A 144179-nucleotide genomic window follows, 5' to 3' on the forward strand; every position below is an offset into this window, starting at 1 on the left:
CTGGTTGGGTTGGCTGCCAGACCAACTCGACGCCACTCTACATCTCTTAGTTAGAAAGCATTCAATTTATTTCTTTATTGTGTGAAGTTTATTTAATTTCTTTCAGTCTCTTTCCTTATTTAAGTTGATGATTTAATCTACTGCAACGTTTTATTTATAGTTTTAAAATTAATTTCCTTTTTGCTGCAAATTACTCTTGTACTTAAATTGTTTTTTTATTTTTCTTGCATGAAAGATATTTCTTTATAAACATCGCATCCTCGAGATTAACTAACTGGCTTATGCTAAGAATATTCTACTCTAGTTGGTAATTCATGGGTATGTGTTTTGATTGGGTTCACCTTACGCATTTAATAATTATGAAATGGTGAAATCATCTAATCATTAACTCATGCATCATTAAAGCAACAATCACATATAAGTTTATCTAAAAGTTGTGATTCTTATAACGCAAAGCCAACATGTATAAAAGGGAAATTGCACTATGATAAATGCTTAATTAATATTATGGTTTCCTTTAACTTCTAGATTATTCTTACACATAATTAGTGCAAGCAGATTATTACACAGAATTAGTGCAAGCAGAATGTTACACAGAATTAGTGCAAGTAGAATTGTTTGAATTGATTTTGAATTTATTCCAGCATTTACAATCTTTTCATTATTTTGCCAACACCGCTTGATTTCCATTTCTAATTTCCCTTCTGTTTAATTGCAATTATAATTTCCTTTCGCATTGATTGCTTTTACTTTCTTGCATGCTTTTAATTGTTTGGATTGATGTTTCTTGAACTAGTGCAAGATTACATTTATTTTTTAGATTAATTGCAAGATAGACTAGAATTTGTTTTGTAGGTTACCAGGGAACTCTTTGGCATTTCCAGTGCTGTGTCTCGAAGTTCATGAACTCTCTGGATTGACAAATTAAATGTTGGTACATTTATAGACCCTATATTGCACCCAACACCTATCGGCCCCACCTATGCTTGGTTCCAAATTCAAATAAATTCTATGTAATTTATGTTTGAAGTAACGAGAAATATTATCGTCGGTTTTCATCCCGCTCATGACAAATTTAACTCATCGCCTTGAGTCTTTCGAATAATTTTTTCACTTTTTAATAAAGTCCTAGGCTTCCTAGCTTCTACGCTTTTGGAAAACCTTCGCTAACTGTTAACTAGATTATGGGATTCTAGGGTTCTAGGAAATGTCCACGCTACCCTGATTCAATACTATACCATAAGGCTTATTAAGAAAGTTTCTGGCTTTGAGGTACACTGCAACTCTGACTTTGATTTTCCTGAATTTGACTAAAAATAACTTGGGATATAGAAGGCTATTTATGGACTTCCACATACCATTGGAAATATTTTTCAAAACACTATCCAACTATGCCATGCGCATGAGAATCTAACCTAAAAACATGGGACATAATCTCCACCAAAGTCTCAAACTCCCAAACATTATAGTCATCATCTTATAGATTTTCCAATAATCTTGTTACTGTGATGATTCTCTACAATAGATTGTAGCAACCATGAGACCCCCCATTAACTTGACTCATCATGCATATCAATGCTAACATCTATTTCCTCCAACCTAAATGCTCATCTGGTTGACATCAATGCCAACATATATTACCTCCAACCTTAATGCTCATATGGTTGATGTCAATTCCAACACACTTTCCAACTAGCAAACAATGCCATATGTCCAACTCATCTCCCCCATGGTTGTTGACATCAATGCCAACACACTCGCTACCACTATCCATCCAAGAAATTCCAATTGTCCAATAGTTATCATATAGCATGAGCTACTTGGTAGCTTTATACTTGATTTTGAAAAAAAATGAATGGTTATTTTATGATCCCATTCAATAGAAACTAATAACCACCATTTCATAGCCATCTAATTTGTAGTCTGAAGGTACATGATTATATTACTACCATATGTCAAATGTATGATATAATGTCATTGCGGTACTTTAATAAGTGAACAAACAAGAGAGGACTATCATTATTAAGTCTCCCATTACTTGTAAATGAATTTACCATTAAAATTTTATCTGCTTATAGACATGGGAGGGGTCATTAATAAAACAAAGCTAGAAAATTTTGAAATCACTAGGGTTAAATCCATAGTAAGATAAATATTTTTTGAGGTTGTCTAGCTTAGTTTTATTAAGATATTTTAGGGCTTAAATACTGAATTTTCACTTGATTTCTCCCAAACTCTCAACAGACTTGGGCTTAATTGAAGTAGTTGGTAATTGATGTCACAAAAGAGTCCATCAATTTGGCTACAAGATTCTCTTCCTTGGGAGAGAGATCATACAAAAAATTCTCAATTCCTATTGAAACTTATAGAACATTCTTAAATATCCCTTCTCCATTACATGATTTTCAAAAAGGGGTTTAGATGAGTGCACTAGAAAAGACTTAGAGTGAGGTTTCACTCTCAAAATAAATATTTGTTACCCATGAAGGTTTGTTTAACATGGTTTATCACTAACATGCATGAATTATCATGCATTTGATAGGAGACAAGCTATTGAATATGTTGTGCTACCTACTTAGAATTTTAGAAAATATGGTCAAGGGAATTTGAAAGAGGAGGAACCATGAGATAACACTATATCATAAATGTTTTATTAACATGATAATTATGGCTTGATTGCAGAAAAGAAAAATCACATGGTATGCATTCTCACAATGGATTACAACCCAATGAAGACAAAAAAAACCTCAAGGCAAGCTTTGGTTGCCAATAACAAGTTCTACCTAGTTACAATCAGGAGTTTCTACAACCTCAAGACCTTGTTATCAAACAAAGGAAATTAAGGAGGGATAAGGAAATGACAAGACACAACTCTGATGTCGAGGTCTTTTCTAAGTCAGAGGCTAAAAAGGCAAAGGAAACTGAAAAGAAAGATGAGGTTGAATATACTTGGATAAGGAATTTGGCCATACCGATAATGATGACTAATTTGAAGAGGAACCCATACTGTGAACATATTTTCCCCAGGAATCCATTCAAAATACTTTATGTAAGAGGAATTACATCCTCTATACTTCATTCAAGGACTAGAATCAACTAGACCTATACTTGGGTGATCGGGACCACATTTAGATTAAAATAGATAATATCAGGGAAACCACATGAAGTGAAGTAGAAAAAATAATTTTTGGGTATGCTCCTTTTTACCAATATGGAGGGAAAAAATAATGTGAGCTTTACCCTTTCTATTTCCTATTACAAAACAATACAAGTTGGCACCAATCCCTACAACGAGGATGTCTAGATATAAGAATTCACACCACATATTCTTAGTATGGTTAAATAGAAGAAATAAATTGAGTTTCATGGAAGGATTGATTCTGAGACAAGTATGTAGTTTAGGGATGAGCCCCCCCTATCTCCTATAACTAAGGAATACATATAAGGATTGATACAAGACCCATAAAATTTTAATGCTATACGGAGCCATGAGAGGTATGCCATCATATAATATCAATAGAATATAAGAGCTCATTCAATAGAGAAAAATTTGACTTCTCATGATATATGAGAGACCATTCCCAACTACCTAGGGAATATAATCCTTATGGTTATCCTTATTTTAAAATAGACCTCAATAGGCTAGGATTTCACACCAACTTTGTTAACGTATGGTCCTAAATGGATTAGTTTATGTTTTAATTTTCCTATTGTATGGTGCCCCAATAAATTCTATAGGTCACTTGTAACTTGGAATGGAGGGGAGGAAAGAGTAAATGGGCTACAAGTACATAGAGCCTTGTCTTACTCCAACCAAGGATATTATTGGTGCCCAACATTCAACTAGGGTCAATTACATGCAATGGATTTAGAAGAAAAATAGCTAGAGTGCATGAGGACATGCAACCAAACTAGTTGGGGGAGATGATGAGCCCCCATTTTGATAGTATTTTCATAAATGAATACTTATTTTTTTCCTAGATTATGACCATTTTTCCCTTGTTCTCTCCTACATGTCATAGTTTTGTAGAGGTAAGTGATTTTCATTTCTTTCTCTCATTTTCCTTTATGATTGAAGTTATGGTGTGTTTTAGGATTAATTGGACATTGAATATATTTATGTGAATCTATTTGATTGATTATAACTCAATCGTTTCATTGGTAACCTTGATTTCCATAAAAGTTTATGTTTCTTTTAGGTCAATAGACATTCTACCTTGGAGTGGGGGGTTAAAACTCTGAACCATAAGAGTAGGTTCTACTAAAATTTTTCTCATGAAGTATAGAAAGGCTTCACCTCAATCAAATATTTGATGGAGATAAGAATGCATGTATCTTAATGGTTTGTTTCCACTTATGCATCAGTGCTCCAAACACTTCATGCAACATATGAAAACAATGGATTATACTCTATTATGTTTTAACTAAAATAACACATAGAGGAAGATAGGTCGCAATTTATAGCCCACCACATTAGAAAACATAGAAGGATTCCATGATATGATTAACCTAGGATCATCTACTTGGACATATGAGCATAGTTGATTGAGCTTTGAGCCAATCATAGGCATGTTTTTTTTCATCTAGTTATGTGTGTTAAAACTAATGTCGTATTATGAGGATTTTTCATTCTATAAATGGAACGATTAGGTTTCTTCAAAAATATATGTATGTATGTATATTTCCATGTATGATGTTGTTCACAATAATGGTTATTTTTTTCATATAATAGATAAAAATGTAAATCTTATACTATATTATGATTTTCATAATTATAATCAATTTATCTAGGGATTGATGTGTGAAATTTCTTTGTAGCATTTTCGTGGCAGTTCTATAAATTTAGGCATAGGTTGAACCTAGGGTAGGGTCTTCTCAAGGTAAGGTGATGTTCCATATTTCTTTCCTATATCATGTTTCTAGTTTTGTTCGATATTTTTGTTCTATTATTTGCATGACTATCTCCATGCATTGTAAAATGTATAATGTCTAGTTTGGGGTCACAGAGGGGGTAGAAACCTCCCCTATTCAAGGGGTTTTCATGGGAGTGATATTCCCCTATGTCGGGGAATTTCTTTTGCATGTGTTTTTGGCATTTTTCAGCACTAGTTTCATCAACCATGGTGGTTTTTTTCCATGTTTTGGTGGTTTTGAGTAAGGGACTGTGATTATATTATAATACTTTGTAAATGGGTTGGTCAATCATGGATTCCATGTGATATATACTGTATTGTAACATTGTATATAGTAATTTATTGTTGGCCAAAAAGTCAAATTGGGTGGGGGTGATTCAATGTGAGGTGAATTTCACAAATTTGCAATATTTATTAATCATACATCCATATATTAATGAACCAATATTTCATCAATTATGTCAATGCCTAATCATATCTATAACATAAAAAAATGACAACACATGAAAGAATTACATCTCAAGTAGACAAAAAAATTTAGGTGGAAACCAAAATGGGAGAAAACCACCAACTCTTCTTCTGCTCAGTCTTCAATTTCTTTACATCAATTTATAGGCCCAACATATAGGAGGAAACTACTCCAAAAATAAGCAAGCTTCCATTGTGGTAGGTAGTAACTCCATTGAGTCACCAACCTCGTAAATGTAAGCATTTGCTCATTGTAGGCTACAACCTGGTTGAGGCTCAAACCTTGGCAATGAGTAGGATCCAACCTGCTCTATCATTCAATATCCTTCCTCTCATTCCCTATGTACATATATTTCATATCATTTCCAAACTAGATCCATGATCACAATGTATTAGTGAATTCTCATGCAAAGAAACTATCACAAACTACAATCACAATTCACATACTTTTCCACTACTAGAAACATTGTCTCATTTTCTTTTCCACACAACTTGCAACCACTATACTGCCATATAATATGAAACCATTGAATTTCCATAAACAACTTGTACCATTATTGGCACAAAGTTCACGTCAATAATTTCTCACAGTTTTCATACTATTGTCTCAAACTCTACTCCAACTAGTGCATCGATTTGGTCACTTAGACCCCTTCTTAGAACCTGTTTAACTTCATGTGTCCAAGGCACTTTCATTATTCTCATAGAACTTCCAAACACACACAACCTCTTCTATTCATCAAATAAGAAACAAATGGTATCAAACCTCTCTAATTGCTTCCATCTTTGAGCCCCGATCACCTAGCTTCTTCTGGATTTCAATTTGGATCAATAATGACTCTAAAATCTATAAAAAACATAATAAACAATATATAAAATTAAATCTTCGACATAATGCCCATTTTTGAGTGCTTTTCAACAGAACACTGAACGTTGTATATATATATATATATATATATATATATATATATATATATATATATATATTGATTCTCGTCATGGGTTGAACTATTGACAACCCTTACACTATACCAACAATATACCAATTATGCTCTTGGTGTGTCTTGGAAAACTCGGAAAATCTCACTTTTTTTATGGTGGTATCACTATATTCAACAAAGCCCATTTATTATTCAATCTTTTGTGTCTCAACTACATTCGTAGATATGTGCCATGACTTGAGAGTTAGAGGCCACATGACTACACAGTACCCACCCTCATCCCCATGTCTTGGGAATGTGTAAGCTATGATTTAGGGCTATGATGGCCTTTCCTCTATTAATACATGAATACAACATTGGAATAGGGTTTTTGTATGATAAAATGTGGTGTCTTAGGCATCATTGGATCCAATACAAAAACAGTGGTTGGGGCTACCCAACATGTCCTCTTAAATCTTACCAAATTACAAAACTCAAAGAATATTCTTGTGAAACAAACTCCTCAAGCCAGAAGCAATGAACCATACCCAAAAATTATTTCATCTTGGAACATAAAAAATAAACACAAATTCTCAACCACTGACAACTTGAACCAAACCATAGTGCAAATGATACAAATCATTTACAAATTTCATTATATTTCAGGCCTTTGGTGGTACCATATTTATAGTGCTTGGGCCAAGGAAGGGCTAACGATACACATTCCTAAGAATTTAGAATTTTAACCAATTAAAATCATTGGATGATATCTGCATATAATTGATTCATATGACCTAGACATTAAGGTATTTGGTCATTCCATTGATGATGTCATCATGACATCAATGACCCACATGGTAGCCTAATAGGGGTGCCATGTGTCACCTAAATTCAACCTCATGCTTGAGAAAAAGATGTTATTAGTCACTACTATGTGGTAGCAACTGGTGATGCCACATGTCACTACATTGACATTAATGGACTCCACGTCATCTCTCAATAAAATGTTGCCATGCGTCCTCATTTGATTGGATATAGTGAATCTTTTAAACATCGTGCTACTTCTCTTCAATTTGGGTGTTGACCTATTGATGATGCCATTAGTTAACATGGGAATTGAATGTCTTTTAACAACATTAAAAAGAGTTCAACCCCACTTAATCATGGTCATTGATTAATCCTCAATGGTAGATCCACTCCAAATTTTCACATTGTTTAGCCACTTAATAATTTTGGATTGACCCTTGTTGATGGTGATGGAAATCCATCTACCAAGGGGTATCCACAATGTGAAGTACCAATTAGAACTCACACCATTTGGATTAGGAGCCTCATCTAGAATATTAGCTTGGTTTCCATATATGTTAAAGATATGCCTTGGCTCTAACTGTCAGCAAGGGAGAGGAGTTCAAATGCTCCTTCAAAAAACAAGGTAGGTGTGCTTGGTGAGTGTTCGATCATATGTGTGTCAAAGTTCTTTCACTGTTCAGAGGAGAAAATGTGAGCCTTTAGGAGAAACGTTGTAGTAACACCCTAGTAGAGACACACATGAATACGAAGGGTTCATGCATGATTAAGTGGAATAGTCCACAGAGATTCGATGGTCATTGAAACCAATATAACGAGGAATATTTGTCTAATTTCTAGCGGAATAGTCCATGAGGATGTGACACCGATAATAGAAATTACAACACATTCTCAATATGATAAGTACCGAAATAACCAAAATAGTTCAACTACCTTAGCACAAATTAAAACAAACATGAATTACAAACATTCATAGAATAGTCTCATAAATATCCATAATCCATGCACGAAGAACGTGATGGCCTTGAAGGATTTTGTTATTAAATAAAATTTCCAAGACATGTGTATACAATGAACATCACTATCTCCAATAGTGGAGCATTGGAGCCACTCCTTGCTCCTCAAAAGAATTGATCTATCTCTCTAATGCCTTGCGGGAGCAGCCAAGGTGAAAAGTAATTTTCTCATATAATGAGGGCGTATATATAACCAAGGGGTGATGATTCACCCTCTTTGTGACTCTTTGATTACTCTCATGACTATTTGACTTCTTATGACCTTCCAATTTTGCATGACTCTTCGTATTCCATGTGTGTCCCTTAGACTTCCACTTTATAATACATTTCAAATATACATGATCCAAAATGATGATGTGGCTTGTTATTGTACAAAGTGTCTAGGCACCGCGACAACACTTAGAGTAAGGGTTGTCACTCTAATCCTTACTCACTCCATTTAGACTCTTTCCTAGACAAGTATAGGGGGTAGTCCTTAAGGTGAATGGATAAGGATAGTCTTTGGAACACAGACTCTAGGAGATTTTAAGGATGAAAAACTTGATAAACTTAGAACAAGTCTTGGTCAATTGAGATAGATAGATTAAAATAAGACACAACCATAAGATAAAATTGATTATAGACCAGTGCCTTTAATTTGAATTAACCATAGATTAAATAAAAAAACAAGTTATCCAGGGCAAATTTATAAATGTGTCAAATGATGATCATGAACAGTTAAATGTAAAATGCTCAAAACTTTAGCATGCAGGATAATCTATAAAAAAATATCTTTCTCCAACAGTCATTATGATTTTTTAAAAACATTTATCACTCTTAACAATAGAGAAATCACAAAAATTGCATTTAATCACCAAAAACACCAAGGAACTTTAAATTAGAATTTTAATTATTCCTTAGGTAATAACTTTAATGTGATAAATGAAGAAGTAAAACAAACCAAAGGGTTAATAAATTAAAATTTTAATGGGCCATAGGTCACATTGAAATATTTAATGTGAGAGCGCAAGTCCATTAATTTATTTCATTCTAAATTTTAAAGTCATAAATTTTTTTAAATTTTAAGATTTTTAAATTTTTTAAATTTTAGAATTTTTTATGTTTGCTAATGTTAAAAAAAAAAATCAAAATCAAGATGAGAAGAATTAAATTTCAAACAAAAAAATGTCACAAAGATTAAAGAGGCTCTATTTTTTTCTAAGAAAATCAAACATAAAACAAAATTTGAAACAATGAATGAAACCTAAAAATAATAAAAATGTTAGAAAACTAAACCTAATGAAACATTAAAAAAAATCAAATCTAAAACCTAACCTACCTCATGCATATAAAAATGAAGTAAAAAAGAAAAAAAAGGGTCGAAGCATTTTGGGTTTGTGCAGGTTTGATGGTGGACAACATATGGAGTGGAGCTCGAAGGAAGAGCAACAAGATGGATGGAGGGAGGAGTTGATTTCTTGTGTTTGCAGGTGAGTTCGATGATGGCATATGGACATGCAACGATGGAAAACTATGGAAACTGAGAGCTGGAGATGTGCAAATCAAAGGAGCAATAGATGGAGAGAGGGAGTCGCGAGGAAGAAAAAGGATGTGGGTAAGGAAGAAAAACTGATGGTAGATTTGAGGTAGAGAGAAGAATTAAGCGGAGCTTTAGGAAATGAGGGTCGAGGAGCAGAGGGAAGAGCCGGAACGAAAGGGGAGAGATGCAAAAGTGAGGATCATGTGGGGGTTTTCCACATTTTTGTGAGCAGTAAGGGTTTAAGGCCACATGAAAATGGAGGAATGGAGTTGTGGAGGGTTGTCAGGTTTATGGAATGATGCAGCAGAAGAAGGCAGAATGGACAAAAAGGAGGAATGGAGGGATAAGGGGTTTTCCCTATAAAAAAATATCGAAAATTTCTACAGTAAAAAGGAAAAAAAAACAGGCAGTAAACAGGAGAAAAATGGTAGCCAAAGAAACCAAGAAAAAAATTCCAGAAATTTTGATTAAAACGTTATACTTCTACTTCAGATTTATCAATGAAACCCTTATAAAAAATTTTCATATTTCAAAATATTTCAAACCCTTCAACTACAAATAAGTTGGATAATATCCCTACAAAAATAATTTTGAGGCTAGATCTAGCTTCAAATCAACTTCTCTTTCAAATATGTAACCTATACCTGAAAATCAAAAACACCCAAAACCCAGATATACAAAAAGATTAAATAAAACCCTAGAAACCCAAGTCAGAAAACAAAAAATATTTACAGTGCTATGCACAAGAATGGTAGATATATCATATCTAAGGAGTATGAGTCCAACTCTGCTCCCAAATTTGATAATCTAAGGCTCTCAACGGCCAGATCTATCAATTTCCCACACAAAAATTATTTTTTTAAAATTTTAAGGGAAGTGCTTAACTTAAAACCCTTCATATATCGCACATAAAATCTTATGATAAGCCCAAAGCTAATTTAGTTAGGCTCTTCAAAAAAACAGATCGGGAGTTGGATGGTTCAACTGAAAACTTCCCCTAATGCCCAGGGATCTAAAAATCAATATTTTCCTGCAAAACTCAACCAACCATTAAAATAGAGCAAGAAAATAATAATAAAATTTAGACAAATAGAGATACCTACTATTACATTCAAAATTTAAATTATCATTTAAACCCCAGCGACTGAGCAAGATACTTATACTCAAATCACTCTTCAGAATCTTTCATCAATGGCTAAAAAAAAATCATGCATGAAAGCAACACATCTTACAACATTTCCACAAAGAGTGACACCAACGAAATTTAACCCCAAAGTCTTTCTTTATTATCCAGGAAAAAATTACACAAGAGTTTTTTTCTTAGCACATGATCCAGAGATTAGATGGATCAACTGAAAAATGACCTCCTATTTAAAGATAGATCCTCCAATGGCTAGTTCGAGTGATCCTCGCCAAATCAATCTCGACCATTGATGAAGATTAAAATTTCTTTTAATCTCATCCATCGAAATATTTAATTCTTGAGGAAAATTGAATTTTTCAATTAACTCAAAAATTAAATTTTTGAGTTAATTTCCCCAAAATTTTGACTTTGACTTAACCCCAGGGATCAAAGTTTTAAAATTTATCAAAATAATTAATTTACCTCAGTCTCTGGACCTCCTAAGATTTAATTTTTAAGGACCGATGAATTTTTCCTTTGGAGAATTTAAATTTACCTAGGACCTAGAATTAATTAAACTTATGGCTCACGATTTTAATGAATTTTTGGCCAAAAATTTTAATTAATTAACCTACGAGGGGATAAATTATTCTTTCCAACCCTCAAGACATTTTACATCGTGGTTTTCATATTGTTTACATCATAAGGGGGGAAATCCATTTGTAATAGACCCTCACAAACTACCCATTTCTGCGACACAAATATAATCCAGCAAACCAAGAAAGTTGTAATAAAATAACCTAACAAAATAGTTAGGATTATTCACAAATCACTTTTACATAGACTTGATCTAGAACACTAGGACTCACCTAAGATCCCAGTAACAAAATCCATTCTGACTTTGGGGTAAGACTGAAGGAAAACTCTGCTGACCATCCGAGAATAGATCGGTGAGACAAAAAACCTCCCAGAATGTAGATCATAACCAAAAAAGTAGGTTTACCTAGGCCATTCCATACACGACACGGTTTTGTTGAGATTATTTACATCATATATATGCAAAATGGGTTTACATTATAACATGATGATCAAGCTAATGATGACAGCTGGATAGAATGGAAACATCAATCAGGCACTATCCCTTTTGCGAAAAAAGGGGGTGTACTGCTATGGGTCATTGACACATAGTGGTCAACATCTGGCTCTACTTGGGGACATGTTACTGCACCAAAAGAATGTGAGAATCCAGAATCTGCATCCATGCAACACACATGATAACATAGGTAGCATTCATCCAAAGCTCATCATATAATATTAAGCACAGGAAAGATATAAGATCTTCATTTATTAACTATCCTAATAACATGAAAAACATAAATCTGACATAACTATAAAATGAAATGCTGAAACGAAAGGGTGTAGGGTTAGGAATCCAATACAAAGGATGCCTAGTGGCATCAGATGTCCTCTCTAAAGTACAATTTGAGAATTCGATTGTTCATGGGTAAATCCAGTGGTTCACCTTCCAACTTTCTCAAATGGAATGAGTTGGGTCCAGCAATACCCTGAATGATGTATGGTCCCAACCACAAACTGTCAAATTTGTTGTGCTTTCCTATTTTTCATTCTTGCAATCCTACAACCATACCATATCTCCAACCTGCAAAGAACTAGGATGAGATTTTTTGTCAAATATTTTCTTGATGTTAGATTGATTCTTATAGATATTGTCAAAATCCTTCCTACAAGTTTCATCCAACTCTACAAGCTGACCAATTCTATTCTAGACAACAGTTTTATCATTAGTAAAGTGATGAAGGAGTTAGTAAGCTGTCAATTTAAGGTGCACTGGAAAAGTTGCATCCAAACCACAGACTAATTCAAAGGGACTTTTACCAGTAGCTTTTTTTTGTTATCCTATCTACCCACAAAGCATACTTGATTTTACTATCCCAAGATCACTTGTTATCTCCAACTATTTTCTTGATAATGGTTATAAGATTTTTATTACTTGGTTCATCCAAGCCATTACCTTGAGTATAATAGTTAGATGAATGAGATAACACAATGTCATACTTAAAACAGAATGATGAAAGTTCCATAGAACTGAAAGCCTTAGCATTGTCAATAGTGATCTTGGTAGGGACACCAAATCTAGTAATTATTTGATTTTCAAGAAAGTCCATAATAACCTTTTCAATGGCATTCTTAGCTAGAAAGGCTTCTACCCATTTTGTAAAATGACCAGTAGCGGTCAAAATCCATGAGTAGCCATCGCTAGAATTTTCATGAAATTTCCCTATGAAATCCAGACTCCAATGCTGAAAAGGAGCCAGAACAACCACAGGTTGAAGGGGCGGGGTAGTTAGCTTATGTTTCCCAGTGAATAGTTGATAGGATTGGCAACATCTAACAAATTTGTGCACATCAGTAAAAATTGAAGGCCAGTAATATCCAGCTCTAAGAATTTTGTGGGTGGTATTTCTAGCAACATAATGCCCTCCACAAAATCCAAAGTGAAACTCAGAAATCAACCTTTTAGACTCAACTTCGTCAACACATCCAAGTATAATTCTCTCTAGATTTCACCACCCTAGGCCATCCTTAATGAGGCAATACTTAGAAGCCTTTTATCTAAGAGACCTTATTTTATGAGCAACTAAATGTCTAGGACATGTAAGATTCAATAGGTAATATATAATATCCTTGTACCATTCATGCTCTCCTAATCTTTGCAACTCAGTTGAAGATGATTCGTTAAGACAAATTAAACCAAGAGATTTCTCATTATTTTCAGTCAACATCTCTGCTAAACCTTGACCCTTGACCAACTTGGTTGGTTTAATTTCCAAATCATATTCTTGAATTTTCATTATCCACCTAGCACGAGTCCCTAAGCAATCAATTTGAATTAATATATCTTTGACTGCAGAATGTGAGACATAAGCTATGACTTTGGAATATCCCACATATGTCCTGAAATGCGTTAGAGATTTGACTAAGCCATAAGCCTACTTTTCCATGGTAGTGTAATTGAACTTATAATTCTGAAATGCTCTACTCATGAAAGAAATAGGTTGTTCTTTCCCATCCTTATTTTTCTGAAGTAAAACACCAGCAATGGTATCCTTAGAAGCGAAAGAGAAAATCATGAAATCCTTGGAATAATCAGGACTGATTAAAATAGGAGCCTTGGCTATAGCATTCTTTATTTCTTGAAAATACTTTCTATTGGCTTCTTTCCACAAAAAAATTGAGTCTTTTCTCAAAAGATTATAAATAGGCTTTGCTAATTCTACGTAACTCAGAATAAATCTTCTGAGGAAATGTATTTTTCCCAGGAAGGACTGGAGGGATTTTAGATTATCGGGTAGAGGCATATTTTGAATTGCTCAACCCTTTCAAGGTTAATATTGATCCCATCCTATGAAATTATGTGACCAAGTAACTTCCCTTCAGTTACCTCAAAGATAGATTTATCAAGATTTAAGGAAATGTGAAATTCCCTACATTTGTCAAAAACTTGCCAAAGATGACTTATATGATCAATACAATTCTTAGAAAAAATAGTAAGATCATCTTGATATATATCAATGAATTTTCCAATTAAACCTTTAAAAGAATAGTCCATGGCCCTTTGGAAAGTAGCCCCAACATTCGTTAAACCAAAAGGCAATCTTATGTATTCAAATGTTTCCCATGGCCTGGTCAAAGTCGTTTTATGTCAATCCTCCTTTTCTACCCAAAATTGATTATATCTGGAAAAACCATCTAAGAATGACATCATCCCGGATCTTTTCACTCTTTGCAATATGGTATCCATATTAGGCAAAGGGTAATTATCCTTTTTACAAGCTAAATTAAGGTTTATGAAATTGATACACAATCTGATTGTGTCGTTCTTTTTCCCGACGATCACCAAATTTGAGCACCATGTTGAATGCCTAGCTTGAGAAATAATTCTAGCAACCACCATCTTTGTGAGCTCCTTTTGGACTAAGGGTGCCAATTTATGATTTATTTTTCTAAGTTTATGATGAAATGGCTTAGCATTTTCATCCTTTAAAGGAGTAGTATGTTCCATAACATCTTCCCTATAGCCTTTTAATTCATCGTAAGAAAAAGCTAAAACATCCCTGTACTCATGAATTTTTTTTATTAATTTCTTTATTTCATCTTCATTAGTACCCTTACCAATTTTAATAATTCTAGGATCTTTAGATGTACCAATGTTTACATCAAAAAACTCTCGAGGATCAATTTTATTTTCCTCTTTCTTTTTCACAACATCATTTTGATTAAAGTGTTGCTCAAGCGCAACAACATTCCGCGGAGTAGGATTTAAAATATCTTCATCGATATCAGGTCCATCCTCCTTCTAATTTACTTGAAAACCATGAAACTCATCCAAATTGTATAAGAAGAAAATAATTTGTCTTTCATCGTCAAAGACCTACCAATGCTCATAATTATCTGGGGCAAAAGGCCTAAAAACAATTTCCATCTTAATTTTATCTTCAATTAAATTATCAAATAATTTCATGGTGGAAGCAGCAACAGCTAACTCATCGTCCAAACTATTTTTCTCCCTTGGGATAGCTTCAAGTTTAATGGCATCAAAATACTCCATGGTATCCCATGCAACATTCCTATAATTTTTTAATCTATGATTTTAACATGTGAATTTATTTTTAATTTGCATGATAACTAATCTGAATCACCCTTGATACTTATCAATTTAACTTTTACATCTTTTTCCAATTTAATACCCAACAACAAGACTTCATATTTAGCCGCATTGTTGGTCACTTCAAATTCTAACCTATAGGTAAATTTGAAAATATGACCAAGGGGATATTTTAAGATAATCCCCACACCTTTACCATGCCTAGATGCTGCACCATCAAAGTATAAATACAAAGTTTAACCTTATCTTTTAAATTATCCACTTTTACTTCAACTTTGGCCTCCAAAGTAATGATAGAATTAGATAGGATAGGATGATTCCCTAGGCTAGGTTGTTCAGTTATGATTTCATTGTGGGGACTTTTAGGATATTCCATATTGAATCTCCTTTCAGGCTCTCTATTTAACTTAAGATATCTTTGACCATTAGCAGAAGGAATCATATCATATGACCAGTTCATTTCTATGCTTCCTCCTAAATCAAAGACCCATTCCTAGAAAAAAAACATACCCCAAGCATCAGGCACATCAACCAGAACTATGTCCATGGCAATCATGATATCAGGGTAGATAGATAGATAGACTTGTAAGTCCTTAATCAACCCATGAACATCAATTTTTTTCGAATCCATGGCCTGTATGTTATAGTAGGGCCTAGATATCCTTATGTTAAGTTGTTCCATGACTATCTTAGTCATCACAAAAGTAGAAGCACCAGAGTCAATCATGCAGTTATATAAGTGATAATTGTTCACAAGAAAAGTAATGAAGAACAGAGAGTGTTCTTTATTATCAAAATCCATACTCTGCATGTATATGGGAGCATCCTGATAGAAAGCATCAAGAGGCTCCTCTTAAGTAGCATTTACCTGGGTGCTACTAATAGTAGTCAATAACTTAATCCTTTGGGAGGGGATATTTAATATTTCGGTGATAGGGACCAAAACTTTAGAGTTATTAAACCAACCTCCTAAATCAATATTCATTCCAGACGTTGATCCAAAATTAAGACTTAGAGAATTAACCGGATTATCATTTTGATTTCTCCTTTGATAAGTTAACCACTTGTCCTTAGCAATTTCAAGAACTCGCTCAACAAAAGTTTCTCACCAAAAAGCTTAACTAAGACATCAATTTCCTGATCAAAATTATTGATACTATATGAAGATGTAAAAGGTCTGATGGATTGACTATTTCCCTTTACCTCTTCCCAATTTTCCTATGACAAGAGACATTCTTTACCAACCACATTTATACGGTTGCTTGTCCTAAGCATCTCATGATGGATGATTCTCTTGATAGTAGGACAAGTGGATTCTTCATGAAGCTCATCAAAAGCTCTATAATAAGGTGGGGTCTCCTCCACAAGATTATTCATTTCAAGAGGGTGAGGAGGCCTCTGCTCACTAGACTAACCTTTGTTCTGCTAATTATTTTGATTATTATTATTATTAATCTAACCCCTAGGTTGATTCATTTGAGCTTGTTCCATTTGAATCAACCTAGACTGTAATGCAATTATCTCCTTAACATGATCATAAATCATCCTCGCTTGATTTAACTCCATATTTTATAACTTCTTAAGCAATCTTTGCATAGGTTCTTCTTCATATTCCTTTTCTTTTCCTTTAGGTTCTTTTAATTTAACAACAGATGTATCAAACCCAGGAATTCCAGATTTTCCAAAAGCCTTCTTATCTTTTTCCAGCTCTTCGGCTGTGATTTGACAAGCCTTGTAATCACCAGGCTTGGACCTTCTCAGTTCATAAGAAGTGTTAGGATTGAAAGCATCAATATAGTATTCTAGAATCATTTTCTCAGTTGGTTTGTAATCAGTAGATATTTCTTTAAGCATATCATTAAACCTTCTATTAAATTCTTCACACGTCTCATTTTCTTCGTTTTTAATGACGCTAATGTATTTTTCTAGAAATCGATCTTCTTTCTTATCACAAAATTTGTCTTTAAAATTACTGATGGAATCATATGAATCAATGCTATGATCAGGCCTATCCCTAAACCAATCGATAGCATCCTGCTCAAGGGTTAAGACAAAGCATTTCATTTTCACATCCTCATAATTCTGAGTCTTAGAGAATTTAGCCCACCAAGTCTAAAAAGCATATAAATGATTTTTAATAGTGATTGCATTATTTCCTTGGAAAGTGAGTAGCTTGTCTAGACTAGTATTAGGAAGGTTATGGGCATAACCCTAGATGTTAGCAAAGTTAAGAGGCTGATAGATATTCATGATGTTTGGAATGGGAGAATTCAAGAAGAGTGAATGGATGTCACAGAGAGCAACCTAGCTGAGATTGACAAGGAATGTATGAGAAGAGAGCTTGTTTAATCTATCTTTGAGAGCACTTTCAAGGTCAAGAGCAGGATTATCCAAGCTGCTTGGATTCCTCTCGGTACATGCCCCTATAGAAGATGAAGGAAGTGGGGTTGCCACTGGGACAAAAGTCTAATTTAGACACATAAGATGATATGGGATGAAGATGAGATAAATATGGAAGGACCAAATGATGAGAAGAGATGAGAGAACCAAGAATAGAGAACTTTGTCCTCGGCAACGGTGCCAAAAAATGTAGTCGCACAAAGTATCTAGGCATCGCAACAACGCTCAAAGTAAGGGTTGTCAATCTAATCCTTACTCACTCCATTTATACTCTCTCCTAGATAAGTCAAGGGGGGTAGTCCCTAAGGTGAATGGATGAGGATAGTCTATGGAACACAGACTCTAGGAGACTTTAAGGATGAACAACTTGATGAACTTAGAACAAGTCTTGGTCAAGTGAGATAGATAGATTAAAATACGACACAACCATAAGATAAAATATATTATAGACCAATGCCTTCAATTTGAATTAATCATAGATTAAATGAAAAAAATAAAGTTCTCTAGAGAAAATTTATAAATGTGGCAAAGCGACAATCATGAACAATTAAATGTGAAATGCTCAAAACTTTAGCATGTAGGATAATCTAGCAAAATTATCTTTCTCCAATAGTCAATATAATTTTTTTTAAACATTTATCGCTCTTGACAATAGAGAAATCACAGAAAATGCATTTAATCACCAAAAACACCAAGGAACTTTAAATTAGAATTTTAATTATTCCTTAGGCAATAACTTTAATGTGATAAATGAAGAAGTAAAAAACATCAAAGGGTTAATAAATACAAATTTTAATGGGCCATAGGACACATTAAAATATTTAATGTGAGAGCGCAAGTCCTTTAACTTATTTGATTATAAATTCTAAAGTCACAGCAAAAAAATAAAAATAAATAAATAAATATATATATATATATATATATATATATATATATATATATATATATATATATATATATATAATAAATAAAAAAATATAAATAAATAAATAAATAAATAAAAACAAAAATAAATAAATAAATAATAATTTTATATATATGTCTTTAATTTTTTTAATTTTAGAAATTTTTATGTTTTTTAATTTTTTTTTAATTAAAAAAAATCAAAATCAAAATAACAAGAGTTAAATTTCAAAAACAAAAGAATCAAAATGTCACAAAGATTAAAAAGGCTTTTTTTCTCTAAGAAAATAAAACATAAAATAAAATTTGAAACAATGAATGAAACCTAAAAATCAAAATGTTAGAAACCTGACCCTAATCAAACATTAAAACAAAAAAAATCTAAAACCTAACCTACCCCATGCGTGTACAAGTGAAGTAAAAATAATAAAAAAAGGGTCGAAGCGTTTTGGGTTTGTCCAGGTTTGACGACGAACAGCGTATGGAGAGGAGATCGAAGGAAGAGCGACAAGCTGAATGAAGGGAGGAGTTGTTTTCTTGTGTTTACAGGTGAGTTCGACGGTGACGTATGGAGATGCAATGGCAAGCACCTATGGAAACTGAGAGCTAGAGCTATGTAGATCGAAGGAGCAACAAATGGAGAAAGGTAGTCACGAGGAAGAAAAAGGATGCGTGTAAGGGAGGAAAATCGACGACAAATTTGAGGTAGAGAGAAGGGCTGAGTGGAGGTTTAGGAAATGAGGGTCGAGGAGTAGAGGGAAGAGCTAAAATGAAATGGCAGAGATGTAGTAGTGAGGAGCATGTGGGGGTTTTTTGCAGGTTTGTAAGTAGCAAGGGTTTAAGGCCACACGTAGATGGAGGAATGGAGTTGTTGAGGGTTGAAATATTTGTTGAATGGTGTAGCAGAAGAAGGCAGAACAGACAAAGAGGAGGAATGGAGGGATAAGGGGTTTTCCCTAAAAAAATCGAAATTTTTTGCAACAAAAATTCAAAAAAAAAATCCCAGGGAGCAAACAAGAGAAAAATGATAGCCAAAGAACCCAAGAAAAAAATTCTAGAAATTTTGATTAAAATGTTATACTTGTGATTTTTTAATAGCCAGATCTATCAATTTCCCACACATTTTTTTTAAAGGTGGTGCTTAACTCAAAACCCTTCGTATATCACACATAAATCTTATGATAAGCCTGGAGCTAATTTATCTAGGCTCTTCAGAAAACACATATCAGGAGTTGGCTTGTTCAACTCAAAAATTCCCCTAATACCCATGGATCTAAAAATCAAGATTTTCCTACAAAACTCAATCCAACGATTAAAATAGAGTGAGAAAATTATAATAAAATCAGACAAATAGAGATACATGCTATTACATTAAAAACTTAAATTATCATTTAACCCCAATGACTAAGTAAAATACCTGTACTCAAATTACTCTTCAGAAGCTATCGTCAATGGCTGAAAAAAAATATGCATGAAAATAACACATCTTACAGTATTTCCGTGAAGACTAACACCACCGAAATTTAACCCCAAAGTCTTTCTTTATTATCCAGGAAAAAATTACACAAGAAGTTCTTGCTTACCACACGACTCAGAGATCGTATGGATCAACTGACAAATGACCTCCTATTTAAAGATAAATCCTCCAATGGCTAGTTCTAGTGATCCTTGTCAAAGCAATCTCGATCGTCAATGAAGATTAAAATTTCTTTTAATCTCATCTATCAAAATATTTAATCCTTGGGGAAATTCAAAATTTTCAATTAAATATATTTTAATTAACTCAAAATTTAATTTTTTGAGTTAATTTCACCAAATTAAACTTTGACGTAACCCGAGTGATCAAAAGTTTAAAACTTATCAAAATAAATAATTTACCTTTGTCCCTGGACCTCTTAAAATTTAATTTTTAAGGACCAACAAATTTTGCCTTTCGAAAATTTAAATTTACATAGGACCTAGAATTAATAAAACTTCTGGCTTAGGATTTTAATTAATTTTTGGCCAAAAAATTTAATTAATTAACCTATGAGGGGATAAATTATTTTTTCCAACCCTCAACACATTTTACATCATGGTTTTCATATTTTTTACATCACAAGGGGGTAAACCCATTTGTAATAGACCCTCATAGACTACCCATTTCTGCGACACAAATATAATCCAACAAACCAAGCAATTTGTAATAAAATAACCTAACCAAATAGTTAGGATTATTCCAAAATCACTTTTACATAGACTTAATCTAGAACATTAGGACTCACCTAAGATCCCAGTAACAAAATCCATTCTGGCTTTGAGGTAAGACTGAAGAAAAAATATGTCGACCTTCTAAGAATGGATTGGTGAGACAAAAAACCTCCCAAAATGTAGATCGTAACCAAAAAAGTAGGTTTACCTAGGCCATTACATACAAGAAATGATTATGCTGAGATTACTTGCATCATATACATGCAGAATGGTTTTACATTATAACATGATGATCAAGCTAATGATGATAGTTGGATAGCATAAACACATCGATCAGGCGCTATACCTTTTGTGAAAAAAGGGGGTGTACGGCTATGGCTCGTTGACATGTAGTGGTCAACATGGCCTATGAAAACTCATGGCATGACATGACATGACACTGCTAACATGGACTGCTTTATGAAGTGGTAGTGTCAATCCACCACTGCTATTGTGTCTCTTATATATGCTTAAGGATGCTTTTTTCTTCCACCTCCTCATGGCTTGGTGATAAGGAGTCTTCAATGATCTCAAGTCTCTGGTTTTGGTCAGAAATTGGTGTCCCTTTGCTTTGCCTCGATTGATCAAATTTCATGTCTAGTAGCAAAAATGTCTTTCAACATGGTTCTCTTTTGCATCTCCTTCTTCATCATCCTGCCATGGTGTGAGAGAGTACCTGGATAGACAATTCACTCATGGTGAGATGACATCAGTCTAAAACCCCCCTAGTCTAAGATATTGCATTTTGATCCATTAACTGAGTCGAGATCGGCTGATAGGTTGGGAGATAGGGATTAGGGAATGAGAAATTTTACAGTTCAAGTAGCTTGGGGTGAAGCTTGATCTCTAACACTACACAGTGTGCAATTGAGGCTAGACTGATAAAAAAAACTGCGTAGTCCTCAGCAACAATGAGGTAGGCTGAGGGGATGGCCACTAAGAGGATATATTGCATAGTTTTAGGAGGCAAAGGATACTGAGCTATTGTTATGGTTCACAAGCTCAGGGAAAGAGATTAGGCTTGTGCTTACATAATGCACAGTTAGGACAAGGTAAGGAGGAATGATTGTGCAATCCTGAAGGTCAAGGCTAGGCTTTAGGCACATAAACTATGCAGTGCAATAGTCCTGGGAGGCAAGAATTGTGCATTACGCAATGCCAAGGGGTAAGTTCACACCTTGAGGTCTATAACTACATTGTTCGCAGTCATGGCAGGTTGGGTGGAGCCAAGTTGCTTGGTCGAGAAACCTCTTCGGAAATGGTTGAGTGTGAGACTGATGTGTATAGTGATAAAACTTCAACTTTGATCTCACACTTAGAATACTTGATGATGCAACAACATAAATCACCCATGACACATGAAAAACACATTTCCCTTCATGTGACAACTTTATGACCAGTTATGACAAGTGTGACACTTAGGATACACTTTGTGATGATTGTGATGACACTTGTGGGACAATGCTCAAAACTTTGTGAATGAGTCTAATGAGTTTTTACATGGTTAGGGAAACTCATATGCACAAAGGTAGACCATTGAAACCATGAGAAGAGGATTTTACACATTGTGTGACAACCATTTTGTGAAAATATGACACTTTTCCTACATTGCAAACAGGACCAAAACACTAAAAGAAAATACATGAAATGAGTTTCAATGTTTCCGATAATAAATGGCATTGAAGACATAATGATGTGGAAATGATAAGTTTTCCTTCTTACTTCAACTTTATGATATATGTGCTTTGTTCTTAATATCTATCCTCCAAAGGGTTGTAAATTATAGGGAGTCTTCATCTTATTCTAATCATATTCCATTGTTCCTTCATCTTATTTCCTCATTATCATCCTTTGTCCTCATCTCCTTAGTTGTCATCTAACATGTCTTCCTTCTCCATCTCCTTCTTTATAATCTTTCCATATCATGATAGATTTATTTTGTCTACAGTCAATTCATGGCAAGACAACATCAATATGATAAATCCCTATCTAAGATGCTACATGATGATATGTTGATTGAGCCAGAACGAGTCATGGGCAAAGGGAAAGTCCTAATCACTGCGCAGTTTTACAGCTTAGGAAGTGAGGGATAGGGCTTTAGGTCGGAGAGTGCGCAATGCATAGTTCAGGCTGGGCTGAGGAAGAAGATTTTACAGTTTGAGAGCTCAGTGAGCTCGGTTGAGGGTTTGGGCACTGGTATAGCCAACTGTGCAGCCCTAGAAGATAGAGGATACTAGGTGATTACATAGTTTTGGGGGATACGGCTAGGGATTGAGTACTGAGGTTTTGAAATTCATAGTTATGGGAGGTAGAGGCTGCAAATTGCGAAGTTATAAGAGACAACATTATTGCTTAAGGGCTAAGAATTAGAGGAATTTTGAGGTCTAAAATGGGCATACTAAGAAAACTTTACAAACAAAATAAAATTTACAAGAACCAATAGGATTCAAGATGATGATGTGAACCATGGGGGATGATTCAACATTTTTGGAGTAAAAAGGTAAAAAGATTAAAAAATAATAAGATAACACATTTACTTTTTCAACTCCTATTTTCAAATTATCTCCCTAAAATTTTACTCAAATTTCAAGTGGGGGTACTCATTGGATGTAAAATTTAATTCCTCATCCAAAGGGTACCCATGTTGCATACTTTTGATGGACCCTGCTACACCAACAATGAGAAATACATGAAAAAAATGTGGTTGCAATCATGTTTTTCATGTATTTCTAATTTTTCATATAGAAAGGTCCATTGAGTATGCAACCTGGGTACTCCTTGGATAAGGAATCAAATTTTTCATCCAACGAGTGCTCCTGCTCAAAATTTGAGTAAGCCCATAGGGAGATAAGTTGAAAATACGGGTTGAAAAAGTGGTATTTTCTTTTATTCCTCTAAAATTTGATGATGTAATCTAATATTATTTTATTATTTCCACTATTATTTTATAATTTCTTTAGGAGGCTCACTTTATACCTCAAAATTCCTCTAATGACTGCATAATGCATAGTTGAGGAAGGTTGGATGAGGCTAGGTTGTTGGGAACTTTCTAAAATTTTGCTAAGAGCAGGACACAGGGGTTTCACTAGGGGAGCAATACCATACCATGTTGGTTCATATTGGGGGATATATATTGAGGAAAAAATGGCATAATGTATTGGGGGATATGTAGGGGGTAAAGGGTTTTTATATTGGGAGATATAAAAAATTGTGCTCAAAGTTAATGAAAGAATATAAAGGGGTATAAAAAATATTAATGAAAAAATGGATACCTACAATATGTAGTGGAAGTAGGGTTTTTTTAAATTGTGAAGGTGTATTGGGTTTGTACTAGTACGAGGTTAAGTAATGTGATTTTTAGGGTTATTCCAATATATAGTAAAATTAAGGGTATTGTTTAATATGCCATGAACACACGTGATAGGTCAGAGGTTCATTGAGTGAATCCCCTGTGGTGCGGGATCGATGAAACTAATGTGAATAGTGATAGAACTTGACTATGACCACACACTTAGACACTTGGAAAAACAATGTAGATCATCCATAACATATGATCACATGCTTCCCTTAGTGTGACAACTTATGACAAGTGTGACACTAAAGATACACTTTGCGATGATAATGACAAAACTTGTGTGACAATGTGTGAATTTTTGAAAATGAGCGAGAAACATGCCTACATGATAAGAAAAAATAATTATCACAAATATCTCCCCTTGAAATTAAAACCAAAACTTCACTTTGCATGATAAGCGGTAATTCCCATGCCAGAAGACGACATTTTGTTATATGAAGACAAAAATGTGAACAACACTTGTGATATACGAACAACGGAGAAAACATCACATGCTAGAGCAAATATAACATGAAAATGAAACTAGTTAGAGTGCAAGCAAGTGAAAGCGACATCCGAAAACATGAAAGCACACTCACAAAAATAAAAGGGCATGGGAGTGAAAATTTGAAAAACTCACCAAAATAGAAGTACAACTGCAACTATAACTTGAGAAACTATCATCATTAGTGTGCACTAACTATCAACATAGATTAGACATTGTAAAGGCACAATATTGATTGGAAAGTGCCATTATTGTCCAGTATTGTGTAAAATAATGCACTCATACACTTGTTACTAATTGAGCATGTGTGAGAAAGTGACTTCAACACTTCTAGTTCAAGAAGGGAGCTCAAAAGCATCAGTTGACCAAGAAGTGACTATGAAACGACTAATTGTAAGATCCATAGAAGGATCCAAAATTCGAGTGAATGAAAAATTTTTGAGGGTGCTTGTCACAGCGACAATGACCCTATAGTTTGGCCTTTCAGTTCTTTCCTAACTAATACTAATTTTTATTTCGTCACAACTTCTCAACTCGGAGGAGTGTTTCTGAGTAGAATATATCATTGGAAAGGTACCAATGAGAACTACACAACCATGTTGTTAATAATATATATTGATCATATTAACTTCATCAAAATGTCAGATAGTGTAAATCACCCATATCCTCATGTAATGATTCTTTGTGAAAGATGAAGCTATCATTGATTAATGGCATCTTTTTGATATCAATGACAACAATATGTGAAACAATCTCTCCCTTTGTCATTTATGGTAACATCCTTATACATTGATTTTCATTGGATGTCAAAGAAAATCAAGATCTCCAAGAGAAGTGATACAATATCTTGTTGCTACAAATATAAGTGCAATTCCTACAATATACAATCTCTCCCAGTAACATCAATTTTTTAAATCTCTCCTAGTAACATCAATTTTTACAATATCTCCCCCTTCGAAATCAATTTCAAATGGTCATGTTATATATGTATAAAAAATTTCATTCTAATGAGCTTGTAGGACTACATATTCCTAGATGATCCCGTGAACTTATCGTGAACCATGCTCGTTTTCTCTAACACATTGTCTCCCCCTGAGACCATGCTTATATTGTGTTCTAGTTCTCCCCTTGAAAATATACTTCCACTATTATTGTACTTCGCCTTCATGCTTCTTTATTTATCTATTATAACCATGTATTATTTTTACATATGAGATATCACCATCACAACATAGTCCACATACTTCCTTCACATATTGATTATTTCTTCAAGTTTTGATTCGACAAGGAATAATCTTGATGAATCTTTCCTCAAGCAATTGGCTCTAAGGATCAAACCTAATCAAGGTCCTCCTTGACCTCTTCTCCATCTTCTAGCACTGATAGGAAATCTTTCTCTATTGTACCATCCAAAGTTAAGTCTACAATCTCAAGCAATGTAGCCTTCATTGTGACATATGTGACATTCAACATCGAGCTTAAATACTTGTTGATATGGCTAAGGAATTCTCTTTATTTGGTCAGCATGTCTCCATTTAGGTACTTGATCATATCCTCTATATCTGAAAATATCATAGGTTCTTCAATTATGTTCTTTATGTCCAAACATTGAGCATAAGAAATAATAGCCAACAAACTTATTTTGATACTTGGATATGGAAGGAGATCTTGATCTTCTGAGGGTGCTTCTTGGAGGAGTCATGTTTCCTTATTTTTCAACCCTTTCATGAGCCATTTTAATTTCTTGATTCCTGACACTTGTTCTATTATTTCTTATGGATCCTTTGTGGTGAGCCATCTTCATTGTTTTTCCTACATTATTTCTATTTTTGGATCCTTTCTCTTCATTTTGATTCCTTGCAGTTTTATCTTTTATAGAATTTCTTTGAGAGTAATTGAAGTGAACATGTTTGGCCCAATGTTCTTATTTCTTTGGATATCCAATTGAGTTATTTCATGATGCTATAAAAGCTTTATCAAATTTCTTGGGATGTTATTCATTTGATGAGCATGGGTGATCATTTCTTTTGGATGCCTTATAGTCTTGATAGCAAAAACTTGTCTTCATAAGAGGAGACCTATGTATGTGATCTAGGGATTCAATCCTTTTGTTGAAATTTGATTTAAGATGCTCCAATTATTCTCTTAAGAGGAAAATTTCATCTTCCAATATTTGACATATGTGTTCCTTTTCATTTACTTGTTCTGATGTAAATTATTTTACCCTTTTCACTTCTTCTAGTTTAAATTTGAGAGATAAAATAATCCCTTCATTTGAATTATTATCTTAAATTTTTTGCATCAATTGAATTTCTCTTTTCCTAAGAATGTGTTGTATCAGCTGCAACAACCTCCAAAATTTTGGCTTCCACCTAAATTTCAGAGCCTTCCTTGGTCTTTCCCATTACTGTTGCAAACAATTGAGCTCATTTCATGAGCTTTCTTAGAGTCTTTTCACCCCTCTTTGCTTGTTTTATCAACTATCACATTTTGAAATGCTTCATTGTTTTAGCATGCTTGTGGTCCTTTTCTGGTGATTTTGAAGGTTGTTATTTGAGTATTCCAGTTGTCCTAGCTATATAAACCTTTGTCGTACTCATACACAAAGTTTGAATCACTGTCACACAAGTGTTGTCATGGTCATCCAAGGTCTATCTCAAGTGTCGCACTTGTCACTTTTTATTCTAGGACAGTCACATAGAGGGTAATTCTTTGTCTTATTGTTCCAGTGGTCTATGTTTTCATGTCATCGAAGTACGCTAATTGTGTGATCAAAATTTCAAGTTCCTCACAAGTTCACCTTTCTCCCACACTTAGTCGTTTTTCTGAAAATCCTCCTGACTGGGCAACTCACTTTCATGGGAACCTGACTAAACTACGCAATGTGCAATATCAACCCTCAATGATGCAACCTTTATGCCTAGAACTACACTCTGAGTAGTATCAGCCCTCAGTGATTCAACATTAATGCCTGGAACTACGCACTATGTAGTATCAGCCCTCAATGATACAACCTTGCTACCTGAAACTATGTAATGCGATGTCGCTATCCCCCAGGGAAGTTGCACTGTGTAATTCCGGAGTTAATTTGACTACCTTGATCTCTATAATTATCCAGTAGCTTCTCCTAGCCTGACCTGAATTGAAAATTTTACAAGATCACACATCAATCTTCCTCCCTTCCTATTGGAACCCCATAATTCATAGAGAACCAAGCCTGCCTTTCCTCCTAGAACATTGTAGAAGTGTCTCCCCAACGCCCTCCCTCATCCAAGACACCAAGCCCCTCTACTTCCCAATCCTACCTTGCGTCTGAAAAGTGCGTAGACCTACCTCTTCGGGTCCCATCCTCCAGCAACCGCTGACTATCCCAACTGTGTTATCCTGTCTCCTAGTGGCCTTTGTGCAATTTCCCAACTGTGAAGACTGTGCTTAAGAGTTCCTCAGCCAAGCCTGAAATGCACTCTACAGAGTCTCAATGACCATTCTCCCTCCCTATCACCTGGAACTACACAATGCACATTTACTAGGCCCTATTTTCCAACTTGTCACCTATCCTGGGCCTTGTCCATTGATAATAGTGCATAATCCTAGACAAGGGAGTCTTTGGATTTGATTTCTTCCTATCATGAGTGAATTCCAGGAATAGGTACACTGTTAGATCATGAAAAGAAGATTAATAAAGAGCAAACATGCTAGAATATTCACTTACAATTGGACAAAAAAAGAATATTATCAAGAAAAAGCAAATGTAACACATGCATGCAACCACCTCTCAAGACCAAACATCATTTATGACCCCTCATCAACAAGCCATGTGGAAGAGAGGAGAAATCACATCCAAGAACACATCCATCACTCAACAGCAATAGCAGCTTGACATTTCCACCTCAACAAGCTCGTCCATGTCAGCAATGTCATGTCAAGTTGTGTCATGAGCTATCAAGGGCCGCATCACTATTAAGAGCTATCTCTATTGTCAATCGAATGTAATGTAAAGTGGAAGTCCAATGGGAACACATGAATATGAAGAGTCATGTCAATTGAAAATTCATAGCAAGTTGAACAATCATGAGGGTAGTCAAAGAGTCACAAGGGTCAAGCATCACCACTTGGTTATATATACCCCCTCATTGTATGAGCTAATGACTTTTCACCTTGGCTCCTCCCGCAAAGCGTAGAGAGTTTCAGTCAGTTGAGGAGTAATGAGTGGCTCTAGTGTCCCACTATTGGGGCTAGTGAATGTATGATGTAAATATGTGTCCTGGAATTTTTTCTTAATACAAAAGCCTTTTAGGCCAGCACGTTTCCATGCATAACTTATAGATGTTTGTAAGACTATTATGTGAGAATTTATATTTCATGTTTGTTTTCACATGTACTAAGATAGTTGAACTATTTTTATTGTTTTAGTTCTTATCTTGTTGGGAATGTTCTGTAATGGTTATCACTATTGTCTCATCCTTGTGGACTGTTCCACAAGATACTAGAAAAACCTTTCCTTACTCATCGGTGGTAACGACCATCACATATGTTGTGGACTACTCCCTTGGATGGCAAATGGATCTCTCCCTGTTCATTGGTTGTAACAATTTTTGCATCTGTTGTGGATTACTCCACTGGATGTTGGAAAAAACTTTCTAGTTCATGTGTGTCTCTTCCTAGGTGGTACTATTACCTCTCACTTAGAGGCTCAACTCCACCCCCCCCACCTTTTGAAGTAAGAGACAATTGACACAGTTACATTGCGCACTCACCAGGCCCACTCACCTTGATGTTCAAAGGTACCATTACATCATTATCCTGTTACAGCTAGAGCCTAGGTAGATCTTCTAGTATTTGGAAATTTGGCCTTTATACTAGATGGCACTCCTACACCAAACAATGTGAGGTTTGATTGGGACTTCATAACTAGGAGATCCCCATGGTTGACAGATTTCCACCACCATCTACAAAATGGTGCTAGAAGGAGGGCTAGACAATAGGTTGTGCCTATTGAGTCTAGTTTGAATCTCTTATTTGAAATGGCTCTCCCCCAAATCATAATCCCGAGATGTTTTTCGAAAGAGCTTAATTGTACCATCCATGTGGAAGTTATTCATGACCTGTCCAAATTTAAGTTCCAAGGTGAGGGTGAATCAAATTTTCATGAAAATTTGTTTCAAGTTATCCATCTTTGTTTTGTCACAAAATATGTTCCAAAAATATCATAGCTAGACTATGGTTTCCTACATTACCCATTGCCTCTATCCATTCATATGCTCAGCTTGGCAATATGTTGTACAAATATTTTGATACCACCAAGATGTTTGTGAATTAACCCATTGTTTAAGAATGATGCCTAAATAATCAGTTGAGGATTTTTCTAATCTATTCCTTCACCTCTATTGCGAAATTCCAAAAAAAAATTGTACTCGCATTTCTTGAGACGAGAGTTTGAATGCTTGGTTCATGTCTCCTTCTATGGTGAGCCTGAACCTCTTGTTTTCCCTTCTTCCCCAACTCTTGTGAATCATGAAGCAGCTCAATTTAATAGGAGGATATTACTACTCCTTTTGTTCATTGTCCTCCTCCTTTCTTAGTCCCATTGTGGTTCCTCCTTTCAGTGATTGTAAAATTGGGAAATCTATGAATCAAATCTCTAACCTTTCTTCTCATTCTTCTCCTGCTTTAATGGAGGAAATTATAGAATGCCTCATGAAGCCTACAATGAAGAATCACTCCATTCCACAAGGGGATGTCACCATTCAAAAGTCTAATCTCAAGGCTAATATAGATTTATGTTATCCTCTATCTTCTTTACACCCTGACTCTTTGCACCATGATGCTCTTGATCAATTTGCTTCACCAGCTAGTTCTTCACATTCTCTTGATTCTCAAGTTTCTTGCTAAAATTGCAAGCAGGTACAAGGGAGTCACATTATGCAAGTAAAGAGGCATAAATGTGAGTACACTTTCAATTTTTCCTCTCTATTTCAAAATGTTCAGCGTCAAAACAACAAGTTTCCGTTTTTCTATCAATTCTCAAGATTCTAATCTCGGTGGAAAATCTAGTAAAATCAGTTATTTCAATCAACCCCTAGCCTTGGGAAGTAATCATTCCAATGACAATAATTATTTTTTTGTGTGTTATGATGAATTCACAAGCACATCATATGATCTTTCAGTCCCTCTGTTAATCTAGGTCTTCAATGATGTCAATATGGCACTAGCCGAGATAAAAAATATTGTTGATATACCTCGTTTCAAATGATGATGTCATAACTATTGTTTCATAAGAATGTCACCAATTAATATGTCAATTCACCAATGAATAAGTATTAAGAAGTGTTAAGAAGTGCCAAGTGCCAAGTACTTAGAAGCCCTTGAGGAAATATGGAGGACTACATTTGATGATGTCATATTCTTGATGAATGGCCACAATTGATGATGGCACTTGATGAGGTCTTGATAACATGGTTGGAGATCATTTGATGATTGGAAGATTATTTTGGAGTTATCCTAATGATGTTGCACTATCACTGCACTAGTGTATGATGACATTGTTCACACATAATGCTACATGGATGTTGCACTCCTACATAATGACTCTATAATCCTATGATTACATTGATAACAATGAAGAAGCCACACTATCCCAAACATTCCTCATGTTGTCCCAAACTTTTTATGCATAAAATTTAAGTACCATGACAAAGAAAAAATATTTTGGACACCTTGGACGCATCCTTTAAAAATGAATCCTAGACCCTCTTAAAGAGGATTTTTTCCTCTTTATAATGAGCCTTTATTTACCCCGAAACTCCCAATAGTTTGTGAGATATTGAATTTTTAAGTTAAGGAAATTATTCCTAGCAGTGACCCGACCTACACTCAATCATACAAGTCAGTCTCACTTCAAATAGACATGTCCCTTCAGTTATAAACGAAATCTCTATAAATAGACATATAAAAAATTCATTTTTATCACCACTTTGGGCAAGAATTGAGAGATATGAAGTACAAAAGAAGACAGAAGGGCAAGGAGAACAAGGAGACTATTGTTTAGGATGAAAAAAGGATAATTTTGTTTCGGCATAAAATATTGGTTGAAGCTGCCATAATTGTCATGGTCGAAGAGCTTTCGTAGTTGCCATGGTCAAAGTTGTCGTAGTTGTTGTGGTCGAAGCTAGCGTAGTTGTCGTGGTTGAAGCTTACGTAGTCAAAGCTGTCGTAGTTGCCATGGTCGAAGTTGCCATAGTTTCCATGGTTGAAGCTGCCATAGTTGCCATGGTTGAAGCTGTCTTGGTCGAAGTTTTCATAGTTGTCATGGTCGAAGTGTTGATTTATTGGGATTGGCCAAATAGAGCTTGTTGAAGTATTCTCTTGAGAACATAATAGGGAAAAGTTGGAGAACTTTGTGAAGCAGCATATTGAAGATTTGTGGATATCATTGAAGGCCGTGATGCATTGAAGCCATTATGAGGTGACGTTGAAGCAGTTTTGTTTGGGTAACATGAAGAGCAATGGTGACACTTTCATGTGAAGAACAAGATTTTCATTGATGATGTGACGTGGAGACTAAGTGAAGGCATAGCTGAAGATTGATAGGGCTTTTTGAAAAAAACATTGGTAGCCATAAAGTATAAGCAAACATACCTTGACAAAGAGAAGATATAGGGTTGGAGCCCTTTAGGTTGGTGCCTCAAAATTGACAAGGTTGGAGCCTTGGAAGTCCAAGTTGGTGCTTGGAAAATACAAGTTGGAGCCTAGGAGATTGAAGATTAGTGTCTTCACCTAGGGTTGGAGCCCTACATATATTGTACTTGATTTATTGAATAAATTAATAAAATCATTTATTCTTATTGTTCATTTTGTGTTCTAAATATAAGTGATCTAACAAGTAAAAGTAACAATTGAAAAGAAATATTGATTCACCCCCCTCTCATTATTTCCAACAATTGGTATCAAATCCAGTACCTTCACTCAAAGCCTAACAACAGTTGATCATTAGAACACAAATGGCGAAGCCAAGGAAGAAAGTTTCCAATCCTCCTAAATATGTGCCTCCTTCAATCACTGAAATTGAAGTCAATCAATTTGTGAAGCCTCCATTTTTAAATGGAAACTTTGATATATGGGAGGCAAGAATGAGGAATTTCTTAAAGACTCAAGGCATTGAAGTCTAGAAATTGGTGATTGTTGATAGCATGATGGATGGAGAAGCCAAGGAACATAATACAAGAGAAATGAAAGCAACCTTGAATGGGCTACCTGATTCTATGAAGGCCAATTTTGAAAAATGTTCATCTACAAAAGGCATATGGGATAAAATTCATGATCTTCACGCAAAATGAGCATTGACAATGATCTCTAGTCAAGAAAATGATGGAAAACAAGAAGGAAATCCAGAGCCCGTCAAGGAAGGTGAAGATAAGATTGATAACATCAAGGCTAAATAAGACCTAGAAGATGAAGAGAATGAAAATGATTTTGAAGAAGATCTCCTCACTAAACTTATGGATACCATGGAAGATATTAACAATTTAGAAAAGGAAAATGAGGAACTTAAGAAGAAAGTGAAACTTGGTGACCAGGACAAGACAAGGAAGGAAGTTGACCTTGTCAAGCTTCAAGTAAAAGAAAGAGATGAGGAGCTTGGCAAGATTAAGGAAGAATTTCATCAAAATAAGAGAAATCATCATGAAGAAGTTATATCCATGACAAATCAATTGGACAAGGCAAATAAATGGGAAGTTACCTTGTCAAGACACCTTGAACAAAGGCACAAAATCTTGAACAAACTTGAAGCAGATATTGGTCAATACAAGGAAGAGGTCTCCTCCCCTAGATCTCAACTAGAAGAAGCAAGGAAACAAGCACAAGGAGCTGAGAAGGTTATGGAAGATTTGACATTCATATAAGGACAAGTTGATGAAGAAAAAAAGGAGAGAAACACCATGATATGCCAATCAGAAGAAAAGGATGATGACATCACCAAGTTAAAATAAATCACTTCTCTTAAGGCCCAATCGTGTGAAGAAACCAAGATGATGGAAGAAATGAAGAAGTGTTAGGGTCCCACCCTAACCCCCTTATTTATGTAGTGGGATCGAGTCATAGTAAAGAGTCAATAAAGCCCATATTAATAATTGTAAGTGGTTAACCCGCAATTAATGACGGGACCACAGTTAGTTGCAAATGGGCCATGGTATTAGATAGATGGTATTAATAAAACCCATGCTATTGATCCATGGTATTTCATGTATGAGTCATATATACAAGATAGGGACTCCCTGCGAGGAGCATCGTGTCTTATTTTTATATCGAGCTCAGCTCTATTGGAGGTTGCCCCCTTGAAGAGGCTAGTGAACATTGCTTTCTGAATAATAAAATATTTGTTGTTGTCTCTCACTATTCTATGTTATGGGTATCTTTCTTCGCATATTCTGTATTTGGATATCTTTTTGTAGGTTAAGAGCATAACAAGTGGTATCAGAGCACTTTCCAAGGCCGATGGGATCTCTATTTATTAGCAAAAAAAAATTGGCTAGAGACGTGTTCCGGCGTCTTTAAACCACGGGATCTGTCATTGAGCGCATAAACCAATGGATTTGGGGAGGCATGCACGCAGGAAATACAAGAGGTGGTCACGCTTGTTGGACTCCCTTGTAACCCCTGTGGGTACCCCTTCGAGTAGTAGCGCATTATACATAACACCTTCTGGTTATATCAAAAGCCCCTTAGCTCCTCTACAACCTCGCCATAGATAAACCGTCGGTCATCTTGTGTTATGTACCTAGGGGGGATAATATGGGGTACCAAGGGAGGTACCCAAGGTAATAATGTAATAATGGGATGGGCCATAGTAATAAATAAGGTGGTTAACCCATGTCATGTAAGGGACCACAAGTAGTTAATAATAATGTAATGGGCCCATGGTATTAGTGGATGGTATGAGGAAACCATGGTAATGATGCATGGTATTGTATGTATGAGGCCTATATAGAGGCTAGAGACTCCACATGGAGAGATAGGAAGAGAAGTATTCTTGTATGAACAGGCATATGGCTTGTGGAGTATTCTCCTTCCTTAAGGAGTGAATGTATGGTATTGCCCTACCTTAAGGGTTTGACAATAAAGAATCATTTCATCTTATTCTTGGGTTTATTTGCATTATATCATATTTTCATGTCAGATCTATAATATTCTTGGATCGGATCTACAACAAGTGGTATCAGATCTACAACAATTGGTATCGGAGCTACAACAAGTGGTATCAGAGCACTTTCTTGGGCACAAAAGTAGAATTTTTTTTATTTTTTTTTTTTCAGGGTTTCGGGGGTGGCGACTTTGCAGATCAGATCTGTACATTTTTGTGCAAGATCTACAAAATATAATTATAGATCTGTATTCTTTGTGAAAAAATAGCCGATTTCAAAAAGAAAATCGGTTGAATCGGAGTCTGGATGAAGGAGATATCACTGATCTAAAAATTAGTGGGGTTGCAGACAATTTTTCAGGGCAGCGAGTTTGTGGCGCAGATCTGGACGTCCTAGTGCATGATCTACAAAATATAATTGTAGATCTAGAATATTTGTGAAAAAATACCTAATTTCAAAAAAAAAATCAGTCGAATCGGAGTCCGGATGAGGGAGATATTGCTGATTTAAAATCAGCTCTTTTTTGCAGAAATTTTGGTGACGGCGGGAGAGTTGCAGCGCAGATCTGAAATTTTAAGTGCCGGGATCAAGATTTCTATGACATGGGTAGATGCAGAATGATTGTTCCATTTCTGAAAACAGGTCATAATAGGGATTCTGAGAAATATTGACGAAACTGTGACAATTTCAAATTTTCGCCAAGTAAGTGAATTTTTCTCAAACCCTCTTTATGGAGAAGCTATATTTTACATGGAAAGATAATGGTCCTACTATTGAAGAATTCATACAAAGGATAAAGTCAAAATATGAGATAGGTTGGAAAGCTATAGTACGTCTTAATTTGACATAAGAGGCTGACAGATGGTGGAAATCACTTGGCATCAAACAGTTGTCCAAATTTTCAGATGAAGAATTTGAAAAACTCCTTATGGACAAATGGTCTTGTGCTAGAAAAAAGAATGAGACACGTAAGGGGTTATTTTCTACTGGTGTCTCCTTATTGCAGGTTCATGGATTGATTCAGAAGGAGAAAATCATTGTGTCTATAAATCCGAGTTGCAAGCAAAATCTCATAAATGTCAACTTGGCAAAAAAATTGCAAGTGCTAGCAAAACACATTGAAAACACACAGGTTGATGATGTTCAAGTTTATAAGGATTTGAAGCTTTCTATGGATAAGTATGTGTTGCATGGTGATTTTTGTGCTTCAGATATGGATAATATGGATGTTGTTTTGGGATATCCTTGGATGGAATCTGTGGGTACTATCAATATTAATGTGCAGAAGAAATTCCTGAAGCTCTGGTATAAAAAGAAGAAAATTACATTACAGGATATTTCCATCAATAAACAGGTAGAGTCCATGGAGGTTGACGCAGAAGATGTTCCAGGGACTAACATATCAGATGATGAGCATATGATGGTCGACAATCAAACACAAACAGAGGCTGCAGCTGCAAAGGTAACAGGTGTTGACACATCTGATGAGGATTCAGTGGTTGAAGTCATATTGGAAACGAAGACACCACAACAGGCACCACAGCAGGGTGAATTAAAGAAAAAGGCACCATGGGTTAAAACTTCAACATATCATCACCCACATCAGCCCGCAAGACAACTAGCAAGATGGCAACCAATTAGCCACAGGGACAACAACCCCCGCATGACAGATAGAGAAGAGCGAAGATCCACCTACTACACATCCACACAGAAGAGCTAACACAGTCAACTTCCATCTCAAGCGAGCGAGGCACCAGCGAGATCGAGGGTTCACCTTTCTCTTGGATGGCTAGATCCACGTGCATGGTATCAGTGGTCTACTCTCTTGAGTAGATCTTATTATTTATGTTCTTCCCATGTTTCGGGGACGAAACATGTTTATAGAAATCTAACCCAGAACATTATAGATCCGATATAAAAGTATAAGAGAATGCAGATAAACCCAGAAATAATATGAAATGATACTTTATTGATCAAACCCTTATGGTAGGGCAACACCATACATTCACTCCTTAAGGAAGGAGAACACTCCACAAGCCATATGCCTGTTCATACAATAATTCTTCTCTTCATCTTCTTCCATGTGGAGTCTCTAGCCTTTATATAGGCCTCATACATACAATACCATGTATCAGTACCATGGTTTCCTCATACCATCAACTAATACCATGGGCCCCTTACATTATTATTAACTACTTGTGGTCCCTTACATGACATGGGTTAACCACCTTATTTATTACTATGGCCCATCCCATTATTACATTATTACCTTGGGTACCTCCCTTGGTACCCCATATTACCCCCCCTTGGTACATAACATTCCACCCCCCTAAGCAAGTTGACATTTATAAGATTTTGTTTGCAACTCGGATTGATAGACACAATGATTTTCTCCTTCTGAATCAATCCATGAACCTGCAATACAGAGATACCAGCCAAAAATAACCCTTTTGGTTCCTTGGTTTCCTTCTTTGGCTGTGTGTCTGTCTGTGTCTGTTATGTACCTAGGGGGGATAATATGGGGTACCAAGGGAGGTACCCAAGGTAATAATGTAATAATGGGATGGGCCATAGTAATAAATAAGGTGGTTAACCCATGTCATGTAAGGGACCACAAGTAGTTAATAATAATGTAAGGGGCCCATGGTATTAGTTGATGGTATGAGGAAACCATGGTAATGATACATGGTATTGTATGTATGAGGCCTATATAAAGGCTAGAGACTCCACATGGAATAAGATGAAGAGAAGAATTATTGTATGAACAGGCATATGGCTTGTGGAGTGTTCTCCTTCCTTAAGGAGTGAATGTATGGTGTTGCCCTACCATAAGGGTTTGATCAATAAAGTATCATTTCATATTATTTCTGGGTTTATCTGTTTATGGTATTATTTCTAGGATAATAAGGGGCCCATGGTATTAGTTGATGGTATGAGGAAACCATGGTAATGATACATGGTATTGTATGTATGAGGCCTATATAAAGGCTAGAGACTCCACATGCAAGAAGATGAAGAGAAGAATTATTGTATGAACAGGCATATGGCTTGTGGAGTGTTCTCCTTCCTTAAGGAATGAATGTATGGTGTTGCCCTACCATAAGGGTTTGATAATAAAGAATCATTTCATCTTATTCTTGGGTTTATTTGCATTATATCATATTTTCATGTCAGATCTATAATATTCTTGGATCGGATCTACAACAAGTGGTATCAGATCTACAACAATTGGTATCGGAGCTACAACATCTTGCTGCCACAGTACACCGAGAACAACACTCGGAGAGATTACTCGCCCGTATGATAGGGTAGTCGGATTGTACGGCTAAGCGTACAGTTGATCCTCCTTAGTTAGAGCCCTGAAACATTGGGCCGAGTACTACTGTCAGACCCTTATGTATATTGCAATCTGTAGCACCTGACACTCCTCGAGACCATAGTTCCCTTTTCTATATTGGGATCACGCATCATCTCTGCTAGATCTTCTCATGCAAAGGGGTGCAACAGCAGCAGACCTCAGTCCCGCAATTCGACCAGCCATTCCGATTTATTAGATCCATCAGATCCGCAGTAGCAATCTGTTCCGCTGCTCAGAGCTATCCGATCCGCCATTCAGATCTCTCAGATCCACTGAATCTGAGTAGTTGTGTGGGGTTCCTATACCGGGGCATGATTTTCACAGGACTTTTGCAGCATTGACATTTTGAGGATTCGGTTATTGCAGTATTCCTAAGGAAGGAGTAAAACTCCATTCGGAGTTTAAAAAAAATTTCAATCAGATATCTTTCGGGGTGCTTATTGGTGATCTAGCCCATCAAAATCAGGACGACGAGCTGAGCACGGTGGTACCATTCAATTCTTGGTGAAATTTTTTTTTGGGCGGTCCTAAATTTCAAGAACATCAGGTCGGTGCATGGCGCTTATTAGTGATCTAGCCCATCAGAATCAGGACGACGAGCTGAGCACGGTGGTACCATTCAATTCTTAGTGAAAAAATATTTTGGGCGGTCCTAAATTTCAAGAACATCAGGTCGGTGCATGGTAGAAACTAGAGCTCAAGCTATGGCCAATGAGAGGATGGACAAACTAGAACCAACCTTGCAATCCCTCCAACTTCAGCTTGACAGAATAACTAGCATAATCCCGAAGGGCAAGGAGGAAGCCCACGAGGAGGCGTATATTGGCAATGGACACAGTGAGGGTGAGTCTAGCCACTCTCTTCACCTCTGGGGCCCCCACCAACAATCCCGTCCGCGAACTCCCATGTTGGATATGCATAAATTTGATGGTTCTCACCTGGCAGCATGGTTAGCACAAATGGAGCAGTATTTCAATCTGAATAACATCTTAGATAATGAGACTCAGCTTATGGTGGGGAGCATGTACTTGGACACTGAAAGGTGGCAATGGTGGGAATGGCATCAACGTTGCAATGGACCTTTTGTGACTTGGACCACCTTCAAAAAAGCTCTTACAGACCGCTTTGACCAGGAATCTTCTTTTCTGGGTCGTCTTACTAAGCTCTGACATACTGGCACAGTGGATGAATATGTTACAGCCTTTGAAGCCTTAGCCTTCCGCACTAGGGGTCTCTCAGATGTGTTCTACATGGAATGTTTTATCAGCGGTCTTAAAGAAGCCATAAAAGCCCACGTCCTACTGCACCACCCTCCCACATGGACGGAGGCTTGCAAGGTAGCTCGTAACATGGAACATGCGTTAGTAGCCCAGTACAGTCGCCCAAATTTCACAGCTAAGGGTCTCCCCCATAGGCTCACAGCACGACTCAAACACTTAAGGTTCAAAAGGTGTCACCTGCAGAAATGGTCGAAAGAAGAAAGCAAGGATTATGTTACTACTGTGATGAAAAATACTCCCCGGGTCATAAATGCAAGGAGCCCAATTTTTTTCAAATTGATGCCACTGATTACAGCTCACCGGAGGAAGATCCACCACTAGAGGAACATGGGGCGGTAGAAGAGGACAACCAAAAGGACAATGTCCCTGACGAACCCGTTATTTTGCTACATGCTTTGGCTGGGATTTCTTCACCTCAAACTCTCAAAATCAGAGGTTTTATTAAACATCGCCCAGTAGTAGTCTTGATTGATAGTGGAAGTACACATAATTTCATCCATCAAAAAGTGGCAGAAGCAGTCCATTGTTTTTTACGAGCAGTTTCTAACTTCCAAGTCCAAATTTCGGATGGGGGCACAATGAAATCTGAAGGCTATTGTGAAAATGTCAAACTTCAAATGGGAGATTATTAGTTGAAGACCCACATGTTTTCCATACACATGGGAGGGTGCGACATTGTCCTCGGTGCTGAATGGCTTTACACCCTTGGGCCAATCACAATGGATTTCCAGGAGTTATATATGAGTTTTAAGCAGAACAACTCCACACATACCCTCCGTGGACTCCAGGCGGGAGCTCCCTCTATCATCATCTCGCATAGGATGGAAAAATTGCTAAAAAAGTGCCATCATGGAGTTATAGCTCAATTTAATGCCATCCAGGCAGTCGAAACCAAGTCTCTGCCGATTCATCCTGAGATGCAACAGATTTTAAATAACCATCTGTCGGTCTTTGACAAGCCTCATGAGCTTCCACCCTCGAGAGGGGAGCATGATCATAGCATCACCTTGGTTCCAGGGGCCCAACCCCCAAATGTGCGCCCATACAGATATCCGTTCACCCAAAAGAATGAAATAGAAAAAATAATCAAGGAACTTTTGGAAGTAAGTGTCATTCGTCCCAGCATTAGTCCTTATTCATCACCGGTGGTCATGGTGCTCAAGAAAGATGGGGAGTGGCGGATGTGTCCAGAATTCAAGGCCCTCAATAAGTTGACAGTCAAAGATAAATTTCCCATCCCGGTGGTTGATGATTTGCTAGATGAACTCAATGGGGCTCAATTCTTCACTAAGCTAGATCTTCCCTCAGGCTACCACCAAATTCGCATGAAGGAAGTCGACATTCCAAAGACTGCTTTCCGAAATAATGAAGGCCATTATGAGTTCCTGGTCATGCCATTCGGTCTTTGTAATGCCCCATCTACCTTTCAGAGCCTTATGAACCACCTTCTCAAACCATATCTCAGGAAATTTGTCCTTGTCTTCTTTGATGACATCCTCATCTATAGTTGCACTTGGGCCACACATCTTCAGCATGTAGATCTACTCTTGAAACTGCTCCGCAAGCATAAATTATTTGTTAAGATGTCCAAGTGTTCATTTGGCATGGAAGAAGTTGAGTATTTGGGCCACATTGTGGGGCGTGAAGGTGTCAAGGTGGACCCCAAAAAGATCTAGGTAATGCAGGATTGGCCTCAACCTAAGACCTTGAAGAGCCTGAGAGGATTTTTGGGTCTCACAAGCTATTATCGTACATTTGTCCGAAATTATGGTCGCATAGTGAAGTCCCTCACTCAACTCCTAAAGAAAAATTCATTCTTCTGGAATGAGGACGCACAACAGGCATTTACAGCTGTCAAAAATGCCATGTGTTCCACTCCAGTCTTAGCACTCCCTGACTTCACCAAATCTTTTGTCATTGAATGTGATGCTTCGAGTACGAGTATTGGGGTGATCTTAATGTAGGAAGGGTGACCTTTGGCCTTCACAAGCCAACAACTAAGTGGGAAGAATCTGGGCCAATCTACCTATGAGAAGGAAATGATGGCCATTTTACATGCAGCAGAGACCTGGCGACCTTACTTATTGGGGCGACGTTTCCAAATCTGCACAGACCATCACGGTCTTAAATATTTTTTGGAGCAATGCCTATCTTCCCCACAACAAAATAAATGGCTTGCCAAAATGCTGGGATATCCTTATGATATCATTTACAAGAAAGGACAAGAAAATAGTGTAGCAGATGCATTATCTCGCCAATTTGAGGAGGGAAGTACCCTATTAGCAATTTCCCTTCCTATTCCAGAATGGATTGAAGAGGCTCGCAGGGAATGGTTTTCACATCCCGGGCTCTCCCAACTCATTTCTCAATTGCAGGCGGATCCAAATTCCACCAAGGGCTACTCGTGGTAGGATGAGATTCTTCGCTACAGGGACAGAGTCGTAATATCGCCAACATCCACCCTCAAAAGTCGCATTTTGGCAGAATTGCACTCATCCCCCATTGCAGGACATTCAGGCTTTCAGAAGACATATGCTCGCACCAGAAGATCATTTTTTTGGATAGGCATGAAAAAGGACATCCTTACTTTTGTAGCAGAATGTGATTTCTATCAACGCCACAAAGGGGAGACCGTCAAAGCACCAGGCACATTACAACCGTTGCCTATCCCGGTAGCAATATGGATGGAGGTTTCTATGGATTTCATTATAGGTCTTCCAAATTCAGGAAACAAGTCAGTCATCATGGTGGTTGTGGATAGAATTTCGAAGTATGCTCATTTCTACGCACTACCCCACCCGTTTACACCGACTGTGGTCGCTCAATCTTTCATGGATCAGATCTTCAAATTGCATGGCATGCCCACTTCTATTGTGTCCGATTGCAACCCGATCTTCACCAGTAATTTTTGGCAGGAGCTCTTCAGGCTATAAGGCACCCAACTAAAACTCAGTACTTCTTATCATCCACAAATAGATGGTCAAACTGAAGCCATCAACAAATTTCTGGAAACCTACCTTAGGTGTTTCACTTCAGAAAAGCAACATCTTTGGGTACAGTGGTTACCTTTGGCTGAATGGTGGTATAACACCAACTATCAGGCCACCACCAAAATGACTCCCTACGAAGTAGTATATGGTCAAATCCCTCCTTCTCCTACTTCTTATATCAAGGGATTCTCAAAGGTACAAGCAGTGGATCAACTCCTACAAAACTGCGCAACCATGCTCGCCCATCTTAGAGAGAATCTTCATCAAGCTCAAAACTGCATGAAGCAAAAAGTAGACCAGCATTGCTCAGAGTGCCAATTTCAAGAAGGGGATCAGGTCTTTTTGAGGATGCAACCATATAAGAAAACATCACTCAAAGACAAGGGTTGTCAAAAACTATCTCCAAAATTCTACGGACCATATCAAGTACTTCAGCGCATTGGAGAAGTAGCCTACACGCTGGCTTTGCCGCCTACTACAAAAATCCATCCAGTTTTCCATGTCTCATGCCTCAAGAAAGTGATTGGGAACAATTACATAATTCAAACCAGTCTCCCTGAATTGGATGAGGAAGGGTCAATCTGGCTCCAACCTGAACAGGTCCTAGACACGCGAGAAAGGCACCTGCGTGATTAAGGGAGTTCTCGTCAAGTGGAAAGACACCTCTCCGGAAGATGCAACTTGGGAACCAGCCACTATTCTTCAGCAGTTTCCGCAGCTCCAGCCTTGAGGACAAGGCTATTCTTAAGGGGGAGGGCATGTTAGGGTCCCACCCTAACCCCCTTATTTATGTAGTGGGATCAAGTCATAGTAAAGAGTCAATAAAGTAGATATTAATAATTGTAAGTGGTTAACCCGCCATTAATGACGGGACCATAGTTAGTTGGAAATGGGCCATGGTATTAGATAGATGGTATTAATAAAACCCATGGTATTGATCCATGGTATTGCATGTATGTGTTAGACTCCTATCACAATAGGTGTTCATATTTCATGATTGACAGTTGAAAGTGCCAAATATGTCATCTTCTCATGCTGCAAGGTCCCATATTTCCAAAAGAGGCCAAAGAAGAGGCCATGAAAGTGTGCCAGTCTAAGTGCCACTGCTGTATTCCAAATTTTGATGAGTTTTTCAGTTAAGGGAAGTCCAAACAGCTTAATCTTGGCTTCCCTAGGTTTCAATTTCTTGTTGTAGAATATAGAGAATGAATATCTGTCCAAACAGCTTAATCTTTGTAGATTTGTATATAGGTAGAGAAACAAGGGTGCTTAACAGCTTAATCTAAACCCCTGGATGATATAAGGGTACGTTTAGATAGGAAGGTAGTCAAAAGAAAAAGGATAATCAAGGTCTGCAAGGCCAAGTGCACCCATGCAAAAAGAAGAAAAAATGATAGGTAAGTAGGCTGGGTAGGTAGTTTTATGGTTACAGAATCAAGCTATGTGATCCATTTCATGTTTTTTAAATGTTATAACTATTGAGATCACAAGTATAAGGCAATTTCCCTTTGGAGGAGCTCAAGCGAGGCATGTCTAATTCCCCTTTCTTCTAAATCTCCAAATCACTCACTAAAATCCCCTTGAGGACCTTGGGATCTGCACAACCAGTCCTGTCATCACTTCATTCTTGTAAAAAACCAAGTCAAGTTGTGACTTTCTTCAGTGAAAAGAAGCCACATTTCTTGTGTAAAAATCATTTCTCCACAGTCCATTCACTTCCTATGTCTAAGTTTCAGCTCACAAACTTAGCCTCTCCCCTACACTTCACCTCACAAATTCATATTAACTCATAACTCTACTATCTAGCTCCCTGGATCATTTCCCATCCCTAATTGCTACAAAAAACTATATAAAATCCCAAAAATATTACATATCCCACCCTATAGCACTATAGCTATGTACATACAGTTCTAGGATATAATAGTCCACCTGGGACTACTATGAACCCATACGTGTCATAACCCTGGGATTGGTCTAAACCTTTGGTTAGGCCAATAACCTATATCCACCCCTTTACCCTTAAAACCTCATATTCCTACCCCTCCGCAGTCATTTTCCCAAAATTAATGTTTAAATGTTTTATTGAACATTAAATTATCGTTTCTCCCCCGCTTAAACCTAACCCGCATAACACATAAACCCCCATTTTCTAAATTTTTGTACCCCTGCGGCATAATATTATTTTAATATTCGCGCGGGCCCCGCTCCAAAGCTGCGCACTACCCCAATCAACCCGCCAGCCGTTCGATGCCTAGCACTTCAGATCCAACGGTGGGCGGGTGTTTTCATATGCCGATATACTGGAGGTTAACGTCCGGGGGATGGGAGGTTTCCCTGCCATACCCCCGCCATGTGTCAGCCTCCCGATGTGTTCGGAGGCCCCTCCCCCAATACCACCTACGCGGAAAAGCGGTGCGGGAGAAAACCGGATACCGCCTTCGCCCAATGACGTCAGCGCCACGTCTTCATGATGTCATCAACCTGCATCGGCCTCCTGCCACCGTGTCCTGTGCCACATCACTGCCACATCGCTGCCACTGTGTCACCACCACGTCACCCTGCCGTACTGCTGATGTCACCCTGCCACGTCACTGCTATACTGGGACCCACCGCTGACGTCATCACTAAAAAGGGCGCGAAGCACGAAATCTGCAGCAACAGATGCCCAGAATGAAAAACCGAGGCAATTTTTGATGCGCGATTAGTGCTTAGCGCTAATTGCTCATCGCTAAGGAAAATAGGCCAAAATGGAAGCCCTCTCATGGCTTGGCTACCAGCGGGCCCAAAATTCACAAATTCATAGGAATTTCTTCACGCAGGATTCAAAAAAGGGGCAAAAACAGTGCTTAAAGAAACAGAGGGCTGAACAGCAGCCATAAAATGTCGATGGGGCAGTTTAAAGCATTCAGAAGACAATAAAGAGCCCAGGTTCAGTGAAAGTGTATCAGAGGAAGCGGCAAAGACTATCAGTTAGTATTTTTGGTGGAAATCTGTATTTCCAAAGCAGGCAGACATTAAGAGGCCCCCATCAAAGTCAATAAAGTAGTGTTGGGCCATCAAAGCTCACCTGATCAAATTTAATGCATAAGGCCACCTAAGGGCAGCGCTGCAGAAATCAAAGCACAGTTATGGCCAAATGTCGGCACAGGGCTCTAAGGACATCATAGTTACTCATTTTTTGAGGCGGCTGCCCCCAGCGCAGCATGAGATAGATATTTTGGAATTTATTTCAAGCATATGTTAGGTTAAAGACACTTATTGCATCAGATCTGTCTCAGACCTGATTCTTGTAGATATTTTGCTTATAAAACCACCCTAATTTAATGTTTAGAGGGTTGGTTGGTTGATTTGCTCCATTAGAGACTCGCTCTGTATACTTGATGTTTTCCTTAATCAAAGACTGCTGAAAAGCTTGGAGGATGGACTGTCTGCTGTGTTATTAATGTTTTGAAGAATGAATATGGAATTCTTGTGCTACAGCATGACTCAATAAGTGTTTTCTACCTCTGTTTTCCATTGATATATGCTTATATCACACATATGTCACCATCTAAAATAGCAGGAAAAGTGAATAGCTTAGACTTTGTTTAACTGCACTCTATGCTCAATTTCTACTGTTTCTTTATGTTTTCCTCTGAATTGGTAATGAATATGAATTCCCTTCGGCTCATATTTTCCCCGATTCACCCATGTTTGATAGTTATCTAGGGATTCTTTACTGCTCCTAGATAGTTCTCATTCACCTTCTCTCTGTTAAGCTGAAAGAGAGATTCTTAATTGCCTCTCATTCCTTAGCCTTGAATCCATCTCCATTTAGCTTGAATGTTGTTTCATGTGCTATTATCTTGCTCCATATTCCTCTTGTGACCAAGAAAACGCACCAGCAGTCCTACTCCATGACTCCATGCCCAATGGTTTGAACTTATCATACTATGCATTTCCTCTCTACTTGAAAGCTTCATCCTTCCCACCAAAACTAAAACAAAACCCCTTGAACTCAATAACTAGCCTAAAATCATCATCAACAAAGCTAAATCATAAAGAGAGAGCCCTCTCTGATTGCAGTTGGCCAGGACCTGCAATCCAAAGATTGGTTAGTGGTTACCTCGGCCATATTCCCTTGGGAGTCAAAGGGAACAACCTGAGTGATAACATAATGGCGACTCCACTGGGGACACCAATGAATTTTCTAATTGCTGTATATTCCTTAAAACTACAGATGAGGCCTGAATGTCAGCCAGGGAGCCTTTGAAACTGTTCTTTCTTTGCATTTACAGGAGTAAATAAAAGTTGCTTCAGTCAATCTTCATGCTAGTTTTAAGCTGTAGATAGCAATTCCAAAATTTAGTCAGTTCCTTGCTAATTCTAAAAACATTCACAGAAAATACCAAAACAAGTTCAGAATCTGGCTCCCAAAAGGAACTCACGTTATACAAGGTGAAATCCAAACCCAAATCCCCCAGCTATTTTTGAAAATCCCAATTTAATCCCAAGGAACCTCAGGAAGCTAGAGCGAAGAGAAGATTTTGCTGATTCTAGTCCTGAAACAGTCCAGCCAAGCTGTGTTCCAACACCTGTCAAAGTTTTATTTGATTCAACCCCTAGTTCCCCTTGTTCATCATCCACCTCTCAAAGCACTCCTTCCACACCTCCATTGACTGCACATACTCCCATTACCACTATTATTACCGATGTTCCAGTTGTTCCATTTATCCCTGCTGTTCAACTTATCCCTGCGAATATGGTGAATAGATATGCTCCGTTACAATTGCCTGCTAATCTTGGGGATATGCCTCAGGATTACCAAAATAAAATCACATACTTTGATGGTACTGGTTCTTGCACAGCCCTTCAGCATACCAATAAGATGCAAGACTATTTTGAGAACTATGAGATAGATGATGATAGCGTGAGAATGAAGATTTTTGTCCAAAGCTTAATAGGAGATGTAAGACCCTTGTTTAGAAGCCTTGCTTCAAATTCCATAGCTAACCCAGAGGCCCTTTACCAAACATTTCTTAACAGATGGGAGAAAAAGAAAGATCCCTTGCACATATTATCTGAATATGACACCATCAAAATAGGCCCTCAAGAGTCTGTCTTAGACTATTGTGCGAGATTTAATAATGTTTATAATGCAATACCACAGAACTTAAGACCTCCACCTAATCTTTCTTTGTATAAATTCCCTGATGGTTTTGATATTGACATGTCTTATTAGTTAAGGGAAAGAGCCCCTCAAAGCCTAGCAGACATGCAAGATGTTGCTGTTAGCGTAGAGGCAAATCTGATTGCCAAACGAAACAGAGCTAGAACTGAGAGAAGAACCACCTTTAAGGAAGAGCCCACAGCTTTAGACCAAAAGCTGGATTCTATTATCAGTGGCATGCAGAGGCTGTGAGATAGAGTGGAAAGCATTGAAACGAAATCTACATGGGAAGGACAATAGCCCAATACCATAAGGAACCCAAATTTCAGGAAAACTCAGAACACAAATGTTGGTAGGTCTAGCGCAGACCATGATATAAGGCCTCCTTTCCAAGAGAACTACACAGAAGCATCCACATCTAGTAAGCAAACAGAAGACACTCACATGAATTTGATGGATCTAAAGGGTGAGCAACAAATTTTCCTAACCCAAGAAGACCAAGATGACCATGAGATAAATCAATTTCAGACTAAGTCAGGTTAGTCTTTTGATTTCAAGCAAGGTTATGATTCAGCTGTTTATGAGGTCCACAAACAGTATAAGCCGAGGACAACAACCATAGATGTGCCCGAAAAGTTTAAACCAAGTGATACCCAACAGCCTAAGAAGATCAAAGGCTGCCCTCATAGAAACTGCTGATAAAACAGTCCCAAATCCAAAGGATGTCACCATAGAGGATATCACAGACATGCAGCCCTCTAATGATCAGCCTCTGCCACCTTCTCCCTCAAAAGAAGATTTGAAAAAATCTCCTAAAAACCTTTCCAAATCAGAAATAGTTCAAGAAATCAATGAAGAAAAAGAGAAAACCATTGAAAGTGCAATTGAAAAGGCAAAATCTGCCAGTCACAATACTAAATCACAGTCAGAAAAACCTTTTGATTTAGAGGTAGAAATAGGTAAACTGAAGATATCCATCCCTTTATCTGAACTTGCCAAACATGATATCTATAGGCAGCAAATCAAAAGATCGCTGCAAATGCCAGAAAATAGGGATGATGTGAATGTATTAGATGATAAACCTGAGCTCCTTTTCGGTCCTGAAGTCAATGGTAAATCAGGACATGGAGTTGTGTTACCATTCTATGTCAGTCTGCACATTCATGATAAAGTATTGCATAATGCTATGTTTGACTCAGGTGCCTCACACAACCTTATGCCCAAAGCTGTAATGGAGAAGCTAAACCTTGATGTTACAAGACCTTACAAAGACTTATTCTCCTTTGACTCAAGTCAGGTCAAGTGTTTAGGCTTAATTAAAGACTTACGTGTCTCCTTAGTCCAATACCCAAACAAGACAATCCTCATGGATGTGGTGGTTGCTGACATTCCACCAAAGTATGGCATGCTATTGTCAAGATCTTGGGGAGCAAAACTCCAAGGATCTCTCCAACTAGACCTCTCCTATGCCACTATTTCAGTCTTTGGGCAACCAAAGAGACTGTATAGAGAAACACTCATGAAGTATGTGGTAAGTAGTGAGGAAAAGCCCCAAAACTTCCCTATCTATTCAATCCATTCTGATATGGATTCTTTTATTTTATTTAATGATGAAATAAGTCCTCCCACTGATGATAAGTCGTTGGATTTAGAACTGGACACACACATCAATGAAGAATCGGTTTCCCATACTGATGAAACTGTAAAAACAATCAAGGCAACCAACATACAAGAAGAACCTCCCTAAATAGAAAATTCATATCTGCCCACTGCAAGAATCATTGAAACTCTAAATACTAACCACAAGCAAGAAATCACATGGTATTAGAGTTTGATGGCTCTGTTAACAAGTTAGGAGCAGGGGCAGGTGTATGGATTCACAATACACATAACAATCATGCAGAAGGCCATGCCTACAGACTAAACTTCAAATGCACCAACAACATGGCAGAGTATGAGGCTCTCCTTTTAGGCCTTAAACTGCTCAAAGCTCTACAAGCTACAAAAGTATCCATTCTAGGTGACTCCGATTTAGTCATACAGCAAATGAAATGCAACTTTGTTACTAATGACAATAGAATGAGGGCCTATAGGACTGCTGCCACTAAATATACTCAATGCATTCACTGAATCCAAGCTTGCCAAGATTTCAAGAGATCATAACATTCATGCACACAACCTAGCCACTTTTTCTAGTACATGCAAGCTTTCCTTTGAGCCAAATCACCATTTCACTGCTGAAATAAAACATAGGCCTGTTGTCCCAAATAATGTTAAAGACTAGCAAGTGTTCGAAAATGATGCCCAGATTAACAATTTCCTCACTCTTGAGCATGAGTTTTCAAATATTAACATTGACATGGATGATATAACGGATGAACAACAGAAAACAAATGAAAATCAGCAGGTTGTAACAGCTGTAGCAGCCAAACACTTGCTAAACCCAACTGTTTTTGACAATGCAAACATAGAAGAGCTGAAACAGATGCATTTGGAGGAAATACCCGAAACAGAGGCCGAGATCGTTGATCTAAAAGATAACTTTCTCCCTGCTGGCCTCACCCTGTTAGAAGATATGTTTTATGCAAATGATGTTCCCAGAAAATCAAAAATGCAGCCCTTAAACGCTGCTATAGAAGAACACAACATTGGGACAGCAAAGAAGCCCAAAATGATCAAACTATCTCAATCTTTGCCACACGATCAAAAGCCCAAATATGTTGATTTGTTTATAGAATTCCAAGATGTATTTTCTTGGAGTTATGAGGACTTGAAGTCCTATGACACCTCAGTGATCCAACACACCATTCCCTTAAAACCAAATCAAAAGCCCTTCAAACAGAAACTAAGGAGAATCAATCATGTGCTTCTCTCTTTGATTGAAAAGGAAGTGCAAAGAATGTTTGAAGCAGGTATCATAGCACCCATCAGATTTTCTGAATGGGTATCCAATCTTGTTCCCACAAGAAAGAAGATAGGTGAGATTAGGCTATGTGTAGATCTAAGAAATTTAAACCAAGTCTCCCTAAAAGACCACTACCCATTGCCAAAAATGGACCACATCCTACAAAGAGTAGTGGGGTCATCTAGAATCTCTTTGCTAGATGGCTTTTCAGGTTTTAATCAAATATTGGTTCACCCGGATGACCAAGACAAGACAGCCTTTACCACACCGTGGGGAACATTTAAATATGTGAAGATGCCTTTTAGACTTAAAAATGCTGGTGCTACCTTTCAAAGGGCCATGGACATTGCATTTGCCAAGGAAATCGATGATTTCTTGGTTGTCTATCTTGATGACCTTACCCCTTTCTCCAAATCTGATCAAGAGCATCTCAAACACTTAAGGCAAATATTCATGACATGTAGGAAATATGTCATTTCCTTGAACCCCAAGAAGTCTCTCTTTGGCCTTGAAGAAGGTAAATTACTAGGCCATATCATCTCAAAAGATGAGATTAGAATTGATCCTAAAATAATTCAAGCCATCCTTCAAATCCCATTTCCAAGAAACATAAAAGAGTTGCAAGCATTCCTTGGAAAGATCAATTTCCTAAGGAGATTTATCCCAAATCTGGCCAAGATGATAAGACTTTTAAGAAACATGTTAAAAAAGGATGCCAAGGTAAAATGGTCTCTTGAAACCAAGCAAGCCTTTGAGAGTATCAAAACTGCCTTAACCCAAGCCCCAGTCCTCACTAGTCCTCAATTTGATAAGGATTTTATCACTTTTTCATTTGCATCTGAGAACACCATAGCTATTGTCCTTTTGCAAAAGGATGATCAAGGAGCTGAAAAGCCAATTGCATTTTTCAGCCGAGCCTTAAGAGATGCCCCTTTGAAGTACCAAATCACGGAGAAGCAGGCCTATGCCCTTGTTAAAGAAATCAAAGATTTCCGAGTTTACATTTTATATTCACATGTGATTGCCTATGTCCCAAATGCTATTGTAAAAGACATATTAACCCAAGAGGGGTTAGAAGGCAAAAGAGGCAAGTGGATTGCTAACATCCTTGAGTATGACATAGAAATAAAACCAACCAAGCTCATAAAGGGACAAGTTTTAGGCAAACTGATGTCCGAAACAAACTTTCAAGCCTTAGACATTAACCAACTGGACAATGAACAGGAGTTGGCGACTCCACAGATCAGTGAAACCTTTTTGCAATCCCCATGGTATGTTGATATATGCTTTGTATTGTTAAACCTGTTTGCTCCCCCAAGATTGTCCAGAACTAAGAAAAGATTTTTAAAAATGAAGGCTTCAAAGTTTTGTGTCATAGATGGTGCTTTATTTTGGAAAAATCATGAAGGCATACTGCTTAATTGTTTAACCATGAATGAAACTAACAATGTCATGAAATAATTCCATGCAGGGGACTGTGGAGGACATCTATATTGGAAGTCCATTGCTGATAAAATTTTACGGGCTGGTTTCTATTGGCCCTCTTTGTTTGCAGATGTAAAGAAGTTCGCTATCTCATGTCATAAATGCCAAATCTTTGAGGGCAAAATAAAGTTGTTACCTTTGCCTCTTAAGCCCATCTCAACCGAGAAGCCCTTTCAACAATGGGGTCTTGACTTCATTGGAGAAATCCACCCCTCTTCCTCAGGCCAGCATAAGTGGATTCTAACAGCCACCGACTATTTCACTAAATGGATTGAAGCCATCCCATGTAGACAGGCTAATGACTCCATCATTATCCAATTCCTTGAGACCAACATCCTTTCTAGATTTGGCTGCCCTGAGAAGATCATTACTGACAACGCCGCTACCTTCAAATCCAAAAAGATGATCAATTTTTGCCATAAATTTCACATTACCTTGGGCCACTCCACAGCCTATTACCCTCAAGGTAATGGCTTGGCCGAATCATCCAACAAAAGCATCATCAACATCATAAAGAAAGTGCTAAAAGAAAACAAGAAGAACTGGCATAAAAAGCTCACAAATGCCCTATGGGCAGATAGACTTCCAACAAAGAAATCCATTAGGATGAGCCCTTATGAGCTGGTGTATGGCATGGAGGCCAGATTTCCATCTTCCTTGGGCATTCCTATCATCAAGTTGTTACAAGAGATCCAAGCTGAACCAAATGATGTTCAACAAAGAATCAACCAGAGCATTCATCTTCAGCAAACAAGAGAGCGAGTCTATTACAGAGCTCAAATTTTGCAAGAGAAGCTCAAAAGGATGTTTGATAAGAGAGCTAAGGCCGAGGATTTCTGTGTTGGCAACAAAGTTCTAAGGTGGGACTCACAAAGAGAAGACAAGGGAAAACATGCAAAATTTGATTTTTTATGGAAAGGTCCATTTGTTATCAGCGTTGTGCAGGGCAATAACACATATTTCCTCAAATCTATAGAGGACGACATAACTGAAGAGGGCCCTGTCAATGGCCGAATGATAAAACATTATTATGATCCCTGTTGTTGAACACAACGCAACTGTATTATATTTGTACATGAATACTTGTATTTTCAGCACTTTGTTTTTTTTAGCAGGCCTAATAATGGAACATCGCATCAAAGTTCTTTAAAGGTAGAACCAAAGCAAGTCCTCCATCAGATCTCTGTCATTGCACTAGTCTCAGCAAATGAGCAGGCAGTTTTTCAGTCAATAGTACTAAAAGAAATGAGGATTTTCAGTTTACATCAGCACCCTTTTTTCAAAACAAAATCAAGGGAAGTGCTCCAGTTTTGTTCCCCTATCTTGTTTTTATTTCAAAGGCAGGTTCTCAGGCAGAGGTGCATGTAATGATAGAGCACGTAGAAGAAAGCAGGCAGTGCTGCTATTGTATAAAAATTTAGTTATGAGAATGTTGTGTTCAGGTTTCAAAGTTTCAACCATTTGACAACCAATACAAGGAGAGTTTCAGTCTACAACAAAAATAGAAGATCAAGGCAGTCTCACCTGTTGTTCTTGGCTTTCCACAAGGAAAATCCATCCCCAAGTGGAGCCACTGTTATCCTCCTATCGCAATAGGTGTTCATATTGCATGATTGACAGTTGAAAGTGCCAAATATGTCATCTTTTCATGCTGCAAGGTTCCATATTTCCAAAAGAGGCCAAAGAAGAGGCCATGAAAGTGTGCCAGTCTAAGTGCCACTGTTGTATTCCAAATTTTGATGAGTTTTTCAGTTAAGGGAAGTCCAAACAACTTAATCTTGGCTTCCCTAGGTTTCAATTACTTGTTGTAGAATATAGAGAATGAATATCTGTCCAAACAGCTTAATCTTGGCAGATTTATATATAGGTAGAAAAACAAGGGTGCTTAACAGCTTAATCTAAGCCCCTGGATGATATAAGGGTATGTTTAGATAGGATGGTAGTCAAAAGAAAAAGGATAATCAGGGTCTGCAAGTCCAAGTGCACCCATGAAAAAAGAAGAAAAAATGCTAGGTAAGTAGGCTGGGTAGGTAGTTTTGTGGTTGCAGAATCAAGCTATGTGATCCATTTCATGTTTTTTAAATGTAATTACTATTGAGATCACAAGTATAAGGCAATTTCCCTTTGGAGGAGCTCAAGCGAGGCATGTCTAATTCCCCTTTCTTCTAAATCTCCAAATCACTCACTGTTGTGGTCACCAACAACCCCCCTCTTTGTTTGATATTAGTAATAACATCAAGCAAAAGGGGGCCCTTAACCAAAAAATCCAAAAAATATTTTTGTTTGAAAAAAATCTTTTGTATCAACCCCCTAAGAGCTATATCGCCTCGCAAATGGAAAAAGAGCGCTTTCCCAAAGCACACAAGCACACCAAGGACGAGCGACGCGAGAACCCATCGCATCGCGAGCATCAAAGGCGCTCAAATAAGGAGAACCTAAAGAAAGGCCGACGGCCGATATGCGATGTCGCATGAGCAGCACGAAGTGACAAAGCGAAAACCTTGCGATCTTGCGATATGCGATCTGCGACCATGCAAAGCTGCGATCTGTGACCTATGGTTTGCGACGAATGAGACTGTCAATGGCTGCGACGCCACCTATTTACATCGCAATCTTCAAGACTGCGATGCAAATCGCAGAAATCATTCATCGCAGGCATTCCTCAGCATGATCTGTGAGCCCAAAATTAAGCGCGCACCTTACGGGAAATTAATGACCGCATGCTTGAATATCTAGAAATGATTGCATCGCATTTATCGAAGAGTCAAGTCATGATGAATGTCAGAATTACGCATTCATTAGAATTTAATGCTTTCATGTCAATCTTTTCGTCATTTCCCTTCTTCTTTGCGTAAACTGCAAGACATGCTACTGATATAAATCTATATGCAGGAAACATCTAAGGGAAGAGCACCAATAAGACAACAGAGAGGAGATGCCTCCGCAATTGGATGCCGCATGCAGCAGAACCGCGGATTCCAGAATATCGCCCAATAGGCACTGATGAAAATAGACTGTCCAAGACTCAGAGTCAAAGGCGCACAAAAGCAGCGTGTTTACAAAAGATCCTGAAGCTCAGACTTGGTAAAGCAGAGAAAGAAGCGCAAGAGAAGGAAGACACTCCAGAAAAGCCTGGAATAAAGAACGTAAACAATTCTCGAAACAGGGGATTGTCCATACAGCGCGACTTCTAACTCATTGAGTCATTCGCACGACCGGAAACCGAAATAGCAACAGCAAAATCAGTTCGAGAAGAAACTGGGTTGTACTAAGTGTGCGCACAGCGAATACACCCAACCAGAGAAAGGTTTTCGAAAATATCTTCTAGCCTGTCAGAAAGAGGTGCCAGCTCTTGTTATTTCTAATTATCAAGCTCGAACAAAAGGAAAGGACAACCAGCCGACTCTTTCAGGGTGAACAGCGCATTGCTTACAGCACTAAAGAACAGATACAGAAACGGTTAGAAATTAGATTTGATTTTTAGAAATAAATTTGCTTTTAGTAAAAGGGCGGTCATTTGAGGCAGTTCCCTCAATTTGTGTAATTAAAATTAGCCGGTTAGTAGTATTTAACCCTTCTCGTTGCATTGGAGAAGGGTCTGGAAATTTGTCAAAAAACTTGTCCTCAGAACATGCACTTTTGCACCCTCGGAGGGGGTTTTTGATGAATGGACGGATCAAGATTTATTTATGTTTGCATTTTAATACCTGCTACTGATGTTGCACTTCTGTACTCTTAGCAGGCATTAGAAGTAAGTAGAAATAGATCATTATTGCTTCAGGTCTGTGAGTATAAAGTTAGTCATAAATGGTACTTTTATCTCTTGACGAGTTTCTGCTTGCATTCTTAGAGTAATATACAGTTGATGTTGTTTATATGTTAACGTATGAATGAGTGGACTACCATTTGGCACTTTTGTACGGTAGAGTCATTGATTTGTGCTTAATACATGAATAACTGATTATGCGATATGTTGTTCACAATCGTTCTGCTTAACTTTTTATGCAGGATGGTTCATCTTAATTGATTTATATTCTCATAATAGCTGAATAATCTTCATTACCAGTTATTGTGTGAAACCTTTCTAGATCGCATAATGGAAAAAGTTCTATCCCGGGTTAGCGTAGATTAGATGTGTTATTCTTTATAGATTAAAGTAGTATAAAATTCACTCTCTGAGTTCAGAACTAGATTAGCTTAGAAATAATTCTATTTTTTCATTATCATATCCTACACACACACACATCACTAAACTCTACACACACACACCCCCTTAGAACAGGAAGCTGGTCCCATTATCCCCAGTCGGACCCGCTACACCAAACGGGCACGGAGCCGCCAACCAGGTTCCCGACCAGGTGGGTACCCCCCTTGTTGTTGACCCGATTTCAGGGCCCTCAACATATTTGGCGCTAGAAGGAGGGCACGAACTATGAATGGCACCTAAAGAAATATCTAAATACCATTCTGAGAGTAATACACCCTCATCTACTCCCTCGACTTCTCCAACACGGTTAAACCCAGAATTTGAAGTCGCTCGAGTATCTACCACTGCTACATATTCGAATATATCAGACCAATCTATCATTGAACCCCCTGAAATTCGGACTTTGATTCGTAAACTCCAGGGATTTTCTATTTTTAACCAGAAGTCTGATAAATCTAAAAGCAGCGTGACTTCGCGGTATAACCCTGCTCATCCCCTTACCAGATCAAAGAGTGAAAAATTTGGCATACAACCAAGCGAAATCCCTCTCCCTACCAGGAAAAGAGCAAGGAAAACACCACCAGAGTCTGACAGTCGGACTCCTTCATCCACCTCGTCCATATCAACTCCCTCACCGCGAAGTCAACCACCCACTCTTTCATTCCAACTCACTCACCCATCTTCTACAAACCTTCCTCTTCAAACATCAAAGATCTTAATATCTTCATCTTCTCAACATCAGAATTCATCTTCTACACTTCCATTAACTAGCAGCTCAACGATGGCCCAGTCTCCATGGAACAATCCTGGGGCGGTTTTAATGCCTCCACCCCTGAGCCCTATACCGGCCCATCCTGAGAAATGGTTGCCTAAATTCAATCCGGAAGCAGGCATGCTAGCCGAGGAGCATATCAATAATTTCATGCTTTCTATTAATCTCAACGGAGTCACTAACGAAGACGCTGTTGTCCGGTTGTTCCCTTATACAATGCAAGGAACAGCCGGGTCATGGTACTTTTCATTACCTTCCGGATCCATCACTAGCTGGGACATTTTTCAAAGTCAGTTCCTCACCAAGTTTGGTGATGACAGATCCACAGCGACATTGATCAGTGACCTATCTAATCTTAAGGCTGAGGCTAGAGAACCCATTAAATATTTTAACTTACGGTTCAATAAGATCCTCAACAAAATCCCCGCTACCTCACAACCCAGCAAGGAAGTAAGATGTGAATGGTACATCACGGCTTTACCTCCAAACTTAGCTATCTTCGTAGATAGGGCAAACAAGACCACCTTAGTCGACAACTTGACAGAAGCGTTAGCAGTGGAAAAACGCATGGTAGCCCTAGAAAAGAGATCTGCTATAGAAGAACGCAAATCTAAGAAGATCTCTTTCAAAGAAGACACCAAGAAGAAGCAAACGAAAGATCCTTTCGATTTGGAAGGATTACAAAAAGTGTTGAAAACCATGTCAAATGAGATGATTGATATTAAGAAACAAGTAGCTGAGACTTCTTCGAAAAAGCCCTTTAGGACTTTTAAAAGAAATCCTCCCATGGAGGTAAGACCACCTAGTGTTGTCTCAAACGTTGAATCTGAAGAAGACGAAGAAGAAGAGAATACCACTGAAGGGTAGACCGACGAGGAAGAGGTCGTAGAACTACAAGGAATGTGGGACTTCATCCTCCCACAAGAAGAGGATCAAGAACCATTTCCTGTTAGCACGAGAAGCAAAAATCAACTTGATCCTCCCATAACTACCCCAAAACAAAAGGGCGCAAGCCCTGCAACAAAAGAAAAGGTCGCAACAAAAAAGACAACTGCTAAAGCGACCCAGATTAGCCCAGTCCAATCTGATCAAACGCCTCCATCAAGAACACTAATAGTGTCGGATGAAATGGAGTATAACATTATTGATGACATGAAGAAGACTAGGGCTAATATCACTCTGTATGAATTGAGTAAATTGAAACAACAGCAGAAAATAATGATGAAAGAATTACATGCTGTGCCTACTACATCTTTACCTACAGCGGTAGCTTCCCACAATCTGGGAAGGCCTCCAACCAACACGATCAATAAAATTGATCCAAATGACATCGCCTTGATTGGAGGAAGATCAAGATCTCATACTCCTCCTTTTCTTCTCACATATGAAATCTTCAACAAAAACGTGCACAATTGCTTGGTCGATTCTGGTGCTTCAACGAATATTTTACCCAGGTCAATATGTGCTAAATTGAATGTGCAACCTCAAAAATCCGCAGTACGCATAATTCAACTTGATCGATCCCAAGTCGAAGTGATTGGTGAACTCAATCAGGTGACCATAAGATTGTCGTCTAACCCAAAAGTGTGTCAGGTTATCGACATTCTAGTAGCTGATATCCCTGAGTTCTATGGTTTGATTCTTAGCAGGGATTGGTCGGAAAAACTCCACGGATATTTTTCAACCGATTGGTCGCACATGTGGTTACCATACAATGGTAAACCAAATCAGATAAAGGTTGAACGAGAGTTGCATCAAAAATACATAGTGACAGAACTAGAAGGAGAAAATGAGGCCATAACGTACAATAGCAGCATTGTAGGCAATTACGCAATAGATTCTTTCCTAGGTAATTTCAATGCTCATATTTCACCATACTTAGAGAATTTAGTTTTATCCCAAGTTGAAAATTTCTCACAAACTGATGACTCAAAATGTTTTAGTTTTTTAGATAATTCTGTAAATGCATCTTTATTTTGGAAATTATATTTTGACGGATCTAAATCAAATGAGGGAGCAGGAGAAGGATGCGTTCTGATTAACCCAGACGGGAAAAAGATTATGCTCACATGCAGACTTGAGTTCGATTGCACGAACAACACAGCGGAGTACGAAGCCTTGGTTCAAGGCCTATACAAAGCAATCGGATTGAACGTTAAGTATCTTCAAGTCTTTGGAGATTCGGAGATCGTTGTAAAACAGGTACGTAACACCATACATTGCCTGTCAAGTCATTTAAAGCATTATCAATCATTAGTTCAAGATCTCACTGCACATTTCGTAGCATTCAACATCTCGTCAATTCCAAGAATTCAAAACGCGAGCGCAGACCTGTTAGCTAACGTAGCCTCTAGACTTATCCCTTCTGAAGATTTTAGTCCTGATAGGTTTTCAATAGAATTGATCTTTAAACCATCCATCCCTGACAATATCACCAATTGGAGAGTGTTCAACGACGGTCCTGACATCGTAAATTTCCTTACTTCTGAAGGATCCTACTCAGATCAAATAATCGACGAAGACCATCATGATCATCAAATACAACAAAATAGCTCTGACAATGCTATACCAAAATCGGTGGTCAAGCTAGAAGATCTATATGATTTGAAAAGTCGGTTTAAAAGGTCCGCCAATGCTAAACTTTGTAGTTCTACCCTGAACTATGAATTAGTAAACCTAGGGACCAATCAGAAGCCACAGAACGTTAACCTAGGCCAGGGCCTAGCCCCTGAAGAAAAATCAGCATATATCCGTCTTCTGAGACAATACAAAAACGTTTTTGCCTGGAATTACAATGAGCTGAAGACTTACAACACTTCCATCATTCAACATGTTATCCCTATGATTGACAATGAAAAACCTGTCCAGCAGAAGCTCAGAAAAATACACCCTAACCTAGAAAATCAGATAAAAATTGAGCTTAATAAGTTGTTGAGAGCCAGAATAATCTTCCCCGTCAGGCATTCTAAATGGGTATCCAATATGGTGCCCGTTAGGAAGAAAAATGGAGACATTAGAATTTGTATTGATTTCCGAAATCTCAATAAAGCCTGTCAGAAAGATAACTTTCCCCTCCCACCTATGGAGCAAATTCTACAGGCAGTAGCAGGCTCAGAATTAATGTCATTCCTGGATGGATTCTCAGGATACAATCAAGTACTGGTGCATCCCGATGATCAGTTAAAGACTACGTTCTGAACCAAATGGGGCACTTATGCATATCGGAAGATGCCATTTGGTCTGATCAATGCCGGAGCTACCTTTCAGAGAGCCATGGACATCGTGTTTAAAGGGTTAGTCAATAAATCAGTAGTGATTTACCTGGATGATATAACAGTGTACTCCAAAAATCGAAACAACCACCTCAAAGATTTGAAGCAAATCTTTCAAAGATGCTTGAGGTATGGGATTTCGCTCAACCCAAAGAAATCTTTCTTTGCGTTAAGCGAAGGGAAATTGCTCGGATTCATAGTGTCGAAATTCGGTATTCACATAGAACCCGACAGAATCAAGGAAATTTCTGAAATATCCATACCTCATAACAAGAAAGCCATGCAATCCTTCCTTCGACAGATCAATTTTGTCAAAAGATTTGTCCCGGATTTTTCACGTATTATTTCTCCCTTACAAAATATGATAAAAAAGAATTCAACTTTCAAATGGGGTCTAGATGAGCACGAAGCATTTAACTTAATCAAACAAGCTATCATCAATGCTCCATCTTTGGCCACCCCAAATTTTTCAAAATCTTTCATCTTATACACTTTTGCCTCAGAGAAATCCTATGCCGCGATTTTGACCCAAGCAAATCAAGAGAAAGCGGAAGCTCCAATTGCATTCTTTAGCTTGAACTTACAAGGTGCTGAAATTAATTACTCAGACGTAGAGAAACAAGCATATGCTGTTTTCAAAGCAATCAAATATTTCAGACCTTTCTTGCTTAAAGCCCACACCAAAGTCGTAGTGCCATTTCCAGTGGTAAGGAACCTTTTGGTGCAGAAAGACGTGGGCGAGAAGAGAGCTAATTGGATTACCGCTTTACAAGAATATGATCTTGAGATCAAACCAGCAAACATCGTAAGAGGTCAAGGCTTCTGCAAGATGTTAGCCGGAGCATCGCAAATCCCAGAGAACTCATCTGAAGAGGTACAATCATATGAGGTAAGCCTAAACGAAGCAGAATCATTATATGCTGACACCATTTATTTTCTTAAGAACGGGTATGCTCCATCACATCTGGATCATACCAAGAAAAGAGCTCTGAGATTAAAAGCTAAACAATACCAGCTCATAAATGATGTCCTGTTTAAAAAGAATTACGATTCTGTACTCCTTAGGTGTCTTGAGAAAACTGAAGCCGAAAAGGTTTTGCAGGAACTTCACGATGGACCAGCAGGTGGACACTATGCCGGAGATGCGACTGCACACAAAATCTTGCGTGCAGGGTATTATTGGCCCACGCTGTTCAAAGACTCATACAATCACGTAAGGAAATGCCAAGTCTGCCAGACTGCTGCAGGAAAACAAAGGAAACCATCCATGCCGCTACAACCGGTCAACATCGACCAACCATTCAGTCAATGGGGCTTGGACATAATAGGTGAGATCGTTCCTCACTCTTCTAAGCAGCATAAGTATATCCTTACGGTAGCTGATTATTTTACCAAATGGGTAGAAGCAGTTCCTCTCAAGACAGTTCATTCTGAAAACATTATTGAGTTCATAGACCAATTTATCATAACTAGGTTTGGATTGCCAACGGCCTTAATGTTTGATAACGCTTCATATTTTTCTGGAAATGCTATGACTGAGTTTGCGCTTAAAAGAGGGTTCAAACTGAAATATTCTGCCAACTACTATCCGCAAGGTAATGGATTGGCTGAATCAACAAACAAGAACCTAATCAGAATTATCAAAAGAACAGTTGACCAAAACCAAAGGAATTGGCACAAAGCGTTGGTAAATGCTTTATGGGCTGATAGAATCACAAAGAAAGCTTCAATCGACACTTCTCCCTTTAATTTAGTTTATGGGAGGGAAGTGGTTCTTCTGACTCACTTAGTCATTCCCTCTTTGTCTTTAGTACAATACATCGATGAAGTACCTACTTCCTCATTACAATTAAGACAAATAGAAATAATCAAACTGGAAGAACAAAGAGAACAAGCTAGGAAAACCCATGCTCATCACCAAGCGCTAATAAAATCTTCTTTTGACTCAAGCATCATAACCAGAAAAAACTTTCAGATGGGTGATTTAGTTTTGAAATGGGATAAGGCTCATGAAGAAAAGGGCAAACATACAAAATTTCAAAAGCTGTGGCTTGGCCCTTTTCAGATTGTGGAAGTCATAGGCCCATCTACATTCGTATTGCAGGATCTGGCAGGAAGGAGAGATTCTTTACCTGTCAATGGACTGATTCTTAAATTATATTTTCCATAGAAGAGAAATCTTCTAATTTTTGTAGGATAGATTTAGTTTTTAGTTTTTATTTTTGTTTTGCTTTTCTCTTCTGAATAAAACCCGTTGTAGATGATCATTTAAAAAGGATTCATGAAAGAGCACGCCAATTCTCTATCAGATTTTGATTTCGCTTGTACAAATAGCAAAATTTTTGAAAAATCTGAATTTTATTATTGACAAATAGAGTTAACTTCACTTTGATTACGATACTCGTTTCAACCTCTAAAAAACTTTGACAAAAGAAACCTCTGGTAAAAGAATCGTTTTGTATCAGCACCATGAAGGGTATCATCAATAATAAAATAAGCATTCTCTGCAAAGCTGTTGTTTTCAAAAAACTCTATTATTGTCGTCCAGGGCTTTCTTAAGGAAAAACAATGACTTCCTCCCTGCAAAAAGGAAACTACAGCATCCAGAGAAACAATCCAAGCAAAACACTATATCACAAAGAATAAGAGGTCTCATCACGAGCCGGCTTACCATGATCACAGATATTATAACTTGCTGACTTTGCCAATACTGTCTATTAAAACAGGGCAACGACTTAAGATTGTTGCAATCCAAATACAAGAGGTCTCATCACGAGCCGGCTTGTTCAGCACAAGTGTAAATCAGGTGAATGACTGTGTCATAATTTGGCCACCAAACCAAGACATTGTTCTTTAGAGAATTAAAAAAGGAAAAGTGTGTTAAAAAGGATTTTTCTCTGGAATGTTGCGAGTAACCTCAAAGCAAGAAAAAGGATCATTGCTGGATAATATGGTAACCCTGTCGAGGCTATGGACGCTTGCGGGCAGCAGAGGCTCTACCTACGACAAATGAACATACTTTTAAGCCAGTACGCAGAGAAGACCTTATTTTATCTTTTATCAAGACCAAGTAATGTCTGATGCAAGTGCAAGAAGAAACCTGAGGAAGCAAGAAATTGAGATATAAAACAGTTTGAAACAAAATATTGTCGACAAGGTGAGGGGTAATCTACTCTATCTGTCCATAACAAAATTTAAACATATAAAAATTTTTGCTGTTTCGGAAGTGAACGGTCAATAGAAATGCAGAGATAACTGGTTCTTCACAGTGAATCGCCATTGTTGTGGTCACCAACAACCCCCCTCTTTGTTTGATATTAGTAATAACATCAAGCAAAAGGGGACCCTTAACCAAAAAATCCAAAAAATATTTTTGTTTGAAAAAAATCTTTTGTATCAACCCCCTAAGAGCTATATCGCCTCGCAAAGGGAAAAAGAGCGCTTTCCCAAAGCACACAAGCACACCAAGGACGAGCGACGTGAGAACCCATCGCATCGCAAGCATCAAAGGTGCTCAAATAAGGAGAACCTAAAGAAAGGTCGACGGCCGATATGCAATGTCGCACGTCGCAATGTCGCATGAGCAGCACGAAGTGACAAAGCGAAAACCTTGCGATCTTGCGATATTGCGATATGCGATCTGCGACCATGCAAAGCTACGATCTGCGACCTATGGTTTGCGACGAATGAGACTGTCAATGGCTGCGACGCCACCTATTTACATCGCAATCTTCAAGACTGCGATGCAAATCGCAGAAATCATTCATCGCAGGCATTCCTCAGCATGATTTGTGAGCCCAAAATTAGGCGCGCACCTTACGGGAAATTAATGATCGCATGCTTGAATATCTAGAAATGATTGCATCGCATTTATCGAAGAGTCAAGTCATGATGAATGTCATAATTACGCATTCATTAGAATTTAATGCTTTCATGTCAATCTTTTCATCATTTCCCTTCTTCTTTGCGTAAACTGCAAGACATGCTACTGATATAAATCTATATGCAGGAAACATCTAAGGGAAGAGCGCCAATAAGACAACAGAGAGGAGATGCCTCCGCAATTGGATGCTGCATGCAGCAGAACCGGGGATTCCAGAATATCGCCCAACAGGCACTGATGAAAATAGACTGTCCAAGACTCAGAGTCAAAGGCGCACAAAAGCAGCGTGTTTACAAAAGATCCTGAAGCTCAGACTTGGTAAAGCAGAGAAAGAAGCGCAAGAGAAGGAAGACGCTCCAGAAAAGCCTGGAACAAAGAACGGAAACAATTCTCGAAATAGGGGATTGTCCATACAGCACGACGTCTAACTCATTGAGTCATTCGCACGACCGGAAACCGAAATAGCAACAGCAAAATCAGTTCGAGAAGAAACTGGGTTGTACTAAGTGTGCGCACAGCGAATACACCCAACCAGAGAAAGGTTTTCGAAAATATCTTCTAGCCTATCAGAAAGAGGTGCCAGCTCTTGTTATTTCTAATTATCAAGCTCGAACAAAAGGAAAGGACAACCAGCCGACTCTTTCAGGGCGAACAGCGCATTGCTTACAGCACTAAAGAATAGATACAGAAACGGTTAGAAATTAGATTTGATTTTTAGAAATAAATTTGCTTTTAGTAAAAGGGCGGTCATTTGAGGCCGTTCCCTCAATTTGTGTAATTAAAATTAGCCGGTTAGTAGTATTTAACCCTTCTCGTTGCATTGGAGAAGGGTCTGGAAATTTGTCAAAAAACTTGTCCTCAGAACATGCACTTTTGCACCCTCGGAGGGGGTTTTTGATGAATGGACGGATCAATATTTATTTATGTTTGCATTTTAATACCTGCTACTGATGTTGCACTTCTGTACTCTTAGTAGGCATTAGAAGTAAGTAGAAATAGATCATTATTGCTTCAGGTCTGTGAGTATAAAGTCAGTCATAAATGGTACTTTTATCTCTTGACGAGTTTCTGCTTGCATTCTTAGAGTAATATACAGCTGATATTGTTTATATGTTAACGTATGAATGAGTGGACTACCATTTGGCACTTTTGTATGGTGGAGTCATTGATTTGTGCTTAATACATGAATAACTGATTATGCAATATGCTGTTCACAATCGTTCTGCTTAACTTTTTATGCAGGATGGTTCATCTTAATTGATTTATATTCTCATAATAGCTGAATAATCTTCATTACCAGTTATTGTGTGAAACCTTTCTAGATCGCATAATGGAAAAAGTTCTATCCCGGGTTAGCGTAGATTAGATGTGTTATTCTTTATAGATTAAAGTAGTATAAAATTCATGTTGGAGAGGTAAATCCCCTCTACGGATAGAGGCGATCCCTACTAGCCCAGCAAGGGTCTAGCAATAATCAGTCAATGCTACTATGCATGTTCCTAATTGCAATTAAACAAGAGGTAAAGAGCACCTACTTGGATTCCAGCGCTGTCGTTTGATGAAGAGATTTGTTGGAGAGGTAAATCCCCTCTACGGATAGAGGCGATCCCTACTAGCCCAGCAAGGGTCTAGCAACAATCAGTCAATGCTACTATGCATGTTCCTAATTGCAATTAAACAAGAGGTAAAGAGCACCTACTTGGATTCCAGCGCTGTCGTTTGATGAAGAGATGCCAGCTTCGCTCCTTCTCTTTGGCTGGTCACGATCCTCCGCGATCTCCGCGAATAGATACCTGCACACACGAAGAGGAAACAAACACAAGCGTGAAATCTAATAAAAGCAACCATACATCAGTCAGAAAAGATGTAATTCACATTAACCATTGCATAGACAAATGAGAATGGAACAATAATAGCAGTCATCTATTAGTAATCAAACAGAGAAGAGTACAACCAAATGTTCTGACGTCGGTAACCTTCTCAGGAGGGGCCAGTCAGCAAGTGTCTCAAGCATTCACCTTTGGAAATGATTCTCCCAAGACAAGAAACTCTCTCTCTCACACAAGCAACACAAAACAACCTTCCCTAAGCTATCAATCACTTCCACACTTAGCACACCAAATACCTATAGTAGCAGCAATCTGAGCACTATAAGCTCTACACAATCCAAGCTATTCCAAACTAGCTGCTCATGGTAATGGTGGAAGCTTATATAGGAGAAGGAGCCTCCTAAAAGGGTGGAAGGATGAGATTATCCTCAAGGGAAGTGGTTGCAAAGGGTCGAACAGACATGCCATAGAAGGGAGTCGATACTCACAAGACCAACAACCAAGCCTGGAGTTATCTGGAAGGCTGGCTGTTGGAACAAATTCGCCAAAACTGGATCAGCGCGGGTGCATAACTGGCCTGTCGCGCTGACGTCGCAAAAACATAATGGAAAAGGCCGGATCAGTGCGGGTAGATATACACAGAGGCTGCGCTGGTCGTGAAATTTCGATCAGCGCGGGAAAGGCGTGTGCTTCCGCGCTGGCAGTGCACGTGGTCTGTTATAAAGCGCCAGTCATCGCGGATATTTTAGAAACAGATGCGCTGATGAGGAAAACTTTGGAAAAGTGGGTTTTGGCCAGTTTAGAAGGCATGAACTTGATTATTGTGAATTCCTGACACAGTAGGGTGACTGACAGGGAGACAGTGACAAATTACTGTGTAACAGATGCCCCCTAAAGCATGAAGACCGAGAGAGTGGGAGGGGTGAAATTCTTTACAACACTCGCCGAACTGGAACACCACCAGGAAGGACCGAATATCTCTGATAATCAAGTACATGCAGTCTAGGCATGGGCGCAGCCATCCGAAAGACATGCGAAAAGGTCTGTGGAATGGACGCAGCCACCCAGCTAAAGAGACCAGAATAATGATAAGGTATGGTCGCAGCCATCCATGAAGACTCAGGTATGGGTGCAGCCATCCATCAATGAGTCATGTAAAGATCATCCACAAAATCGCAACCTGGACCATAACAGACAAGGATCCAGGGTCTTGTGCTCCGTCCCGACCCGAACAAAGTACAAGTCCAAGCATGTGAATACATGAGCTGAAGTCGAACATGCATGAACATCGTCTGATTACCAGTCAATGATTAAAACTGTTAACAGACGCGAGAGGTACCACCAATAATGACAATGGCCCTCAAGGTACTATAGGTACTATCCGCAGCGTGTGAATCAATGAGCTGGTGTCGAACACCCGTAGAATTATCCGATCGGAGGCCAATGATGAAAACCTCGCGTCGAACACGAAGAACCTGCCATTGAGGCATGCAGGCTCTAAGGCACCTGAAGGGAGTCTCTAAGTCACCTTCCCGGATAATGAGCTGAAGTCGACAGGAAGTGACCTTGATCGAAGGTGGGCCATAATGTTTCCCACATCATCGACATGAGACAGAGGTAAAATGATTTGTGTGAGATAGCAGATGAGGCTGTATTATTGCAGAGGTCAACTTCTCTTGAACATATCGGCGGCACGACAGTGGATTTGGCAGTATTTGACATCAAATGAGCAGAGGGTATGATGATGATGGCAATGAGCAAATGAGAGGCCAAATAGGATAACCCGTACCCACGGAGGTCAGTTGTGAAACAAAATGAGAAATTCCCACCCGACACGAATGCAGACCAGTGCCATGTTCAAGAGCGACATACTGCCGACGCAACAATTGCAGTTCCATTTTCCCCACCATTTCTGGCAGGTACCCCGGTTATTTTTGGATGACAAGCTTGACGGGGATAGCATATGCTTGAAGAGTGTCATTTCAACGATGTCCGATGTCATTAAGTGTTTAACGAGCCTGAAAAAGGAAAAACTTGGCGTCTTTTCCTGTTTAGAGAGTCTGAAAAGACAGCGGAAAAGGAGACTCCAGGGGGGTCCTTTTTCGTACAGTTGTGTCTCTCGAGTCCGAAAAAGTATAAAACTATCCTCGAAAGAACCGCCCGATCATTACGATCGAGGAGTACTTTTCGTAAACAGTGCCTTCGACCCGAAAAAGTAAAAAAGCGGTCGGAAACACGTCGTTTTAGAGCCGATAACGAGTGCGAAACGACAAACACCCGTCAATCTTTTTAAGTTACACGATCGGAAAAAGAGCTTAAAATGACCGCCTCTCGTTCCCTTTAACGAGCTGAAAGGAAGCTCGGCCATCTTTTCTTGTTTCATGTCGGAAAAGAGCTCAAAGATGACATTTTTTGAGACCAAGTGATTTTAGGATCATTATGACTTCACTGTTTCTGAGAACCTGCACAATAAAAATACCCGCATAAATCCGTTCGACATGTTAAAAAACATATTAAAACATGTATAAGACATTGACAGAAGTGCTAAATCCATGGTAAAAGCATGACAAAAACCCACATTTGCAAAATCTATAGTTAATTGAGCCATTTTTACTATAAATAGGAGGGTAAATAGTCATTTTTACCATTGTTACCATATTGAGCCTCTGAGAACGTTGTGAAGCTGTGAAGTTGACGGAGCAAATTCTTCCCCGTGCGGACACCATTCGTCGAACGGATTGATCCAGGTAGGTTCCCCTTGCCATGCGCTCCATTTTGATTATATTTAGCAAGATTTTAACGGTGGAATTCGCCCGATTGGGCAAATTTCTTGAGCATGGGTGCACTCTCGGTCAGCGCGGGTTTCCCGCTCGGGACCGCGCTGATCGATTTAAAATTACACGTACCAGCTTTTGGGTCAGCGCGGAAAACACGTGTGCTTCCACGCTGACCCAATGAAAAAACACAGGGGCGCCACTGGCGTGGAAAAATATGAATTTTTATAAATTGAACGTAAATTTTTCCACCAACGGCGATATAATATTTTTTCATGGCTTTGCAGGGCACAATGTCTTTTGTATGGCAAGAGAGAGCTCACGATAACGAGGATATAGCTGCATATGCACTTGCCGAATGCCGGAATGTAATGCGGGCATGCGGTTTCCTAAAGTTCTTCCTGACTCTGCGCCTGAGAGCGCAACCTGACCTGCTGGAGTTCCTGATCAGAGCTTGGAACCCAGTAGATGGGAAATTCACCATCCGCAGGCAAGATATCGATTTTGATGCCTCGGATATCTACTTTTTGACTGGTTTGTCGCGTCGGGGCCAGAGGCCCATCCTGGAGGGGCAGCGACCCAGCGGCGAGACTCTAGACCAGCTGATGGCTAGGGTATGCCCAGGAGCTGAAAAGACACGGAGCGGGAAGGTTGCTATCCCGACAGTGCGGGACATGCCTCTCCGCACGATACTCTTCCTGGTGACACGGGCAGCGGGTTCTTTGGCCAACCATGAGGCCTCGAAGAACCAACTGTTGTTAGCTCTGGAGTGCCTACAGCCCACCATCTTTGACTGGGCGACTGCTGTGACTGCTAGCATGAAGAGGCAACTAAGCAACTGCCGTCGTGGAGAGACGAAGCAGTTCGCATATGGGTCGCTCCTTTTACCACTCATGCTGGAGTGGGTGCCGGTTCTACAGCTACAGACCATGGCTGTGGATCCACCTAGAGGTCCCCGGGAGACGAGGGCCAGTCGATGGGCCCGGGTCATGCCACGTGGAGGTGGTGGTCGCCCAGTATCTTGGGGAGTGTACTTCAGAGAGTGGCTGGAGCGCCAGGTCGTCATTGTGGAGGACTGGCCATATGCCGGCATGGACTTCCGCAATGATCCAGACATGCCACTGCCCGTAGGAGAGCATTGGGATGATGGAGGTATGTCACTCGATCCCATTTTAACATTTTTGATGTTTTTTGGTTTTTCACGTACATGTCTTAATGAATGTCACTGTATGCAGATGTGGGACCTGTGAGACCTGTGGGCCTAGCCCTAATGGCACGGAGAGAGGGGCCAGAAGCTGGAGCCCTGGCCTTAGTTCCTCCAGGAGTGGATACATCGGAGACCGTGGCTCGCAACCTTGAGGGTTTGCTGGAGGGAGTGCCGGACTATCAGGGGGTTGAGGAGGTCCCTATAGAGCACCAGATCCACACAGTGGGGGTGGCACCCAGGCTGCACCGCCTTTTGAGGCGGGTGGCACGAGCGGCTGTATGCTACAGAGAGCATAACCCAGCCCACTAGTCGCCTAGGTTTACTTCTACTGCTGTTTTGAGAGACATATGTCTCGGATGTATTGAGGACAGTGACTCTATTTTTGACATATACACTTATTTTTGAGCGCCTTAGTGCGCCACACGATATATATATATATACATACCGATTTTTGGATGGATCTTGTTACATGTGATGATGTTTCGTTTATGTTATGCAAATGTTCAGTACAAATGTGATCTTATGTATGAATTGCACAACACATGACCCATGTATTTTAATTTTTAAATGCAAGCTTAAAAGCACACATAGCACGCATGCAAACTATGCTTGAGAAAATATTTTATTTACATATGTCTTACTCTACTATGCTTTCTACGTCTTCTTGTATGATGTTATCTATTTCGCAAATGTCTGTCTAACACATGATTCGCCAATGCATCAGTCAACGTGTTTAATCGTCTCGGAATATGTTGATATGTGATATAGTCAAAATTCCTTTCTAACAATCTGACACGTAGATACAACCTTAGGATACGTTGGTCTCTGACGGAATATCGCTCGTTGAGTTGATGAACGACAAGCTGGGAGTCCAGGTTTACCATCATTGCACGAATGTCGAGATCAACTTCTTCGGCTAGTAGCTCAATTACGGCACTGTATTCGGCAATATTATTAGTAGTACGACCGAGGCAAACTCCTTGAAGATCTAGCAACTCTCTGTGAGGATCATAGATTGCCCACGCCGCAGAAGACAAATTGCAAGTACTACGGCAGGCGCCATCAGCGAAACCAACATAAGGTGCACTAGACATCTGCACAAGAAGAAGAAAACACAATAAGAGGCAAACACGCCTTCACACCAAAGCAAAACATGAAATCATGCACACAAAACACACTAAACACGCGCATGTACAAACTGAGTGCATGAAGTTATGCATAATATTTCTTCAGATACAGCCCGTTGCGGGGCTTGTCAAGAGGATTTCCTTCGTAATCAATCAACTCATATGCGCCCTTTTGTAAAACTCTTTTCACGATATAGGGACCTAGCCACATGGATTCGAGTTTTCCTGCCCCCAGCTTATCCTTAGCTTGATCGTAGAGCAGTACTAGATCTCCCTCAACGAAGGAACGAGGATGAATGTTCTGGTCAAAGTGAGCTTTGACTCTCTTCTTTTGCGCTTCGATAGCCAGTGAAGCCAAACGACGAGTCTCGTCTAACCGCTCTAGGTAAAGAAGCCGTTCCTCCACCGGAGTGGTGTTGGGAAGCAACTCGACAACTAATTTCAACGAAGGAATCTCACACTCGACGGGAAGGGTGGCCTCCAGTCCATAAACCAACTGAAACGGAGTGAAACCAGTGGCATCCTTCACCGAAGTCTAGTAGGCCCACAAGGTTGGGAACAGCATCAGATGCCAATTAGACTTGTGCGTATTGACGGTGCGTTGAAGCATAGTGATCAAAACTTTGTTCACGGCTTCGACTTGACCGTTGGATTGTGGATAGTACGGTGTCGAACTATCTTGACGCAAGCCTAGTTGGGTCGTTAGTTCCGTCATCATGTGATTACGGAAATGCTTTCCGTGATCCGTGACGATAGCCTGAGGGACTCCAAAACGAGTAATGACATGATTGAATAAAAACTGCGCCGCTGTGTAACCGTCTTCGTTCAATGTAGGCATCGCTTCAGCCCACTTGGTGAAATAATCCACGGCAACGATAATGTACCCATGCCCCCCGGTCGAACGAGGGTTACAGGACGTGTAATCGATGCCCCATTTGGAAAATGGACCTACGGTGACAACAGGGTGCAGTGGTGCAACAGGTGCACGCATCTTCCGGTGGTAAACCTGGCATTCATGACATGCACGTACAGCAAGGATGCAATCCTTGAAGATGGAAGGCCAGAAGTAACCAGCACGGAGGATCTTCTGGGCGGTGGCATATCCGGACATATGGCTGCCACAAGCGCCGGAGTGGCAGTCATTCAACACCCGCTCAGCCTCCTTGAGAGTCAAGCATCGGCGGAGAACAGAATCAACGCCGAGGCGGTACAGGGTATCGCCCAAAATGCGATAGGGTTGAGATTGGTGACGAATTCGCCGTCGAGCATCTTTCGATACATTTGGACGGAAGGAAGACGTTTGCAAATATAAGATAATGTCCCCGTACCATGGGTCGAGGGTGTTGATGAGAAACAATGTTTCATCCGGAATATGCTCCTCTGGACGAGATGGTGCAGAGTGAGATGGTAAGGAACAGAGCAGTTCAACAAAGACCAGAGATTTCTTTGACTTGGCCGCAGTGAATTCCAAGTCGAACTCTTGGAGGATTACAATCCACTTCGAGTATTTGCCCCCCAGCAGCTGACGCGACAAAATGTAGGTCATGGGGTTGCAATCAGAGATCACGGTCGTTGTGCGCAATAGGATATAATGCCGGAATCGTTGGACGGCGCAGACAGCTGCCAATGCCAACTTCTCGACATATGCGTAGCGAGTTTCTGCATCCAGAAGGTTGCGACTAAGATAATAGATAACGTGCTCAGTGCCGGCATCATCGTCCTGCACTAGAACCATGCCGATGGTGGTGTCGGCGGCAGCAAGATAGAGAGTGTAATCATGGTGGTAATTCGGAGGTCTTAAGAGCGGAGCTGAGACAAGAAGGTCTTTAAGGCGCTCGAAAGATTCCTGGGCGATAGCATCCCAACGAAAGGGTGTGTCTCGCTTTAATAACCGTGTGAAACCCTTAGCCACCTCGGCATAATTCGGAATGAATCGTCTGAGAAAATTAGCTTTACCCTGCAAGCTCTGCAATTGCTGCAAAGAGGCAGGGGGAGGAAGATTCAAAATGGCCTCGACTTTGAGGGGATCCAGACGGATGCCTTCCCGGGAGACGATGAACCCGAGTAGTCGGCCAGACTCTACGCAGAAGACACACTTATGCGGATTGAGTCGAATACGGTAGTGTCGACAGCAGAGAAAAATTTCACGTAGATGAGATGGATGGTCTTGACGTTTAGCTGAATGAGCTGGGAGGTCATCCAGGTAAGGCTGTACGATGTGTTGAATATCATGAAAAGCATACGACATCGCACGCTGGAAAGTGGCACCGGCATTTTTGAGACCGAAAGGAAGCTTTTTATAAGCGAAGGTGCCCCAAGGACAAATGAAAGCTGTCTTATGCTGGTCTGCGAGGGCTATGTTGATCTGGTTGTAACCAGAGAAGCCGTCCATAAATGAATAAATTTCACTTCCTGCGCAGTCATCGATAAGCTGGTCAATAAAAGGCGTAGGAAAGTTATCTTTTGGACAGGCACGATTGATATCGCGGTAGTCAACACAGACCCGGATAGTGCCCTGCTTTTTATTCACAGGGACTATATTGGACACCCATTCCGTAAGGGGGATGGCATAGATGAAACCAGCTCGAAGAAGCTTTTCGACTTCGGCCTTGATGGCTGCAGCCTTTCGAGGGTGCACTGGGCGTAAGCGCTGACGAACAGGCTTAGCGCCTGGATAAGTAGGTATTTCGTGCACTACAATACTAGGGTCAATGCCGGGCATTTCCTCGTAAGACCATGCGAAGACATCACGGAATTCACGAAATAAAGCGGTATAAAGTTGAACTTCCTCAGGAGTGCATGTGACTCCAATGAAAATATTCTCGACAATCCCTGGTTTGACAGAGATGTCGATAGGCTGGGTCTGCGTGATGTTACCCATATTGCCTTCCGAAGACACTTGATATAGCTGAACAGGTGTTTGGAGAGGCGGAGATGGGACACATGAAGCAAACCGCTCAAGACATGCGACCATTTCCGAATGTGGAGGGAGAAACGAAGAGCGATGGTGGTGATCTAACCAAGGGAGCTCTTCGAGAGACATAGTCTCTATGATGGCCTCGTCGGAGGGAAATATTTCCTTCAGGGGATCCGAAGTGGCCTCATCACCCAGCCAAGGGAAATGATCGTATGAATCGGGAACGCTGCTTAGAAAAGCAGGTGCAGGAGGGGGAGCCGATGCAGCGACAATCTCAATGTAGTTGAGCTCGGCAGGACTCAACGGCATCATATCACCCCAAGAGTCTTCCTGATTCAAGGGAGGAAGAACCCATGGATCAGAACGTACTGAAATCATGTTGACAGGGGCGAGATTTGGAGGTGGGAGGGGAAAGACTCCCATTAAGGAGGGATCTTTGAACAGTCCGGCACCCACACTCACTAACGACTTGGAGGTATGCTCCACGAATGGCACATTTCCTTCAGAAGAGGAAGCAAAAAAGGACAGCTGGTCCACCGTGATGATTCTTCCTTGATGGGGGAAGCGAACGACATGGAACAAGGAGGAAGCCACGGCTTGCATGGCGTATGTCCAGCTTCGTCCAAGGAGGAGGTTGTAAGTGAGATTAGCATCGACAACTTCAACCTCTACTTCTACGGTTTTCCCTTCTAAAGAGATAGGCAATCGTGGGAGGATACCATATGGACGAGATTCTCTTCCATCGAAAGCTTCCAGGGTCGTAGGAGACTGGCTCAGAGCAAGAGAACCAATAGCCTTCCAACAAGCAACTGACATGATGCAGGTTGAGGCACCCTCATCAATGACTGTACGATGGATCGTTTTGCCGTTGATGAGGACCTGTATAAGGAAAGCCACCTGGTGAGGCAGTCTCTGTGTGAAACCCTCGAGATCAAAAGAAATTAAATCCGAATCTGCCGGGTCGATGCCACCAATTGCTGATAGCAAGGACTTCCTCTGGGAGGGGCAGCTCTGGAGGACTTCTAACGCGGACATAGCAGACGGAGCCTGAGCTAAGTCCTCGACAATGCTATAGTGCTGGGCAGCACGAGCATTGGGGTTATAAGATGACTTCCTGAGTACACCTTTGGGAGGGGGTCGGGGGATCGTCTCAGTGCTGGGCCGTTCAATGTGAAGGGGACCAAAACTGGACGGAGGAGCGCTGGAGGGAACCTCCGACTCTTTCCCGGCTGGAGATGGATAATCTTTCGCTCGAGTTGAAACATGGATGGGAATCGTTCCAGCCATGAACACTTGAGAACCGAACGAGGAAGAGGATTGAGAGGGATCTGCCACCTGATGCGTCTGCTGGGAAGGGAAAGGCTCTTTTAGCACAGCAGGAGGCCCTGGAGCACCTTTCAAAAGTCGACTAACCTCGGACCGCCTTGGGCAATCCTTGGTGTAGTGATCCTCATCGCAGATGAGACAAGGATACTTAGGCTTTCGTTTAGCTCCTTCCTCGGAGGGAGGTTTAGGAGGGTTCTGCTTGGGCTGTCCAGATTTATCTTTAGCTTTCCCTTTCTTTTTTCCTTTCGAGGATTTATCCGCCACGGTGGACTGGACGGCGTTTACCTCGGAGGTAGTCCCAGAAATTGATTGGCCCTGAGAAGCATTTTCGTTAGAGGCATTCTGTTTCTGTTTCCCAGGGTTCGCGGCCGATTTCTTTGATGACGAATTCACAGAACCAATGACTCCATCAACAGAAGGCTTTGGTGGAGCCTTGGGCTATCCAGGCCTCGGGGCATCTAGAAAATACTCATACAAAGTACCCGACTGAGAGTACACTAAGTCAAGGTACTGAGCTCGCGCGATTGCTTGCTCTTCAGTTACACACACTCCCATTGCAATGTCTTTTGCAATCTTAGGGACAAAGGAAGTCGTGAACCAGTCGGTCAGGAGTTGATCAGGAATCCAAAATTTAATCAAGCGACGACGCCTTCTTCCTTCATGTATATGATCAGAGATGTGCGTAGCCGTATCCTGTTTGAGAGACGTGAGAAGATGTGTCCCAGTCTCGTACCGAATGGGTAACTGAAAATGAGTCAAAAAGGCCATAGCCAACGAGTTGAAATCTTGAAACATGTCGCGATTCAGCTCGATGTACCACTTAGCGGCTGAACCAGTGAGAGTTCTCTGAAAGAGGCGAAGCCGGATAGAATCATCAAGGCATGAGTTGGATGAACACCAAAGGTGATAAGTCATTACATGGGCCTGAGGGTCTTCACCAGCTTTGCCATCAAACTTTGGACAGTCACCTGGTATTTTGGTTGGAACCGGTGGCCAATACGGATTATGAAAAATAGGATCATTTGTTAACTTGGACACATCAGGCAGTTCCAACGTCGCTAAGAATGGTAACTGCGGGTTAAAGGACATTTGTGGCTGCGGATTTGAGGCGACATTAGGGTTCTAACCAGATGGTGGTTGCCCCCACGAACTCTGTCCGGACGGACCTGGCCCAAAAGGGCCTGGTGCGTAAGAACTTTGTCCCGATGGACCTGGCCCAAAAGGGCCTGGCGCATAGGGAGATTGCCCGTAGGGGTTCTGTCCATACGGATTCTGGCCATATGCGGATGGCTGTCCCTGTGTCTGCCCCCCAGCTCCCCATGTATTAGCAGCTTACCCGACAGGTGCACCATACTGATAGTTTTGGTAAGGGGTGACCTGTGGCTGTTGATAATTTTGATAAGGAGCAAACTGATTTTGCCCCTGGGGTTGCTGGTAGCCATACGGTTGCTGGGCCCCATACAGAGCCTGATAGGGAGGCTGCGTCTGGTAAGAAGGTTGATAACCCGTTTGAGTTTGAGGCCCAGAGTAATGTCCTTGAACCGGCTGGGGTTGAACCATCTGTCCCGAAGGTTGACTTGGTTGGATTTGAGATGGCCCTGGTTGGCCAGCAGGATGTACTTGCTGGGCGCCGGGTTGTCCATGAACCACCAAGGGTTGTCCTTGCGGGACAGACGACTGAGCTAGCTGGACAGCTGGTTGACCATGAGGTTGGCCAGCTTGTCCAGATGGATGATTAGGGCGGACAGCGGGTTGACCTTGCTGCATCGGAGGTTGGCCCGTCTGCCCCCCAAGGTGCACAGACTGAGCAGAGGGCTAGGCTTGCTGTATAGCGGGCTGCCCCCCTTGGTGCGTAGGCTGAGCAGAGGGTTGGCCTTGCTATATAGCAGGCTGCCCCCCTTTCCCAGAGGGATGCATGGATGGAGCAGTGGGTTGACCCTGCCGAACATAGGGTTGCCCACCCTGCCCAGAAAGATGACCAGACTGGGCGGTAGGTTGGCCTTGCTGTAAGTAGGGTTGCCCCCCCTGCCCAAGAGGATATCCCTGCTGGACTGCTGGTTGATTTTGAGGAGTATAAACTGGCCCAGTTTGTCCAGATGGGTACCCTTGCTGGAAACCGGGTTGGCCTTGTTGAATGTAAGGCTGCCTTGGTTGTCCAGTTGGGTAACCTTGCTGGGTGCTAGGTTGCCCTGGATATCCAGTAGGTTGACCTTGATATGAATACGACGGACCTCCAACGGCCGAGGGTTGTCCCTGGTAGGGTTGTCCCTGTGGGCCCCCAGATTGTCCTGGGTAAGGCGGGCCATAAAGTGGTTGCCCTTGAGGGGTTTGCACATAAGGCGGCTGGCCTTGATTGGGTGGTCCTTGGGGCTGTCCGGGAGGATTCCGGCGCCCATGAAAAACATGAGTAACGGGATCATATGTAACGTCCAACGGTTCCTGGTTCTCCTCGAAAGGACGACGAGGCAGGGACGAAACGTTCTCGAGGTACTCGCCGTTCGCATCATAATAAAAGAGTGGACCTTGGTAATCTGGATCCACAATGGGCTGCCCATGGGCATCATACGGCCCTGCTCCTGGAATGCCACCAGAAGAGGGACCAGCTCCAGGGTTCGTAGATGAGGACGCTGACACAGCACTGACGACCGGAGTCGAGCGTGCTACACAAACGGTTGGATTGGTGGGAACTGAGGTAACAGGCGTATTAAGACCTGAAGTAAGAGGTGTATTAAGAGGTCGCGAAATAAAGGGCCCGGTGGTGGCAATAAGACTAGGATCCCATATAGTCGTAGAAGTAGTTCTAGCGGCTATCCTATCCCTCATTGATTGATATCGTGGAGGGAGTGGAGAGGAAGCCGGGATCGGAGTCTCAATGTCCGTCACCACGGGTGTCTCACCTGTGCTGGAAGCTATCTCATCCATGGGGGAAGTAGACATTGGAGACGACATACCGAGAGGAGTACGGGGGGTATTATCACTGTCAGGCTCCCAAATAGGATTCCAATCTTCTATGTAATCTTCATCGCCTGGGGCACGTACGTTGATAGGCTGGATACTCGGAACAATGGGAAGAGTACTGCTTACAACTGGTACCTCTAGAGCAACAGAAGATGGAGAACCTTGATCACTTGGACCGGGAGTTGACGGGTCAGCCAGGATGACAAGACCCCTTAGAAAACCTAAAGAAAACTAACGATAAAGACCCTACTCAAAGCTAACGCACACAAGATCTAATCAGGTGATGTTATCGTGGCCGAATTAATTTTAAGACACAAGAACCAAACTTGACCTTTTCATGTTTCAAGAGTCGAGAAAAAGACGAAAAGATGACTCCAGTCTCCTTCGAATATTTAATGAGCATGAAGTGACAAGACGCTCACAGGCACCTTTTCATTTAGGGAGTCCGAAAAGGATCAAAAGTGACTGCTCTGGAGACTCTAGGTATAGGGTTTACCAGGTGATCTGTAAAACTGCTTATACACCTTAGCAATCGTATGAGAGCCAAGGACTTTCCGTACTGCAGTCAATCTTCCCGAATGCTGTGTTCGGTGAGTTACGGTTCACAAGGCGGCAGACTCGGCTTCCTATGGATAAAGGATAAAAGCCTAGTGGGGTCTCCCTATATACGCGACGGTACATGGGAGTGCAGTCCATGTTAGACCACTATCGAGTCACAGAAGGAGGAATCACCGAACCATAATGTGAAACAACAATGACTATGTTCAAAGACGCCGGAACACGTCTCTAACCTAAACCTCTAGATGTTTGCGTTTAGTTCCAATGCGTTTTTAGATTCATTCGGTTCATTTTATAGTTGATCTTGAAATTAAGTTTCGATTTCAGGCCCTATCGTATGTTCTCTCACAATTACCTAGATGCAAACTACATGCCAAAGAATACCATTTTGTTCGATGAATTCTAGCTACGAGAAGGTAAAGAATTTTTGATCAAACAAAACGAATACAAGCAATCAAACAACCTAATGCAGCTAAAATCAAGGAAAGGAAACTTTTTCTTTTGAAAATGCGAATCAATGAAATGTTCTTTTCCTTTTCAATTCTCAAAAGTAAAGCTACTAGTTTGATTTTCTTTCAATGGCACAAAGCATCTAAATGAATTTGGAGGAATAGGAACACCAAGCAAATCACTTAATGAAAGCACACAAAGTTCCCAAAACATCCAACAAAGGTTTCCAAATCAAAAGGAAAAACCAAGTTCCGCATGAGCTATGTGATCTAAGCTCGGCAAGACAAGCAAGGATTCAAACAAGGAGGAAGCGAGAAACCGCTCAGAAACACAACCAAAAACACTTCAACAATCATTGAACAAGTGTAAAAAACAAATCTGAAGTTGGTTGGTCAAATAAGAAAACAAGATCCCTACGGAAGGCTAGACACGCACACGGCCACTAGATGCCCTAGGGCTAGAATGCAAATTCAATGGAAAAAGGCAAACACCCGGAGGATGAGAGTTACAACCAGTCAATTAGAGACTCAACACAATCCAGCAACCGTAAGACTGATGGCGGAAATACAAACCAAGCAGCGAAAGCAAAGAGGAAGGTATTTGCAAAACCGAAAAATGAGCAAAAATGAAACCCTGTGGAACAAGAATTCGCAAACAAGCAGCTCAGAGTTCAGGTAATGAAAAACAAATCACAAACCAAGTGGAGAGAAGAGGGAAAAGTCAAAGCAATAGGTTCAGGGGGCTAATTTGGACAAAAATGAATTCTACAAGATCAGCGCGGGTAGCCTTCAGCAACTCGGCGCTGAAAAGAGGAGGCCTGTAGCAACTTTGCGACGTCAGCGCGGAAGTACACGGAAAAAGGGCGTTGTCTCAAAAAAACGAGGTCAGCGCGACTGTTAATCGCACAGGCATGATGACAGGGAGAGCAAAGAAGCAGGCGTGCGACGTCAGCGCGGAAGAACACGGAAAAAACGCGCTTGTCTCAAAAACGAGGTCAGCGCGACTGTTAATCGTACAGGCGCGATGACAAGGAGAACAAAGAAGCAGGCGCACGATGTCAGCGCGTCTGTTTCGAATTAAACCGTGCTGAAGGTAAAAACGAGTGGAATCAAGGCAGGAAACTCCCAAACCAAAAGGTAGAAAGTCTTTTAACAACCAAGACACTTCCCAGATGGACCCAGGAAGGCTACAAGCAAAGAAACAATCCCCAAAACTTGAAAAGAGAGAACAATCAAATCAACACAAAGGATGGACACAAGAGACAAAAGGCTGATCCCCAGCGGAGTCGCCAAATTGTTGGAGAGGTAAATCCCCTCTACGGATAGAGGCGATCCCTACTAGCCCAGCAAGGGTCTAGCAACAATCAGTCAATGCTACTATGCATGTTCCTAATTGCAATTAAACAAGAGGTAAAGAGCACCTACTTGGATTCCAGCGCTATCGTTTGATGAAGAGATGCCACCTTCTCTCCTTCGCTTTGGCTGGTCATGATCCTCCGCGATCTCCGCGAATAGATACCTGCACACACGAAGAGGAAACAAACACAAGCGTGAAATCTAATAAAAGCAACCATACATCAGTCAGAAAAGATGTAATTCACATTAACCATTGCATAGACAAATGAGAATGGAACAATAATAGCAGTCATCTATTATTAATCAAACAGAGAAGAGTACAACCAAATGTTCTGACGTCGGTAACCTTCTTAGGAGGGGCTAGTCAGCAAGTGTCTCAAGCATTCACCTTTGGAAATGATTCTCCCAAGACAAGAAACTCTCTCTCTCACACAAGCAACACAAAACAACCTTCCCTAAGCTATCAATCACTTCCACACTTAGCACACCAAATACCTATAGTAGCAGCAATCTGAGCACTATAAGCTCTACACAATCCAAGCTATTCCAAACTAGCTGCTCATGGTAATGGTGGAAGCTTATATAGGAGAAGGAGCCTCCTAAAAGGGTGGAAGGATGAGCTTATCCTCAAGGGAAGTGGTTGCAAAGGGTCGAATAGACATGCCATAGAAGGGAGTCGATACTCACAAGACCAAAAACCAAGCCTGGAGTTATCTGGAAGGCTGGCTGTTGGAACAAATTCGCCAAAACTGGATCAGCGCGGGTGCATAACTGGCCTGTCGTGCTGACGTCGCAAAGACATAATGGAAAAGGCCGGATCAGCGCGGGTAGATATACACAGAGGCTGCGCTGGTCGTGAAATTTCGATCAGCGCGGGAAAGGCGTGTGCTTCCGCGCTGGCAGCGCACGCGGTCTGTTATAAAGCGCCAGTCATCGCAGATATTTTAGAAACAGACGCGCTGATGAGGAAAACTTTGGAAAAGTGGGTTTTGGCCAGTTCAGAAGGCATGAACTTGATTATTGTGAATTCCTGACACAGTAGGGTGACTGACAGGGAGACAATGACAAATTACTGTGCAACAATTCACTCTCTGAGTTCAGAACTAGATTAGCTTAGAAATAATTCTATATTTTCATTATCATATCCTACACACACACACATCACTAAACTCTACACACACACACCCCCTTAGAACGGGAAGTTGGTCCCGTTATCCCCAGTCGGACCCGCTACACCAAACGGGCACGGAGCCGCCAACCAGGTTCCCGACCGGGTGGGTATCCCCCTTGTTGTTGACCCGATTTCAGGGCCCTCAACACTCACTAACATCCCCTTAAGGACCTTGGGATCTGCCCAACCAGTCCTGTCATCACTTCATTCTTGTAAAAAACCAAGTCAAGCTGTGACTTTCTTCAGTGAAAAGAAGCCACATTTCTTGTGTAAAAATCATTTCTCCACAGTCCATTCACATCCTATGTCTAAGTTTCAGCTCACAAACTTATCCTCTCCCCTACACTTCACCTCACAAATTCATATTAACTCCTAACTCTACTATCTAGCTCCCTGGATCATTTCCCATCCCTAATTGCTACAAAAAACTATATAAAATCCCAAAAATATTACATATCCCACCCTATAGCACTATAGCTATGTACATACAGTTCTGGGATATAATAGTCCACCTGGGACTATTATGAACCCATCCGTGTCATAACCCTGGGATTGGTCTAAACCTCTAGTTAGGCCAATAACCTATATCCACCCCTTTACCCTTAAAACCTCATATTCCTACCCCTCCGCAGTCATTTTCCCAAAATTAATGTTTATATTTTTTATTAAACATTAAATTATCATTTCCCTCCCGCTTAAACCTAACCCGCATAACACATAAACCCCCATTTTCTAAAGTTTTGAACCCCCGCGGCATAATATTATTTTAATGTTCGTGCGGGCCCCGCTCCAAATTTGCGCACTACCTCAATCAACCCGCCAGCCGTCCGATGCCCAGCGCTTCAGATCCAACGGTGGGCAGGTGTTTTCATATGCCCATCTGCCAGAGGTTAACGTCCGGGGGATGGGCAGTTTCCCTGTCGTACCCCCACCACGTGTCAGCCTCCCGGTGTGTTTAGAGGTCCCTCCCCCAATACCACCTACGCGGAAAAGCGGTGCAGGAGAAAACCGGATACTGCCTCCGCCCAATGACGTTAGTGCCACGTCTTCATGATGTCATCAGCCTGCGTTGACCTCCTGCCACCGTGTCCTGTGCCACGTCACTGCCACGTGGCTGCCACTGTGTCACCGCCATGTCACCCTGTCGTATTTCTGACGTCACCCTGCCACATCACCGCCGTATTGGGACCCACTGCTGACGTCATCACCGAAAAGGGCGCGAAGCGCGAAATCTACAGCAACAAATGCCTGAAATGAAAAACTGAGGCATTTTTTGATTCGCAATTAGCGCTTAGCGCTAATCGTGCATCGCTAAGGAAAATAGGCCAAAATGGAAGCCCTCTCATGGCTCGGCTACCAGCGGGCCCAAAATTCGCAAATTCACGGGAATTTCTTCATGCAGGATTCAGAAAAGGGGAAAAAACAGGTCTTAAAGCAACAGAGGGCTGAACATCAACCATAAAATGTCGATGGGACAGTTTAAAGCATTTAGAAGACAATAAAGAGCCCAGGTTCAATGAAAGTGTATCAGAGGAAGCGGCGAAGACTATCAGTTAGTGTTTTTGGTGGAAATCCGTATTTCCAAAGTAGGCAAACATTAAGAGGCCCCCATCAAAGTCAATAAAGCAATATTGGACCATCAAAGCTCACCTGATCAAAGTTAATGCATAAGGCCACCTAAGGGCAGCGCTGCAGAAATCAAAGCACAGTTATGGCCAAATGCCGGCACAGGGCTCTAAGGACATCATAGTTACTCATTTTTGAGGTTGCTGCCCCCAGCGCAGCATGAGATAGATATTTTGGCATTTATTTCAAGCATATGTTAGGTTAAAGACACTTATTGCATCAGATCTGTCTCAGATCTGATTCTTGTATATATTTTGCTTATAAAACCACCCTAATTTACTATTTAGAGGGTTGGTTGGTTGATTTGCTCCATTAGAGACTCGCTCTATATACTTGATGTTTTCCTTAATCAAAGACTGCTAAAAAGCTTGGAGGATGGACTGTCTACTGTGTTATTAATGTTTTGAAGAATGAATATGGAATCCTTGTGCTGCAACATGACTCAATAAGTGTTTTCTACCTCTATTTTCCATTGGTATATGCTTATATCACACATATGTCACCATCTAAAATAGCAGGAAAAGTGAATAGCTTAGACTTTGTTTAACTGCACTCTATCCTCAATTTTTGATGTTTCTTTATGTTTTCCTCTGAATTGGTAATGAATATGAATTCCCTTTGGCTCATATTTTCCTTGATTCACCCATGTTTGACAGTTATCTAGGGATTCTTTACTTCTCCTAGATAGAGCTCATTCACCTTCCCTATATTAAGCTAAAAGAGATATTATTAATTGCCTCTCATTCCTTAGCCTTGAATCCATCTCCATTTAGCTTGAATGTTGTTTCATGTGCTGCTTTCTTTCTCCATATTCCTCTTGTGACCAAGAAAACGCACCAGCAGTCCTACTCCATGACTCCATGCCCAATGGTTTGAACATATCATACTATGCATTGCCTCTCTACTTGAAAGCTTCATCCTTCCCACCAAAACTCAAACAAAACCCCTTGAACTCAATAACTAGACTAAAATCATCATCAACAAAGCTAAATCATAAAGAGAGAGCCCTCTCTGATTGCAGGTAGGCTAGGACCTGCAGTCCAAAGATTGGTTAGTCGTTACCTTGGATGTATTCCCTTGGGAGTCAAAGTGAACAACCTTGGTGATAACAGTATGAGTCATATATAAAGGATAGAGACTCCCTGCGAGGAGCATCGTGTCTTATTTTTGTATTGAGCTCTGCTCTATTGGAGGTTGCCCCCTCGAAGAGGCCAGTGAACATTGCTTTCTGAATAATAAAATATTTATTGTTGTCTCTCACTATTCTATGTTCTGGGTATCTTTCTTCACATATTCTGTATTTGGGTATCATTTTGCAGGTTAAGAGTATAACAAGAAGTAACTAGTTATGAAAGATGAAGATTGTGAAAGGTTGAAAGGAGAAATTGCCTTTCTTAAAAGGAATTTGACTTGCTGAATAAGAACTTGAAAATATCTCAAACCCTAGATGATATCTTAAATCATCAAAGGTCTCCCCTTGATATATCAAGTCTTGCCTATTCAGGTGAATCCTCAAGAAAGAATGATGCAAACCCTAATGCTTCAAACAATAAGTATGTGAGGAAGCTTGAAAGCAATGTTGATGCTCCCAGTTCCAGCAAAGGCAAGGAGAAGAGTCAAGACAACTATGGAAGAAACCTTCCTCCAAGAAGAAATGCAAAAGGTGTCAAGGATGCAAGAAGAAATGGTTATCATCAAAGGTTCCCCAGGAAAAATGACTACCAAAGTATATTTCTTGATTATTGCTATTCTTGTACAAACTTTTGGCACATGGAAAAAGATTGCAGGGCATATCACAAAGATAATTATAATGTTCCCTATCAATATTCAAGAAGCAATTTTGCAAGAAGTCATGAATTCTTATTCATGAACAGCATAGAGTGCTTCAACTGTCATAACATTGGACATATGGTACGTAATTGTAACTTTACTTGGGCACCTACTCAAGATAGAACTATGCTAGAAAAGAAATTTACACAATTATGGAGAAGGAAGCAAATACAATCTGAAAATATCTTGAACTCTCTAGCCAACAACACATGTTGTTGACCTAATCTTCAACAATCTAAGCATTTGATGCGGAAAGTCTACCAAAAGGAATAACATGCATACAGTTAGGGGGATCTTATGATGATTAGGAATTCTTACAGAAGCCAGCCATGAATGAGTCTTATGAAATCCTTGATGAGTTATATGGACAATCATTCTTTGATAGATAATCTCTCAAGAAAACTCCTTGAAGAATATAATCCTTATTCATCCCATGGATTATTATTGAAGATCTCTTCCACTTGATCATTACCAGGAAATCTTTCATGAGGGGGATTTGGTTCATCACATGAAGGAATTTAAGCACATCTATCATGGACCACATTGCCAGAAAGAAGATCACCATGACAAGGGGAGTAACATACCTATGAAGAACTACTATTTGTAAAGAAAAGAAGCAGCTTGAGAGGGGAGCACTTGGGCACCCCATTTTCCATTGATGTCAAAGGGGGAGAGAATTTTGAAAGGGAAATAATATTCCCATCAATCAAAAAGGGTGAGTTTGTTAATCTAGGTTTGCATTGATGTCAATATGGCACTAGCTGAGAGGGAAAATATTGTTGAGATGCCTGGTTCCAAATGATGATGTCATAACTCTTGTTTCATAAGAATGTCATCAATTAATATGTCAAGTCACTAATGAAGAAGTCTTAAGAAGTGCCAAGTGCCAAGTATTTAGAAGCCCTTGATGACATATGGAGGACTACATTTGATGATGTCATATTCTTGATCAATGACCACAATTGATGATGGCATTTGATGAGGTCTTGATAACATGGTTGGAGATCATTTGACGATTGGAAGATTATTTTGGAGTTATCCTAATGATGTTGCACTATGACTGCACTAGTATATGATGACATTGTTCACCCATCATGCTACATGGATGTTGCACTCCTACATAATGACTCTATGATCCTATGATTACATTGATAATAATGAAGAAGCCACGTTATCCCAAACATTCCTCATGTTGTCGCAAAGTTTTTATGCATAAAATTTAAGTACCTTCACAAAGAAAAACTATTTTGGACACCTTGGAGGCATCCTTTCAAAATGGATCCTAGAACATCTTAAAGAGGATTTTTTCCTCTTTCTAACAAGCCTTTATTTGCCCTGAAACTCCCAGATATTGAACTTTTAAGGTAAGGAAATTATTCCTAGCAGTGAGTCGACCTACACTCAGTCATACAAGTCAGGCTCACTTCAAATAGACATGTCCCTTCAGTTATAAATGGAATCCCTATAAATAGACGTCTAAACACTTCATTTTTATCACCAATTTGGGTAAGAATTCAAAGATACGAAGTACAAAAGAAGACAGAAGGCCAAGGAGAAAAAGGAGACTATTGTTTAGGATGAAAAAAGGATAATTTCATTTGGGCACAAAATCTTGGTTGAAGTTTCCAAAGTCTTCATGGTCGAAGAGATGCCATAGTTTTCATGGTAGAAGTTGTCATAGTCGAAGCTACCGTAGTTGCCGTGGTCAAAGCTACTGCAGTTGTCATGGTCGAAGCTGTTGTAGTTGTCGTAGTTCAAGCTGCCATAGTTTCCATGGTTGAAGCTACCATAGTTGTCATGGTTTAAGTTGTCGTATTTTCCGTGGTTGAAGCTATCGTGGTCGGAGTAGTCATAGTTTTCATGGTCGACGTGTTGATTTATTGGGATTGGAAAAATAGAGCTTGTTGAAGTCTTCTCTTAAGAACATAATAGGGAAGAGTTGGAGAACTTTGTGAAGCAGCATATTGAATATTTGTGGAGATCATTGAAGATAATGATGCATTGAAGCCATTATGAGGTGACCTTGAAAAAAATTTGTTTGGGTAACATGAAGAGAAATGGTGACACTTTCAAGTGAAGAACAAGGTTGTCATTGATGATGTGATGTGGAGACTAAGTGAAGGTGTAGCTGAAGATTGATAGGGCTTGTTGAAGAAAACATTGGAAGCTCTGAATTATAAGAAAACATACCTTAACAAAGTGAAGCTATAGGGTTGGATCCCTTTAGGTTGGTGCCTCAAAATTGACAAGGTTGGAGCCTTGGAAGTCCAATTTGGTGCTTGGAAAATACAGGTTGGAGCCTGGGATATTGAAGATCGGTGTCTTCACCTAGGGTTGGAGCCCTACATATATTGTACTTGATTTATTGAACAAATTAATAAAAGAATTTATTCTTATTGTTCATTTTGTGTTCTAAGTATAAGTGATCTAACTGGTAAAAGTAACAATTGAAAAGAAACACTGGTTCACCCCCCCCTCAGTATTTCCAACATCCTCATGAAGATTTTAGATTGGATCTAGAATCTGCTTCGATCAAATAAGATGTTCATATTGAAACCTCCCCTTCAGCTCATTATCCTTTAGATCCTACCATTCGCAACACATTCACTTGCAATGGAAATACTCCATGTTCTTTTGTTTTTTCATCCGATGAGTTATCTCCTCGATTGACACAAGGCAGTGAGGTTGTCCATGATGAAATTGAAAACAATCAAAATCTTAGAGAACTCTTCCCACCGCTCATAATCTCTTCTTTTGCATGAAGACAAATCTTCAAATTAGCTTACTCATGATATCTCGCCAATTCATTTTTATTTGAATGTGATATCAGAAGATCCTCTCCAATTGAGTAATATATTTTTGAAGTTGAAAAGTCCGACGGACCTGTGACATACATGGTTTCCATCCAGTGAGCAATTTTAAAACCAACAAGAACAACTATCCTCAAACCATACATGATCTTGTTCAAGCTTCAAAATGTGATTCTACATTCTCGGAAAGTTGTGAGACCTACCAGGGAGTTAAGGCACTTCAACTTGCGTTGATGGTTATGTTAGGATCTCATGACTCTGGTAAGCCCCCCATACTAAATAAAATCTCATTCTCTTACACAATCCATCCATCTACATGGTTTCACTCAATGTGGATTTCTGTGTGGAAAATGTTTGGTATTTCAGGTGTGATCTTTCAAATTTTCAAGATTTTACTTTTGAATGAAATCAAGAATCTGTTACATTTCATAAGTCTTCATGCAAATCTCTCACCTCAAACTCGGGTTGGGAATTTCCATCTCTCATAAAGTCATGGAATTGTGAAGTTGATCATCTCAAGGACTATCGTTTCCTGCAAGAATCATACTTATTAGATGTATCCCTTAATGGTCAGCTCCTCAATCTTCTTGCGAATCTTATATTGCAAATTTGTCCTCTCATCACACCATAAATATCCTTGAGAGATAATGAATGCATAGGTTTTCACTCGAATCAAGTTCTTCTTTGTCCACCATGTCCTAGTTGGTCTCATGTATTTGTGGAGCTATCATCCTTTTTAAACATTTTTGATGACTACGATTATTTTACAATTTATCACCAGTTTCAGAAAAATGGTTTGTCATATCTATCTTGCAAGGAACTTGGTTCGATTGTTCAGAGAATTCACGCGATTGTTCAAATTAATCTTCCTCTGTTTATTGCAAACTGGGAATCTGATGTTTCAATCATCTCATCTACCCATTTCTCCATTTTTGGTAACTGACATTCAACTTATCATTTTCCCATCATCATATCCAATGACAGTTGTTTCACACTCTTTGATCTTCATTGTTCAACATCTCTTTATTCAGACTTATTTCAAGTAGGTGAGGAACTTCAGCCTTCGCTGATGGTTATGGCAAGTCCTCACTATCTTAGCATGACTACCGAGAATGATCATATCTAGGTTCCTTTACAATATTCTCCTCGTGGTCCTGTTTCCTAAATCAAAAATTCATATTTGCAAATATCACAAGGTTTTAAAGAGGGCCATCATGAATGTTACAATCCAATAGTTGAATGGTTGGGAAAATCTTACTTGGAAAGCTTTGTTGGAGACAACAAGTTTCAATCCTTCCTTGCGCTTAATAAGAAGCTCAATGTAGATGATGACACATCCAAAGAGACTTTCAAGGTTTGTTGAAAAATGGTTTTCATAAAAAAGGTAAGCATGTGGATCGAGTGAAAGTAGTGATTGCGACACATTTTTGTTCCCATAGGAAATACCTTCTTTTTCCTGTGCAAGTTTTTCAAGTTTTTATATCTTATGTTGAACATCACATTTTATTTATTTTAGTTGTTCCTATCTTTGTGGATGTAGGTCAAGAACAATCACGGTGGCTTCATTGGAAATTTGATTTTACGTGACCTTGATCTTCTAGCTGTTAAGATAGGTTGGGATTAGTTACATTTTAGTTTTATTTCCTTGCACTTATCTTACACTTGTTCCCTGTAGTTTGTCCCAGTTTTATTATTCTGGTTCTAAATCATGTTTTCTTAATCATTTTGTTCTCTTGTCTATTGATTTTTTTTCCCAGTTTTGTGACTTATTTATTTTTTCTTTGTTATATTCTTTGTTGAGTTTTCCTTTTGGATTTAATCTTGCAAATAAGTGTTATTCCTTGCTTCTTTGTGGCTTCCAAGTGTGTGTCTAGCTGAAGTTCAAAGATTTTTCTGACATTGGAGCACTTGGCTAGTCTTCTGTCCAACTTCCTTGTAATTGGTTGATCCGAATTGGATCCATGAAAAATAATCAAGATGCCATGACTGTATTCGAACAAGACAGACTTCAAATTTGTGAACAAAGAGCAATTAGGAAGACCTTTAACAATGGCAGTTTGCAGCTAGTGAGGAATGACGAGGACCTCGGTCAAAGCATGTTGACCGAGGCCCATGGAGACTGCACAGGGGGCAAAACTGGCACTTGGGAAGCCCGAATCAGGAAAAGGAGGTTGTTTCTGATGTGCAATTAGCACTTAGCTCTAATCACGCATCGCTAGGCAAAACCCCTTAAGAAGGAAAAAGCCCCAAAGTGCTTGGTCACATGGAAGCCAGGAAACCGTGGGAAAGTGCTAAGGTGAAAGATGGGACCCATGCTCCAAAACCGGTAGTATATTGGAGGCACCCTTAGGTGATAAGTGGATTTGGAGAAAAACGAGTGATTCCATTCAGTGCCCGATATGTGGTAGGCAGATGAGAGAGAAAACCATCGCTCATCACGTGCTAACAGTCGAGCGAGTCAACCATGTCAAATGAGCGAATGTCGTAGGATTTGGGGGCTCCAGATCTGATGGTGGAGATCGTGCCCGATGGAGGAACCAGATTTGACAGGGGATTAAGCCATGGCACAAAGAATTCTGAAGTCTGATTTGACCGTTGAGATGGTGAATGAGTCATTCCATAGTGTAACCAAAAAACCAAAATGATGAGAAAGAGCTAGCGCAGTTCGCGAGAGGACAAGTGGCCACTCCCTGTGAGCCATTGACGATGACGCAGAGACGGGGAACCCCAATTGAGCAGCAGCAGGCAATCAAACAGGGGTGGAAGAGGAAGTGAACAGTCAGAGGCAGATTGGCTTTAAAGCCATGAAGAGACATAAAATAGAGGACACCGAAAGAGAAAAGAATGAAGACAGAGAGATCGAAAGTGAAGAAAAGTCAGTGAAGCAAGAAGCAGAAAAATATAGAGCCGAGTTGACCTAAGGTAGCATCGAGTAGACAGACAACTTCAAAGGTTCAAGTAACCCCTGAGAGGATCTGTCGAGAATTGAGCACCACATTGGGCTCCTCCCATTAAAGACTAGAGAGGTAAAGACTTGGAGAGGAAAAGAGTCTATGCACTCTAGTGGCTTGGGGAATCCAAGAACCACCCTGCAAAGCCATTTTGTTTCAGGAGACTCAAATTGAGCTCCTCATTGTAATTCTCTGCTTTAAAGGCACAATAAAAGAAGGCCACCACTAAAAGCTAGACCAGAGATGCAGCCCTGGAGAATAGGGTGAACTCCTTATTAATTATTGTGTTCTTGTATTTGGTTACTGTGTTTCTCTTACTATTTTCCATTTTCCAGTGTCTGTGTATTTTGCAATATGTTCGATCCGTTGCCTAAAATGACATAGACACCCACCAACACATGAGTATGTAATACCTTCATTCATTAATAACTTAACTGAGGTCACCCAATTGTGATTTTCAGATCAAGTGGTATCAGAGCTTTAGGCTATTAAGGTTAGACAAGCTTGCGTTGGTTTAGCTGTTGAATGATCACTAGATCAAAGCTCAAATCAGGAGAAGGAGAGTTGGTCGAAACTAGTCCTGAAATTAGGAGAGTCTATCCTTGGAAGACGATGTCAGAGGAAGGTCCTATGGGACCAGACCCTCAATTCATAGATAGTTTCCTAGCCATAAATTCCATGGTAGAAGAAATGTATAGGGACTTTAGAAAACATAAGGATGAAGATTCATCAGACTCTAAGCAAGACAAAGGAGAAGATGAGTCACATTCCCATGACCACTCAAAAGGCAAATGGAAAGAGTGAATATTTCTCACACCTCCTAATAGCCCTAAAAAGAAATAATCTTTGATCAAACTAGATGTTAAATTTGATTTACCTATATATGATGGAGAGTTAAATGCAGAAAATTTGGACAATTGGATTTGGAAAATTGATGTGTATTGCAGAGTGCAGAATATCAACTCAGACAGGAGAAAGATTTAGCTAGCAAGCCTACGCCTTGGAGGCACTACCTTGGTTTGGTGGGAAGGTAGAACCCAAGCTGACATGAAAAGACATGGTAAGACTATCTCTGTCTGGAGTGAATTTGTTTCTGAAATCAAAAACAGTTATATCCATTGGCCTACATGAAACAAGCCATGATGAGTTGGCAGAATCTTCAACAGTTGAAAGGGAAAAGTGTGCAAGGGTACACTCAAGAGTTTAGAAAGAGAGCATTGATTCTAGGAATCTCATTAGACTCACCAGAGACTCTATTGAAGTACATTGGTGGTCTACACAGCTACATGAGGCACACCATCCTCATGTTTAATCCCACTAGTATAGATGAGGTATCTATACAAGCTACTCATCTGGAAGCTAGAGGAAAGAATGGAAATCCAGAAGTTGGGGGATCATCCCAACCCACTACAAGCAAGAGCAAGGAGAAAAGAAAGTAGAAATGGAAAGCAAGGAAGGCTAACACTGCACAGAAAAGAAAATATTCATGCACTCACTGTAAAAAGGATGGGCATGATGATGAGCACTATTGGATTCTGCATCCAGAGCTGAGACCTAAGAAGTTCGAGGGCAAGAAGAAGAAGATTGCTGCAGCTATTCAGAAATATTTGGGGTCAAACTCGGGAGATGAAACAACCATTGCAGCCACAAGAATAAAAGGTAAGAATTCTGAAGCATCTACTAGTAATTCTGCACACTATTATTGATGAAGAAGATGAGAGAAAAACACATGAGCTTCTCCATATTCGAGTTATTTCAAAACATCAAAAGATTGATACTTTGTTTGATAGTGGCTCACAAGTAAATTTAATTTCTCAAGCAATTGTACAGAAATTGGGATTAGCAACTACACCTCACAAGAAAATAACCATTAGGATGGTTGAATGATAAAGCACAACTACAAGTGACTAGCCAGTACAAACTCAAGTTTTCTTTTGGGTTAGCATTTGTAGATGAGGTTGAGTTAGACATAATTCCTTTGGATATATGTGGAATTGTTTTAGGAAATCCTTACTTGTATGATAGGAAAGCTATTTTCTATAGAGCTTAGAACAAGCATCTACTTGTTAAAGATGGAATCAAATACTTTGTAAGAGCTCATAAGCTCAAGAATAATTATACTCTCATCAACTCAGGGCAGATGAAAAGAATGATAAATTCATGCAAACCATTCTTGTTGATGGTTGTAAAAGAAAATAATCCTTATAAAACCAAATTATTTGAGGGCTGTAATGCTAAACAACAAGCTAATTTATAAAGGTTGTTTCAGAGTATGATATCTTGTTTCAAGAACCTAAAGGTATGCCACCCAAAAAGGAAATAGTGCATGATATTATTTTGCAGCAAGATGCTCCATTTCCTAACATTGGAATGTATAGGTTGTCTGCTTTAGAGAATGTTGAAATCAAGAAGCAGGTGCAGGAGTTGCTCGAGAAGGGGTTCATCAGGCCTAGCACATCACCATGTGGGTCACCAATCATTTTCGTGAGAAAGAAGGATGGCTCGTGGAGAATGTACATTGATTACCGAGCACTCAATAAGATAAGAATCAAAAATTGTTATCCCGTTCCTCACATAGATGATATTTTAGATCAATTGAAGGAAGCTATTTATTTCTCCAATCTAGACTTCCACAGTGGATACCATCAAGTCAGAGTTGAAAAACAAGATGCATGGAAGATTGCTTTCAAAACAAAGTAGGGATTGTATGAGTGTTTGGTTATGCCTTTTGGCTTAACTAATTCTCCTGCTACTTTCATGAGATTAATGAATGATGTACTTAGACCTTTTCTCGATGATTTTGTCATTGTGTATCTAGATGACATTTTGATTTCTAGAAAAACGTGGGAAGAACACTTAAAGATGTTAGGCTAACATTAGATGTTTTGGAAAGAGTAAAACTTCATATTAAACTCTCAAAATGTGAATTTGGCAAAACATCTCTAAATTATTTGGGTCATATAGTACGGGGTGGTGAATTGAAGATAGATCCCTCTAAGGTTGCAGTTATTGTAAACTGACCTAAACCCAAATCTGCGACAGAAGTTAGAAGCTTCTTAGGAGCAACACAATATTGGAGGAAGTTCATTTCTAGATTTTCGTCAATTGCAACTCTTGTACATGCTTTAATAGGATTGAACAAGGTGTTTCAGTGGGGAGGCAAACAACAGAAAGCCTTCGACACCTTGAAAGAAAATATTAGTGCAACACCTATACTAGCACTGCCTGATCTTCAAAGACCATTTGAGATCCAAACAAATGCCAGTGACTATGCCATGGGAGCAGTGTTGACACAGCACGGTAAACCCATATGTTATCATTCTGAGACTTTTAATCCTGCAATAGTTAACTATCCTACATATAATAAAGAATTGTACACATTAGTACAGAGTGTGAAAAAGTGGAAACATTACTTAATGGGAAAAGAGACAGTAATACATACTGATCATCAACCACTTCAATATCTACACTCCCAAACTAATTTGCAACAATCAAGACACTACAGATGGATGGGTTTTCTACAACAGTTTCATTTAGTCATCAGATATAAACATGGCATACATAATAAAGTTGCAGATATGTTATTTAGGCCCATTATAAATGCATCTACTATACTTGAGCATAATTCTATGCTACATGAAAGCTACATTGAACAATATGCTCAAGATATAGACTTTAAAGATGTATATGCAACTTTAATTCAAGGAAAAGGAATAGAAGAATTGGATTATCATGTAAAGGACCAACTCTTATACCATTGTAGGAAGTTATGCATTCCACAAACTAAAAGAGTAAAGATAATTAGATAAGCACACACTTCTCTGATATCGGGTCACTTTGGGGTAAGTAAAATAGTTGCACAGCTGCAAAGATTTTGTTATTGGTAAAAAATGAATGAGACAGTTTCTAGATATGTAAGAGGGTGTACTATGTGTGCTAAAAGCAAGCCCAACAATAGAAAACTAGGCCTGTACACTCCATTACCAGTTCCTTCTCACCCTTGGGAAAGTGTTTCCATGGATTTTGTTGGATGACTGCCTAAATCTAGGAAAGGTCATGATTATCTATATTTTGTTGTGGATAGGTTCAACAAAATGTGTATTTTGATACCTTGTAATAAACAGATTACAGTTGAACAAGCCACAAAACTATTCTTTGAACATGTATGGGTTCATTTTGGACTACCCACTTCCATTGTATCTAATCGAGACACCCGATTTGTGGGGAAGTTTTATTCAAGTCTGTGGGAACTGATAGACACCAAACCGAAGAAAAGCACAACTTTTCATCCACAAACTGATAGCCAGACAGAAGTAGTTAACAGGACAGTGATCCAGTTACTCAGAGGATATTGCAGAAAACATCCTAATCTTTGGGATGAACATTTTTGTTATGTGCAACATGCTTACAATAGAGAAAAACATTATTCTACATAGAGATCTCCTTTTGAGACCTGTTTTGGTTTCACCCTAAGGTCTCCCTAGGATTTTGTCTTTGGTAAAGATACCACAATTGAGGGACACAGTGATGTGGATAGAGCAGCGAGGTTCATTGAAAAAATCCAAGAAATCCACCAAGAAGTACAGGAACAGCTGGAAAATAGCCAAGCCAAATACAAGGCAAGGCATGACAAGCATCGAATGGAGCATAGTTTCCAAGTTGGTGACCAAGTCAGGCTGTATATCAGCAAGGACAGGATGCAAGGTGAAGGTAAAAAGCTAAAGCCCATCAGGTATGGACCCTTCAAAATACATGAGAAGATTGGTGAAAATGATTTTCGCCTTGAACTGCCAACTTATATGCACATCTACTCAATCGTGAATGTAGATTGCTTGAGATTGTTTGAACCCTCACTAATTGAGGATCCCGAAGAGTAGAGTCAATTTCCTTCTATTGATGACCTGCTACATGAATATCTTAATGAATTGCAAGAGGACACAGTTCTAGATAGGAAGGTGAGGACGACGTGCAAAGGAGATGTTGAGTACCTCAGAATTGGGCTCAAGGGTTCAAAGTCGAGCAATGCAAAGTGGATAGAGATTGGACGAGTGAGACAATTGTACCCTCACTTAGCTGATTCTTGAAAACCAAATTTTGGTGGTCCGAAATCTTTTTCAGTGGGAAGGTTGTGATCTGAGTTGGATCCATGAAAAATAATAAAGATGCCATGACTGTATCCAAATAGGATAGACTTCGAATTTATGAACAAAGAGTGATTAGGAATACCTCTGACAGTGGCAGTTTGTAGCCAGCGAGCAACGACGAGGACCTCGGTCAAAGTGTGCTAACAAAAGCCCATGGAGACCGCACAGGAGGCAAAACTGGCACTTGGGAAACCCGTATCGGAAAAAGTAGGTTGTTTCTGGTGTGTAAGCACTTAGCACTAATCGCGCATCGCTGGAAAAAAACCCCCGAGAAGGAAAAATCCCCAAAGTGCTCGGCCACAGGGAAGCCAAGAAACCATGGGAAAGTGCTAAGGTGAAGGGTGGGACCCATGCTCCAAAACCGGTAGTATATCAAAGGCATCCTTGGGCGGTAAGCGGATTTGGAGAAAAACAAGCAATTCCATTCAGCACCCGACACGTGGCAGGCAGATGAGAGAGAAAAAAACCACTCATCACATGCTAACAGTCGAGTGAGTCAACCGTGCGAAATGAGCGAATGTCGTAGGATCTAGGGGATCCAGATCTGACGATGGAGATCTCACCTAATGGAGGAACTGGATTTGATAGGCGATTAAGCCGTAGCACAAAGAATTCTGAAGTCCAATTTAACCACTAAGATGGCAGATGAGTCATTCCACAATGTAACCAAAAAACCGAACTGACGAGAAATAGCTAGCGCAGCTCACGAGAGGACAAGTGGCCACTCCCTGTGAGCTATTGATGATGATGCAGAGACAGGGAACCCTAAGCGATCAGCAGCAGGCGATCTGACAGGGGCAGAAGAGGAAGTGAATAGTTAGAGACAAATTGGCTTTAAAGCCATGAACAAAGAGAAAATAGAGGACACCGAAAGAGAAGATAATGAAGACAGAGAGAACGAAAGTGAAGAAAAGATAATGAAGCAAGAAGCAGAAAAACAGAGAGCCGAGCTGACCTAAGGAAGCATCGAGCAGATAGACATCTTGAGAGGTTCAAGCAATCCCTGAGAAGATCTGTTGATAATTGAGAATCACATTAGGCTCCTCCCATTAAAGACCAGAGAGGTAAAGACTTGGAGAGGAAAAGAGTCTGTGCACTATAGTGGCTTGGGGAATCCAAGAACCACCCTGCCAAGCCATTATGTTTCAGGAGACTAAAATTGAGCTCCATGTTGTAATTCTCTACCTTAAAGGCACAATAAAAGAAGGCCACCACTGAAAGTTGGACCAGAGATGTAGCCCTGGAGAATAGGGTGAACTCCTTATTAATTGTTGTGTTCTTGTATTTGCTTACTATGTTTCTCTTACTGTTTTCCATTTTCCAGTGTCTGTGTATTTTGCAATCTGATCGATTTGTTGCCTAAAATGACATAGACACCCACCAGCACATGAGTCTGTAATACCTTCATTCATTAATAACTTAACTGAGGTCACTCAAGAGTGACTTTCAGATCATTGGTTGTATCTTTTGGTTGATGAATTTCTCACAAAAAATATGACCTGTCTGTAAGGAGAGCTTTGGTCTAACCATGAACCTGTGTCCAGTCTGGGAACTTCCTACCTATACTCAGTTTTCTGCATTGGTATTTTCGAGCTTATCCAACTAGTAGAAATAGAGAAGGGGAAAATATAAACAAGAAAAGATAAATCAGAGGTATTTATATCCTTCTTTAAAGGGGAAGTCTCTTCTTCTCTCAATAAGTCAGGGTCCCTCTTCCACCCCATAATAAATATGTGTTGATGCATAGTTCTCTTTAAAGAAATAAATAAAGGTGAAAGAAGAGAAAAGCTTCTTGACCAGAGAGGTGAAGTAAGAAAATCCACCAGGGTACTGTGCAGGCTCGCTAGCAGTGGATAAATGCTTGTGTTCTTGTGTGACTCCATCCAAGTACTGTCCAGATCTACTAGCAGCGGAGCAACACCAAAGATGAAAAACTATACTCTGGAAATCTTAAGCTCGCAAGCTAAACTACCCTTCCTAATTCGAAACACTTTGATCCGACTGAATATTATGTTGCGTTCAACTGAGAAGGTACAAAGGGGACCATTTCTTCCCATGGGGTAAGTGGAGAAGCCAAAATAATCAACACGATGAATCAATACTCCCTGAAGGACCAAGGCCCTACACTAGAAATGAACCAAGACAAAGAAGTTAGAATTCAACTAGTGTGTCGTCAAGTGTTGTAGCGACTGCAACACCCTCCAAAATTTTGGTTTACACATAAATTTTGGAGCCTTCCTTGGTCTTTCCCTTTATTGTTCCAAACACTCAAGCTCATTTCATGAGATTTATTAGAGTCTTTTCACCCATTTTTCTTCTTTGATAAACTATCATATTTTGACATGTTTGATTTTTTTACCATGCTTGCGGTCCTTTTCTGATGATTTTGAAGGTAGTTATTTGTGTATTCAAGTTTTCCAAGTTGTATAAACATTTTTCCTACTCATACACATAGTTTGAAGCATTGTCGCACAAGTGTCGTCATGATCGTCCTAAGGTCTATCTTAAGTGTCGCACTTGCCTCTTTTTGTTCTAGGACAGTCACACAGAGGGTAATGCTTTGTATTTTTGTTCTTGTGATCTATGTTCTTATGTCATCGAGGTATGCTAAGCATATGATCACAATTTCAAGTTCCTCACAAGTTCACATTTCTCCCACATTTAGCCATTTTTCCGAAAATCCTCCCGACTAGGCAACTCACTTTCACCGAACCTTGACTAAATTGTGCACTTCATATTCTCATCCCTCAGTGATGCAAACATGCTCCCTAGAAACATGTAGTGTGCATTCATTGTCACCCAGGGCAGTTGTATTACGTAGTTCCAAAGATAAGTAGGTTGCCTTCATCCCCATAATTGTGTAGTAGCTTCTCCTAGCCTGACCTAAACTGCGTATTTCACAACATCATTCATCAATATTCATCCCTACCTACTGGAACCCCACAATCCACAGAGAACCAAGACTTCCTTGGCTCCTTGAACTGTGCAGAAGTGTCTCCCCAGTGTCCTCCCTCAGCAGGGACTCACTGACCTCCAGAACTATGTAGGCCTGTCCTCCAAGCCCCTTTGATGGACAATGTTTCCTTGCCTCTGAAAATTGTGCATACCTACCTTCTAGGGTCCCATCTTACAATAGCCATTGACTATATCAACTACATAATCATGTCTCCTAATGGGCTCTGTGTATTTTTTCCTCGAAGTGAAGATTGTTCTCAGGAGTTCCTCATCCCAGCCTGAGTTGTGCTTTGAATAGTCTCAATGACCAGTCTCCCTCCATGTCAACAGGAACTATGCAATGCATACTTACTAGGCCCACTTTCCCATCTTGTCACATGTTTCAGGCCCATTCCATCCATAACAGTGCATCATCCTAAACTAGGGATTTTTTGGATTTGATGTCATCCCATCATGAGTGACTTGTAATAACATGTACACTGTGAGATCATGGCAAGATGATGAAGAATGATCAAACATGCTAGAAGACTCACTTATATTTGGATGGACAAATAATCTTATCAAGAACAGGCAAAGGGAACACATGCATGCAACCACCTCTCAAGAATAGATATCATTAAAGACCCTACATCATCAAGCCATGTGGAAGACAGGAGAAATCATATCTAAGAACACATCCATCACTCAGCAGAAATAGTGACTTGACATTGCCACCTCAGTAAGCTAGTCCATGTCATCAATGTCATGTCAATTCATGTCATGATTTCTCAAATGCCATATCACTATTATGAGCCATCTCTATTGTAAATCTAATGTAATGTAAAGTGGAAGTCCAATGGACACACATGAATAGGAAGATTCATGTTTTCCGAAAATTCATAAGAAGTTGAACAATCCTGAGGGTAGTGAAAGAGTCACAAGGGTCAAGCATCACCCCTTGGTTATATATACCCCCTCATTATATGAGCAAAGGAATTTTCACCTTGGCTTCTCCCGCAAAGCATAGAGAGTTTCAGTCAGTTCTTTGAGGAGCAAGGAGTGGCTCCAATGTCCCACTATTGGGGCTAGTGATGTATGATGTAAATATTTGTATTGGAACTTTTTCTTAATACAGAATCCTTTCAGGCCACCACATTTCCATGCAAGACTTATCGAGGTTTGTAATACTATTCTGTGGGCATTTATATTTCATGTTAGTTTTCACATGTACTAAGATAGTTGAACTATTTTGATTTTTTTAGTTCTTAACTTGTTGGGCATATGTTGTAATGGCTATCACTATTGCCTCATATGTGTGGACTATTCCACAAGATACTAGACAGACCTTTCCTTACACATTGGTTGTAATGACTGTCACATCCACTGTGGACTACTCCATTGGATGGTAGGTATATCTTTCCCTATTCATTGGTTTTAACGACTGTTTCATCAATTATGGACTATTTCGTTAGATGTTGGAAAATCCTTTCTGATTAATGTGTGTCTCTTCCTGGGTGGTACTATTACGCATCACTTAGATGCTCACCTTTCTAACCCCCCACAAACCCTTTTTTGCAATAAGAGAACCTTCACACAGTTATCTTGCGCACTCACCACACACACTCACCTTTTTGTTTGAAGATATCATTGCATCACTCTCTTGTGATGACAACTAGATCCAAGGTAGATCTTTGGTTACTTTTCAACCGACCTGTTATACTAGATGGGACTCCTACATCAAACGATGTGAGGTTTCATTAAGACTTCATATCGGGGAGATCCCTTTGGTTAATGAATTTCTAGTAACATCAATAGAATGATGATTTCCTTCAATGCATTTCTAAGTTCCCCTTCAATATCCATTTCGCCGAGTTCTTTAACCTCAGTTATGAATAGTATTTCATTTCTTTCTTCATCAGTTTTGTTTGCATTGCTTTCAATCTCACTTTCTTACATTAAATAAAATTACTTTTTTATTTCATGTTTTATTATTCATTTAATACTTAGGTTCGAATTATTGTTTCATCACCACCTCCATTAATATTAGCATTAGGACATTTAGATGCATAATGACCAATTCGTCCACATTCCAAGCATTTGAAAGGAATCTTACATTTAAACTTTCCAACACTTGTCTTGAGATTTCAAAAAAACTTGGCTTCTTCTTCACCACAATTTGAATCTTATTGATCATTTTTATTTTTATCTTATTTTACTACATTGAAAGATACTTCCTTGACTCTTAAATCATCTTCCTTGATTCGTAATTCATGAGTAGAAAGAGTACCATAGATTTGATCTATTTCCATCTTGTCAACTTCTTTTAACTCCTCAAGGGTTAGAGTTTAGGATTGAATATTGATGGAAGTGATTTTAATAATTTTCAAAAAATAGAATTTTCTTTGACTTCTTCACCAATACCTACAATGTAGTTGACAATATTGTCTACTCGAATAAATTATGAAGCAATATCCTCATCTTTTTTCATATTAAAGACTTGGAATTTTCCTCTGAGAGCTTGCAAACTAACTTCTTTAAATTTCATATCTCTTTTATAAGTTTGATGTTTATTCTATACCTCATGAGATGACTTGCACTACATTAATTTCACAAATTATGATTCTTCCAAGCCAATTAAGATAGTGTTCTTAGCTTGTACATTATATGTGTAAATCGATTTCTCTACTACATTTGCTAGAATAGCATTAGGGAATTTATATTCCATGTTCACAATTTCCAAACATTTTCTCCCAAAAACATGAGATGTGTCTCCACCCTCATCTTCCATAATTCATAATTTGTTCCATCAAACATATGGGCTTCCCCACTACTCTAGTAGTAGCCATTTCTTGTTGATCTTGAACCTTCCAATAATGAGTTGTTCCTAAAGGAACCTGCTATGATACCACTTGTTTGCCCAAAATTCACATTGAGGGGGGTTGAATCAATGTGAGTTCAATTTCACAATTTAACAATATTTCTTAAACATACATCCATATAGAAATAAACCATTATGTCATTAGTTATATTAATGCATCATCATATCAATAACATAACAAAAGAAATTGACAACATAATAAAGCATCACATCATAGGAAGACACAAAATTTTATATGGAAGCCAAATGGGAGAAAACCAAAAACCCTTCTTTTTCTTAGTCTAAAATTTCTTTACATCAATCTGTAGGCCTCAACTCTTCAGGAGGAAACTACCCCCAAAATATGCAAGCTACCACTTTTGGTAGGCTACAACCTGATTGATCCACCAACCTTGTAGATGCAAGGAATTAATCACTATAGACTAATATCTAATTGAGTCACCAACCTCTTTCATTTCCTTACTTTTGAACCTCTATTTCATCTCATTTTCAAACTAGATATTCCATGATCACAATATATCATTGAATCTACATACAATGAAACTATCACAAACTACAATCACAACCTGCACACTTTGCCACTACTAGAAACATTGTCTCATTGTCTCTACCACAAAACCTCCGACCATTATACTTCCATATAACCTTCAACCACTACACTTCCATTAACCACTGGTACCTACATTACCATCACAAAATTCATTTCAATATTTGTTGTTGGTTGTCATGTTTTTTTCCCAAACTTTGCTCCAACTAGTTCATTGAGCTGATCACTCATTCCCCTTCTCTAAACTTATTTAATTCAAGTATCCAATACACCTACATTAAGCTCATAGACCCTCAAAAAACACACAAGAGCTCATGGCTATTGAAAAACAATCAAAACAAAATCAAACCACTCTAATTTCATCCATATCTAGGCCTTGATCATGCAACTTCTTTCAGATTTCAATTTGGATCAATAATGACTCTAAAATCCCATAAAAACCATAATATAAAAATATAAAATTAAATGTTTGATAGAATGCCTATTTTCTGGTACTTTTCAATAGATAACCATATTTTCGGTATATGTCATTGAAAGTTGTAAATTTTACGACAAAATGGAAAAATATATATATATATTAAAAAAATGGTTCCCATCATGGGTCAAACTCTTGACCACCCATACACGATACCAATGACTTATCAATTGTGCTCCTGGTGTGCCTTGGAACATTTTGCTTCTCTCATTTATTTATGGTGGCATCACTATATTCAATAAAACCTTGTTGATTATATAATCCTATGTGACTCAACTTCACTCATGGATATGTTTCATGACATGATGTTTAAGGACCACGTCATGACATAATAATCACCCTCATCATCGTGGCTTGGGAATATGTAAGCTATGGTTTAGGGATATGGTAGTCTTTCACTTGTTAACACACAAATATTAACTTAGAAATGGGATGTCATCTAATAAAAATTTGGTGGCTTAGAGACCATCAAATATAATGCAAAAATACTGGTTGGTACTAATCAACATGTCCTCCTAAATATGAAACTCAAAACGAAGTTTTGTGAACCAAACTCACTGAACTGGAGGCAACGAACCAGAACCAAAAATTGTTTCAACTTGGAAAAAAAAATTCACAACCACAAACAGATTGAACCAAACAACAATGAAATTCATATGATCAATTACAATTTTTCTTATATTTCAATCCCTTAGAGGTTCCATATTTGTAATGTTTGGACCATGGAAAGGCCTACCATACTCATTCTCGAGAATCTGAAATTTTAACCAATTTGAAAAAATAGGCTGATGTTTCCATATAACTAACTCATATGACCTATATTTTAGGGTCTTTACTTGTTTCGTTGATGATTTCATAATGATGTCAATGATCCATGTGGTATCTTGATTGGGCTTCCACATGTCACCCAAATTCGACCTCATGGACAATCCAACGATGTTATTGGTCACTTCCACATGGTAGCACGTAGTGATTCCACGTGTCAGTATGATGATGTCAGTGAAATTCGTGTCATATCTCAATAAATCCTTGCCACATATCATCATTTGATTATATCAAGTGAATTTTTTAAACATCTTGCTACTTCCTTTGATCTAGTCGTTAACCTGTTGTTGATGTCATTGATTACTAAGGACTTAAACACCTTTTAATGGCATCAACAAGTGTGAAACTCATGCAATCATGGCCATCGATCATTATCCTCAATGATAGATTGACTCCAAACTTGGACACTTCTTAACCCCTTAATAATTTGGGTTTAGCCTATATTTTAGCCTTTCAATTTACCCCAACTAATATTTCTTTTCAATTAGAGAACTTCTCATCTAGGATGATTTTTTCTTAGCAGAATATACTATTGGAAAGGTATCAATGAGCACTATACGCAATTGTACTTTTAAAAGATATTTTTAGCATATTATCTTCAAAACAAAAAAACTCAAATTTAACTTCAAGAACTCATATCCTCATGTAATGAGACTTCAAAAAATATCAAGCTATCATGTTTCTTCTAAAAGAGTCTTGTTGGTCTTTGATCATCAAGGATGGTCCTTCTATTTTTTTCCATACATCCCCTTTGACATAAGTGATATATTCTTGTCATCAATGGCAACACTATGTTCAACAATCTACCCCTATCATTGATGGAAACACCCTTAGAGATTGATGGTCATTGTATTTCGAAGCAAATCCATAGCTTCAAGTGGAGTGTTGCAATCTCTCCCTATTAAAAATATAATTGCAATGTTTGCAATGAAAAATATCCTAGTAATATAAATTTATGCAATCTCTCCCCCTTTTACATCAATGGAAAATGGTCATGGGTATATGTAGAAAACTTGTCATGCTAATGATCCTATAGGATTACCAGTTATTGCATGATCTTGTGGACCTGTCATGAACCATGCTCTTTTTTTCTAACACATAGTCTCCCCCTAAGACCATGCCTCTATTGTGTGCCAATTCCCCCTATGAGAACATGCTTCTATTTTTGTTTTACTCCCCTTAAGATTATGCACCATTATTTATTTGTTATATCCATGTATTATTTTTAACAATATAAGATATCACAACCAGAACATAGTTTGTTAGGTACCTATAATACTAGTGTAGCCCCCTCACTATTATTGTTAGTGTATCCCCCTATTGTTATTGTTGTGCCCATGTAGCCCCCATATTGTTATTATTGTGCCCCATAGCAACCCACTATTTTTATTATTGTTATTTAGGCTCTAATTATATTGTGACCCCTTAGACTCCTATATATACCAAGCAGATCTTATCATTTGTATCATCTAAAAATTATTCATTTATGTAATGTAAAGGAGGTTTCCCCCTCGAAGAGGATAATTTTTATGTTTTTTATCTATATTTTCTTCTATTTTGTGAGTTGGTTGCATAAAATTTGGTCTTAGAGTTTTGGATTCCAGGGTTTCCCTTCTTCAAATAGGTCATCATGGAATTGTCGCTATAAAAAATTTCTATGAGGCTTATGAAGATGAAATTTAAACCACGTTGAGCCTAAATCTTGGTGAACATTGTGTATGAATTTCAAATATTGGTTCGTTATATATTTGGAGATATGATTAGAGGAATTTAGAGTTTTTGCAAACTCCAGAATTTAGACTCAAACAAGTGACCTAAGGAAAATCATCATAACTTTCTCTCTGAGGATTGGATTTCAAATTTATAAAAAATGACCGAATTTTCATAGCCTTTATTTTGGCATCTATCATTTTCAGATCCGAAGATAAAAACAGTGACAAGTGGAATTATGTACAAGTTCACTCTACTGAACCTGTCTATAATCATATCATCATGGGATATTGGGAATAAATCTTTCTTGAATACTCAAACCTTATTCTTACTTGTCAGGTTGGAAATAAGGCCTAGAGGGCTACCACAAGACAAAATTTCAGACATTTGAGATTTGAAATTACATAGCTACAACAGATTCAATATTGAGCTCCTACAAAGAAAGAAAAAGGTGTGTATTTTTTTAAAATTTGCATAAGTTTTGTTTGAAAATTTAGTTTGAAGTAATTCAAGGGGAATAATGAAGTATAAACATCATTGTTTGATTCCAAAATGACTCAAAGCAAGAAAATGGAAACACCTAGGAAGAAACCATGAAGCTCTACTATGACACATGAAGAAGAGGAAGAAATGCAACATGATATATCAAAATTACAAGACCAAGTGCAACAAATTTTGCTCTCGCAAAGAGTAACCAAAAGAGAAATGGAAGCTAAGATGGATGGTTTGAAGGATGGATTAAAATCAGACATGGAAGGTTTGATGGATGGATTAAGATCAGACATGGAAGGTTTGAAGGATGGGTTAAAAGCGGATAAGGAAGGTTTGACAAAGTTTCTACAAGAGATGTTTCCTAATAGTGAAAATGTATCTTATGAAACTCATGATGAGAAGAAAAGGAATGTTAATCATCATTTCAAAGACTCTAACTTTGGATCAAATACCCACTATATTCCAAACATTGATATGAGGAAGTTTAATGTCAAGGATCCAGTAACATGGATAATACAGATGGAGCAATATTTTGATCTCCATATTGTGCAACACAAGCAAAAGGTATGCATTAAAACTTTATATTTAGAACCTAATCAATTTGTATGGTATCAATGGCTTTGTTCTTGTAAGCCACTTTTCACTTGGTCAATTTTTATGGAGGACATGATAGCACAATATGAGGATACAAATACCAACACCTTCTTTAACCAATTGATAAATCTCAAACAAAAGGGTTCAATGGCGGAGTACATTGAGGAGTTCCAAAAAATGAATATTAGGGTAAATGATATTCTAGAGGAGAATATGATTGATGTATTCATAGGGACTTTAAATGATAACATCCAACATGAGGTTCACCTTTGGGAACCTAATTCATTGAATAATGCATTAAGGGTGACAAGAAAAATTATGGCAACGAGGAATTCTACCACTCACAACTATAAGGATGAAAGCATTGTTTCTCATGGCATTCCACAACCTACAAGGTTGACACCACAACAATTAGAATAAAAAGGATCAAAAGGGATTTATTACAGTTGTGATAGAAAATACACTAAAGGTCATAAGTGTGCTAAGAAGAAATTATTTCACATAGATTGTGAAAAGAAGGAAGAAAAGGAACAAGAAACATTAAAAGAAGAGGATATACACTACAAACCAACCCTCAGAGAAAGAAAAAATGAATCTGACCATATCTTGTAATGCATTGGTGGGAATTAGCACTTCCCAAACTCTCAATATAGAAAGACATATCAAGAATAAAAAGGCAATATTGTTGATTGATTCAGGTATTACCTTTAATTTTAGTCATTGTAAGATAGCCAAGGAATTGAATTTCTTCTTATATCTAACACTAGAGTGTGAAGTGTGTTGGTTGCAGGAATTGTGCTCGAGAAAACTCCTCAACACTTAATTGTCAACCCGAGGGTTTCGTAAACTTAGAGACAAAGCACAAAAATTCCAGAAATGGTATGAAATTTTCCTATTTCTATTCCTAATTCTTAAAGGAAATTCTTTGCAGAATCAAATATAAAACAATTGTAAAGGCAATTAACAACAAGACAACTCTAGTGCTGGAACGTAAAAGACAATTTGCAAGTAAATCAAGTAAAGAAATCCCACATAATGGAAACAATCTTAAATGCTAGAATGAAATGCTATTTTCACTTTTAGATGGATGGTAAATAGCCTAAAAAGTGGGCCCTTGCAGAATTCTATCTTCCTTTTGATCTTCCTCTCACACAAACAACCTGTTCTTGTATTGTTGCAATGTGCTTGCACTAGTGCAGGTACAATATTCCTATATAAGAGTATATTTGACCTTCCTTATTGAAGACTTATGTCTGAGTGAAGGTTCTCTAAGATTCAGGGCTTAGAGCACTCTGTTTCTATGTCAAATACTTGCTTTTGCACTGAAACAGAGTTCCTTTCACTCAGTTACCAAATTACTTTCGAAAACTGAAAGATGTGCTCGAAAAGAATTGCAACTGTAAATGAAATTTTGAAGTAAACTATCTGTAAAAAGGAAATGCTTCAACTCATTAAAATTTGCAAAGAAAATAAACTTCATGAAATAAAAGCACTTTAAAAGAATCAAACAGTAGCTTAAGTACTTTGCATGCATTAATCAACATTGGTACTTTACCCACAATGATGATATTCTTTGCAAATATAATGTGGTAATTCGATATAACTGCTTCCAGATATTTTAGAGATGGATTTTTAATACTAAGAACGGTTACTCAATTAATGATTCATTCGCATGCGAAATAACTGAAAGTAAAATGTAAATAAGTGATTAAATGTTTGTTGCAATGGATGACTAAACCAAGGTGAAGGTAACAGCTTGCATTGGTGCAAGAAGGAGTTCCTTGCACAATCCATATGAAAATGAATTAAAATAGAGAACAAGAGTAAAAGAAATGCAAGAAAGATATTTCATAAGCAAAATAAACACAACTACTCTTCAAACCACGGATCTATTTCACACATAGGCTACAGAAGATATTTTAATTCAGAACTTAAAGATTAGCAATTAAACTATTACATCACACAGTTGTAAAAAGAAATAACCACACTATCTTTCTGAATAATGAAATCAAGAGGGGTAAACGAGCTGGGTTGGCTAGGCCCTCGCTAACCAACTCTTTCCCCTTCTAAGGAATGAAAGAGATCAACACTTCAAAGATGCATCAAAGATGAATTTAACATTGTGTATGCAAATCATAACGGTTACTTGTATTACTCGATTTGTAAAATTACATTACATAGTTGTCCAACCCCATAGCTAGGCGATAACCAGATTACATAAACCAAAATGGTAGTCAATGGTTCTCTAGATTCCTATCTATGATCTACATCATATATAACCTTTCGGCTCTAGGCCATTTACACTAATTACAAATAATTCTCATTCAGGCCTCTCAGCCTGTTATCACTCAGATTTTCCTTAGAAGTTATTAAAAGAAGGAAAGCATCCAAGGTAACTACAAACCAACTTTTAGACTTGAGTGCTAGCCCACCTAAGTCCAGAGAGGGCTCTCTCTTTATGATTTAGCTATGTTTGAAAGGATTTTAAGCTAGTATTAATGTTCAGTGAGGTTGTTTTGTTTGAGAATGGTGGAGTTCTAAAACAAATGGGCAAACTAGGATTTTAGGCCATTGGGATATGGAGTCAATAAGGGATAATTCAATGGATTAAGTCAAATTACTGAGATATGAGTTCAACAGATAGGATAGCAGAATAAAAACAAACTTTGGGGCTTGAATGGTTGATAGTTCTACTCAAAACTAGAGGGCCATCAAGAATCCTCAAGATAGGATTAGAAAGAGGAAAGGAAGATAGGTCAACTAGCAGAGGGAAATTAAGAATCCTATACCAGGGACTTACTAGAGAAAAACTACAGGGATAGAGGAGCATCTAAGAATTCCTTTATTGAGATATTTTTGAAGAAAACATAGAAATGGTAGGTTGTTGATAGCAGAGAGCAATAAAGCTATTTCTAATATACTTTGACTATTTTACCATTTAGATTTAAGATGCATGAAACATTGAAAACATATAGAAAGCACATAAAATCACAAGGATAGAACACTTATTTGTACCTATACTGCATGGGAATCTAATGAAATGTCCTCAACTTTCATTCCTTTTCCAAAAAAAATCCAAATTTTAGTACAAAAGCTTTCTCAGCTTGATAGCATAGATTTACAAATATGTTATAGAATCCACCCACAATACTTCGAATGGAGAAGTATTTATACAAAAATTACATCAAAAATATCTCATAACCACATGAGATTTATTATAAGGGATACAAAATATCTTTTACAAAAAGATAGAGAAAGATGGAAAACTGGTTGTTTTTGTCCCTTTATTTATGAATGAGCTAGAGGTTGAAACTCATATTTGCCTCTTGTTGTTGCTTTAGTAATTGTGTGCTGGATCTTTGCTTACTTTTCCCTACTGATACTCTTTACCTGTTCTTGATACTCTTCACCTGTTCTTGATACCCTTTACCTTTTTACCAACCTTTACCCCCAGTAAATATTTTCTATTTACCTCAGAGTTACCATAGTAAATTATAGGATATCGGTCATATTGGTCCACCATTCTTCATTTGGTATCTTCATCCTTATCAATTTCCTGTATATTTCGTCAGCTTCAGTGTATTTAGCAAAATTGGGTTGAACAGTAAATGGGTGTTTCACTTCATGCTCAATATAAAAAAGATTTTCCAAACCATCATACAACACTTTTCCTGTAGGTAGTGCTTTCACTGTGGAAGACCTGGCTTGATTTCTAGCTTGTTTATGTAGTTTCTCAATGTAGTCATCATGAGTCATCAACTTGTCATTTATGACCAGTGGGCTTGGAAGTCCTTTATTCCTTAGAATGTCATATTTTAACATAAAATCATCTATGTCCTCTTGAATACTTTGACATTTTTTAATTTCAAGGATAATACCAGTTCGATCCTCGATATCCCATTGTTCTAGTTGCTGCTTGCTTTTGCTATTCAAGAAGTTGATCAATTGGGTTGCCTCTTCAGGTTTCTCTCCCAATTCTTCCCTGGTCTTATGTAGAGCCTCTGTAGCTAGTTTAACTAACTCAGTTTATTAAAAAATGATCTGGATAGAAGACCAAATTTCATTCATGGAATCAATGATATTGGTCCATAAAATCTCTCTAATATCTCTCGGAAGCTTTTCCAATGTTAAGTCCTTGTCTAATGTTTTGATTCTTTCAGTCATCCTTCTATCTTTTCTCTCTTATTCAGTGTAATTAATTTGTGATAGCTCATAATTTTTTTCCAAGCTAGTAACCATTTCTTTTAGTTTCTTTATTTCAGTTGCTTGGATTTTCATTTCCTACATGGATTTTATTAAGTCCTCTGTTTTCTTTGTTGAAATTACTGTTGCGCTTGATGTACTTGTTGTTGTTGTTACTGGCAGAGCTATTGCTCAGGGAATGTTGGGTGCCAAAGATGTTGCAATAGTAGATGGCAATGTTGTAGAAACTATGGGTATTAAAGTCTGAGGATGTTGAAAATGAAACAAGATGATGGAGCTTAGTGGAAAAGAGTCGCCTTCACTAAGTGGGCCGCAGGCTATTTTTGGCACAAAGTCTATTTTTAGACATATGGATCATGGTCTATGAGTTGTAGGATGTTGTTTATGGATGATTGGTCATGTTGGGAAAAATAGATGGACTTCTGTTTTTGGTTCACAGCGGAGTGATCAGAGTCTATTTTTAGACTGCCAGGCTAAAAATAGAAACAGTGGAATATTATTAGCTCATAATAATATTTCGACTCTAAACATTATCTTATTCTCTTGGAGCACTTCAGTTCGAGCTACGGATGTGGCACATGCAGCTGAAAAAAGGAATCACATGGTTTCTTATGTGTTAGTTGAGCTATTGCATAGAGGACTTCAGTTAGAACTCATGCATGTGAGTTCTGTGGAGTTGGATGTGGAGTTGATGGAGTTGTGTTCAATTTGACTTAGTTGAACTAGTTGGTCTAACTAAAGAATACACTAGTGATGAGTTGTGTGAATTGATTGTTAATTAATTCACTAATTATTAACTCATAAAGCAACTAAAGAATACATCGATTAACTCAGTGCATGGACAGTTCAACAGAGACAGGTGTTAGAGGTAAGTGAAAGGGTGAGTTGTGACTATCAGTTGTGCATGAGATTTGCACATGCATGGATTGAGTAATGCCAATGAGCATTGCGCAGTGTGGGCCAATATGAAGGAAATTGTAGCTTGTGCTCACGTGATTTTCACAGGGCATTGTGCAATGGAGGCAGGCAAAGCAGCGGATGAGATTTGAACTTGTGACTTGTTCAAATCTAAGCTAGTTTTGTGTGTAATAGATGGAGATAGTACTGAGTACTTGTGAGGAGTATTGTACTATGTATTGTTACATGTTCTCAATCATTATAATATATAGATAGTGTGGGGTTTTCAGCTGTATGCTTTCCCTGGGTTACATACTGTGTTAATGTGCGCATGTGATTGATGTTTCATTGTTTATAATTCCACAAAATTGATGATCAACGTAGAGGAGGTTATGTATTATGCATGTATTCCACAATAATGTATAATCGGGATAATCTCTATAAATAAGTGTTTATTATTCAAAATTTCTACATGGTATCAAAGCTGGTTGATTTGTATAAAAATTTCTACATGGTATCGGAGCAGAGTTGATCATCAAATCTATTTTTCAGAAAGTGTTTACATTTTATTTCTTCAGGCAGAGTCTGTAATCGGGCCAGGTAGCCTCTGGATTTATCCTTCCTTTGGAAGGTGAGATATCCGGTAAAAGCCCATACATTCAATCTCTATACGAGAAATACTTTGTTCTCATGAATTTTAGATCAGAAGCCGATGAGTTTTGAGCTGGTGGAATTCGAATTTGCAGCAATGTTTTCTTGGTGTCAAAGTTGAAATGTCTTTCTACGGATTGTGACTGGAGTATGCTCTTGAAGACAGCTCGAACTATATTGCATGGAAAGACAGGATGGAGGTGGTGTTAGATGATAATGGGTTGAAGGATTTCATTGAGGCTAAGGTCCCAAAACCTATTGATGCTACTGAAGTTGTGGTTTGGCAAAATAAGATAGCAAAGTGTCGAAGGATTCTGTTGGAGGGCGTGAAGGATCACATTTTGTCCGGCCTGCATGGAAAGGATTCTCCATACTTGATGTGGAAAGCGTTGATAGATCTATTCCAAAGAAAGAGCGACCAGAGGAAGTTGGCGCTCAACGATAAACTCAGAAACATTAAGTGTGATAATGGAGACAGTATGCCCAGGTATCTCACGAAGTTCACCCAGTGCCGGGATGAGCTGGGAAGTGTGGGGGTGATTGTCGATGATGAGCACTTGGTGAGCTTGGATCTCCTTGGTCTTCTAAAGAGTTGGCATTCCTATCAAGACTCCATCAATGGTCGGTAGAAATTGCCAGGATGGGAGAGGATTTGGTCGAATCTTGTGCAAGAGGAGATTAGACGGAGCACCAGAGACAGTTCTTCATCCATGCATGATGAGGAGAACTATGCCTTAGTGAGTAAGGTGAAGAAGGGGAAGGAGAAGGTTTCTCTTTCCAAATCCAGTTCTTCCAATGATGGGAAGAAGGTTGACAAGTCAAAGGTGAGATGTTTTCATTGTCATGAGTTGGGCCATTATGCTACTAATTGACCAAATAAGAAATCCAAGAAGGGATCCGGGGAAGGATCTGAAGGTGAGGCACTTGCTTCATAGTTTGAGTTGGATTTCACACTCTTCGCATGCATGGTTTCATCCATGGTGGGAAGTGGTTGGTTTCTTGACAGTGGAGCTTCTTTCCACATGACCGGTGACAAGAGTTTGTTCAGTACTTTGGAGGAGAAAACCAGATACTCATAGCGATGGGTAATGATGAGAAGTATAGTGTCTCAGGTGTAGGAACGGTTATTTTTCAGAGGAAGCATGAGCTCACCTTACCTTGACCAATGTCAAGCATGTACCAAGACCGAAGAGAAACTTGGTGTCGATCGCAATGCTGGAAGACAGAGGTTGTGATGTAGTCTTCAGTAAGGGAAAGGTTTTCCTTAGACACATCATCACTAGACAGGTGAAGTAGATTGGTTCACAGGTCAAGAACCTGTATGCTCTTGAGGTTCAAGATGCATGCAAAGCCTTGATCAGTGAGAAAACTGATGGAGACTTGGTGGTTGAGAGGGAGCGTATTTTACCTCTCAACATGTAGAGCCAGAAGAAGTCTCAAATGATTGTGGAGGAGTCACGATTGGTGCAGCAGCTTCAGGAGGTTGTGGAGCAGCCACAACAAGGGAAGCTGAGAGGAGATCGAGTAGAGACATCTACTCATGCAAAGACCTCTAGTAGGGGGAAACTTCGAGCCAGGTGGGCTGAGGGATCACATGCAGCCATACCTCCAGGTAGGAGGTGGGGTGATGTGGATTAATCATCGCAAGGAGGAAGGGCAGGATCCTTGAGGTACCCAACCTCTTGGATGAGACCTTGCTATGGGAGCCTTGATGTGGAGTAGCAGGAATTGACTAATTGGGTTGAGATAGATGTGGATGGAGTGGCAGAGAGAGCAACAGTGCAGGGAATCCCAGGACAACACATAGCTAGCAGGCTGCAGCAATGCGAAAGGCACAAGTGTTTTGCATAGTGCTAGGTGGCACAGAGAGGTGTGCAATGGTGCGAAATGCATGGAGATGTTGCAGTAGCATAGATGTAAGAGAGGGAGCACTTTTCAGTAGCAGGTAGAGCTTCAACATCAGAGTATGTTCCTAGCCCAATAGAGTGGTCAGTTGGGAGTGCTTTTGTTCCAAGTGTTGTTGGAGCAAAGTGGACCAGGAAAATGTGTTGCATGCAGAACATTACAGAGGTAGGATAGGGGTTGTAGATAATCCATATCTTTTTGAGAGGGAGTGTTGAAAATGCAACAAGATGATGGAGCTTAGTGGAAATGAGTCGCCTTCACTAAGTGGGCTCGCAGGCTATTTTTGGCGCAAAGTCTATTTTTAGACTATGTCTATTTTTAGACATATGGATCATGGTCTATGAGTTGCAGGATGCTATTTATGGATGATTGGTCATGTTGGGAAAAATAGATGGACTTCTATTTTTGGTTCACAGCAGAGTGATCAGAGTCTATTTTTAGACTGCCAGGCTAAAATAGAAACAGTCGAATATTATTATCTCATAATAATATTTCGACTCTAAACATTATCTTATTCTCCTGGAGCACTTTAGTTCGAGCTACGGATGTGGCACATGCAGCTAACAAAATGAATCACGTGGTTTCTTATGTGTTAGTTGAGCTATTGCATGGAGGACTTCAGTTAGAACTCATGCATGTGAGTTCTTTGGAGTTGGATGTGGAGTTGATGGAGTTATGTTCAGTTTGACTTAGTTGAACTAGTTGTATTTAGTCTAACTAAAGAATAAACTAGTGATGAGTTGTGTGAATTGATTTTTAATTAATTCACTAATTATTAACTCATAAAGCAACTAAAGAATACATTAGTTAACTCAGTGCATGGACAGTTCAACGGAGACAGGTGTTAGAGGTAAGTGAAAGGGTGAGTTGTGACTATCAGTTGTGCATGAGATTTGCACATGCATGGATTGAGCAATGCCAAGGAGGATTGCACAGTGTGGGCCAATATCAAGGAAATTGTAGCTTTTTCTCACGTGATTTTCACAAGGCATTGTGCAGTGGAGGCAGGCAAAGTAATCGAGGAGATTTGAACCTGTGACTTGTTCGGATCTGAGCTAGTTTTGTGTGTAACAGGTGGAGATAGTAATAAGTACTTGTGAAGAGTATTGTACTATGTATTGTTACATGTTCTCAATCATTATAATATACAGATAGTGTGGGGTTTTCAGTTGTATGCTTTCCCTGGGTTACATATTATGTTAATGTGCGCATGCAATTGATGTTTCATTGTTTTTAATTTCGCAAATTGATGATCAACGTAGAGGAGGTTATGTATTATGCATGTATTCCGCAATAGTGTAATCGGGATAATCTTTGTGAATAAGTGTTTATTATTCAAAATTTCTACATAGGAATGGTGTTCGGCTTACCCTATTTGGACTGCAAATGTTTTTCTAGTTCTTGCTCTATTTCTTTCAACTGCTCATTCAAATTAAGGACCAAGTCCATAAGTTCTTCCTCGTTTTGTTTCTCAATTACTTCTGCAAACTGTGGATGTAGGAGGGGAGGGAGTTTGAGTTGTTTCCTAAGTGCAGCAATGTCATTATTCTTTTTCTTTATCAATCTTTCAACTGCTTTAACATCTTTGGGATCATGTCCCAACTTAATCACCAGGTCTTCTAATGATTTTATCCTGGTGTCCTTAGCCTGAGAAGAGACTTTTTCCAACTGTAATTGTGTTGTAGTATTACTCAGAGAATTCTGTAACTAATGTGTAGTGAGGGCTTTACTGGTCAATGTGGAATAGACTATCTCACCCGTTTGCTTATGGTGCTTGATCTGATCAATTGGTTGGATGTCTCTGGCAAGAACTTCAAAATTAATTTTTAAATAATTAGCCATGGACTTTGGTTGTTGTATTGTTGGCTTCAAAAATCTCATCTGCATATTTCCCTCTTTAATGTCAAAAGCTAGAATCAACCTTGTCTGATTTGTAGGGGGCATTTTTAGATATTGGGCATACGTTTGAGCTTTGAGCCACACTTTGTTGCCTGCTTAGTGCTTGTGTTTGAGAGGTAGATGGTGTCTCCCCTACTAATGTTGTCTGCACTATGTCACTTCTTGTCTCTTCATATTCCTGTTCAGACAGAGGATTCAATCTTTGCCTCTTTACATATACCTAGTCCAATGGCACTGTAGAGGGGCTAGCCTAATTCTGGCTTCTTTTTTGAATTCACTCCTCTAATAGGGGTCTGCAATACTGGAGGGTTTCCCAAGTTTGTATCACTCTGGGTCAACTCCTCAGAAATACTCTGTGACCCTGAATCCTTTCCTTATCCTGAAGTCTCTAGTTGTCCTGATGTTTGTGCACTATGCTCCTGTGTTGGTCTTTGTGAAGATTCTATAGGCACCTGTACAAAGGGATACAAATCAAGTCTTCTTTCCAAATCTTTCAAAACATTTTCTACTTCAACTTGTGTACTATATTGTTCTATAAGTGTTCCCTCCACCCATTCGTTTTGATTTTCATACTGTTCTATCTCTATAATTCTATGATGGATGTAGGGGGATAGTTTATGCTTCTGCCTTCTATCACAGATGAAGCTATGAGGATCATAAGGCCATATGGAACTCTTTTTCAATCTCAATATCTCAATGATTTCCTTTGCCTCTTTCCCTGCTTTTTTTTTTGCAAATAAACAGGCCTAGGTGATCCTTTATCCTTAGCTGAGATTTCTTCTTAATCTTCATAAAGTGGATTTCATCAAAATTTATCATTTTACCGTAGTACTCCGGGGAAAATAATTGCATGGGGAGGTATTTGTGCAGTTTAAAGGGAGGCAGCTCGCACCCATAAATTCTGATCTCGGTATGGTTCTAGTACAAGTACCAGTCCCCAACCTTGTATTGCTTGGATAACTGAAGAATTCTCTTAATATCATCACTGATTCTGGGAAGGGGAGTTCCTATCAACATGGTAGTTACAAAATGCAAAAATTTATAAATAAAATCTGTATAAGGATAGGGAGAAGAAGGTGAATTGTAAAAAATGGAAGTCCAGAAGATGACTGACCTGGTGTTCCCTCTAGTGTCAAGATTTTGTATGGAGAAATGGAATTTATCAATTTGTTAGTAGAGGAAAAGATGATATAGGACTGAAGAATATTTAAATACTCTCTCATTCTATAATCTCATGAATTGCTCATGCATCTTATAAGCAATGAATGCAGCATAGTCAAATTTGGCTGCAGGAGGTTGGCCAGGGGTGAAAATAGACATGTAGGCAAAGATCATTTCATCTACATACTCATTAGTGATAAAACCCAGAACGCAAGAAAACATGGTGACAATATCCCTGCCTAGACTAGTAAAGGTGCATGACATGTAAGGAGGGGGTCTTTTGATCTGTATTTTTCTTCAATGAAAGTCTGACTGACTTGGTTAATTTTGGAATTAGACAACCTTGAAGATTTTTCAAGTAAATTGGCAATGAAAAGGGGAGTGAGATCCTTGCTGGCTGTAATTGCAACATTTCATTTATAGACTCAGCTCTAATGGTGAAAAGGACTTTCTGATCAGGGGACATTACAGCTCTCATATTGGGGTCGTAGTTTGCATGGCATTGGTGGACACTATATGGGAAAATATGGACAGTGGGGAATTGATATTTAGGTAGGTTTAACTCCTAAAGACCTATTTTATCAGCATTGTTCAGATAATTGTCCCAATACTTACAGTGTAGCTTCAAGGGTGTTTCATCAAAAGTAAGGTCCTTCATTTGGAAATCTCTACCAGCCAAGGGAAGGTGGTCCAAATCTCTGTGGGGAGTAGTGATTGGCGTGACATTTAGGGCGACAAGAGCTTCCATCCTTGGTTCTGGTGTATTTAAGGAAGAAGAAAGTTGAGGTTTTCAAGGATTTTAGATAAAAAAGGTGCTTGGGGAAGCCTTGGAGCTAAGAAACAACTTAATTGTACTAGATTACTTGAGTTTAGAGCAATTTGGTGGAGGTTTTAGTACAAAAACAAGGTTTCTAAGAAGGAAATGCGGTAAATACCTGGTTATGGTTGACTGAAGGGACAAATCATTGTGGTGAATGCTTTGTTGGGTGCGCACAATAGTTTGCAGTGGCCTAGAGTTCAGTGACTAATGGTGGTTGGCAGTTGGGAGTAAGTTGTTGGTCTGGACGTACTTTGTGCATGCAGGGAAGGCAGAAGTTCCTTTTCTTGGTAAAAAAGGAAAACAATGTGTATTTTTGTTTTATGCACAAAGTCAATGAATTTTGGTGGGTGAAGGGAAAAATGACAGTTGGTGCCAACTAACCGATGGGACACTTTGTCGTTCAGCAGAGGCGGTAAGAGAGATTGATCGCACCGCTTTTGGGAAGTTGGTGGTTTTGGTAGAGAGTCGCGCAATGCCACAAATTGAATGACACGTAGCATCGGCGAAAAGTCAAAACAACTTATATTGGGTGGTTAACATTTGACCAAAAGGCCCATGCGATATGAGCGAGAGTCGTTGGATGAGGGAAGGAAAATCGAACGACAGTCGATAGCGGAAAGTGTTAGGGAGTTAATGGAGGGGGCCCGATGGCATAATCAACATAATTAAAATGACTTTAATTATATCGGGGATGATATGATTGGACGAAGAGGCTATTAATTAATCTAGGTGACTAATTAATCCATTTTTAACACGTCGGGGGTTTTGGCTCTTAATTAATCATGGTTCGATTAATGACCAAACTTAATTCGCTTTATTATGGTTTATTTTCCAAACCATCAAGACGGGATATTTATTTATTTTGGGATTTTTATTAATAATATGGGAAAGGGTAATTTATTTCGGGAGTTAAATAAATAATAAAAATTAAGAGTTAATTGACCATGGAAAAAGAAAATGCGCTAAGAAAATGTTTCTAAAAATGCATTCATCATCCAACATTATGACTTATGCTAAAATGCTTTTTTGGGGGGGTTTATAAAGGACCATTTATTTTTCCTAAGTAAAAGAGTGATATTAACTTGGGAAAAGGATTTGAAGGGAATGAATAAATTATGGAGGGGGTGAATTTTGATGAGGGGCTTTAGCACTTAGGCTTTACAAGTTATTCGGCTGAGGGTCTGGTCCCTCCAGAAGTCAAATAAATTCTCTAAGCCCCTTTAACTTTCAGGTTATTGGTGCCTTTAGTACTTATGGGAAATTAGTAAAATTTAGTAAAAAATGAATGAGGAGGCTAATTAGTTTGACTTTTGTTTATGATGTAAATGTCTTCATTTTCATCCATATCATTAAGTGCTTTTGATGATGAAAGTATATGACTTGATATCTGGATAATCATTCATCATACATAATTCTGCAACCATTCATCTACTTACCCTACCTACTTATCCTACAATTTTTTGTTCTTTTATTAGGGTGCACTTAAACTGGCAAACCCTTATCAAAACATTTTATTTTCTTTTACAATTGAAATCTATCTAAGTATATCTTTATTACATCCAAGGGCTCAAAATAAATTGTTGAGCTCCTTTTATTCACTCTACCTATCTACTTATCTGCCAAGATTAAACATTTTGGTCATATTTTATTCTATATCTCTAAGCATGAAATTCAAAACATGGAATAACCAAGATTAAACTATTTTGTTACCATGGATTGTGGCATAAGTAAGAAGTTACACATAATCATTTATACAAAAAGTGAAATAATAGTGCCATTTTGACTTGCATACTTTCATGGTATTTTCTTTTTGGAGTTCATTTTTTATTTTTTTCTGACCTTTTCATTCTTTTTGCTCTTTGATTTTTCTTTTAGGGCATACCCTCATTAAATTTTTTAATTTTTTGATTTTTTACATATATGGAAAACATTTGCAGAAAGCAAAGGTATGTACATATTTCAGAGCTAAACCAAGTCAATCACAATATATGACACCTATTGGCATAGGAACATAATAGTGCCTCCACTTGGGGATGGATTTTCCTTGTGGAAGGTCAAGAACTGTAGATTAATGGCCTTTGAAAGACTTTGATTGTGCTCTGTAAATCTCCTTTTTCCTAGTGCTTTATTTGTAATTATAACAGTAATACTTCTAAAGCTTAGGGCCTTCTCTTCGGGCTTCAACTTCAAAAATTTTACCGTCCAATCGACATTGAATTGTAAAAGGTTATAATATATACAATTTAAAAACCTGGTAAGATTAGAAACTAGGATCAATGTAGTGCTTTAACATTCGACCATTGACTGGTCCTCCTTCGATCTCAGCACCATCCAATTCTTTAAGAAAATATGAATTATTCCTCTGAAGGCATATATTATGTATGGACATTTCCACAAGAAATCAAACTTCCCATGTTTCCCTTTGAGCTCTCCTCTTGAATCCCACTTTAACACTTTCTCTCCCAAATAGAAGTCTTATGCTTTGGTTCTTTTCTCAAAAATCTTCTTAAGTTTTTCTTGCAGTACTTGGGCTTTGTTCTATACTTCCTCTCTAGTTTGCTATAAATGTATAGTCTGGTTAATTCTCCTTTGTATATCATTTGATTCCACTTGGGCTTCTTGAAGTAATTTCATGACTGGAACTCCCAAAGATGAGGGGAAAACTGCCTCCATTCCATACACTAGCTCATAGGGACTTGTTCCAATGGATTTCTTAGATGTAAGCCTATCTACCCACAAAGCATTGGTTAATTTCTCGTTCCAATTTTTCTTATTGTCTTCCAATAGTTTTTTGATAATATTCATTAGACTTTTATTGGAGGATTCTGCAAGTCCATTCCCTTGAGGATAGTAAGTTGTGGAATGACCAAGTGTTATATGATACTTGTGACAGAAATTAATCATTTTCTATGACTTGAAGGTTGCAGCATTATCCGTGATGATTTTGTTAGGACAACCATACCTAGACAGAATATTAGCCTCCAAAAAACCTATTATTACAGTATCAGTGGCCTGTCTAGAGGGAATAGCTTCTATCCATTTGGTAAATTAATCAGTTGCAGTGAGTATCCATTTATGCTGAGCAGAAGAGGGTGGATGGATTTCTCCAATGAAGTCAAGACCCCATTGTTGAAAAGGTTTTTCTATGGAAATAGGTTTCAAAGGCAAGGGTAAAAGTTTTCTTTTGCCTTTGAAGATCTGGCATTTATGGCAGGAAGTTACAAGTTTTTTAACATCTGCAAACAAGGTTGACCAGTAAAATCTAGCTCTTAGAATTTTTTCAGGAGTTGACTTCCAGTGGAGATATCCACCACAATCCCCTGCATGAAATTCTTGGAGTACTTTATCAGATTCTTCTTTTAATAAATAGTTCAACAAAATGCCTTCATGATTTTTCCAACACAAAGTATTACCCATAATGTAAAATTTTGAAGCTTTCATTTTCAAAAACCTAGTCTTAGTTCTGGATAACCCTGGAGGAGCCTGTAGGTTTTGTAGAGCATATATAATATCAACATACCAAGGGGAATCTAGAAAGGGCTAGCTAATCTGTGGAGTCGCCATCTCCTGTTCATTATCCAGTTCTGCAATAAGATTTATGTCTAGGGCTTGGCAATTTGTTTCTGCCATAAGTTTGGCCAACCCCTGACCTTTAATTAACTTGGTAGGTTTTATCTCTATATCATATTCTAAAATAGTAGCTATCCATTTCCCCTCTTGCCATCAACTCCATCCTGTGTCAGGATATCTTTGACTACAACATTGGGAACATAAGCTATTATATGAGAATACAAAATATACACTCTGAAATCCTTAATAGCTTTTACCAAAGCAAAAGCTTGTTTCTCTATTATTTTATACTTTGATGAGGCATCTCTAAGAGCTTTACTAAAAAAGGCTATTGGCTTTTCACGTCCTTGATCATCCTTTTGTAGTAAGACTATAGCTATGGTGTGTTCTAATGCAAAGGAGAAGATAATGAAGTCTCTGTCAAATTTTGGGCTTGTAAGGACTGGTGTTCGAGTTAAGGCTAATTTTATTTCTTTGAATGATTTTTTAGCCTCTATTGTCCACTTAATAGCCCAATATATTTTCAACATGTTATTCAATAATCTAATTAGTTCAGCTAAATTAGAGATGAATCTTCTTAAAAAAATTATTTTCCTTAAAAATGCCTGAAGTTCTTTAATGTTTCTTAGGTGAGGTATTTGCAAGATAGCTTCACTCCTGGTTGGGTCAATTCAGATTCCATCTTTAGAGATAATGTGGCCAAAAATTTTTCCTTTTCCAACCCAAATAAAGATTTCTTTGGGTTCCGAGAGATGCAATATTTTCTGCATTTAATAAAAACTTGCCTAAGATGATCCAAGTGTTGTTGATCTGAGTTAGAAAAAACTGTTATATCATCAAGGTATATAACCAAGAAATCATGGATTTCCTTTACAATGTCAATATCAATTGCCCTTTGAAAGGTGGCCCTTGCACTTTTCAATCCAAAGGGAATTTTGACATACATGAAGGTGCCCCATGGTGTTGTGAATGCAGTTTTTCCTTGGTCATCAGGATGGACTAAAATTTGGTTGTAACCCAAGAATCCATCTAAAAGTGAAATCCTTGTGGAATTTACTACCCTTTGTAGTATGTGATCCATTTTAGGTAAGGGATAATTGTCTTTGAGTGAGACTTTGTTCACATTTCTAAGGTCAACACACAGTCTGATTTCTCCTGTTTTCTTTCTTGTAAGGACAAGATTAGACACCCAATCCGAAAACCTAATGGGGGCAATGATTCTTGCTTCATACACTCATTTGATCTCCTTTTCAATGGAAGGTAATAAAACAGGATTAATTCTTCTTAACTTTTTCCTAAAAGGTTTCTAATCTTCTTTCAAAGGGATAGTGTGTTGTATAATACTGGTATCATAGGATTTTAAATCTTCGTAACTCTAGGCAAAAACATCCTGGAATTCTTTCATTAGCTCAATATATTTCATCTTTTCATCAAGGGGTAATGATTTAGACAATTTTATCAGCTTAAGATTCTCTTGAGTTCCTATGTTGAATTCTTCAATGTCTGCTTTCAAGGGCTTCATCTTAGGTATTTTAAAAATATCATTGGAGTCAAATAAGTCCCCCAAAGGAGTCAATCCCTTGGGTAATTGGTTATCTTTAATATTTATGACTTCAGTTTCATCATCAATTATTTCATCAATATCCATTTGCTTTAAGTCCTGAATATCTGTTTTCATGAATTTAGTAGGGTGAAGCATGTTTATTGAGTTTTCTTCCGATTTTTTAATGTCTAACTCATTAGTGTGATCAAAATCTGAAACTATGTCTACATCTATATAAATGCTAGAAAATTCTTCATCCAATGTCAGAAAATGATTAATCTGCTTATAATTTTAAAAAACTTGCTAGTTCTTAAGATTATCAGGTATAGTTGGCCTATGCCTAACCTCAGCATTATACTGGTGATTGGGCTGAAAAGGAAATTTGCAGGTGCTGGAAAACATAGCTAGGCTATGAGCTTGCATGTTATGTTTTCTAGGAATGGTTGCAAGCTTGGTTTCTAAAAAAGTGTTAAGGATTTCTACAATTGTACCTCTATAAAGTCCTAATATAGGGTCTTTGGTTATGTAAACTCCATTAATATGTTCAACTATCAGTTCAGAATCTCCCATGATTGATACCCTTATAGCTCCTAATCCTTTGACTAGCTTGAGGCGTAGCAGGAGTGCTTCATATTCCGCCATATTGTTTGTACATTTGAAATTTAACCTACAGGCGTGTCCCTCTGCATGATCATTCTCTAAGTTATATATCCATACCCTTGCTCTTGCACCTAGTTTGTTTACTAAACCATCAAACTCTAAATGCCATAAAATTTCATGTTCATAGTTTTCATCCAGGGTAGTGGAATCCTTTTTAGTTGAGGCATCTGAATTTTCTTTTCCATCTAATATCTCTTGAATTTGGACAGTTGAATTTCCTTTTAGAATTTCTTTTGGTTCTACTGCTATATCACTTAGAGTATATTTTGGATTAGTTTTTGCATTATAGAGAATAAAGGAATCCATATAAGAATGCACTGAGTAAATAGGAAAGTTTTGAGGCATTTCATTAAAGTTTCTCTATATAGCTTCTTTGGTTGTCCAAAAATAGATATGGTAGCATATGACATGTCTAATTGTGTAGACCCCTGAAGTTTGGCACCCCAGGATCTGGACAACAGTATGCCATACTTGGGTGGAATGTCTACTACCATTATGTCCATGAGTATATTTTTGGCAGGGTATTGAACCAAAGAAACACATAAATCATTTATAAGCCCTAAACACCTTACTTGACTGGAATCAAAGGAAAATAAATCGCTATAGGGTCTAGTGATGTCTAAGTTAAGTTTATCCATAACAGATTTGGGCATGAGATTGTGCGAGGCACCAGAGTGAAACATGTCATTATGCAAAATTTTGTCATGGATATTAAGACTGACATAGAAGGGTGGCATCCTTCCTTCCATTGGTTTCCCATTTACTTCAAGGCCAAAAATCAACTTAGGATGGTCATCAAAGAGATTTACAGAATCTTCATTTTCAATGCCATTTAATGATTTTCTTATCTGAGACCTGTAAGCATCATGTTTTACCAGTTCTATCAAAGGAACTGAAATTTTAAGCTTGGCCACCTCTGCTCCAAGATTAAAGGGCAGGATTACTTTGTCTGTTTGAAATTTTGGATTTCTAGCAGCAATGTTTTCTATGTTTTCTTCTCTTTCAGGATTTGGGACATTCTTTGTTGATTTTTCTAATCCAATCTTTGGAGACTCTTCCACTATTTCCTTGGAGGGAAGTGAAGTGGAAGGTTGTTCATTATTGGGCTGATTATCAGACACATCTTCTATGGTGGGGCTGGAGGGATTTTGATTTTTTTAGAAAGGATCTGAAGTGTTTTTGTCACTGGAACTGTTTTACCCTTTTTAGGTTGATTAGGACCTATTTTCTGGTTTGGTTCCGGGGTATCAGTACTTTTTCGGTTTCTTAAATTATACTGGTTATGTACCTCAAAAATAGCAAAGTCATATCCTTGCTTGAAATCAAATGACTCTCCTGTTTGAGTTTGGAATTGTTGCAACACATGAAGCTCTTGGTCATCCTAAGTTAGGAAGACATCTTCCTCATTATCTAGACCCATTAAATTTATCTAAGTGTCTTATTCAGGGTCTTCTTATTGGGATGCCTCTGCATAGTTTTCTTGGAAACATGGTTTGATATTCTAGTTGGAATATTCTTTCCAGCATTTTGGTTTTGATTTTTCTAGAGTTAGGATTTCTCCCTGAATTAGCTTGTTGGCCATCCCAAAGAGATTTTCTTTCAATTATTTCAACTCTTTCCAACAATATATCCATCCCTTTAACTATATCATCCATCTTTTGTTCAAAGAGTGTATTCTCTTCTTTTGTAGGTATTCTTCTCTCGTTCCTACCTTTGGTTCTTTTGGAAAGTAGGTTAGCCTCAACACTTACTACTACACTCTGCATTTCTTCTAGAGTGGGGGGGTTCCTTTCTCTTAACTAGAAAGCCATATCTGAATCAAATCCATCAGGAAATTTGATCAAGACTAAACCAGGCAGGGGTCTAAGGTCGAGTGGAATGGCACTATAAACATTATTGAACCTAGTGCAATAGTCCTGAACAGTTTCATGAGGTCCCCTTTTAAGGGACTCATATTCAAATAAAATCTGCAGGGGGTCCTTCCTTTTCTCCCACCTATTCAAGAATTGTTGATAGATAATTCTTAAGCTATCTATACTTTGGGGGGCTAAAGATATAAGCCAAGTTCTAACTTCCCCAGTCAGACTCTGAACAAAAATTCTCATTTAAACATAAACTGTGTCAATTTCATATATCTCAAAATAGGCGGTCATTTTCTTAGTGTGTGTTTTGAGCTATGTAGGTTCCAATGCCATCAAAAGTAGTAATTTTACTCTAATAGTCCTGAGGCATGGCACCTAGGGGAGAAGGCATCACAAGGAGAGAATATCTATTGGCCATGATTCTAGGTTGGGTAGCAGTATGAACGGGAGTTTGGGTACCAGGAGATGTTTGGGTTGTGGAGGAAGAACTGGAGGTTGTGATGGGATGTTGGTTGATGATTGGCAGGAGAGGAAGTGAAGGGATGAAGGGAGGGGTGGAATGGATTTCAGAAGAGTGAGAAAATAGTGATGAACTAGCAGAAAGAGAAGTATTTTTAAAAAGTTTAGGTTTTATATCAATGGTAAGAGATGACTGAGTGGAATTCTGCAAATATCGTTCAATTGACAAATCAACTTGTTGGGTTTCAAGTTCTCTAAGGAATTCTGGATCTTGGACTAGGTCCAATACTTCACTGTCAGATGTGGTTCTAAATAGAGAGAGTTCAAAATGTTCATCAAAAGGAAGATCTTCTAGGAAAAGCCACTCGACAGGACATGAATGTGATCTGAAAAAGGTATGGGGCTCAATGAACTTTCCTATCTTCTAATGATTCTCAGAATTGGGTTAGGGTTTTCAAACACGGGGGAAGGATTTAGATCAGGGTTAGCCCTAGTGTAATGGGTTCTTCCTGAAGCCATATTTCGAGCTTTTCAATGCTATTCTTTTATGAATTTTTCAAAATAACCTCTATAATCCTTTAAGATGCTTTAAATTTAAACTTTATATTTCTCAAAGGTTTACTTCAATTGAGGATTGGTTCTTCCCCAGTATGGTCGCCACTATGTTATCACTTAGATTTTCCTTAGAAGTTATTAAAAGAAGGAAAGGATCCAAGGTAACTACAAACCAACTTTTAGACTCAGGGGCTAGCCCACCTAAGTCTAGAGAGGGCTCTCTCTTTATGATTTAGCTATGTTTGAAAGGATTTTAGGCTAGTATTGATGTTCGATGAGGTTTTTTTGTTTGAGACTGGTGGAGTTATGAAACAAATGGGAAAACTAGGGTTTTAGCCCATTGGGCTATGGAGTCAATTAGGGATATTTCACTGGATTAAGTCAAATTTCTGAGGTATGAGTTCAATAGGCAGGATAGCAAAATAAAAACAAACTTTGGGACTTGAATGGGTGATAGTTCTTCTCAAAACTAGAAGGCAATATAGAATCCTCAAGTTAGGATTAGAAAGAGGAAAGGAAGATAGGTCAACTAGAAAAGGGAAATTCAAAATCCTATAGAGACTTATTAGAGAAAAACTATAGGGATAGAAGAGGAGTTAAGAATTCCTTTATCAAGATAGTTTAGAAGAAAACATAGAAATGGTAGGTTGTTAATAGCAGAGAGCAATAAAGCTAATTCTGATATACTTTGACTATTTTACCATTTAGATTTAAGATGCATGAAATATTGAAAACATATAGAAAGCACATAAAATCACAAGGATAGAATACTTATTTTTCATTATACTGCATAGGAATCTGATGAAATGTCCTCAACTTTCATTCCTTTTCCAACAAAAATCCAAATTTGAGTACAAAAGCTTTCTCAGCTTGATAGCATAGATTTACATATATGTTATAGAATCCACCCACAATACTTAGAATGGAGAAGTATTTATACAAAACTTACATCAACAATATCTCATAACCACATGAGATTTATTATAGGGAATATAAAATATATTTTACAAAAAGATAGAGACAAATGGAAAACTGATTGCTGATGTCTCTTTATTTATGAATGAGCTGGAGGTTGAAACTCGAATTTGCCTCTTGTTGTTGCCTTAGTAATTGTGTGTTGGATCTTTGTTTACTTTTCCCTACTGATACTCTTTACATGTTCCTAATACTCTTTACATGTTCCTGATACTCTTTACCTATTTACCAACCTTTACCCCCAATAAATATTTTCTATTTACCTTAGAGTTACCATAGTAAATTATAGGATATCAGTCATATTTGTCCACCATTATTCATTGGGTATCTTCATCTTGATCAATTTCTTGTATATTTCATCAGCTTTAGTGTCTTTATCAAAATTGGGATGAATAGTAAACAGGTGCTTCACTTCAAGCTCAATATAGAAAAGATTTTCCAAACCATCATACAACACTTTTCCTGTAGGCAGTGCTTTCACTGTGGAAGAGTTGGCTTGCTTTATGTCTTGTTTGTGTATTTTCTCAATGTAGTCATCATGAGTCATCAGCTTTTCATTTATGACCAATGGGCGTAGAAGTCCTTTATCCTTTAGAATGTCATATTTTAACATAAAATCATCTATGTCCTCTTGAATACTTTGACATCTTTTTTCCAGGTTAATCATTAAGTTCTTTTTAAGAAGAACTTTCTTAATTTCAAAGATAGTACTAGTTCGATCCTCGATATCCCATTGTTCCAGCTGGTGCTTGCTTTTGCTATTCAAGAAGTTGGTCAATTAAGTTTCTTTTTCAAGTTTCTCTCCCAATTCTTCCTTGGTCTTCTGTATAGCCTCTGTAGCTAGTTTAACTAACTCAATTTGTTCAAAAATGATTTGGATAGAATACCAAATATCATTGATGGAATCAATGATATTGGTCCATTAAATCTCTCTAATATCTCTCAGAGGCTTTTCCAATGTTAATTCCTTCTCTAATTTTTTGATTCTTTCAGTCATCCTTCTATTTTTGCTCTCTTCTTCAGTATAATTAATCTGTGATAGCTTATAATTTTTTTCCAAGTTGGTAACCATTTTTTTAGTTTCTTTATTTCAGTTGATTGGATTTTCATTTCCTCCATGGATTTTGTTAAGTCCTCTGTTTGCTTTGTTGAAATTACTGTTGCTTCTAATGTACTTGTTGTTGTTGTTACTGGTAGAGCTATTGCTAGGGGAACGTTGGGTGCCAAAGATGTTGCAATAGTAGATGGCACTGCTATAGAAGCTATGGGTATTATAGTCTAAGGAATGGTGGTTGACTTACCATGTTTGGACTGCAAAGCTTTTTCTAGTTCTTGCTCTATTTCTTTCAACTGCTCATTCAACTTAAGGACCAAGTCCATAAGTTCTTCCTCATTTTGTTTCTCAATTACTTCTACAATCTATGGATGTAGGAGGGGAGGGAGTTTGAGTTGTTTCCTGAGTGTAGCAATGTCATCATTCTTTTTCTTTATCAACCTTTCAGCTGCTTTAACATCTTTGGGATCATGTCCCAACTCAATCACCATGCCTTCTATTGATTTTATCATGGTGTCCTTAGCCTGAGAAGAGGCTTTTCCCAACTGTAACTATGTTGTAGTATTACTCAAAGAATTTTGAAACTGATGTGCAGTGAGGGCTTTACTAGTCAATGTGGAATAGACCATCTCACCTGTTTGCTTATGGAGCTCGATCTGATCAAATAGGTGGATGTCTCTAGCAAGAACTTCAAAATTTGTTTTTAAATAATCAGCCATGGATTTTGGCTATTGTACTGTTGGCTTCAGAAATTTCATCTGCATCTTTCCCTCTTTGATGTCAAAGGCTGACATCAACCTTGTCTGATTTGTAGGGGCCATTTTCAGATATTGGGCATAGGTTTGAGCTTTCAGCTTATCATTCCTAGCTTTAATCTCTTTGTACTTTTCTTTCAAATCCTAGCTCTACTCTGAAGTGGTCCTTAGTGATGACACTTTTACACTTTGTTGCCTACTTAGGGCTTGTGTTTGAGAGGTAGATGGTGTCTCCCCTACTAGTGTTGTCTGCACTGTCACTTCTTGTCTCTTCATATTCCTGTTCGGACAGAGGATTCAATCTCTACCTCTTTACATATACCTGGTCCAATGGCACTATAGAGGGGCTAGCCTCATTTCAACTTCTTTTTTAAATTCACTCCTCATTAAGAGGGGTCTGCAATACTAGAGGGCTGCTCATGTTTGTATCAGTCTGGGTCAAGTCCGCAGAAATACTCTGTGACCTTGAATCCTTTCCCTATCCTAAAGTCTCTGGTTGTCCTGATGTTTATGCACTATGCTCCTGTGTTGGTCTCTGTGAGGATTCTCCAGGCACCTGTACAAAGGGATCCAGATCAAGTCTTCTTTCCAAATCTTTCAAAACATTTTCTACTTCAACTTGTGTACTATCTTGTTCTATAAGTGTTCCCTCCACCCATTCATTTTGATTTGCATACTATTCTATCTCTGGAATTATATGATGGATGTAGGGGGATAGTTTATGCTTCTACCTTCTGTCACAGATGAAGCTATGAGGATCATAAGGCCATATGAAACTCTTTTTCAATCTCAATCTCTCAAGTATTTCCTCTTCCTCTTTCCCTGCTTTTCTGTTGTTGCAAATAAATAGGCCTAGGTGATTCTTTATCCTTAGCAGAGCTTTCTACTTAGTCTTCATAAAGTGGATTTCATTAGAATTGATCATTTTCCCGTAGTACTCCAGGGAAAATAATCGCATGGGGAGGTATTTGGGCAGTTTAAAGGGAGGTAGCTCACACCCATAAATTATGATATTGGTATGGTTCTAGTACAAGTACTAGTCCCCAACCTTGTATTGGTTAGATAACTGAGGAATTCTCTTAATATCATCACTAATTCTGGGAGGGGGACTTCCCATCAACATGGTAGTTACCGGATGCACAAATTTATCAATAAAATCTATATAGGATAGGGAGAAAAAGGCGAATTGAGAAAAATGGAAGTCCAGAAGATGACTGACCTGGGGTTCCCTCTAGTGTCAAGCTTTTGTACAGAGAAAGGGAATTTATCAGTTTGGTAGTAGAGGAAAAGATGATACAATATTGAAGAATATTTAAGTACTCTCTCATTCTCTAATCTCATGAATTGGCCATGCATCTTATAAGCAACGAATGCAACTGATTCAAATTTGGCTATAGGAGGTTGGCCAGGGGTGAAAATAGACATGTAGACAAAGTTTATTTCATCTACATACTCATTAGTGGTAAAACCCAGAATGCAAGCAAACATGGTGACAATATCCCTGCCCAAACTAGTAAAGGCACATGACATGCAAGGAGGGGGTCTTTTGATCTGTATTTTTCTTCAATGGAAGTCTAATTGACTTGCTTAATTTTGGAACTAGACAGCCTTGAAGACTTTTCAAGTAAATTGGTGATGAAAAGGGGAGTGAGATCCTGGCCAGGCTATAATTGCAACATTTCATTTATAGACTCAGTTGTAATGGTGAAAAGGACTTTCTAGTCAGGGGACATTATAGCTCTCATATTGGGGTCGTAGTTTGCATGACATTGGTGGACAATATTTGGAAAAATATGGATAGTGGGGAATTGATATTTAGGTAGGTTTGACTCCATAAGACCTGTTTTATCAGCATTATTTAGATAATTGTCCCAATACTTGCAGTGTAGCTTCAAGGGGGTTTCATTAAAAGTAAGCTCCTTGATTTTTAAAATATCTATTGGCCAAGGGAAGGTGGTCCAAATCTTTGTGGGAAGTAGTGATTGGTGTGACATTTAGGGCAATAAGAGCTTCCATCCTTGGTTCTTGTGTATTCAAGGAAGAATATAGTTAGGGTTTTCAAGGATTTTAGATAAAAAAGGTGCTTGGGGAAGCCTTGGAGCTAAGAAACAACTTAATTGTACTGGAATACTTGAGTTTAGAGCAATTTTGTAGAGGTTTCAGTACAAAAACAGGGTTTCTGAGAAGGAAATGTGGTAAATAACTAGTTATGGTTGACTGAAGGGACAAATGGTTGTGGTGAATGCTTTGTTGGGTGCGACAGTAGTTTGCAGTGGCCTAAAGTTCAGTGACTAATGGTGGTTGGTGGTTGGGAGTAAGTTGTTGGTCTGGACGTACTTTGTGCATGCAGGGAAGGTAGAAGTTCCTTTTCTTGGTAAAAAGGGTAAACAATGTGTATTTTTGTTTTATGCACAAATTCAATGACTTTTGGCAGGTGAATGGGAAAACGGAAGTCGGTGTCAACTGACCGATGGGACACTTTATCGTTTAGTAGAGACTTGGGCGATGCCACAAATTGAATGACACGTAGCATCTGCGAAAGGTAAAAATAACTTGTATCGGGTGGTTAATGTTTGACCAAAAGGCTCGCACGATATGAGCAAGAGTCGTTGGATGAGGGTAGTCAGCTCGAACGGTAGTCGACAACGGAAAGTGTTAGGGAGTTAATGGAGGGGGGCTGATGGCATAATCAACATAATTAAAATGACTTTAATTATGTCGGGGATGATATGATTGGATGAAGAGGCTATTAATTAATCCAGGTAACTAATTAATCCCTTTTTAACACATCAAAGGTTTTGGCCCTTAATTAATCGTGGTTCGATTAATTAATCCAACTTACTTAACTTTATTATGGTTTATTTTCCAAACCATTGGGATGGGATATTTATTTATTTTGGGATTTTTATTAATAATACGGGAAAGGGTAATTTTCTTCAGGAGTTGAATAAATAATAAAATTTAAGAGTTAATATGACCATGGAAAAAGAAAATGTGCTAAGTAAATGTTTCTGAAAATGCATTCATCATCCAATATTATGACTTAGGCTAAAAAAATAAATTCGGGGGGTTTTATAAAGAACCATTTATTTTTCCTAAGTAAAAGAGTAATTTTACCTTGGGAAAAGGATTTGAAGGGAATGAATGAATTATGGAGGGGGTGAATTTTGATGAAGGGGCTTTAGCACTTAGGCTTTACAAGTTATTGGGCCGAGGGTCCAGTCCCTCCAGAAGTCAAAGAAATGCTTTGAGCCCCTTTAACTTTAAGGTTGTTAGTGCCTTTAGTACTTATGGGAAATTAGTAAAATTTAGGAAAAAATGAATGAGGAGGTTAATTAGTTTGACTTTTGTTTATGATGTAAATGTCTTCATTGTCATCCATATCTTTAAGTGCTTTTGATGATGAAAGTATATGACTTGATATCTGGATAATCATTCATCATACATAATTCTGCAACCATTCATCTACTTACCCTACCTACTTATCCTACCATTTTTTCTTCTTTTATTAGGGTGCACTTAAACTGGCAAACCCTTATCAAAATCTTTTCTTTTCTTTTACAATGGAAATCTATCTAAGTCTATCCTTATTACATCCAAGGGCTCAGATTAAATTGTTGAGCTCCTTTTATTCACTCTACCTATCTACTTATCTGCCAAGATTAAATAGTTTGGTCAGTTTTATTCCCTATCTCTACGAATGAAATTCAAAACATGGAATAACCAAGATTAAATTATTTGGTTACCATGGATTGTGGCATAAGTAACAAGCTGCACACAACCATTTATACAAAAAGTGAAATAGTAGTGGCATTTTGACTTGCACACTTTCATGGTCTTTTCTCTTTGGGGTTCATTTTTTATTTTTTTCTGAACTTTTCATTCTTTTCGCCCTTTGATCTTTCTTTTAGGGCATACCCTCTTTACATTTTTTAGTTTTTTTATTTTTTACAAATATGGAAAACATTTGCAGAAATCAAAAGTATGTACATATTTCAGAGCTAAACCAAGTCAATCATGATATATGACACCATGGAAAATTTTAGGGGCGAATTTTCGCCCTTAGGTGAAATTAAGGGGTTTTAAATTTTTAGTGAGCGAATATTTTGTATCATAGTACATTTCTATAAATCGCCTCAAATTTATTTTATAAAAAAATTAGGTATGGAGGTTAGCCCACCTTATTTTAAGGGAGAGGGTAAAAAAAGGTAAATTTAGCCCTTGAAATTAGGAGTTATAACCCCTAATTTTCAAGAATAGGTTTTATTTAAGTGAATCCTATGGGCCAAATACCATATTTATAAAAGAGGTATGGTAAATTAATAAAAATATAAATAAATGAGAGGTATGGTAAATAAATAAAACATTTTTATATTTACTCCATAAGTGACCTTATATACATGCAAGGGTGTAAACAAATAAAAATATAAATAAAGTGGAGGTATGGTAAATAAATAAAACCTCTTTTTATACTTACTCAAAAGTTATGGTAAATAAATAAAAATATAAATAAACTAGAGGTATGGTAAATAAATAAAACCTGTTTTTATATTTAGTCCATAACCCTCTTTCTAATTATGAAAGGCTCAAAAAATAGGTTTTATTTAAGTGAATCATGTGGGCCAAATACCATATTTGTAAAAAAGGTATGGTAAATTAATAAAAATATAAATATACGAGAGGTATAGTAAATAAATGCATTATCTTTAGGTGAAACCTATGGACAAAATATTATGGACCAAATACCATGGGCTAGATTATTATTAATACCATGCAAGAAAACATTATTAACCCTTTAAATAAAATAAAAATAAAAATGGCACATGGTATTGACCCATGGTATTCACGTGGAATGTAGCCTATTTAAAGAGGGGAATTAAACCAACATAGATCCATCTTTGCTCTGGATCTACTAAGCCCCGGGGCATGGTGGATCAAGAGTAAAAATGGATGTTGTAATTTAATGTATGTTAAACAATTTAACTTGGTTAAAATAAAAAATAAAATAAAAATCAATTATTAATTTTATTAATTTTTATAAATTACTAATAGTAATTTTTAAGCTCCAGGTTTATGATAACCCATGGTATTGACCCGTGGTAATACCATAGTATTCATGTGAGCATAGACTATTTAAAGGGGAAATTCTATCATCTTAGATCCATCTTAATTTTGGGTCTACCAAGTGCTCAAAGGGATAAATATATTTCATCCCTCTAAGAGTGGTAGACGTGGAGTTAAAATGGATATAGGTTGCTTTTTATGATAATGAAGATATTAAATAGACATAGGAAATTATATTGTAAAAACATCTTAAGGTGAATGGTTAAAGCTACTTTTAGTCACTTCACAAAATTTAGTAAAAAATACCAATATCTCCATTAATATTGGTTTTTCTAATTTAACAAAAAAATTCAAAATAATGAAACCTTATCAATCTTTCTGCATCACCCTCGCAGAATATTTCCCACCATTTTTCAAACATTCTCAATATGATATCTTCATGAAAAAGTTTAGGTACTAATGTTGGATTAGTTGTTTGAAAAATAAGCTGGTTTGTACAACCTTTCATCTTCTATGCTATTCGTAGTTTGTCCTAATGATCTGTAGGGGTTGGAGCCACTGCACCATATTTTCCTAAAAGGTGGAGATTTTTCACCAAAAAGGAAATTAATCTACATGTTACAACGTTGTTAAAAAATGTGAGACGTATGAGGGTAGTGAATTATGCTAATAAGCAATTTAGATTGGGAGAGACATAATTAAATTTTATTATTTAGTTGAATATTTCCAATTAAAATAATAATAAATCTACATTTAGATATTCACATATTGATTGGAAGGCTTCTTAAAATGGTCACTTCTTTCAATTAGGTTCCCTTCAAGCCTTTGGGATACCTAATACTTTCTTATATAATATAGTTAGGGCTTGCTACTTGTTGGCGTGTTGGGGTAAACAAACTTGATTTGTTTTTTTAATCTCGCAGTTGGAGTCTATGGAATAAGAAAGAAATTTGATAACTTGAAAAAAGTGGTAGCTTGACAAAAGTTGTAGAGAAAAGACTAATATCTCCTACCTTAATAGAACTCATGGTCAATATCAACACCTAAAATAACTTTGTTATGGAATATTATCAAAAATAATAGAAGGATACGAAAGAGTGTATTGTAAGAACTTTGACAAACACAACCACTAAAACTTGGAACATTGTTTGTAAGAAGAGAAAATTATGTTTCTTTTTTCCCAAATTTATTACAGTTTAATGAATATGTTTTCTTATTATCATATATGGTTTCATACTTTAACAAAACATTTGCCAAGACTTCACAATATTTTATTATTCAGTAAAAGATTTGCCAAGATCTTACAAGATTTTATAATTCAGTGAAAGATTCTCCATCACTGTACAAGATAATAGTCTGGTGAGATATTTGCCAAAAAAATTATATATACATATTATATTATTGATAAAATCGCCTCCCATTTTTCCTATGTATCATGGGGATTAGCCCATTTATTATACATATAAATTTAGGGTGTTTCTTAAAATTTTCCCTGTATGACACCTATTGGTATTGGAACATAACATAGTCGAACAAACTTAGAAAACCGAAATTACAACTTTGGCCAATGGTTATAATACACACGAACTTCGCTTGGCTATAACCTAACTTTGGAGAAAAATCCCTGAATGCCACCACCTATTATCCTTCTTCAGTTCATCAGTAGTTAGACTTGGAGTCGAAGATCTTGATCCATCCTTGTGGAGGATAGCTTCTTAGAAATCTCGGATAGTGGTGGTGCAGGAATCTTCCTGCACTAGTCAACTCATTCATCATTAACACTAAGTTCCATGATTACTCTAGGAAATCAATATGAGTTACAAGAAATATGTAAATAGGCACAAAATATATATAAAAATATTAATAAAGTGTTGTAATAAATCTTAATATAAAATATGAGCATGTGTAGGAAAAGGGTAACCATCTTGTACTAGTGCAGGAAAGAAGGGTCTTTTATTAAGATAAAATAGAGGTTCATATTGATGGAAATGGGGTAGAAAATAGGGAAATTTAGGATACCAACATCCTCCCATCCCTACGTTGTTGTGTGTCCTCACACAACGTTTTACCTCTAACAAAAACCTTTAAAAATGAATGGCCAACTCCTCAGTTCTTCACTTCAATGTTTATTCATGTCTTTACTCTCTTTGGCTTCTTGTCCCGAGCTTTTCGCAACTACTTAGTCACCTTCTTCAGGCGTCTATGGCATCTGGAAGCCTGGTATTTCCATACCTTTACCTATTGCTTCTACCTCTTTACATTTGCTAGTAACTCCACCTCACTTTGTTTCTGCCAACTCTGCTCTTACATGACTTGGTTTAAATCTTCCAGGTCATGGACTTGTTGCTCCAAGTCCACTATTATGTTATTGAGGAATAGAGTGGATAGTCCTATGCTAAGGTCTTCGGCTGTGAATGCCTGTTCTACCATAGACTCATCATCAAGGTTGAGGTTGTTGAAATTCCTTATGACATCATTGAGGGTTTCTATGTTCATGGTTTTGCTGTCACTGAGGGTTTGGATGCCTTAACCAATCTCTATCCCAAGGGTTTCGGTACCCTGTGCGCCTAATTACGTCGGTCTCTTAACACCTTGTTCTCCCTATTTCTAAGGGGATTCAACACCCTCTCCTTCCAAATCAATAGGGGTTTTGATTCCCCGTTATTCTACCACTGTTGAGACTTCAGTATCCTGTCCTTCGAAATCCGTAGGGTCTTCAATGCCCTGATCTACAGAAACCACAGGGTCTTTAGTGCCTTTCTCTTCAAAAATCATAGGGTTTTCAGTTCCTTTCTCCTCGAAATCATTGAGGGTCTCCACATCTGATTCATTGAAATTGTCAGGAGGCTCTTCATGTTGTTCCTCTTCATCCTCCCCTGCTTAGACTTCAGTAGTGTTCAGTGTCGACATTGTTTTTTTGCTCCTTAGCCTACTAACAAATGTTGACAATAGAATGTCATCTTCTTCATTCTCCTCGTCTTCCATAGTGTGTGCCACTACGTCTATGAGCATCGAGAGATTATGAACTGTGGCGGAGACTTGGGGCGAGTCGTCGATTACAATTCGAGAACCTGTCTAGTTCATTCCTTGGCCAACAACTTTCCTCCTTGCCGAGGTACTAGTTTTCCTTTTCTTTGCTACAAGTGGAGTGTTTCCAACGACCCTCTTCTTTGCTTTCACTCATGAGACTTTACTTCACCACTTGGCAGGAGACAATGTCTTTTCCTTTCTCTTCTTACTTGCACTTGTGCTAGCAGGATCTTCTGCAACCCTCTCTCAGAATTCTTTCAAAAATGCCTCCCACACTATTCCTTTTTTATCTAACTTCTTCTTGACCAGCATCGTAATGATTCCATGATGGCAGAGTTTGTTTGCAACTTGGCTTTCACCTCTGCTCTGCACATTTTTCACCATATTTTCGAGGCTCGTAAGTAAGAAGTGAGGGAAATTAATCAGTTTCCCTACCTCAAAATGTGATAGCAATCGAAGGTGGCATACGAATGCTAGGGTATAGTGTCCTTCACATGTGACAAGCTTTTGTAATATAAACAGTAAATCTCGCCATTTCCCGACCATGGCAGTCTTTGGAAGTCATATTTTCCCGTGAACCTTAGTCTTCTTATCAACCACAAATCGGTGCCAACGCTTCTTCACCAATTGCTCCTTTTTGAACCAACGCTCCCCTGTAAGTGGCAGGCTTGTGGCTTGTGAAATGAACTCTTAAGTAATTTTAAACTTTAAGGACCCAACCCTGACTCGGCCTTCTTTGAACGTCCTTGCAAACTCTAGTAGTACGGCAATGTCGAACCTGTCAAATTTTTGGAGGAATGGAAGGAACCCTGATTCTTGCAATAGTGCAAGATTGTTCTTGTACTCGACAGTTTGTTCAATCTCCTCTAATGACAGTGCTTCACTAATCAGAGGTGCCATTTCAAACCTCCTCCACTTCACTGATCACACCCTCGAAAAAAAATTCATGGTAACTCTAATGTTCACCAAGAATTTTATGCCAGAGGTTCCTTTCCCTCCATCTTTTTAGACCCACTCACCCAGCTATGATGGAACACTCCCCTCCACATCGGGTGTAGATTCATGTCAGCTCATTATGGGTGAATCGTGATGATTGGATGCAGTGGCGGTATAGGCGGTGGTGATGCAACGGCTAGAATGATCGGATCACGGGTAGGTTAATGATGGTCAGGTAATGTGGAATGATTACAAGGAGGGTGAGTGCAGGTTATCGGATAGTAGTACCCTTCCGCAGTCAGCATCACAATTTAATCAGACATATTTCAGAATTTATTAAAAAAATATTAGATTTCAACCTTACACATATTGCACTTTAAAGATTTGTTCCTATATTAGTAATTAATGAAACAAAGCATCAATCAAAGCATGGAGTGAGATAACATATCAACACGTGCAGAAAAATTAGAATGGGAAGGAATATTACGGCAAGGATTTCAAAAAAAATATCACCAAGAGGGATAAACGAAATGGGATATGGGAAAAAAATCAAGGGAAAAGAGGGATTCTACGAAATCGGGTAAGGGTATTTTATTGGAAGAAAAGGAAGGTAATTCATGTGGAATTTAGAAAACAAGCTTAGTGGGAAATTTTGAAATGGGAAATAGAAGAAATAAATTATTTTTACCTTGAAATTTGCTCGCACTAGTGCAGGAAAAAAAAATTAACTACTGCAAGAAGTAAGCGTTTACTTGGATAAAAATGTCCATGCTAGTTACCCCAAACTTGGGTAAGTTCTCGGTTTCGTGAACCTGCTTCTTCTTGGTGGTAGCCAGCATATCTAAAATTCAAGTAATCATTCCCTTTTTATTAGAATTTTGATATTCCTGCCAACATGCTACTTTTCAAGTTTCTTCAATCATGTCAGTCAACTAATTTTCACAATTACAGGAAAAAAAAATATTTTTATAATTTTTATTTTTGTCATTTTTTTCTTTTTATTTTTCTTTGATTATTTTCTTTGATAAGGGAAATAAGGAATCAATTCTTCAACAAGTCGATATTATCACCTACCAACTCCTTTTCAAATGGTTGTTGGACTTGCTACATAAAATCTCCTTTAGTAAGGGGCTGAAAATATACCTTCAATCTATGCCCATTTACCAAGAACATAGAATTCCATCCATCAATAGTTTTGATTTCTACCACTCTATTTTCAGACACTTTGACCACCTCATGGGGTCTCGTTCAACGTGTACAAAAATTTCCTTTTAAATGTTTGATTCTTGAATTGTAAAGGAGTGCCTAATCACCTGGTTGGAACTACTTTTTCTAAATGGACTTGTCATGCCACTTCTTGTGCTATTGTTGAGCCAAGATGTTCTTCTGAACAACATCCCTTCAGATTTCATCTAACTCACTTAATTGTAGAAGGCACTATTGCTATGCTTCAGAGAGATCTAGTCCTAATTGGACTGCAGTCCTCAAAGTCTTGATCTGGAATTCTGTCGGCAAAAGGACTTGTTTCCCATACACCACCTCATATAGTGTGTGTCTCATGTTGTTTCTCCATGTGGTTCGATAGGCCCACAATGCTTCCGGTAATTTGTCAACCCAATCCTTTCTGTGCATGTTTACTGTATTTGTGAGGATGGACTCAATTACCTTGTTTGTGGACTCCACTTGACCATTAACTTGTGGGTGATATGGTGTAGATCTCCTCTATCGTATTTTATACTGCTCCATCACACCCTGTACCAAATTAGAAATAAACTTCGATCCATTTTCCTAAGCAATTTCTCTAGGCACACCAAATCTAGTAAATATTTCAGCAAAGAAAATCAACAACAACTCTTTCAGTAGAAAAAGAAACAGCTTTAGCTTCTACCCATGTTGTAACAAAATCTATACAAACCAAAATATGTTTTTTATTTGATGATGAGGGATTTATTGGTCCTACGAATTCTATAGCCCATTTTTTCAAAAGGCTCAATCATAACCTAAGGACATAAAGGCATTTCATTGGTTTGTTTAGGCTGGCCAATTCGTTGACATCTATCACACAACTTGACATATTGTTTGGCATCCTTGAACAAGGAAGGAAACAAATAGCCAACTCGTAACACTTTGTATGTAGCCCACTTATCGGCGAAGTGACCTCCACAAGGTTCATCATGAGTAGATTTTAAGATATCAAACACCTCTTCCTCTCTTACACATCTACAGAGATCTGCTCCGGTGTAAAAGAGGTCTCCTTGGATCCAAGAATATGAAGCACTTTTCTGAATGATATTCCACTTTTCACAAGCAGATAAGTGAGGTGGTAATTTTTTGGTGACTAAATAGTTAGCTATGTCAACAAACCACGAAAAATTTGTTGACATAGAAAAAATATGTTCGTTAGGAAAACCATAATCAACAGGAATCGCTTCACCAAGATTATTTAATCTTGAAAGATAATCTGCTACTACATTGGATTTCCCTTGTCTATCAACAATAGTAATATTAAATTCCTGAAAAAATAGCAACCACTTAGTTACCTTACCGTTAGTTAATGGTTTATTCATCAAACATCTTATAGAGGAATGGTCAATATGTACAAAAACTTCATATCCTATAATATAATGTCTGAATTTATTGATAGAAAAAATTATAGCTAAAAACTCTTTCTTGGTAACAGTATAATTGAGTTCAACAGTTGACAAGTTTTTGCTAATGAAATAAATAAGATTCTTTGTCTTCTTCTTGTCCTAAAGCTGCGCCAATAGTAGTATTTGAGGCATCAGAGGAAATATGGAATGACAGGGACCAGTTTGGTCCTCTCAAAACTGGTGCCTGAACTAATTTTTCCTTCAATGTCTCAAAGGACTATTGGCAAGTTTTAGACCAAGAAAACTCACTATATTTAGCCAAAATTTCGAAAAAGGGGTTAGCTATCTTTGAGAAATTCTCAATGAATCTCCTATAGTGGTCTGCATGTCCTAGAAACCCTCTCACTCACAGGGTCAACCTGGATACCTTTTTCGGAAATAAGATGGCCAAGAGCTACTCCCGCCTTACACATTAATCTACATTTCTTGTCACTCAAGGCGAGATGGGCTTATTGGAAGTGAAGAAGCACTTTTTCTGGATTCTTGAGGGCTTCTTGAAATGAATCACCAAAGATAGAGAAATCATCCATATAGATTTCTATGCATTCAAGGTTAGCAAAAATATCCAATACTGCCCTTTGAAAGGTAGTTGGGGCATTACATAACCCCAGGGGAAGCACTCGATAAGCAAATGTACCCCATGGACATGTAAAAGTGGTTTTGTCTTGATCCTTAGGTGCTATCTATATCTAGTTATATCCGCTAAAGCCGTCTAGAAAGGAAAAGTACTTCTTACCAGCAAGGGTATTGAGTACCTAATCGATGAAAGGAAGGTGGAAGTAATCTTTGAGAGTGGCTTTATTCAATTCTTTGTAATCAATACAAATGTGCCATCTCCCATCTTTCTTTGGGGCTAACACTAATGGAGAGACCCACTGGCTATTAGAAATGGGGTAGATAAAATCAACATTTAAGAGTTTTTGCAATTCTTCCTTTACAATATCTCTTAGAGCTAGGTTCATTCGCCTTCGGGGTTGTTGGAAAGGTTGGGCTCCATCCTGAATATAGATATGGTGTGTACAAGTTTCAGGAAGGATGCCTTTCATATCTTCATAATCCCATGCAAAGGCATAAAGATGGTTCTGCAACAAATTCACAAGCTACTCTCTTTGAGAAGGATTCAAGTCTGAATTGATATACAAGGATTCACTTCGACTAATCTCAACAAGAGTAGTATTAGGCTCAAGAACACAAAAAGGTGTCGTTAGAGATGGTAATGATAGAGGTAGAGAGTCATATCTTTCCTGAAAATCTAGACTGAAAATCTGACTCAATGATTCAAATTGGGCATGGTGTCTAGATTGTTTAGGAAGTCTTGAATCTCACCCTCTTGTGAGGACTCAACATTCTGATGTATCAAGAAAATAGGCTATATCTCCTCATCACTATTGTAGTCTAACCATAAAGTGTCTTGGCGCTCTTGAATGGATCTAGTAGGTCGATATAAGGTGACTTTCTTTCTAGTATCTCCATGGGAAATATACATATCACCAGAACAATATCCGATATAAGCATCGGCTGTAGCATGACATGGTCACCCAATTATCAAGGGATGCCCCCCCACGGGATTCTTTAATTGAAGCACAATGAAATCTACAAGATATTCCCAAGAATCTAGGGAAACAAACACATCATCCAATACTCCTTCTGGCTTGATTTTAGATCTATCTGCCAATTCAAGCACAGTGGGAGTAGGATGAATATGGACCAATCCAAGTTGATCCATGGTTTGCTTGGTCATAACATTAATGGCTGACCCTAGGTCTATAAGTACATTGGAGACAAGGATATCACCTATATGAACAAAGACAATAGGGTTTCTGGGGTCAGCATATTTTTCCATGTGCGTACATCTCGTCATCAACTCTACTACTCTACCAACAAATTGAATGGTTTAGGGTTCCAATCTTCTCCTTCCTGGCTTCTTGAGATAGAGTTCCCTAATTATTTTTGTACAAATGGAGATCTCTTTAATAGCTTGGAGCAAAGGTACGCTTATGAAAAATTTCCTAGGCTCAGAAGCTGGGCTAGACTCAGGAATGCGGTCTTTCTTCTCCACAACTAACCTTTCTAGATAGGGAGGTCGGTTGGGAGAAGTTGACAAGGGCTCAAGGTGTACAGGAATAGGATAAATGGTGTCATATTTTTCAAAATGGTCAGGAGCTTCCTCCTCTCCTTTCTCATCGATAATCACCATGGGTTGCCTTTGATTTTCTAAAGTTACCACTTTCCCTGATCTCAATTGGAGATCATTAACTCCAACTAGTAGAGTCTAAAATATGGATGAAGAAAGCAGGGTCATAGAATGGATCATTTGTACCGCTTTATTATTGGGGTTGGGTAAAGGTTGAGCAGGCAACTAATAAGGTCGAAACAGTGGAGGTAAAGGTAATGGTGGCATAGGTTGACTCAGTTAAGGTAATGATGGTTGAGGCATTAGGTAAGGTGCATAAGTAGGAGGATATGATTGCATAGGTGCATGATAGGAATTATGTGAATGATGTGAATGGTTTGGCCCTCTCCATCCTTGTTTCCAATATTGGGAGGGTTGTCCATATTGATATTGATATTGATTCCCATGTTGCCAATGTTGAGAGTGACCAGTGTTAGGATAGGAACCATACCTGCACTTACCTAAGGCCAATTCCTTCATGCTCCCATAGCATGCAATGATTTAGCTTTAGGTTATCCCCCTTCGACTATAGATTTCAGCCTAGGTATGGAGGTACATTTGTTTGTAGCATGGTTATCTGCACAAATTTCACATTTATTAG

This window comes from Pinus tabuliformis, chromosome 9 (genome assembly GCF_031772625.1).
Source record: "Pinus tabuliformis cultivar Carrire ecotype Pingquan chromosome 9, CPIR1, whole genome shotgun sequence".
NCBI lineage: Eukaryota > Viridiplantae > Streptophyta > Pinopsida > Pinales > Pinaceae > Pinus > Pinus tabuliformis.